This window comes from Sorex fumeus, unplaced genomic scaffold (assembly GCF_029834395.1).
Source record: "Sorex fumeus unplaced genomic scaffold, SorFum_2.1 ptg000037l, whole genome shotgun sequence".
NCBI classification, from domain to species: Eukaryota; Metazoa; Chordata; class Mammalia; order Eulipotyphla; family Soricidae; genus Sorex; species Sorex fumeus.
In genome coordinates, this window is record NW_026606094.1 from 1,311,028 (window position 1) to 1,453,282 (window position 142,255).

A 142,255-nucleotide genomic window follows, 5' to 3' on the forward strand; every position below is an offset into this window, starting at 1 on the left:
ATTCCTCCCGACCTCTTCAACCTTTCTGATAATCTAACTTTTGTGCTCAAAAGCCAAGTTTTCCTCATTCAATACAAGCCCATTCACTTGTTTCGTTTCTTTATATACTCCAGATGAGCGAGATCATCCAGTATTTGAATACTGTCTCTTTGAAACTCTTGAAAGCCATTTTGATCTGTTTTCTATATTGGGATTCTGTGTAAAAAATTTTTTTGACAGAACAATGCTGCTGCTCTCAATACAATTGATTGGACACCCCATTAAACTCTAAGAACACGGCGTTAAGCACTGCAAAAATAGATGAAGATCATTCAAATGGGAAGGAACAGAATCATACAGCGCATCGCTGGAACAGGGTGTCAGCATCATGACTTGCTCTGGCTGAGACTCAAAGACAGAGAGGGGGACAGCATCAAGGTGAAAGGGAGGAACTTGCTGGAGAGAAAGTACAGTGAGCAGGGCATTTACCTTGAACACAACTGACCTGGTTTCAATTTCCAGCATCCCATATGGTCTCCCGAGCTCCGCCAGGAGTAATCCTTGAGTCCAGAACCAGCAGTAAGTCTTGAGCACTGCCAGATATAGTCCCCTGAATAAATAAATAAATAAATAAAAAGGGGGTGGTAAAGGGCTGGAGTGATAGTACAGTGGGTAGGGAATTTGCCTTGCATGAGCCCAACCTAGGTTCAATCCCCAGCGTCACGTATGGTCACTTGACCACCAATAGGAGTAATTCTGAGCACAGAGCTAGGAGTAATCCCTGAACATCGCTGGGTGTGGATCAAAAGTAAAACAAACAAAGAAACAGTAAAACCAATGCCAATAGTAATAGAGGGGCCAGAGCAATGATACAGCAGGTAGGTGTTTGCCTTGCACTTGGACAATCCAGTTTCAATCCCAGGCTTTCCACAAAGTCCTTTAAGTACCACCAGATGTGACCCCAAAACAGAAACAAACAAACAAAAAACCCAATAGTAATAGGGCTGGAAAGATAACACAGAGGGAAGGCACTTGTCTTACAGACTGCCCACCTGGCAATTCCCTTGAGAACCCCATATTGTCCCTTGAGAGCCACTGGGAGTGATCCCCGAGCACAGTTGAGTGTGGTCCAAGTGCCAAAATAAATAAATAGGTAAATAAATGATTTCCATAACTGTAATGAGATACAGTTCCTTTGGCATAAATTGTACCCCTTTGGCAAGCTACCGAGAGTATCTCGCCCGCATAGCAGAGCCTGGCAAGCTCCCCGTGATGTATTCGATATGCCAGACACAGTAACAACAAAGTCTCCAATGGAGACGTTACTGGGCCCGCTCGAGCAAATCGATGGTCAACGGGAGGGCCTTTACTTACTTACTTACTTGAAAGCATAGAAACTGGGCCTCAGAGGCTCAGGAGGTGAGCACGTGTCTATTATGCAGGAAGCCCAGATTTTTTTTTAACTTTTTGGGTCACACCCAACGATGCACAGGGGTTACTCCTGGCTCTGCACTCAGGAATTACTCCTGACGGTGCTCAGGGGACCATATGGGATGCTGAGAATCGAATCCGGGTTGGCCGCATGCAAGGCAAACGCCCTACCCACTGTGCTATTGCTCCAGCCCCAGGAAGCCCAGATTTGATCCCTGGCACTTCATGGTCCTCTGAGCACCACCGGGAACAACCTATGAGCACTGGACTTGGAGTAGCCCCTGAGCACTGCTTGTTATGTCCCCCAATATCCTCCCCCTCCCCCAATCTAAAGTGTCAAAGTCAAGGTTTTTTTTTTATTTAATGTCTGACAGACCTGTCAACTGTCGTCCCAGTGAATTCCAGAATATTTTCATCATAGAAAGAATTTGCTGGGTCACCTTCAGCTTTGCTCCATCTTTGCCTATTGGCACTTTGTCTGTATTTACCCATTACGAACATGTCTCATCACAGTGGAATCACGCAGTAGGTGTTGTGTTGTGTCTGGCTTCTTCGTTTAACACCATTTCTTGGCATCACCCATGCTGTAGCTGATAAGAGTATTTCAGTGCTATTTATGGCTGAAATCAATGTTCCTTGCATGGGTGCAGCACATTTGTTTGTCCAGCCCACCAGTACATGGGTACTTAGGTCATTTTCACAATATGAATAATGCTACTATGAACAATCATGCACTGATTCTGTGCATGTTTCTATTTTCTTGAGGGACATATCTAGGAATTCAATTGTGGGCTCAAATGATATCTCTATGCTTAACATTTTTAGGGTAGGGTTTGGGGCACACCCAGGGATGCTCAGGGGCCATTCCTGCCTCTGCATTTAGGAGTGGTCCCTGGTGGTGCGAGGGATTCAAACTGGGGTTGGTGGGGTGCAAGGGAAGATAGTAACCCCTGTACTATCTCTCCAGCCCTCTATTTTTAACTTTTTTGAGGAAACTTCCAGATCGCTATTCAAAGTGGCTACATCATTTTATGTCCCTACCTGCAGTGCATAGGTTATAATATCTCTACATATCATATGTAGACATGGCCAGGAGTCATTTATATGATTGAACATTTATCCTATATGATTTTTTTGCTTTGTTTTGGGGGTCACACCTGACTGTTCTCAGGGCTTACTCCTGGCTCTGTGCTCAGGGATCACTCCTGGCAGCGCTTAGGGGACCTATGGAGTGTTGGGGTTTGAATCGGGGTCAGCTCCATGCAAGGCAAGGCTTTTGTCATTTATATTTTATCCTGGTGGGCGCGAAGTGGTGAGAACTCATTGTGATTTTGAGAGGGCACTGTGGTTTGGGAACTGTTACGAGGAGGATTTCACACATCAACTATTCCAGCCCTTCTCGAACTCCACCCACGTGTCTAGTTCCCTCCACTATTGTCCCCAGGCCCTTCATGGGGACAAAAATAAATTAAAAATAATTTTTTTATTTTGATTACTGATGCTGACCCTCATTCTGGGTGCATTTGTTCTATCTTCTCTGAAGAAATGTCTCTTTGTGTCACTTGTTCATTGTAATTAGCTTCTGTCTCTTTCCTAGTAAGTTTGTTTACGGTTTTTAAGTCACATCTTGGCTGCCCTCTACACACCTTCAGCTAAGTTTCAGTGTTTCAGAGTTGTTTTCCCAGTTCTCTGGATCTAGGGAGAGAGAATAACTAGATTTGCTCTCAAAAGATTTAGCTGTAAATTCTGTCATCTCTGTTACTTACATCTCTGAGACTTGATTTCCTCATCAAGTGGGTGTGGTAATACCAGTCCTTTTTTTTTTTTTGGCTTTTTGGGTTACACCCAGCAATGCACAGGGGTTACTCCTGGCTCTGCACTCAGGAATTACTCCTGGTGGTGCTTGGGGGACCATATGGAATGTTGGGAATTGAACCCAGGTCAATCGCGTGCAAGACAAATGCCCTACCCACTGTACCACTGCTCCAGCTGTAGTACCTGTTTTGCCTGCCTTAAACCTTTCATGTAAGTAAGGTAGAGTGTGTGTGTGTGTGTAACTTTTATGTAAATAGTAAATATTTCTAATAGTAAATATTACTTTCTGAGTTAGATTATTATTCCTTTGAATACATATACACATATTCAAATATAAAGTAATGAAACTGGGTAACTATTATAGGTGTGCCACTTAGACAATAATTTTATCCTTTGAGGGACTTGGGGGGTTACACCTGGCAGTGTTTGGAGGGTTGTTCCAGCAGTGCTCAGGGGAGCCGGCAGTGCCAGGAATGAACCCAGGCCTCCTATAAGCAAAGCATGAGCTCAGCTCATTGAACTACCTCTTCGGCACCTGGATGGTAACTGTCAACCCAAACGTTTTATTTAGCAGAACCTCCTATGCCAGTCCCATGTTGAGAAGAGTTTATATTCCATTGAGGTATTAAAAACCATGGTTTTCATCACCTGTAGCCTGCTGGCTTTCTGGAATTCTTTGTATATTCTGATCCCAAATTCTTCAATTGATATATCATTTGCAAATATGACCCCAACTTTTTGGAGTTTGTCTTTTCATTCTCTGAACCAACTTTTGTGGAGCAAAGGTTTTTAACTTTGACTGCATCAAAGAATATCTGAACATGAGTTTGGGTGAGAGGTAACAGCAGGGACCGAGGTGCCCAGGGGTGAGGCTGAAGAGTGCCACTCTGCATGGGTGTGGCTCTGGGTTAGAGCCCCAGAACCCTGGAACCACAAAGGGGGAAAAATGGTCAACCCAATACACAAGGGTGGAAACAGCCCTCAAGGACTGCATGGTCAGTGTCTGGAGCAGCTGGGTATTTGTTTTATTTAGTGGAAGACTCCTCAGCAATGTGTAGGGGACCCCAGGGCCATTCCCAGTGATACTTGGCCAAGTGGGCCTGGTGGTTTAATGCCAGGACCTGGTGGCAAGGTGCTCCTCAGGCCCAGCATTGCTGGGAGCGGAAGTGGGAAGCGCCAGGCCCATTCAGGGTGCCCTAAGGGCCACAGAGTGCCAGGTCTTGTGCATACTCTGTAGCCTGAGCTAGGTCCCCACCCCAACAGGGAGCACTTTCTTTTTTTTTATTTTTATTAGTGAAACACCATGAGGTACAGTTGTAGACTTACAAATTTTTGTGCTTGGGTTTCGATTATACAATGATCAAATACCCATCCCTCCAACAGTGCCCATTTTCCACCACCATGGATCCCAGTATCCCTCCCACCCCCATTCCCCCTATCCCACCCTGCCTCTGTGGCAGGGCATTGCCTTTTGTTTTCTCTCTCCTTTTGGGTGTTGTGGTCTGCAAAAGAGGCATTGAGTGGTAATCATGTTCGGTCCATAGTCTACTTTCAACATGCATCTCCCCTCCTGGGAGGATCCTCCAAACACCCTTCATTTGGTCAGGGAGCACTTTCAAGACTCACCTCTGGGCTCCTTCTCTGACTCTCTGGGGGTCTCTTCCACACAGTCCCCCAGATATTCTGTCTCCTCTCCCAACACGTGTGTCCATCATGCCTTCCAACATCTTCCAACGCTGACATTTGGGGAATTGAGCAATAAAGGAGCAGATGTCCCTTTATTTGTTAGCTGGGTTTCCACCCTGAACACAAAGTACCCGGTGACTTCGGACTAATATCACTTCTGCGAGGAAGGGGTCAGGCAGCCGGGGCGCAGCGAAGCTGGGTCACTTCCAGCTTTTCCCAAAGGATCTCAGGGTGGGTTTTGCTCTGCTCGCTTCCTGGAAGATGGTAAATAAGCTCCCCCCTGGGGTTCCCATGAGTGCCTGGGGAGCCAAGGCCAGCTGCCAGCAGGAAAGGCACCCCGGGGACCAGAAACCCAGAGGGAGAGTTCTAGATTCCAGCCGCGTGTGGTCTCGTGAGAATTGGGGGCAAGACTCCTGCAACACTGGGGAGCAGGGCGGGGCTCTCACTTCTGGCCTGTTCGTGCCCAGGAGCCTATGAGCACCCCTGGAAACTGGCACCATATGGGGCCTCCTACACAGCTGCTAGCTCGCACCACTCCTTTGTGTCAATCATATGCTAACAAGTATGGATGCGTTCCCTGGAGCGTTCATATGCTTTCAGTTTGTAAGAAGCAGGTTAAGGGCCAGAACGATAGCACAGTGGGGAGGGTGTTTGCCTTGCACACGGCAGATCCGGGTTTGATCCCCGGCATCCCATATGGTCCCCCCGAGCACTGCCAGGAATAATTCCTGAGTGCAGAGCCAGGAGTAACCCAGGTAGCAGCCTTCCCCACCCCTCTCACCCCCTCCACTGCCCACCCAAGAGTGACTTGGGAGCCCCCCAAGCACCACCGGCCTGGTTGGTAGAGAATCTACCTGTGGTGACCCCCAAGCCTCCTGAAAACCAACTGGACTAACACCCCTCCCTGCCAAAAAAAGAGAAAAGAGAAAAGACCGTTGACCTGGAGGAATTGTGCAAGGGCTTAAGGTACCTGTCTTGCATGGGCACAAGTTCAAATCCCATGTATCTTCTTTGTGCTAGGTCCGAGGCTGCTCTGCTATCTCAGTCTGTCAGCTCTGCTGTCTCCCATCTGCACCTCAGCAATTTTTGGCTTCACACAACCAGGTGTGTGCATGTGTGTGTGAGCACCACCAAGAAAGGGTGCCAGCCTTGCCCCAGCCCAGCTAACACGACAGTTCAACACAAGTGCATGAGCCCCACAGGAACAGTGAGCCCTGGTCAGCTCAGCAGCATGCAAGGGCCCCAGCCATGACCTGTGCCACTTAGAGGAGGAGGCTGCCACTGGAGGTGTGATACGGCTGAGTGTGGGCCCACGGCTGGTGATGCTCAGGGCTCACTCCTGGCTCTGCACTCAAGGATCAGTCCTGGCAGAGTCTGGAGACCATATGTGATGCCAGGGATTGAACCTGATCTGCTGTGAGCAAGGCAAGCTCCCTACCCCTGTACTATTTCATTTGCCATTAAGAAAACACTGTGGGGGCTGGAGCAATAGCACAGTGGGTAGGGCGTTTGCCTTCCATGCAGCAAACATGGCCGACCCTGGTTCGATTCCCAGCATCCCATATGGTCCCCTGAGCACCGCCAGGGGTGATTCCTGAGTGCATGAGCCAGGAGTAACCCCTGAGCATTGCTGGGTGTGACCCAAAAAGCAAAAAAAAAAAAAAAAGAAAAGAAAAAAGAAAACACTGTGACCCCACGGTATTAATTCTTGAATTCAGAAATAGCTGTGCCATGAATAGAACTGCCTGGACTCATAGAATTACTGCACTCATGTGGAATATAAAGTAACATAATAGGAGACTAACACCCAAGGACAGTAGAGATAAGGGCCAGGAGGATTGCTTCACGGCTTGGAAGCCGATCTCATGTGCTGGGGGAAAAGGCAGCTGGGATAGAGAAGGGACCACTAAGTAAATGATGGTTGGAGGGCTTGCTTGGGATGGTAGATGCATGCTGAAAGTAGACTATGGACCAAACATGATGGCCAGTTCGTTCCTGTCTTGCAAATCACAACACCAAGAAGGAGAGAGGGAGTAAGAGGACATGTGCCTGTCATAGGCAGGGGAGGAAGGAGTGGGAGTGGCGGAAGGAACACTGGAAACATTGGTGATGGAGAATGGGCATGGGTGGAGGGATGGGTACTCGAACATTGTATGACCGAAATGTAATCATGCAAGTTTGTAGGTCTGTAACTGCATCTCACAGTGATTCATTACAATTTTTTTAAGAAAAGAAAGAAAAAGAACTGTTTGGACTTTATCTTGGAGCTCAAGAGGGAGTCCCTCCCTGAGCAGTGAGCCTGCTGGAGGTGGGCCCTGTAGTGTGCAGAGTGCAAGTGAGCTCCCCTAAGAGAGATCCTTTCATCTGCAGTCTGGAAGTCCTGGAAGTGGCCTTCTGCCAACGGCTCCCAACACACAACACCACATTTTCAGATTGCCCAACACCTGCCTCCACACACACGCTGCTTTCTTTTCTTTTTATATTAAAAATATTTTTTTAACTGTAGGATACAGTTGCAAAGCTTTCATGGTTAAGTTTCAGTCTTACAATGATCAAACACCCATCCCTCCACCAGTGTACATTTTCCACCACCAATGTCCCAATATCCCTCCTCCTCCACCCCTTAGACCACCCCTCCCCCTGCCTCTATGGCAGAAAGTTTCCTTCTTTCTCTCTCTCTACTTTTGGGCATTATGTCTTGCAATATAGACACTGAAAGGCCATCATGTTTGGTCCTTTATCTACTTTCAGCACACATTTCCCATCCTGAACGATCCCTCCAACCATCATTGACTTAGTGATCCCTTCTCTATCCCAGCTGCCTTCTTCCCCAGCTCATGAGACAGCCTTCCACCCATGGAGCAATCTTACACACTGCTTTCTTACTTTTGCTCACAAACCAGCTGAGAGAGTTCTGTGGAAGGGACCTCGCCGCTTCACTTTGCACTTGACTGAGCCCAGCACACTGGAAGCTGACAGGATAGGGACTCAGCTTGCTCCTGGCTGGCTGACCCAGGAAACCCCTGAGGTACAATAGATGCCCACTGCAAGCCGTCCTGCCTGCCTCGGTCTTGGCTTGTTTGTGGCTTATTGTCTAAGGACTGGGGTGATTCTCTGAGCAGAAAATCCCAGGAGGATAATTACAAGGTAACTAGATAAACATTTCCATAAATGAAACCAAGTCAAGCCGAACAGTAGATATTGCTTCCTTTGACCATCTAAACAAGGCCATCTGTTGTAAAATATCGTTTAAAATTTTTTTTATTAAGAAAATATATGCTATAGACTTGTCAGTCTGTGTGTTCAGTTCAGGCATGTTATGTTCACTGTCTGGGTGCAGACATGTACATCATCATCATTATCTCCAGAACATGTTCACCATGCCAAATGCAAACTTTTTCCCCCCGAGAACACCCCATAAATTACCCTGATGCACGATACATTATTTTTGGGAATTTGACTGCCTTAGATGCCTTGGAAGTTCTTGCTTGTGACAGGCTCATTTCACTTATCTTGGTATCCTGAAGGATCCTCCATGATGTAGCACGCGTCAGAATTTCTTTCAAAGGCTGAATATATTCCACTGTACTTATTCAGCCTACTTTGTTATCCACTCATCTGCTCATGGGAATTTGGGCTGCTTCCACCTCTTGCCTATCATGAACAATGCTGCTATGAGTGCAGGTGTATGGGAATCTTTTCATGGTCCTGCTTTCAATCCTCTTGGCTACACAATGATAAATAAAATGGCCAGGCATCCTTCCTTATCTTGAAGCAAATCACTATTTAGTATGATTCCATGGTGGAGTATGAGATTAAAATTTTCAGGAGTTTTGGAGGTCAAATGTAGTATTTCAAAATTAGTTCAGGTTTGGGACCGAAGAGATAGTACAGCAGGTAGGATGCTTATCGTGCATGGAACCAAACTGAGTTTGATCCCCCAACATCCCATATAGTTCCCAGAGTCCTATCAGCAGTGCTCCCTGAGTGGCCAACAGGAAACCCTCAGCACTGCCAGGAGTGGCTATAAGCAAAAAACAAACAAAACAAAATTAGTTCAAGTTCTCTGAGGGCTATTTAGGACTACTAGTCACATATTTGTCTTCTTTGGGCACCTTTGACAGAAAACTTGAAAAGCACTATTTCAACACAAGTGATAAAGGAAGTAGTGTTCACTAGTACGAGAAATGTAAATCACTGTCACTGTCACTGTCCTCCTATTGTTCATCTATTTGCTCGAGCGGGTCCAGTAATACTGTGAGACTTGTTACTGTGTTTGGCATATCGAATATGTCACAGGTAGCTTGCCAGGTTTTGCCGTGCGGGCGAGATACTCTCGGTAGCTTGCCAGGCTCTCCGAGAGGGGCGGAGGAATCGAACTCGGGTCGGCCGTGTCGGCCATGTGCAAGGCAAATGCCCTACCCACTGTGCAAATTTGTAAAGATAAAATCAGAAATTTACATCAGTAAATCAGTATTTAAATAGTGTTAACTTTTGGGGCCACAGAGATAGTAACAAAGGGTGTTTGCCTTGACCTGGGTTCGATCCCCAACATCCCATATGGTCCCCCAAGCCCTGCCATAAGTGATCCCTGAATGCAGAGCCAGGAGTAATCCCTGAGCACCACCCTGTGTGACCCAAAAACCAAAACCAAAATCGCTGCAGTGTTTACTCTTATGATTTTGATCCACAAAGTTACTGCCCCTTCAGCAGCCTCAAACCTTCCATCTCCATTCTTTCATCAGCTCTGGTCCTCTTCCTTCCTCTCCTTCTGTCATTAGCCTTGGTAACCTCAATTTTGCAAAGGTCAACGAATTTTCCTCATCTGATAGTCTATTTTCTTGTTTTGTTTATAAACCACAGGTGATTCTATTTTTTTTTTGTTTCTCTATATACCACCAGGTATTTGTTCTTCTAGATAAAATTTGAATTAAACTGTAATACAAAATTTGAGAGGGCTGTTCATATACCCATCCTTAAATTAGTTAGGTTTTGGAGCGGGTAGGGTGTTTGCCTTGCATGCGACCAACCAGGGTTCAATTCCTCCGTCCCTCTCAGAGAGACTGGCAAGCTACCGAGAGTATCCCGCCTGCACGGCAGAGCCTGGCAAGCTCCCCATGGCAGATTCGATATGCCAAACACAGTAACAAGTCTCACAATGGAGACGTTACTGGTGCCTGCTTGAGCAAATTGATGAACAATGGGAGGACAGTGCTACAGTGCAGTGCTTTCCTAAATTTTATATATAAATACATATGTGTGTGTATATATATGTTATGTCTTTTCTTCTTTCATCCTGGTGAGAAGTGAAATGGTTTCGTCCTTACCGTTTGTTCATTTACATTGATATAGGTGCTAAATAAACAAATAAATAAAGCATCCAGATTCTAAGGGAAGAATTAGTGCCAGAGATAGTTACAGAGGTTAAGGCACTTGCTTTTCATTCTGCTGATCCTGGTTCAAATACCTGGCACCCCATATGGCCCCCTGAGAACCTCAGGTGTGACCCAGACCTCCTCTCCCCAAAAAAGGAAAGAGGTAAAATTATATATTTTTTGAAAGTGAAGAGCTTTATTTTGTGCTGTTTCAGAGGGTTCCAGAGGATTCCTTTCTTTTTTTTTTTCTTTTTGAGTCACACCTGCGATGCACAGGGGTTACTCCTGGCTCTGAATTCAGGAATTACTCCTGGTGGTGCTTGGGGGACCATATGGGATGCTGGGAATCGAACCCCGGTCAGCTGCGTGCAAGACAAATGGCCTACCCGCTGTGCTATAGCTCCAGCCCCAGCAAAATTATATTTATTTGTACATCACTGTATCATTGTCATCCTGTTGTTCATCGATTGCCTTGAGCAGGCCCCAGTAATGTCTCCTTCGTCCTAGCCCCAAGATTTTAAAAAGTGGCACATTCGAGGCTCTTTCAGGGTCAGGAGAATGAGACCCATCATTGTTACTGGTTTTTGGCATATTGAATACGCCACGGGGAGTTTGCCAGACTCTGCCGTGTGGGCAGGATAATTTTGGTAGCCTGCCAGGTTCCTCAGAGTAAGAACTAGATAATAAGATGTCACGCGGCCGCATTCGCTTCTGGGAGCATGGTTTTATAGTCTCTGGGTCTTGGCCATTGATGGGATTACAAGGCGGCCTGGGGCAGCTGGTGGCTGTAACGCCTACATACTGGAAGATGGGGAATCTGGGTGGAGGAGGACCCAGTCCCAATCCCAGCAGGCTTGGAGATTTATGGCCTGGGTCCCGCACACCTGGGTTCCTCTGCCGGTTCCTTCATGCGTGAGGCTCGTCCGAACGTGTGGAGAGTGGTCTTAAGCATGGCTGTGGCTGGAACTGGAGGTCTTCAGCTGCTGGGGCTCTGCTCAGGGTGGGGAGGGAAACTCCACCCACCCTCCTCCAAGGGGCCCTGGTGAGGACAGCTAGGCGCCGAGGTAGGAGACTCTGCACTTTTCTCTTCTGGGAGCAGGGTTTTATAGTCTCTAGGTCTTGGCTGTCGATGGGATTTGTAGATACTGGAGTTCAAAGACAGAAACTAAAGAATACACTGAACATGTTTAGAATAAGATCAGACATATTTCCCAGAATGTAAGCTCAAACATATAATTTGTCTATCTCTACACTTGCGATGTAAAATTTGTCTACCTCTAACCTTTAAGAAGCAATTTAAAGCATTTCCATCTATGATTGTATCACAAGATAAAATGATTTTTCTGGGGGGTGGGGGTGGGGGGGACACACCTAGTAGTGCTTAGTGCTTACTCCTGGCTCTGTGTTCAGGGATCATTCCCCGGGCGGGGCTCATGAGAGCTTATGGGATGACAGGATCAAACCTGGGTCTGCGCATGCAAGGCAAGCGCCCTACCCGCTTTATTATCTTGGGCCTGAATAAACTGATTAAGAGTGTACAACAGCAGAAAAGTCATAGAGGGCTGGAGAGATAGAAGACACCTATCTTGCATACTTGTCAAGTATGATCCTCAGTACCACATGGTCCTCCAAGTCTGATTCTGACCTCTGAGCACAGGGTCAGGAATTGATCCCCATAAGCCCCAGTTGTGCCTTTCCTCAAAGCAGCAGTAAATCCAGAAACCAAATCAACCACCACCAATGAAAAAGATACACAACTAATAATCTCAGGCTGGAGAGATAGTACAGCTGGTAGGGCATTTGCCAATCGGGTTCAATCCCTGGCATGCTATATGATATTCCAAGCACTGCCATGAGTGATCTTTGCAAAGCCAGGAATAAGCTCTGAGCACTAACCAGCATGGCCCTGAAACAAACAAAAATGAAGCACAACTTAAACTTTCAAAACTTCTATCTCAGTCTGAAAATTGAACTGAAGCTCTAATGAATTGGAATAGTTGAGACTAGAGAGATAGCACAGCAGCAGGAACAGGCAGGGTCCCTGCCTTGCACAGCGTGTCCCTGATCTGGTTGGATCCCCAGAACCCCATGTGGTTCCCTGAGCCCAGTCAGGAATGATCGCTGAGCTCAGAGCCAGGAGTAAGGCCTGAGCACCACCAGGTGTAATCCAAAAACAAAGACAAAAGAAACACACAAAATGATGTGGCTTGTACTATTATACTATTTGGCAGGTTTTGGAGAGAATCCGATTTGAACCCAAATCCTGATCATTTAAGAACTGTGTAACCTTGGGCAAATTACATTACCAATTTCTTATTCCATAAAATGAGGATTTATTTAGTTAAGAGGATTAAATGAGACCTTGTAACTAGAGTGCTTTTACATCATCAAACAGTAGCACTTATTTATTACTGTAATCGCAGCAACGTTGGGAAATCCTTTCACATCATTCTGCCTTTTGCCCCAATTTCTCCATAGTACAGATTCCATTTTCTTTTGTGAACTAAGAATTGCTAGAACACTTTTGATTTGATAAGAAAGGCACATACAGAAAAGAACACCAATATGGGAATAACTCTGAAGTTCAGAATATCCTGAGCAGCAGAATGTACAACCCTTTGGGACATAAGAACTTTTATGGAAAGGAGTGGGGGCTGGAGGGGCGCTGACCGATGACACTAAGCAGTGATTTATTTCAACGTGGCACGTCTTGCAAGCTAGTAATAAAATGAGTTATTTGATGGCATACTTTTTTTTTTTTTTAATTCCGGCACTGGGAATCAGCACGGAAACTGTCTTAAAGTTCAGGTTCAGATGTCCAGTGCAGTGGCCCCTCCACGGATGGCTGAATGAAATGGACATACCCTGTCCATGAGGGTCACAAAAGGATTCTCTGCCACGGGATGGGGGATGTAGGAAGGGGGGCGGCTCGGGCGTGGACGACGCGTGGCCTCAGGACCTCCGGTGGGCGGCCAGCAATGAAGCGAAGCCCAGGCGAGCCCTCGTCCGCCGCTCTGGACGCGGCGGGACACTTCCGGGAGGGGGCGGAGACAGCCGAGGAGGCGTGCCGGGAAGGAGGTCGTTTGCACCGCACCAGGCGGAAGTGTGCCAAAGGGGGTCGGTGCAGCCTCTTCCGGTCCGGGTAAACGTGCTGGAGGGAGCGTGGTTAGTGTGGTGCCGGGCCCGGGCAGCGGACACTCCAGTCCGCGGCGGTCGTGGCGGCGGTAACGGCGGTGGTGGTGGGGGGTTGCGAGGCACCCCCGTCGGGACTCAAGAAGCCTGGACTGTTTTAAGGAAGAGCCTCGGTTAAGAAAAAAGAAAGAACGAAAGAAAAAGGCCCAGGAACCGGAATACGCTCAAACCTCTTGTTTCCGAGGGGGGCGACTTCCAGGGAGAACCCCCCCTCTGCCCCGGTAACGGCCAAAGAGGAGATGGCGCCAGTCTGGGAGCGGCCGTGGCCGACACAGTGAGGAGGCGCGAAGGCAGAGGGCCAGCCCCCGGAGAGACGGCTCTGGACGAGGGCCGGCGCGGTGGCCGCCGCCAGCATGGAAGGGGCCAAGCCCACCCTGCAGCTCGTGTACCAGGCGGTGCAGGCGCTCTACCACGACCCGGACCCCAGCGGCAAGGAGCGCGCCTCGTTTTGGCTGGGGGAGCTGCAGCGTTCGGTGAGAGGGGCCGGGGAGGCCGGCTGCCGGGGGCCGCCGCGGGGCCGGTGGGGGTGGAGGGGGGAGTGGGGGGCTCGAGGCGCCGCCGCGCGAGGTCGACCCCCGTTGGGGTGGGGCTGCGGGGCCGCCCGCCCGCTCGCTCGCTCGCTCGCGGACTGGCCCTCGCCCCGCCCCGTAGCGGCGCGGCCGACCCGCCGGTCCTGTGAACTTGGCGCTCGGGGCTCGCCGCGGGGCCGCCCGGCGAGTTGGAAGCTCCGCGTGGCCGGGTCCGGGGGTCCTTCCGTAACGCGGCCGTTTCTCGCCGTCAGATCCCGGCTTCCCCCTCCCCCACCCCGGGGATGCGAGGACCGGCTCCAGCAGCCGTCCTTCCCCCTTCCCGGGTCCCGGGGCGGCCGTTCTTCCAGGCGCACCTTAACCAACCCTTCACCGCACCCCCCCCCCCCCCCCCCCCCCGCCAGCCCACCGCGTCGTGGTCTCTGATTTGCACGCTTTAGAAATAGAGTCTTCTAATGCTTTTCGAAACTTACTCGGATTACTCAATTCTGCCGGACTTGGTGTTTCCTGGGTGGGATTTTTTTTTTTTTTTGGTGGAGGAGGTGGCGGGAGTGCATCGTGAAAGCCAACAAAAATAAGGTGTGTGTGCTGCGGGAGCGGGGGGTGGGGGTGGGAGAAACGTTCTTTCGGGTTTCAGAGACTCTTGGGCGCTCTTACTTTGCTGCCTGTACCGCTTGTCGAGCGTTGTGATTTCCCCACCCCACCCCCCTCCCAAACAGTTTAGGTTCTTGATAAGCTCCCAGCGGCTCGGTTAGCCCAGATAATTATGTGTGCAACCAGCGAGGCGTTTCATTGCCACCTAGTCCGCCTTTTGTGGTTCTTCACTCTTTGATTCACTTTTGTCCGACGCGTTCCCTCTAATTTGCGTTACTCACTTTTGCTGTACTTTTGCTTCTGTGTGATTGCCAGTGTGCAGGGTGAGCTTTGCTGACTGTGCTTGGTTTTGCGTTTTCTACTCCCGGCAGGCAGATTTATTTGTCCCCTACTTTTTCATCTTTTTTTTTTTTAAACTCATGGTTGATATTGAGATGTGTCTTTTGGCCCTTTAAAATGAGGGGCTGGAGCAATAGCAGCGGGTAGGGCGCTTGCCTTGCACGAGGCCACCCCGGGTTCGATTCCCAGCATCCCATATGGTCCCCTGAGCACCGCCAGGGGTAATTCCTGAGTGCAAAGCCAGGAGTAACCCCTGTGCATTGCCGGGTGTGACCCAAAAAGCAAAAAATAAATTAAAAAAAATGAGTTCTGTGCTGAAGGTGTATACTCTTAAAGGTTTGGGGTTTTCAGGGCTGGAATCAGATAGTAGACTCGTAGGGTGCTTGCTTTGCCTACATGGCCTAACCCAGGTTCGATCTTGGGCATCCCATATGGTCCCTCTAGCCCTGCCTGAAGTAATTCCTGAGCACAGAGCCAGGAATAAGCGCGGGGCATAGCTGGGTGTGGCCCCCCTAACAAAAAGCAAACAATAAGAATTGCAGTTTTCACTTTGGGTATGGCTTGAGAAGATGAGAATTCTCAGGCTGGAGAGATAGTACAGCTTGCCTTGCATCCCAACCCAAATTCATCCCATATGGTCCCCCAGAACCACCGGGAGTGATCCCTGGAGCATCACTGGGTGTGGCCTAAAAAACAAAAACAAAACGAAAGATGAGAATCTGGATAACCTCATGGGAAGCTAAGTAGTTTGTGTGATCTGGGAAGTTCCTGATCCTTTGAAATGTAAACAGAAGTATTGCACCATCAGGAATATCAGCCCTTTCCTACTAAACCTGTCTATTTTGCTGTTTCAGTTTTTATTTTTGAATCACTCCCAGGGGCTACTCCCAGCTTAGTGCTGGGAGGGGGACTGAAGTGGGTGGAGATCCAACCTGGTCTGTTGCATGCCAAGCATGTACCCCAGCTCCTAAATCATCTCTGTGGTCCAGTGAGTTGTATTTTAAATCAGTATTTGGATTTTTTTTTTTTTTTTTTTGCTTTTTGGGTCACACCTGGGAGATGCACAGGGGTTACTCCTGGCTCTGCACTCAGGAGTTACTCCTGGCAGTGCTCAGGGAACCATATGGGATGCTGGGAATCATACCCTGGTCGGCCACGTGCAAGGCAAACGCCCTACCCTCTGTGCTATCTCTCCAGCCCCCAGTATTTGGATTCTTAACCATTTTCAAGTAACTGTCCTATGGAATGAACCAGGCAAAACTTTGTGACATGGGTTTTTTTTTTTTTTTTTTTTTTTTTTTTTTTTTTTTGCTTTTTGGGTCACACCCAGCGATGCTCAGGGGTTACTCCTGGCTCATGTACTCAGGAATTACTCCTGGCGGTGCTCGGGGGACCATATGGGATGCTGGGTCGGCCATGTTAGCTGCGTGCAAGGCAAGCACCCTACCCGCTGTGCTATCCTCCAGCCCGACATGGGGTATTTCTTATGATTAAAGGAGTTTAGAAAGTTCCTTGGAGCATAAGAGCTTAAGGTATGTTAGTCATTGTTATTTTGCTGGGAGTCTCCTGTAACTTCCCACTATTGTCTCTTAAAACCGTTTATAATCTTCACTATCTGCAGTCAAGTTCCCTGTTCCAAAAGTAACAAAGATAGTACAGTGGGTAGGGCGCTTGCCTTGCACACTGTCTCCTGGGTTCAGTTCCCGGCATTCCATGTTGCCCCCTGAGCCTGCCAGGAGGGAATCCTGAGTGCCAAGCCGGGTGTAACTTTGAGCACTGCTGGGTGGGGCCCAAAATCCCCAGATAAATAAATAACAGGACTTTGTCACTGTTACTGTCCTCCCATTGTTCATTGATATTTGCTCGAGCGGGCCCAGTAACGTCTCCATTTTTTTTTGGAGACTTGTTGTTACTGTGTTTGGCATATTGAATACCTCACGGGTAGTTTGCCAGGCTTTGCCGCGACTTTACTCTCCTGATTTCCTCTTGGGAGTCCCCATTGAAAAAAGTGACCAGGAGGTAGGGGACGTGCAGACCTGTGGATGTGGTTCTTACATGTCGGCCTACCAGGGCTGATCTCATGGTTCAGAGAAGGGACTAAGGGACTGGGAGAATCTTCAATATAGTAAACAATTATTTTTTTAAGCAGCTCTAGTAATTGGATTGACAGTTCACTGAAACATAGTCCTTTAATTCCTTTCTCTTTTTCTCAGCCACCTGGTTGCACTTCTTGGATCTTGCCATTACTGAAACATCACCATCCCCCCACCCAGATCACTGACTTAGCCATCTGCGCCTAGTGGCATCTTGGATTCTACCATTATTAGAAAGTCATCAGCACCACTAACCCCTCCCCCTCCCCTTGCCCCCCATTTCACTCTGGTAGTGCTTCTCTCCCCTCTTGGCAATTGTTGACTCAAGAATCGCAAGTAATCTCATGGTTTTTATTACCTTGAAATTTTCTATCCCTACCCTCTGTTGCTGCTGCTGTTGTGATGACTGGGGGGTCCCTCATGCTTGTGACACTCACCAGGGGGCTCACATTGTTGGCCTGAGGTCATGCCCCTTTAGTTCTGGGGCTCTTCAGGGTTGCTGCTGTGCTCCCACATGTGCTCCCCCCGGCTCGCTCTGCTGGCTGGGTGCTTGCAGCCTTTTTATTTGAGCGGCTCTGGCAGCCTTTTAGTGGCGGGGCATGCATGTGCCTGACTGGGACAGCTGGACAGGAGAGCTGTCAGGTAGCGCCAGCACACGTGGGGGTGAGTTGGGATCCAGGGTAGGTGCTTGAGCCTTGGAGCCATCACCCGCCCCTTAAAAATTTATCTGTTGGGCCACACCCGCTGATGCTCAGGGCTTTGCACTCCTGGCTTTGCACTCAGAAATGACTCCCAGAGGTGCTCAGGGGACCATATGAGCTACTGGAGGTTGAACCCGAGGGAGCAAGCTGCCGGATGAGCTGTGCGTCACATCGGGAGACCCAAGTTCAATCTCATTTGGGCATGCATGCATGGTCCCCTGAACACTGCCCCAGGCCTCCCCACCCAATAAATAAAACAAAATATTCTAAGAAAATTTTTCTTTTTCTTTCTTTTTCTCTCTCTTTTTTTTTTTTTTTGGAGGGTGTTTCCAGCTGTGCTTGGGGGCCAAGGGTCACACAGGTTGTGTGGACCTGATGGTTTGGTGCAGGGGCAACCCAAAAGTGCTGGGCAGAGAGGTGAAGGAGAAATGCAGTTGCTCGGGCCCATCATGGGGTCTGGGCCCAGTCCTTTAAGCGGTATGCCCTTCACAAACTATAAAAACTTCATTTGTGTATGTGTGTGTGTGTGTGTGTGTGTGTGTGTGTGTGTGCAGTCTATTTAGCAGTGCTCAGGGGTCCAGGGTCCACTCCCAGTGATACTTGGCCTGACTGTGGGCCTGGCGAGGCATTGCAGTGCCTCTGCCTGGTGGTGCTGAGGAGTCAGCAAGTAGGGTACTTGCCTTATATGCGGCTGACCTGGGTTCAAGCCCCAGCATCCTAAGGTCCCCCAGGCACCTCCAGGAGTGATCCCTGAGCCCAGAGAACCACTGGGTGTGTGGCCCAGAACAAAACCAAATTAAGTTTTGGGAGCTGGAGTACCTGCCTGGCACATGTAGAAGCCCTGAACTTTGCGCCACATTTGAGCCTGCTGATTCCATATAGTAAATTTCCTTTTTTCTTTTTTTTTTCCTGGCTTTTTGTGTCCCACCTAGCGATACTGAGGGGTTACTCCTGGTCATGCTTGGGGGGGCCATATGGGATGCCGAGGATCGAACCTGGTTTGGCTGTGTGCTGTCACTTTGGCTCCTAAATTTCCCTTTTTAGGCAGCTTTTCTGGTGGTGATCACTATTTAGTGTGTGTATTTTTTTTGGGGGGGGGGGACATATCCAGAGGTGCTTGGGGGCTTACTTTTGGCTCTGATCTCAGGGATCACTCCTCATGGGCTCAGGTAATCACATGGAGTGCTGGAGATCAAAACTGGGTTTTGGCCATGTGCAAGGCAAGTGCCCTATCTGCTGTACTGTTGCTCTAGCCCTTAGATAATCATTACTTTTTAAAATATCATTTTCTTTATTTTCTCTATACCAACAGTAATTCATCTCAAGTCTCGGTCAATACACTTGTCTCTCTTTGATTTTTTCATTTTTTGTCTTTGTGTCTTTGTTTTGGGGGTACTTAGAATTTACTCCTGGCTCTGTGCTGAATTATTGCTGGTGGTCCTGGGAGACTGTTTAGGATGCCAGAAATCAAATTTGGGCTGGCCACAGCAAGGGCATGTATGTGCCTTATCTGCTGTATTATGTATTAGCCCTCTGGTCCTTGTTTGTTGGTTTGTTTTAGAAGAAAACCTGTTTGAGCCTCTCTGCTCCATTCTGGCCTGGTTGACTTAAGGTCTCTTTCTCCATACTCTGTGATTGCGGACAGTATCCTCGGAAGTTCCAGTCTTCACCGCTCTCATGAGCATACTGAATTCTGGTTCCCCTTCTTGAATTACTCCCTTGCTTGATGAATTATTGAAATGAAAATCTCCACCCCTTCTCTCCTTGTCCTACTATTCTTTGTTTTCTTGAACAGATTTTTTTGTTTTTCCACCTGACCCAAGCCCTGTAGTTTCACTGCCTCTAGAGGCTGTATTGGCGGACGGAGGAGTGAGTTGGGGGCGGGGGGGAGGGGTGTCCCACCGTCAAGTTCATAGGTGTTTGGGTTTCTTTTCTCTTTGGGTTTCTTATCCCGTTTTCAGTGTGCCCTTCCATCTGTGATTTCATGGGCAAGACCCCAGAGTCCTTGGACTTCAGGTTAAGTCTTTCGTGATGAGAGGAGGGTAGTAGCCCAGTGCTCAGGGTTGGGAAGACACGTCAGGTCCTAAGTGCTCAGACTGATTTCACACAGACAAGTGCTCCGCCCTTGTACCATCTGTGCAGCTGCTTCACATGTGCTTGCTGTCTTCTGAGACTGACTGGGATTTTGCAGCATGAATTGGTTTGCCCCATGCCTTTTCCATTTTCATCCTATCTTTCTTGCCCTAAACATATTTCAGCTTTTTTCTCACCTGCTAAGACATAGACGAATGCTCAGCTGTTCAGTTTCCACATTTTTATTAACAAGATTTCCTTGTGGGTTTTGCTTTTTGGATCACATCTGGCGATGCACAGGGGCTACTCCTTGCTCTTGCACTCAGGAATTACTCCTGGCGGTGCTGGGGGACCATATGGGATGCTGGGAATCGAACCAGGATTGGCTGCTTGCAAGGCAAACGCCCTACCTGCTGTGATATTGTTCTAGCCCCAGGTTTTGTTTTTTTAAAATTTTCTTTGCTCTTGATTTTAGTGGGTGTTTGGAAGGAACCTGAGGATAAACACGTTTAATGAGTCAGTTCAGTTGTGTTAAACTGAAGTCCCTGCCTTCATTCTTGAATTTTATCAGAATCATATTTCATTTAACTAATTGCCTCTATTTTTTCTCTAGTAGGTCTTCTCTCCTTTAATAGTTTGGTGTTGGTGGTGCTAGGGATTGTACCCAGAGCTTCACGCATGTGAAGTGTGCACTGTGTACCATTGAACTCCATGCCTGGCCTCTCTTCGAGTTGGGATTCCAAGGTTTATCATTCTAGCACTTTGTTCTTAGATTTACCTCCCGGCCTCTGCATTGGTAAAACTTAAGCATGGTTATGTCCAGTTCTCCTGTGCATCTAGATGTTTTGCGTCTTCTTTTCTGAATTCTCAGGGACCTTGATCGTGGTTGTATGTGGCTTCTCTTGTATCTACAGACTCTTTACTGGGTCCCTCCCATCCGATGCACTGTCTCTCACAGTAAGCAAACTTGGGCTGATTGGGAGGGGATACTCTGTCTAGTTTTGTCGTTTCTCTGCTTTTTTTTTTTTTTTGTCAGGAGGTGGGTGCACACCAGGTAGTAATCAGGGGCCACTTCTGGCAGTTTCAGGATTGAGCCAGTGTTGTAGCTGCTTACTTGGCAAATACTTTAACCTTTGTACTATCACTTTGTGTTGCTTCCCCCTTTATTTGATTCCTTCCCCCCCCCCCCCATGCTTTTATTATTTTGTATGAAGAGATGCATGCATCTTTTCAAAGCCCACTCTAAGTTCTCCTTCCTTAAAGTGTAACTGACACCCTTGGATGAAAAATCTGTCTTTTTGATTTCTGTTTTGTGGTCACACCCAGCAGTGCCCAGGGATCATTCCTGACAGACTTTAGGAGCCATAGGGGATGCCTGGGGATTGAACCCAGTTACAGCATACAAGGCAAGCACCCTACTGGCTGTACTCTCACTCCCGCTGAAAATAATAGATTTTTAAAAAGTATTTTTATTTAGGTCCCAGGGTTTACAATACTCTTAATCACACTTGCATGTCTATGTCATTCCAGCACCAGAGAACTTCCTTCAGTGTCGTAAGAAGAACACCCCTGCCCCCAGCTTGTACCCTCAGTTCCACGGACAAAATCATCAGTTCTAATGACTCTTAGCTTTGTTGTCCTCTTACTATGTTTCCTACGTTTCTTTTTATCCCACACATGGGAGAGATCTGTTTGTGTGCTTGTGGGGGAGGGTGGGAAAGGGGTAGGTGGTAACAGCGATACACGAACCGAACGTAGATCAATCGAGCCAATTTAAAATTCCACAAAATTTGTAAATCACTTGTTTGCTCTTTCAGGGAGGACACGTCTCTTGATTGTTCATATGTTCTTTGCGTGCTTATTCTGCTTGGAGAAACCTGTGTTCTCTCTAGAACACACGCTTCTCCCTTTCTGTCCCTTCACCTCTTCCCAAAGTTTCAATAAAAACTTTCTAGTTTCACAGACACGCAAATTTCAGCAAAATTGTAAATTGCTGACAGGTTGATAAAGTAATTTTTTCCCCTTAAACCTAAATTTTTTTTTTATTTGGTGGCAGGGGCAGGGTCACACTAAGCGGGTGCTCAGGACTTACTCCTGGCTCTGTGCTCAGGGATCACTCCTGGCAACTTGGGGGACCATATGGGTGTCAAACTTGATCCTGGGTTGACTGCCTGCAAGGCAAGTGCCCTGTCTGCTGTATTATTGTTTAAGTTTTTATAAATTTCTTAGAAGTTGCACTGTCCTCCTGTTGTTCATCGATTTGCTTGAGCAGGCACCAGTAATGTCTCCATTGTGAGACTTGTTGTTACTGTGTTTGGCATATCAAATACGCCACGGGTAGCTTGCCAGGCTCTGCCATGCGGGCGGGATATTCTTGATAGGTTGCGGGGCTCTCCGAGAGGGACGAAGGAATCGAACCCAGGTCGGCCGCATGCAAGGCAAACTCCCTACCTGCTGTGCTGTCGCTCCAGCCCATAAATTTAAAGAATTAATGTTATGGATACATTTTGGAGTTTATATGAAGTAGGTAAATCCTATAAATGTAAAATTTATTAAAAGTAAAGAAAATTGGAGCTGGGTAGTATAGCTGGTAGGGTACTTGCCCTGCATGCAGCTGATCTGGATTTGAGACCGGGCACCCCAGATGGTCCCTTGAGACCCCTTAGGCGTGATCCCAGAGTGCAGAGCCAGGAGTGGTCCAAAAACAAAACATAAAAGTGAGGATAATTAAAATTTAATGGGAGAAAATCTGAATAGGCCTATAAAAGTACAAAGTATGTTTTGTCCTAAGAAAGGGAATATTGGTTTTATATTAGATGATCTATAGATACTGCCTAAGTGTGTACAATAGAAATAAGTAAAAGATTATAATAAAAATCCATAGATAATAAAGGGGGAAAAACCCTGACAATTTCTGCCTCCACTGAGTAGAGCACCTAATTTTTAAAATTAATTTATATTTTTTGAGTTTATTTAAGCACTGTGGATTATACTGTTAATAATATTTTCAGGCATACAGTGTTCCAGCTTCACATCCACCATCAATGTCAGCGTCCCTCCATCAGTGACTGTAACGGTACTTCCCACCCCCTTACCCCACCTCCTTTTGGAAAACTAATTTTTTTAAAGCAATCTTTATTTATTTATTTTTGCTTTTTGGGTCACACCCAGCGATGCTCAGGGCTGACTCCTGGCTCTGCACTCAGGAATCACTCCTGGCGGTGCTCAGGGTACCATATGGGATGCTGGGAATCGAACCTGGGTCAGCCGCATGCAAGGCAAACGCCCTACCCACTGTGCTATTGCTCCAGCCCCTGGAAAACTAATTTTTAAAAATTATTGTAGTTTGGATTACGTGCTTACAGTTACCTCACTTCACACCAAAGGGTCTAAAACCCTCAGCCAATGTCTCTATGTTACCTCCAGTCTAGTCTCATCCCCCCTCACCCCCGCCTCCCATTCCCACTTGCCAGCTTGCTTGGCATTCTTTATTCTAGGTCATGGGTTTTACTATCATTTGATACCTTTCGTTCCCCTGTCTTCTTTCTCTAAATATCATAGACAGTGACATCATTCAGTCTTTGTCCTTCTCTCTCTAATTTAGTTCACTTAAGAAATGTATTTTTGGAGATGAAGTCATGAAATTTACATACAAGTGGTACTACATGGAAAGTATCATGTTAAGTGAAATGAGATACTCTCCATATTCATCCAAGTTGCAGCAAATTGCATGATTTCATTTTTTTCCTTCTGGCTGCATAATATTCCATTTTGGACATTTGAGTTGCTTCCAAATCTGGACTATTGTACTCAATATAGAGTATTTTAATTGTATTTATTGTTTTACCTTTTTAAAATTTGGGTTTTTTTCCTCCCCCATTAGACTTAGGATCCTTTTGTTGATGTAATATGATGTTAATAGTAGAAGGGATAAAGCAGGGGGGCTGGAGCAATAGCACAGTGGGTAGGGCGTTTGTTTGCCTTGCTCGCAGCTGATCCAGGTTCGATTCCCAGCGTCCCATATAGTCCCCCGAGCACCACCAGGAGTGACTCCTGTGCATCGCTGGGTGTGACCCAAAAAAAGCAAAAAAAGGGGGGGAATAAAGCATGTATAAGAAGAAATTATCTGATGCCAAAAATACATTTCTTTTTTTAATTTTTATTAGTGAGACACCATGAGGTACAGTTGTAGACTTACAAATTTTTGTGCTTGGGTTTCAATTATACAATGATCAAATACCCATCCCTCCACCAGCGCCCATTTCCCACCACCACGGATCCCAGTATCCCTCTCACCCCCCTCCACCCCCCCATCCCACCCTGCCTCTGTGGCAGGGCATTCCCTTTTGTTCTCTCTCTCCTATTGGGTGTTGCAGTTTGCAAAAGAGGCATTGAATGGCAGTCATGTTTGGTCTATAGTCTACTTTCAGCATGCTTCTCCCATCCTGGGAGGGTCCTTCCAACACCCTTTATTTGGTGCTCCCTTCTCTGTCTGAGCTCCCTTTTCCCCTAGCATGTGTGGCTGGCCTCCAAGCCATGGAGCAAAATTCCTGGTACTAATCTCGGCCATTCTTGGGTGTTAGTCTCCTATTTTGTTACTTTATGCTCCCCACATGAATGCAGTCTTTTTATGCCTATCCCTCTCTTTCTGACTCATTTCACTTAACATGATACTTTCCATGTAGTACCACTTGTATGTAAATTTCCTGACTTCATCTCCAAAAATACATTTCTTAAGAAATGTTGAATGAATTTTCTGCTGTAGGCGCTTTGGTGAGACATTTGGAAAATTCAAGATTAGTTTTTATCTAGGAGCTCCGTTTGTTTCTGTTACTTCTATTATATCCAGTTAATTGAAAAGAAATAGCATTAGTTTCCTATGATGTTCAGTTTTCAGAGATTTAGGGGCTAACATGTGACTCAAATGGCTTTGGCAAGCCCCCTTCTCCTCCTCCCCCCACACACTGTTAGGAGTAGCTCCTATTTTTTGGTTTGTTTTTGGAACATACCTGCAGAGCCCAGGGTTTATGCCTGGTTTTGTGCTCTGGAGAAGTCTTTCTTGGAATAATAACTGATAATTTTAACCAAAAGTTTGTTTTAGTATAGTAACAAACTTTTAATTTTCAGTGAAAAAATTAGTAACCTGGGGCTGGAGCAATCGCACAGCGGGTAGGGCATTTGCCTTGCACGAGGCCGACCCGGGTTCAAATCCCAGTATCTCATATGGTCCCCTTGAGAACCGCCAGGAGTAATTCCTGAGTGAAGAGCCAGGGTTAACCCCTGTGCATTGCCAAGTGTGACCCCAAAACAAAACAAAAAAATTAGTAATGACCAGAATTAGTCTGTTGTTTTTTTTCCAAAACCCCCTTTTCATATGCACGTTTTGAAACCAATCCTTATTTCCTCCCATTTTATACTGTGTTAATCTTAGACTCATTTAGTGTAGTTCTTATGATTTGATGACAATAGACTTGACAATGTAAGGTAAACTTTGGTTTAATTTCATGCTAAGAGTTAATTTCTTTTTGTGTTTTTCCAATATTTGTACAAAACAAATTTTCTGAATTCATACTGCACATTTTCTGAGAAAAGAAGACATGAGGCATTTTTTCTACAAAAATTCTTGAAAACAACCTACTATGATTTTGTTTTACATGGTAGTTATTACTGGATATTCTCATATCTTAACACAATTGTCTGGACCATTTATATAACTTTCTTTGTTTGCTCTTAGTAACCAGAATGAGTAGACAATATAGAAAGTAATGAAAGGAAAGACTATCTCTTAGGGTCTAATCATTAAGCTAATGAATTATGCTATTCATTTGCTCTAAATTTGCGATTCGGGTTATAAGGAAATTATTTATTTTAGTGGCCACACCGGCAGTGCTCAGGGCCCTGCTCTCAGGAATCACTCTTGGTGCTCAGATATCACTCCTAGCAGGATTTGGGGTACCATATCCAGTGCTGGGGATTGAAGCCAGTGCTGCTGTGTGCAAGGCAAGCACCCTGCCCACTATACTCTCTCCAACCCCCAGGAAGTTACTTTTATTTAGAAAGACAGTCTATAGATTAGAGATTGCTTTAAAAGTAATTGCTTTCAAAGTAATTTATAATTCAATCTGGGAGCTAAAAAGGAATGAAGAAAAGTATTTAAAAAAAATTGGTACCTGGGGATGCAACATAGTGGTAAAGTACCAGCCTTATTATCAGAAACTTCAGATTTGATCCCCACAGGGTCCCATATAGCCTGCTGAGTCTGATTCTCAGCACCCACTAGGGCTAAGTGTGTGGGAACCTTTGGCAGCACAGGAGGCAGCAAGACCAGCAGGGGAAAGAGAGGGGGAAGGAGTCACAGGAATCAAAGCATGTGTAGATGGACTAAGTTAGATTTTATGACATATCCTGGGAATTTTTTTCCCCCAGATAGTATCAGGAATGTCGTATGTCGAGTATGAATTTTGAAACTTAAAATGATTTGTTTTACAATTCTTGATTCTTTTAGTCTAGTTTTAAAACCAGAATTTTATTTTATTTGTTTGGGCCATACTCAAGGGTCATTCTTGGCTGTGTGCTTAAGGTGACCCCTGCCAGTGTTTGAGGCCATATGCAGGGCTGAGGATCGAACTGGGTTGACTATATATAAAGCAAATACTTGCTGCACTGTCTGTCTTAAAGCAGTTTCAGACATTTATTTGAACTTATCTGAATATTTAGGCTATTTCTTGTTTTAGTAAGTACTTGTGTTCACATTGTTGTCAAATGACTCTTAAAACCAACTTTCTTTTAAAAGAAAGGTCTTCTAGAAAACAGAAAATATTTACTTTTTTTCCCCCCATACTCAGCAGTGCTCAGGGATCACTCCTCACTTGGCTCCAGGATCATAGGAGTGCCAGGGATTGAACCTGGATCATTTGCATGCCAGGCAAATACCCAACCTGCTGTATTATTGCTCTGGCCCCAGAAAATATTTCTTTATACTTTCTGTGGGTCAGATTATTAAAAGTAGAAATACTGTATACCTTGAACTGCTGGAAACTGATATATAAGTAAGTTGTAATAAACAAAGGACAAAGAACCTTTTTTTTTCCTTTTTGGGTCACACCCTGCAATGTTCAGGGGTTACTCCTGGCTCTGCACTCAGGAATTACTCCTGGCAGTGCTCAGGGGACCATATGGGATGCTGGGAATTGAACCCGGGTCAGCCCAAACACCCTACTCACTGTGCTATAGCTCCAGCCCCAACAAAGGACCTTTTTCTTAAAAAGTTTACTAATCTGTCATTGAATAGGGTAACCATTGGCCTGATGACTGTTGTGACAAATATTGTGACTGTCACTTACTTGCATGGCTGCATTCTGATTTGGGCAGTGCTAAATATGCACTATGAATGAGAATTTGTGATGATTTTTGGTGTGGTGATCTGTTATCTGGTTGGTATTCATCCATATTTGGGTTGTTTCTTACTTTCCTAAACAAGACCAGAGTTGATGGTTTGATTTTGTTTATAAAATTGTCGGTACACTGCCATGTTTTCTAATTTTTTTTGCTGCATTTTCTAATAACACAATTTTCTTCCAGTGTGTTCTAGATGATCAGTATTTTTTCATGTTAATAATACCAATCTTTATATGGGAAGTGGACATAGATATTTGGGGGGTAGGGGTTGAGGCATACCCGACAGTGCTCAGGGCTTACTCCTGGCTCTGTACTCATTCCTGGAGGTGCTCTGGGGACCATATAGAATGCTGGAGATCGAGCCCGGGTCGGCAGTGTGCAAAGGCAAGCTCCCTGCCTGCTATACTATTGCTCCAGTCCCATAAAGGTGGTAATTTCAGAACCCCTTCAGGGGGGGATGGGGGGATGGGGGTTGGGAGGGATTCTGGGATCCATGGTGGTGGGAAATGGGGACTGGTGGAGGGATGGGTATTTGATCGTTGTATAATTGAAACCCAAGCACAAAATTTGTAAGTCTACAGCTGTACCTCATGGTGTCTCACTAATAAAAAAGTACTGACTTAATTTCTCTTTCTGGTAGGGAGAATTACCAAAAGAAATTATGAAGAAAGTACTTTTTCCCTTTGATAGAAAATGTTCTGTTACTTGCGAGTGTACGTTGCAGTTTTTACTTTCCCACAAATAGGGCAAGCTTTCTCAGTACCATTTTATGCATGACTGACAACTACAAATTTGAGCCAAAAGTCATTTGACAGAAGTCATTAGGCTATAGGGGTTGTTTGGAAAGGCTTGTGCCAGAAACACTGGTATTTCTTCAAAAGCTGAGGAAACTGGAATAAGACAGTGGCCTAGTCTTCCTAAGATGTTTTGAGTATTCTGGAATTTGAATATATTATGCTTTTGGGGTTTTTTTGTTGTTTTGTTTTTGGGCCACAATCAGCAATACTCAGGGGTTACTCTTGTCTGCACTCACTCAGATTATGCTGTTTTGTTTAAAGAACTGTTTTCAGCAGGGAGTCCTTTCCCTCCCATCAAAAAAAAAAAATCCCAGTTCTCTTTTCATTATCTGTTCATTTATTATGGTTATTGTCTGTGAAGATATACTTTGAATTTGTCTCAAAATGAGCTTTTATTTCTTTGAGAATTTATGCATGCAGGAGTGTTCTTAGGGTGCTTTATATTCTGCTTTTGGAGGTACTTCTGTAGTGATGGTATTAGCTAAGTTTTATTTCCCTGTGGTTTTGTATTCCAGGCCATCTTGCAAAACAAGTTATTTTGAAAAATAAGCTTGAGGGCTGGGACTGTGGCTCAGTGGCCGAACTCGTGCCACATGTCAATGCCGTGGGGTCATTCCCCAGCACTCCAAAAATAAATAACAAAGGTAGTGATAGTTTATCTTAGAAGTCTTAATAATCCCCTTAAGCAACATTTCTTGAACCTGCTGTCCAAGAAAACCACCATGAAGAATCTTGGTGTACAGTGAGTAGGGCTGACCCCAGGTGGCTGGCCCCAGGTTCGGTCCCCAGCACCCCATATGGTCCCCTAAGCCCCACCGGGAATGATCCCAGAGTGCAGAGCCAGGAGTAAGCACTGAGCCCTGCCGGGAGTAGCGCACCCCCCCCCCCAAGAAAACAAAACAAATCTGGTATCAAAAAAAAAAGACATCTATTACACCAAGAGTAATAGATCTTGGTGTAATGGATCTAACAGTTATTTCAAATTGGTAAAATACTTACAAGGGTTAGAAGAAAACTCAACATAGTTGACCAAGTTAAAATTTTACTTTTTCTTATCTCATGAAAATTTTTCTAATAATATACCACACTTCTTTAGGTTATTTGTTTTAAATATTGGGTTGTTTGACTTGTAGGTTTTATTAGTCAAGTTCTTTCCAGTTTTAGTGTATGTGCTGCCGAAGCGAGCACTTAAGTTCTCTTTCTGCTCTTACCATACACCTTTGAAAGTCTTCAATTAATATATTGTCCATTAATTGAAATGCTTACAAAAATGTACAGTCTGGCACATCTGTGTTATTTTCAGATCTTGTTGAAATATTTTTATTTCCAGAACTTCATTTTCTCTTTGCTAGAGTTCTTCTGTGAAGTATTGTAAGTAATTCTGCTTAATTTGAGTTTTTGTAGAGGATTAACTAGCAGTCTAATCCACTTCTAATTCTTGGCAGCTAATGATTCCTTACACCCATCTGGGCGTGTGATTGCAGTGTTGAGTGCCTGCTCAGTGATTTCATTGATGCAACGTTTTTAGAGCTGTTGTTGTAGACGTGAGTCTTGGAGCAACAGCGCACCATTAAAGGGAAAAAGGGACAACCACTTTTAAACTCTGCTGTGAGCTATAATGAACGACTTAGAGCGCTCTATCAGTGAAAGGATCACTGGGCCATAGCCTGCTTCATATTCATTACATAGTCATGGAAATACCTTTTGTAAAGACTGATAAAAAGGCCTGTTCTGCTACTGCTTTGTGAAATGGGAGATTGGAATTAGATGTTTAAATGGAAAATGTTCTCTTGTTGCATTTGCAGCCTCTTTGAAATGTGCTGCTAGTGGGAGCTGCAGCTTCCTCCTGCTGACTCTGAGCCCCAGGCTTCGGTTGAGATGGTCCTTTCAGAAATGTGGAGCTTAGTCCAAGCCTGGATTTCAGTGGGTAGCACCTGGCATCTGTGGCTAGAGAGTCCTATGAAGTGTAAGTGCTTTATTCTCTCCTTGTAAAGAATCCTTTTTTCCCCCTTCTTCCTTCTCTTCTTACTGTAGCTTAGTAGAGGTCAAGAATAGTGAGCAAGGCACTATATAAAATGCAGGGTATAAGTATTTGTAATTCTTCTTAGGATTCAGTGAAAATCAAAACAACACATGGGGGGGGGGGGGATGCCAGTAATTCTTAAACCCTCCTAGAATTAAAAATAAGGTGGAAAATTTTGACTTAAAATACAGTACTGGCTCTGTTACCCTGGGTAATTTTTCATGAACAGTTCACTTAGTTGCTTGAGATCCTCGAGTTTGCCAGGGTTCTTTAGGAGTCACTCTTGTACTGTGTTTTTATTCAAGTAGACAAATGTTTGAAAAGAGGCACATTAGCCCAATGTCTTCTAGAAGACAAGAAGACACCTTCAAGAAAGACAACCCTCCTTTCATTTGGGTTCTGCTTAATACTAGCACAAGGAACAATTTGGGATTTTTTTCCAAGAGCAGCTCACCATGGAATTGTCCTAGGGAGTTCAGTTAACTGTCAACTACGTTTTCACTTATATCTAGTTTATTTTTGTTAACTAATGAATGTTTTATAAATTACAAGTTTTATAATTGCGTGGAGCTAAATGCTATTATCCCTTTTTCCTATTTCAGAATCTCTGGTAACATTTTAAGTAACCTGATTTCATTTAAAATAGGCTGATATCCATTTAAGTTTCTCATTTTGAGGCTGGAGAGATTTCTATAAGCAAGTCAAGTGCTTCCCGGATTTAGCGCCTGGTCCTGCAGTTCTGCTAGGAACTGACCACTGAACTAGGAGTAGCTGTGAGCATGGGTGAGGCTCAAACAAACTCCTCCCACCCCCCCATTTCAGACTTTTAAGGTTTTACCTTCACTGAAGTTTTTCTGAAGCTTTAAAATCAGATTTTAGCTAGGCAAATATCAGACTTAGCACTAACACAAAATACTTAGTCATTTTGGTTTGGGGTGCCATACTTGGGACTACTCCAGGCTGAGTGCTCAGGAAACTGTACTTTGGTGAGGATTGAACTCAGGACTCTGGGTGTGTTACAGCTTACTTGTTTGTTTCTTTGTTTTTGGGCCACACTCAGTGATGCTCACAGGTTACTCTTACTCTGCACTCAGGAATCACTCCTGGCAGTGCCCCCCCGGGGGACAAGTGGGATGCTGAAGATTGAACCAGGGCTCCTTACCCGCTATATTCTTCAGTCTCTCTCCAGTCCCCCAAAATACCGATTTAAAACCAAACTGAGTCTCAGTTCTGGGCAAGGCAAGTGAAATTCTGCAAGTGAGGACTGAATGGAAAAATGTTTTGTGCTCTTGGGCTGTTTTCTTTATCCTTAGCTAAAGAGCTGGTTGACTTTGTTCATGCTGCCCTCTCTCAGAACATTCTGGATTCTGTGAGAGCTTACTGTCAGTTCCTCAACTGAAATAGTGAGTGAGAGGATAGGCTTCAAATTTAGGAGGCAAAGAGATGGGGTTTTGTTTTTTAAAAAGGGTGATATTTTGTCATTTCACTTCATATTTATTAAATACATATTTCTTTCAGCCTGCCCGCCATTCTAATTCCTGTCTTTTTTGTGGGAGCACTAGGGATTGCACAGTTGACTGTGGAGCTCCCAGGGCTTGCCCTTTGGCTGTGGAACTTGCACAGCCTTGGTTTGCAGTATGCCCACTCTTGCATGCTTTGTGACACCTGGATCACACTCAGCCAGCGTGGAGCCCTTTATATAGACTTTCATTTGGTGGCTCTTCACTTTTGTGAGCTTACTAGCTATGAGAAAAGTTCAGCAAAGGCCCAAATCATTACATCACTGAGTTTTAGAATAGAGTAGTAGCACTGTCCTGTTTTTCATCAATTTGCTCAAGCGGGCTCAGTAACGTCACCATTGTGAGACTTGTTACTGTGGTTTTTTTTTTTTTTTTTTTTTTTTTGGTATATCGAATACACCACGGGTAGCTTGCCAGGCTTTGCCGTGCGGGCGAGATACTCTCGGTAGCTTGCCGGGCTCTCCAGGAGGGGCGGAAGAATCGAACTCGAATGGGCCGGCCGCGTGCAAGGCAAACGCCCTACCCACTGTGCTATGGCTCCAGCCCTAGAGTAGAGTGGTAGGAAGGTGAAAGCATTCATTTATGTCTTTCAGTATTTTCTCCTTATCTGTGAGTGTAATGGGTTTAGTTACTTTGTTTAGAGGGAGCATAGGAATAACCCTGGTGTTTTGGAGCCATCAGCAGTCCCCCTGTTCTCACATCTCATTACTGGGGCGTGTATCTGATGATCTGGGTGTGTATCTGATGATGGCCTTGTATCTGATGATCAATTTTGTTTGCCCTTCCCTCAGTGGCAGGATATCTCTGGGGCTGTATGTACAGTAGTATCAGAGGTCCAAGGCAGTTCCTGCTCTCTTGTTTAGTGTTCAGGTTTTTTTTCTTACGTGTTTTGGTTTGGGGGCCACATCCAGCGGGGCTCACAGCTTATTCCTGTCTCTGTGTTCAAGGCTTATTCTTACTTAGTGCTTCTGTGCTCAAGGAACTCCTGACTCAGAGATCACTCCTGGTGGGCCTCAGGGGGTCAAATGTGGTGCCAGGGATTAAACTTGGGTCAGCCATGTGCAAGGCAGATGTCTTACCCCAGGGACTATTTCTGTGGCCCTAGGTCTTTTCTGCTACAACAGAGGTGCGTTTTAACATATGCCCTGAAGAAGTGGGATGATGTGTTTTGCTGCCACCCCCACATGACTTTGGTTCAGTGGGGTGAAGGGTCTAGTTAGACATTTTTGTGCTTTTATTTTGAGGCTGTTCTTTCTCTACTGCTCTTCTTCCTCTTTTTGACTGTACCCGTAGTGTCAGAGCTAGGAGAACCACTCCTGGAAATTGAGTCTGGGCCTCTTTATGCAAATGTGCACTCAAACCTGTTGCATTGTCCTTCTGACCTAGCTGCTCTTTTTCGGGACTGTATGGTCACCTGCTGCCTTACTCTTCCCTGTGTGTTGGTGGAGGTCTGTGGAGAGAAGAATTTGCAGGTGGTTATGAACTCAACTCCCCTTGTGTCTTTGATGCATGTGTTCATCAGCCTCTGTCAGTTTATTCTAGCTTAGTGGAATTTCTGTTACCTGCTTTGCTGCTGCCTTGCATGTCCGCCTCTGTGCTGTCCCCTGTCAGCCAGCACTTGCCTCCCATTCTCTTGGCAAGGTGCATCTTCAGATTTCTGTACAGTTGGTTGCCTGGAACTCTAGTTTTTTGATGTATTTCTTAAAAATACCAAAATTTAAGACAGTAGGAAGGTATAACTTTCTACTCAGGTGGGTGTGATTTATACTCCTTTGAGGCATTTTATTTATATAATTTAAGCCCTGTGGGCTGGAGCCATATCACAGTGGGTAGGGCATTTGCTTTGCATGTGGCCAATGCGGCAAACCCTAGTTTGATTCCACCGCCCCTCTTGGAGAGCCCGGCAAGCTACTGAGAGTATCTTGTCCGCACAGCAGAGCCTGGCAAGCTACCCATGATATATTCGGTATGCCAAACACAGTAACAACAAGTCTCACAATGGAGACATTACTGGGCCTGCTCGAGCAAATCAATGAACAACAGGAGGAGGTCAGTGCTACAGTCCTACACTTTAAGCCCTGTAAGATTTTTTTTCTTTTTGGGTCACACCTGGCGATGCTCAGGGGTTACTCCTGGCTTCACACTCAGGAATTACTCCTGGCAGTGCTGAGGGGACCATATGGGATGCTGGGAAACGAACCTGGGTCGGCTGTGTGCAAGGCAAATACCCTACCCGCTGTGCTATCACTCCAGCCCCAAGCCCTGTAATATCTTATTGCTTGTTTGGTGCCTGCCTGGCTGTGCTCAAGGCTTACTCCTCTCTGTGCACTCCAAGATCCTTCCTGGTGGGTCTCAGGGGGGACCATATGGGGTGGTGGGGATCAGACCTAGCTTGGCAGTGTGCCAGGTGAGCACCCTGTCTTTTGTGCTATTTAGTGCTCCAGCCCTCGATATTACTGCTTTTTTTAGTAACTGATTTACTCACACACCTTCCATTACTCCTCATTCCCTCCTTGTTTCCAATCAGAATTAGTTTCCTTCTATTTAAGGAACAGTGTCTAGCGTTTCCTTTGTAACTGCTTATGTCCCATGGGATGGTAGGGTGGCAGGGGAGTGGGCTAACACATTTTGGTTGGGGTTGCATTGCCCTGCCCGCTGTACTGTCGCTCTGGTCCTGTGCTATCTTTCTAGGCCCATGGTTCTATATTGCAATTTGATTTGATTTTTAAAAAAGATTCCCTTTTTATTTTTAGTTTTTTTTCCCTTTTAATTTTTAAAAAATAGATTCAAAAACATTGTTACTGTTGGAATGATGATCCTCATTCCCCTGACCCTGAAAAAGCCCCCAATATGCCATTGGGCTACACTCGCACATGACAGGGACGAATGGAGACGTTACTGGTGCCCGCTCGAGCAAATCAATGGACAACGGGGTGATAGTGATAGTGATAGGTTCCCACTAGTTAGTCCTAGTGTCTCATCCTTGGAATTCATGAGTGATGTCACTGGGCTCTGTCCTAGTCTAGATTCCATTTCTTTTTTTTTTCCCTTAAATTTTTATTAGTGAAACACCATGAGGTACAGGTGTAGACTTACAAATTTTTGTGTTTGGGTTTCAGTTATACAATGATCGAATACCCATCCCTCCACCATCGAATGCCCATTCTCCTCCACCACCAGTCCCAGTATCCCTCCCTCCCCCATCCCCCCATCCCATCCTACCTCTGTAGCAGGGCATTCCCTTTTGTTATCTTTCTCATTTTGAGTGCTGTGGTTTGCAAAAGAGACATTGAGTGGCAATCTTGTTTGTTCTATAGTCTACTCTCATCACGCATTTCCCATCCTGAGAAGAACCTCCCATCACCCTTTGTTTGGTGCTCCCTTCTCTATCTGAGCTGCCTTTTCCCCTAGCGTGTGCGGCTGTCCTCAAAGCAATGGATAAACCTTCTGGTACTTATCTTGGCTATTCTAGGGTATTAGTCTCCTATTTTGTTACTTTATGTTCCCCAGATGAATGCAATCTTTCTGTGTCTGTCCGTTTTTTTCTGACTCATTTCGCTTAGCATGATACTTTCCATGTAGTACCACTTGTATATGAATTTCATGACTTTATCTTTTCTAACAGGTGCATAGTACTCCATTGTGTAGATGTACCAAAGTTTCTTTAACCTGTCATCTGTTCTTGGGCATTCAGGTTTTTTCCAGATTCTGGCTATTATAAAGAGTGCTGCAATGAACGAACAAGTGCAGATGTCACTTCGACTATACATTTTTGCCTCTCTGGGATATATCCCCAGGAGTGGTATTGCTGGGTCAAATAGGAGCACAATTTCTAGTTTTTTGAGGATCATCCATACTGTTTTCCAAAAGGGCTGAACCAGTGGGCATTCCCACCAGCAGTGAAGGAGAGTCCTTTTCTCGCCACATCCGTGCCAACACCAGTTGCTTTTGGTCTTTTGGATGTGGGCTAGATTACATTTCTTAATGGAAATTCTCCAGTTTGTCTTATAATTCCTTAATTACTAAATTGTTTAAGCTACTTAACTTTTCTCCAACTATTTGTTTTATAAAAGTTATAACTTGAAAGAACTGCCGTGAACACTGGTAAGTCCTTTTCAGTTTGTCAGTGCCTGATTTGCTCTCTTCTGAGTTTTGTGGGTTTTTTTTTTTTAACTTTTGGAGGTGTGTTGCAAAACTTTAAATATTTTGACATTTTTTGTAAGAACAAGGACATTCTTTGAAACTAAGACTAGTGTTGTGGGGCTGGAGCAATAGCACAGCAGGTAGGGCGTTTGCCTTGCACTCGGCCGACCTGGGTTCAATTCCCAGCATCCCGTATGGTCCCCTGAGCACCTCCAGGAGCTCCTGAGTGCATGAGCCAGGACGTGATGTGCACCCAAAAGCCCTGTGCATTGCTGGGTGTGACCCTAAAAGCAATAAATAAGTAAAAATAAAACTAGTGTTGCTCTCCAGAAATTGAACATTGATATAATGGTACACTAGCACAGTTTATAGTCAGAGTTTCCAGTGTCTCAGTTGTATATTTTTAGACTCCCTTTTTATTCCTTTTTGATGGGAATAGGGTGGAGTGCCCCAAGGTGCTCAGGGAGTCTGCGGTCATTTTCAGCTGATCCTTGGCCTGCTTGAGCATGATGCTTGAGGATGCAGCAGGTGCTGGGGCCTTGGGGTGCTCCACTCCTGCCGTCTGCAGGCATCAGGGTGCAAAGAACAGCCAGATTTAGTACCCTTGATTTGACGAAAGGAAGGGTGGGGCAAGGAGGTTGGGAGTTGGTTTCCTTCAGGAAAAATGAAAAGTTTTTATCTTCTTAACTAGGGGGTTGGGTGTGTGCTTTGGATTTAAGGCTTGCAAGATGATAAGTTCTTAAAGGGTGGGGAAGAGCTAGATGTTTGCTTTGGGTTTGGGTTTTGGGTATAGAGTGTGGGATTTTGAGAGAATTATCTTTGCATATCCCAAGCCCCTTGCTGACTTCCATACTGAAAACTTTTTCTCTGGGGCCATTCTCTTTCTAATCTCACCCTCTTTCTATCATGTCTTGTATCACTGGGGGCCTTCTGGATCATGTTCCTTCGCATGCTTGGAGCCCTCCAGGGGCACATCCAGCATTGATCTGTTGGCCATCTGATGTTGGGGACTTGAACCCAGGTTGGGCACATGTGCATCCTAACCCGTTTTATCTCCTTTGCCTTCAGCTGCCTTGATTTTTAAAACATTGTATATTTCCTAATCAGTATTTCTTCAAGGATCTCACTCAAGTTATAGCTTTCTAATTGGTTGGAGCCTCATACATGCAAGGCAGATGCTTTTCCCCACTGAGCTAGATCCTGGCCCTTGATTCAGCCTTAACACATTGATATTTCTAAGAATTTTTCTGTTTCATCTGAGCTATCCAGTTAGTTGGTAAACAGTTGTTTGTTTTTAGTTATTTTTGAGTTTTTGGGTCACACCCAGCTGTGCTCTGGGGTTCCTCCTGGCTCTGCACTCAGGAATCAGTCCTGACTGCCCAGGGGACCCTATGGGTTGCCAGGGATTGAACCTAGGTTGATCGCATTCAAAGCAAATGCCTTATCCACTGTACTATCTCTCTATCCCCAATTAATTTTAGTTTTGGGGCCATACCTGATGATTTTGGGAGTCCAGGGGCTACCCCTGGCCCGGTGCTGAGGAGTCGCTCCCTGTGAAAGTGGTGCTCTGGGGAGTGAGGTCACACTCCTGCTTTCAAAGCCTGTTCCATTGGTCCTGTGCGCCATCTCATTGAGCTCTCTCCTTGACCCCCAACATTATATTTTGCTTTGTTTTGTTTGGGGATCACACCCATCGATGCTCAGGACTTATTCCTGGCTCTGCTTAGGTGTTGAACCTGGGTTGGCTGCATGCAAGGCAAACGCCTTACCCATTGTATTATTACTTCAGTCCTTTTTTTTTTCTTTTTGGGTCACACCCAGCGATGCACAGGGGTCACTCCTGGCTCTGCACTCAGGAATTACTCCTGGCGGTGCTCAGGGGACCATATGGGATGCTGGGATTCGAACCTGGGTGGGCCACATGCAAGGCAAACGCCCTATCCGCTGTGCTATCACTCCAGCCCCCCATTATATTTTTATTTTGTTTGTTATTTTTTTATTTTTATTAATGAGACACCATGAGGTACAGTTGTAGACTTACAAATTTTTGTGCTTGGGTTTCAATTATACAGCGATCAAATACCCATCCCTTCAGGGAATTCCAAAGATTTGTTAGAAATTCTGTTCCAGGGACTGGGAAGTGACTCAAATGGCGAAAGTGAGGTTCTGGGTTTAATCTCTGACACCACATAGCTGCCCCCGCATTGCTGGATATAACCCCTTGGTAAAAAGCAAAGCAAAATAGATCTATTCAAACATCAGTAAACTTGGCCCCTACACTCAAATTCAATGATTCTTCAGAAGGAAATACTTTTTGTTATGTTTTGGAGGTTGGTTCTGCTCTTTAGATCATATTGTCTCTCTAGTAGAGTAATTTGAGCTTTAACATGGTCAGTGGCAAAAAAATAAAACTGTGGGCATATACTTAGCCCTCCAAAGTAACCAGCAGATATCTGTGGGAGGTTTTCAAAGTTTTACCCACTAATTTTTTTCCATTATCCATTAGTCTTGCTTATCAGAATTATTACTGTGGTATACCAATGGTCACTTTCTATTTCCCCCTTCTGCATTTTTCTCTTGTTTTTGTTTTGTCTTTGGCTGGTGGTAAGGGGGGTGCTCCCTGAGTGGTCCTGGGGAACCATTAGGTGCTGGAGGTTGAACCCAGGACCTTTGCATACAAATGCATCTACCAGCCTTTTGAGCCACTTTCCCAACTTTTTGCTGCCCTTTACTGCCAGGTCTGACCCCAAAACCAACCAATGAACCAAAATATCTTGGAAATCAGGGGGGGAACTTCAAGGGCCGGACTGCTTGCCTTGTGTGTACAGTGCCCTGGGTTGACCCAGCGCTGTCAGGTGTAGCATGGTGTTGCACTGCTGGAGTTAGAGTAGCTGGGAGTGGGTCCCCCTCCCTGAAAAGATGCCTTGGGCAGAGATGTGATTCGCATGATATGGCACCTGCCTTGCATTGAGCCCAGCTCTGCCACGCCCCTGCACCTGCTGTCACCCTGCTGGCTCTTGAGCACTGCCATGTGTGGCCCCACACAGTCGGGCACACCCAGCAGTGCTTGGGGACCAGGTCTTCTGGGTTTGAGCTCAGGCCTCCTGCTTGCAGGCTCAGCCCAAACATTCTACAAACAACTTATTTTTAAATTTTTTTTTTTTATTAAAGCACCATAGCTGAGCCATGAAAACTTTCAGTTATTTCTCCAGTCAGTATCCACATCATAATGGACTCTTGGCTGTTTATTTTTGAGTAACGATTCAATTCTATCATGATTAGTTTTGTTACTAGAAAATTCTGTTTTCTAGTTTTGGATATTGGACACTTTTTCTGGTTGGCTCATGTCCTTTGAATGTCAAGACACGGTTTTATTGTTTTGCTTTCTTTTAACATTTTTATTTATTATTTATTATTATGGGGGGGCACACCTGATGATGCTCAAGGCTTACTCCTGGCTCTGCACTCAGGGATCCCTCTTGACAGGACTCGGGACCATATGGGGTGCCTAAGATTGAACCGTAGTGGGCTGCATCCAAGGCAAGTGCCTTACCCACTGTACTATAACTCTGGGCCCACTTTTTTTTATTTTAGAATTCCCGAGTTCTAAGTTTTATGGCATCAAAGAAATGGAAGTGCCATTTCTCTGCCCACCATAAACTAAGGACCTAGATGAAACCCCATGCACTGTAGCCCTGGCAGCCCCTTTAATGGGTGTCTGGATGTTGTGCCTAAGGTTGTTTTTAAAAATGTGGGGCTGGGGGGCCTGCTAAGATAAGGTAATATAGTGGTTAAGGGCTTTCCTTGCACATGATCGCCGTGGATTCAGTCCCTGGTACTCCGTATGGCCTTCAGAGCCAGGAGCAGGCCCTGACCACCACCAGGTGTAGTCTCAAAACAAAAAGGAACCAGAGAGAATAGCACAGGGGCTAACTGAGGTCCTTCTCCTGCCTGAGGCCAGTCCTGGTACAGTCCCCAGCACCACCATCTCCTGAGCACTGTTTGAGTCACCCTTGAGCACCGAGCCAGGAGAGGGCCGATCTTGGCTGGGTGAGCGCCTCCTCTCTCCACTCCCCACCACCGAAAAGATTTTTTCTGGATTGGTTTCCTTGTAGGGATATTACCAGGTTCTTTTCTCCCTCATAGCTGTATGAGGCATTTGACCTGATTTGCTGATTTTTTCTCTTTTTTTCTTTTTGGGTCACACCTGGCAATACTCAGGGGTTACTCCTGGCTGGAGCGATAGCACAGCGGGTAGGGTGTTCGCCTTACAAGCGGCCAACATGGCCGACCCGAGTTCGATTCCTCCGCCCCTCTCGAAGAGCCCGGCAAGCTACCGAGAGTATTCGATATGCCAGACACAGTAACAACAAAGTCTCCAATGGAGACGTTACTGGGCCCGCTCGAGCAAATCGACGAGCAACGGGAGGGCCTTTACCTTTACCTTTACCTTTACCTTTACTCCTGGCACTGGAGCAATAGCACAGCGGTAGGGCGTTTGCCTTGCACGTAGTCAACATGGCCGACCCAAGTTCGATTCCTCCGCCCCTCTCGGAGAGCCCGGCAAGCTGCCGAGAGTATCTCACCCGCACGGCATGGCCTGGCAAGCTCCCCGTGACGTATTCGATATGCCAGACACAGTAACAACAAAGTCTCCAATGGAGACGTTACTGGGCCCGCTCGAGCAAATCGATGAACAACGGGAGGACAGTGACTCCTGGCTCTGCACTCAGAAATTACTCCTGGTGCTGTTCAGGGGACCATATGGGATGCTAGGAATCAAACCCGGGTCAGCTGCAGTTCGGCTGTATGCAAGACAAATGCCCAACCCGCTGTACTATCACTACAGCCTCTGATTTACTGTTTTTTTTTTAATTATTTTTTCTAAAGTTTTTAGAAGGTGTGAATGAGAGTATTTTTAGTTTCATAGTTTCCTTTTCTACTTTCAGATAGTAATTGTATGTAATACGGTGATTTGTATTATAAGACTTTGTAGTTTTATCTTTGTTGTGCCTATCCTTTATAATTTGGGGTTTTTTTTTTCCCTCCTAATTTTTACTTAGCCACAGTGATTTACGGTATTGTTAGTCATAGTTTCAGGCATACAGTGTTCCAGCTGCACACCCATCACTAGTGTCTGGGCCTCCATCAAGAATTTGGGGTCCCTTCTCACTGGCCCACCCCTTTCACTTCCGTAGTTTCCTCCTCTGATGTCCTCGCTTGGATCTTCACTTTAAAGAGTTTTCAGAGGCTGTTAGTTGTCCCTTCTCCTTTGAGTTGGGTAGACAGCTACTGCTCACCTTTCTTCTTCACAGGTAGTCATGTTATGTACTTATATTTGCGTTTGATTTGTTCAGTACAGTCTCCCGGTGGTTCTTTCTGCTTTCGTTTGGATACTGTTAGCTCTTTTTGGTTCTGGGTCACACACATGCTCAGGGCCTATTCCCGCCTCAGTGCTTCAGGGCTCAGGAACCACTCGGTGCTGGGAATGAAACCCAGCCCTCCTGCGAGTGGAGCAGGTGCACAGCAGGTCCAGCTGTCTCAGGCCCTGGGGATGCTTTGGTATTTCTCAGTTTAGAGCCATTTGTTATCCTATTGTTTCCCCCCCCCCCCCCCCCTATGCTTTTACTGAAGCTGTAATTATTCAGGTCTTCTGGAATGTCACTGGATTGTCCTAACCCACTTATCTTTTGGGCTACTTTACTTCAGGTAACTAGTTAAAACCCAGGCTTGTTGTAAATATCTATCAGTGCTTTGGTTTTGCTAATTACTATTCTTATGTGGACATTAGGAAGAGTCCAGAGCTGTAAGCTATTGTTTATGTTTTATATATGTATTTATTGGTTTGGGGGCCACACCTTGCAGTGCTCAGAGTTTAGTCCTCACTCTGCACTCCTGCCCTCCTGGTGGACTCAGGGACTGTATGGGTTGCATACAAGGCAAGCGCCCTATCTCTTGCCCCTATTATATTTAATTATCAGTTTGAGTGAAATTTATCTTGAGTGAAATTTAATATATATATTAAATCATAGCTTTGATCGTGTTACTTACCTAGTTAGCACTGTAGCACTGCACTGTCCTCCCGATTTTCTTGAGCAGGCACCAGTAACGTCTCCATTGTGAGACTTGTTACTGTTTTTGGCATATTGAATACCTCATGGGTAGCTTGCCAGGCTTTGCCATGGGGATGGAATACTCTAGGTAGCTTGCTGGGCTCTCCGAGAGGGATGGAGGAATTTTACCCAAGTCGGCCGCGTACCTAGTTAGATAATAACTAAAAACTGGATTTTTTTTTTCATGAAGAAGGAAAATTGGCGTTAGTGGTACATTAATTCATTGAGCTCATGTATATTAGTTTTTGGGCCACAGACGGCAGTGCCGAGGACTTAACTCCTGGCTTTATGCTCAGGGATTACTCCTGGTTGACTTGGGGGACTGGGTACCAGAGGTTAAACCCAGGTCAGTAGCATCTAAGGCAAAAACCCTACATACTTTAGTATTGCTCTGGCTCCTCAGTAAGCATGTATTGAAGAATTTGAGATACTATGTTAGGGGCCTAAAGTATTTTTTAAATACAAAAGCACATTATATCAGATGAAAGTTCATGCTTATTTTCTTCCAATTTATTTGGTTATAAACAAAGTATTAGTTCTCTAAGTCTGTTACGAATTTCAGGGTCTCTATTTTCAGTTTCCTACACAACTTGTACAGGTGTCTTCCTTGACTTCTGTTTACCTTTGGAAAGACGCTGAAGAGTCCTGTTTTGAGAATTGCTCTTCATAGCATCATGAGAAATTTAGTGATCTCTTCATAGTTGACTTTATTCCTGCATTGCGATGAAATGGAGTTCGCATTTCCACTCATTTTATTCTCCCTTGCAGAGGCAGTTTGGTGTAGAATTGGATTAGAATTGGTCAGTCATTAAATGTTTCTAGTGTACTGTATGATTTGCTTATAAAGTTACTGTTCACAGTAGGACTCCTCTAACTGGCTAGTCAGAGGCTAAATTATTTGTGGTTTCCCTGTTATTGCTCTAAGTACATTTATCTTCTCCTGTGAGATTGATTTCTTTTGGTGGGGGGCCTCCCAGGCAGTCTTCAAAGGCCTCCAAATTGTACTCGTGGTGCCCAGGAAACCATGCAGTACTGGGGATCAGATGATGGGTTGGCTGCATGTAAATCATGCGCCTTACTCATGTAATTTCTCTTTGCCCTCCTCCTTTGAAATGTTAACTTTTTTGTTCTTTTTTTTTTTCTCTTGTTTTTTGGGCTATCCCTGGCAGTGCTCAAGGCTCTCTTCTGACTCAGCACTCAGGGATCACTCCTGGTGGGACTTAGGGGATTGTGCTGAGGTTTGAACCCAGTTTATCCACAAGCAAGGCAGGCACCCTGCCTGCTATACTATGTCTCTGGCCCCCTTTGAAAATAATTTTGAGTAGCATTTGTAGCACTTTGTCAAGTATGAATATATCAGAAAATAATTGAATATGTGAAATATTCACTCGATAGCAGTTTCTGAGTAAACCGTGGAAAACTTTAGATTGAGATACAGTGCGCTAATCCTGACATGCTTTTTAGGATCACTGGTGCTTAAGGGTTACCAGAGTCCCAGCCAGGGACCATGCAGCGCCCTTCTGTCAAACTTGAGCCCTGCATGGCACGTGCTTCATCCTATGCATATTTTCCTGGCCCTATTTTCTGTTTTACCGTAAGCAAATATTGTACTTTTAAGGCGTTTGCCTTGCAAGCAACCAATATGGCCGACCCGAGTTTGATTCCTCCGCCCCTCTCAGAGAGCCCGGCAAGCTACCAAGAGTATCTCGCCCGCATGGCAAAGCCTGGCAAGCTTCCTGTGACGTATTCGGTATGCCAGCCAGACACAGTAACAAGTCTCACGATGGAGACGTTACTGGGCCCGCTCGAGCAAATCGATGAATAACGGGAGGACTGTGACCATGACCGTGATTGTAAACATTGTAAGTCTGAAGCAGTTAAATGAAAATATTCACTCAAAAAAAAATAGGCCTTTAGAAACCAAAAGAAATGTTTATTTATAGATTTATTTGAATATCTTCCAGGCTCAGTTCTTTAAAAAAAAAAGTGTCATTGTTTGTATGTGCCTCTCCTGGCAGCCACAGGGGGTATATTCTCTCTCTGGTCCAGAATTATTTCTGGCAGGGCTCTGGGGACCTTACGGACATTGAACCTGGGTTGACTGCATGCAAAATAAGCGCCTTACCTGCTGTACTCTTTCTCTGGCCTCTAGAAACTTTCTTTTTCCTCTGTTTTTGTTTTCAAGTCACAACTGATAACAATACTTAAGGCTTACATCTGACTCTTCACTCAGGAATCACTCCTGGGGGTGAGGTGAGAGACTGGGCGGGGGTTGTTGGGGGATTGAATGGGGTGCTGGGTTGGCCATGTGCAAGGCAAGCACCCTACCAGCACCCTACCCTCTGGACTATGGCTTTGGCCCCAGAAGCTTTCTGTTAAGTCATTTTCTAAATGTTCCTCCTCTATACTCCTATTACATTTCTAAGTATCTCCGAGCATTGACCTATTATTTAGTGGACAGACTGTATTAGAGTGAGTGGAAAATAATGAGTGGAAAATACTTTTGTGGACGTAGTTGGAAGTACTGACTGAATTACTAAGTAATTTATGTTGTCAGCTTTTCTTTCATTGTTCTTTGGTATAAACATGTTCATGGGTGTATTGAATTGGGTGGCATTAATGTTGTTCAGAAAAGTAGTCTTATTCAAAGCATTTTTCTGTGATCTGCTTTCAGGTTCACGCATGGGAGATTTCAGACCAGTTGTTACAGATACGTCAGGATGTGGAATCATGCTATTTTGCTGCCCAGACCATGAAAATGAAGATTCAGACCTCATTTTATGAGCTCCCCACAGACTCTCATGCCTCTTTACGGGACTCATTATTAACTCATATCCAGAACTTGAAAGACTTGTCACCTGTCATTGTAACACAGGTAAATCCTGTGCTTCTCGTGTGAAGTATTAAGCCCATTTGGATTTATTTTGATTGATGTTGATAGGCCATGTGCGATAATGTTAGCAACTTTATTATAGACTTTCAGCTGTGTTCATATTAGAGTAGAAACTAAAAACTTAAATTATTATGATAATCTTAGCATTCATTTTGTTTTAACCCAAAAGTGGGGGAGGTGAGTGTAGGTTCTCACAAGTAGACATGTGTACCCCTCCTTTCCCCATCCCTTAAAATTGCAGATGATGCTTTATTATTGGTCTTGGTCAGAGGGCTGCATAGTTGCCTTTTTCAGGACTGATTGGCTAGTAAAAGTCTCATTAATGAAACAGTGAACTAGAGCATCTGGCCTTTCCCCCATTGGCAGGGGAATTCATTACAAAGGAAAACTGGAAGCTTCAGTGAATACATACCCACATATTCTCTGCCTGGCACAGAAGTGCCCTTGAAGAGGAAGGAGGCTTTTGCATAAGGCTTCAAGATGAGAAATGGAAAGAGAAGGGAAATGGCAATCCATTACTTGAGGAGTGAGTCAGTAGCAATGGCCTTTTGGCAAAGTGTAATTTTTCTGCCCATGAAATTCTATGATATTGTCAAATAAAAGTAAGTATTGATATATTTTGAGCGGAAACTATAGTCTGTTCTTTCTAACTTCTTTGTTTCGTTTTTAAATTTTAAAGGTTTACTTTTAAGTCTCAGCAGTTTGTAGCTAGCCCTGGAGAGTATATATGAACTTTATATACTATATTATCTATATAATATTGATATATATTAGATATAGGGGTGAGGAGAGGAGGAGGTATCAAGTCATGGTTATATTGTTGCGCAGAAATTTAGTTTCTTTGCTGTCTGATATTGAAGGTGACCCCGTTTCTGTCCATCTATTCTATTCATTCATTTTCTCTCTCTTATTCAGCTGGCTTTAGCAATAGCAGACCTTGCCCTACAGATGCCTTCCTGGAAGGGATGTGTACAAACTTTGGTGGAAAAGTAAGTGCCTTGTATGTTAATATTGGGAATGCCCATTAACACAGTGAAGTTGCTTACAAAAGCTGACATTTGGACTAAAAATATGATTATTTATTAACGGGTACCGTGGGTAGGGTGCTTGCCTTGCATGCGGCTCTTCCGCGTTTAATCCCTGGCATCCCATTTGGTCCCCTGAGCACCACTAAGGGGAATTCCTGAGTGCAGAGCCGGGGATAGACCCTGAGCATTGCCGGGTGTGGCCCAAAAAACATAAATTAATAGAAATTCATAAAAACACTTTCAGAATGTTTGAAGATTATATTGACAGTTGTTGCTAATTAGTTTTATTTCGTATCTGTCCAGGAACAGTATTATTTTTGGATACTTGGAGCTTTCCACTTTGAGTAAAACATTTTCTCCTGGCCTTGGCAAGAGAACACAATATTTGATTTCAGCTTTTGGCTATGAAACTTTAAAAAAAAAAAAGTAAATATCCTTTTTTTCTCCAAAATATAGAGTGATCTTAAAGACTCTTTTGTTTGTTTTTGGACCACATCCTGGAGTGCTCAGGGCTTTCTCCTATCTTTTTGCTCAGGGATCACTTTGGGTGGTGCTCAGGTAACCTTTTGGCATGCTGGGGATCAAGCATGGGTCGACCACGTGCAAGGAAAATGTATCCCCTACCTGCTGTACTGTTGCTCTGGCCCTGAGACTGCTTGTTTTTTTTTTTTCTTTTTGGGTCACACCCGGCTATGCACAGGAGTTACTCCTGGTGGTGCTCAGGGGACCATATGGGATGCTGGGAATCAAACCCAGATCGGCCGCGTGCAAGGCAAATGCCCTACCTGCTGTGCTATCTCTCCAGCCCCGAGACTGCTTGTTTTAAGAGGAAAAATTATTTACTACAAGTATTATTTTGAGACCATGCTCGGTGCTTAGGAGTGGCTCTTAGTGCCACGTGGGTGACCATGTAGTGCTAAGAGTTGAATACAAGCCTCCCAAATGCAGAGCGTATACTCCAGCCCTTAAGGAAATTTTTGTTGGGAAAATTAACACGTGTTGAATAAATGCCAAGAGTGTGAAAGCTTTCGAAGTGAAAAGTAAATTTGTTTTCTCTCCCTATTCTTAAATTTCCTAATTAACTACTATTATGATGGGCTGAGTTGCTCTAGACTTTGAGCTGTTTAAAATACGAACCTGGGGTTGGAAAGAGTACAGGAGGTAAGGTATTTGCCTTGCAATTGCCTGACCCAGGTTCGATCCCTGGCATTTGATATGGTCCCCCAAGCATCTCCAGGACTAATTCCTGAATGCAGAGCCAGAAGTAATCCCTTAGCATCACTGGTATGACCCAAAAACAAATATTATTGTCCCATATGGGGCCAGAGCTATCTTATGGTAGCACTGTAGCACTGTCCTCCCGTTGTTCATCGATTTACTGAGCAGGCACCAGTAACATCTCCATTTTGAGGCTTGTTACTGCTTTTGGCATATCAAATACTCCACGGGGAGCTTGCCAGGCTCTGCCATGCAGGCAGGATACTCTTGCCGGGCTCTCCAAGAGTGACGGAGGAATCAAGCCCTGGTTGGCCGCTTGCAAGGCAAACACCCTACCCACTATGCTATCGCTCTAACGATATCACAGTATGTAGGGCATTTTGTCTTGCATGTGACTGACCCAGGTTTGATTCCTCAGCATCTCTGAGCATTGTCAGATGTGTCCCCCCAAACTCCCAAAAGTGCACATACTCTCATATATATGTGTGTGTTATATGTTTTTAAATATATATGTACATAATATATGAACATATATATTTTCTCATCCAGTGTATTTCTTTTTTTTTTTTTTGCTTAATACATTGTAGGGTTTTTTTTATATATAACGGATATCTAGTTCATTTCAAATGACTTTTTCACTCTGTACCTTTTATATACTGTTTGTGAAGGAACTTCACATTCTCTCCACAGTTTTTCTGTTACAGGTGTACTGCAGTGCTCACCTTTGTATATTTTACATGTCTATATGAGATTTTTCTAGGCGCTAAATTTTTGTTTTTGTTTGATTTTGGTGTTTGGGCCACAGCAGTGCTCAGAGTTAACTCCTGGCTCTGTGCTCAGGGATCACGCCTGCCTGGCAAAGCTTGGAGAAATGTATGGGATGCTGGGAGTCAGCCCGGGTAGGGTGTGTTTAAGGCAAGCACTTTATCTGCTGTATTATCTATCCTTCTAGTAGTAAATTTGAGGAAGTGGAATTACTAGGTTGGAGGTATGCAAGTTGAAACTGATTTTAAGATATCGTTCAGAATTATTTACATACTTTTCTCTCCTTGACACTAGTGAGAACGTTGCTTTTGTTGTCATGACTTATAGCAGTTCTCTTATGTGACTCTAAAGACCTAATATCTCCCTTTCATTTTCCAGATATAGCAATGATGTAACTTCTCTGCCTTTTCTGCTGGAGATCCTTACAGTATTACCTGAAGAAGTACATAGCCGTTCCTTACGTATTGGAGCTAATCGGCGTATGGAAATTATAGAAGATTTGGCCTTCTACTCTAGTACAGTAGTATCTCTATTGGTGAGTAGGTTAGAAAAAAATGGAATTTCTGTGTAGAGGCAGAAGTCGTCATGGTGGTTTTGTATTTAGTTGCATTATTGTGAAATCTTTTTTGGGGGGCTAAATCTGGCAGTAATACTGTGGCATGTATATTTCAGAATACTTTTATAAACTACCTTTTGGCTTCTAAAGTAACATAATAAAACTAATATCTCCATTTTATGAATGAGAAACAGATTTTAGAATTATACAAAAATACCCCTGAACTGTGCTGGTGTTATGTTCCTATTTTGGGCTAAAAGAGCAGATTTGAAATTTCAGATTTTTCACTGTATCTTCTACAAAACCTAAAACATTGATTGAATATATCTGCCAGATCCTGACCTATATGGTATTGATTCAGTCCACATCCCATTTTTAGGCCTTTAGATCTAAAATACATTAAGCCCAGTGTTTTTTTTTTTTTAAAAAATACATGGTTACAGTAGATTTTTTTCAGGGATTTGTTCCAGTGCTTCTATCACATCATATATATTTTATTTGGAAAGAAAAAATGGTTTAAAATTGTATTCAGGTGGCTGGAGCAATAGTACAGCAAAAAGGGCATCTACCTTGCCCAGAGCCAACCCCGTTTCAATCCCCAGCATCCCATATAGTTCCCCAAGCACCGCCAGGAGTGATTCCTGAGTGTAGAGCCAGGAGTAACCCCTGAGTATCACTGGGTGTGACCCAATAAACCTAAATAAATAAATAAATAAATCACATACATACATACATACATAAATAGATAAATAAAATTGTATTCCATTTGGGGCAGAACAGCAGGTAGGGTGTTTGCTTTGCACCACGTGGTCTACCTGGGTTCAATCCCTGGCATCCCATATAGTCCCCGAGCACTGCCAGGAGTAAATCCTGAGTGCAGAGCTGGGAATAACCCCTGAGCGTTGCGGGATGTGACCCAATGTTGTTAAGAGACTGACTGGTAAATTATTCTAAGTTAGGGCTGGAAGGTTAGTAAAGGGCTTAAGGTGCTTGCCTTGCCTTCAGCCCACCCTGCTTTCACCCTCGCACTGTATGTTGTCCCTCGGGTGCCACCAGGAGTGATTGCTGAGCACAGCCGTGTGTCGCTCAAAACCACCCCTCATGTTCATACAGAAGAAGAAAGGAAATTATTCTAAGTGTAATGTCTGGTTTTTGGAGGGAGGCCACACAGTGCCAGGAATCCATCAGAAGACTTAGCTCACTCTAGGCACGCACTCTGACCCTTGGAGCTGTCTCCCTCGCCCCAAGTTAAATGTACTTATTTTTAAAAATTAGTATTATATGCCCAAAAGTAGAGAGAGAGTATTGGGGAAATTGCCTGCCATAGAGCCAGGATGAGAACTGGGATGGGTGCGGGGGTAATGTGGGCATTGGGGGTGGAAAATAAGCACTGGTGGAGGGATGGGTGTTCCATCATTGTATGGCTGAATCTCGAACATGAAAGCTTTGTTTCTCATGGTGATTCAATTAAAAAAAAATAGTATTATAGAAAATAAAGTCAAGTGAGTTACATTAAATTCTCCAAGGTTATCTATTGTATGTTTTTGTACGTACCATCCCCTCTATGAATGTATTTATGTATAGATTTCTTATTTTTAATCCAGATGCTGTTATAGTTACCCTGACCTCCTATAGTCTGGGTTTTTTTTTTTTCCTTTTTGGGTCACACGCAGCAATGCTCAGGGGTTACTCCTGGCTTTGCACTCAGGGATGCCAGGGATCGAACCCAGGTCAGCCACGTGCAAGGCAGAAATGCCCTACCCGCTATGCTATTGCTATGGCCCCTGTAGTCTGGTTTTTAGATACTCAGCTTCACCTTTCCATTTCACTGTTTCCATGGCATCTAAAAATCCAGATTACATTTACATTGCCTAAATTGGCCCTAAAATATGCCTGACGTCATTTTTCTAAATGATTTTCCAGTCTAGAATCATGCCTTGTATCACAGTGTCGGGACTTTTAATCATAATACGTCTTTTTTTGCTTTCTTTTTTATGCTGATTAGTACTGATTTGTTGAAATATTGAGCCAGTTGTTTAATAGAATCTTTTACCTGCTAGGTTTTCTGGTATCCTTATTTCATTTGACTTGTTTTCCTGTTGTTTGTATGTCTAATTGGAAGTCAATTCTAAAGCAGCCCTTCTCAGTATAGATTCCTTAAGAGAATTAAGCCTTAAGAATGACTTATGGGGCTGGAGCAATAGCACAGCAGGTAAGGTGTTTGCCTTGCACGTGGCCAACCCGGGTTCGATTCCTAGCATCCCATATGGTCCCCTGAGCACTGCCAGGGGTAATTCCTGAACGTAGAGCCAGAAGTAACCCTTGTGCATTGCCGGGTGTGACCCCCCCCCCAAAAAAAAGAATGCCTTATGACATCCATCGCATATAAAGAACTCTCTGTTTTAGCAATGATCCTAGCTATATACCATCCTTAGGATAATTGAGAAAACAGTCACTCAGTTCATTTTCTGCAGTACTTAGTTCTTTCCCAGAATCGTGGTTAAGGAAGACCAAAAGGCTTGCTGGATTAATTTGAAAAAATTAAACATTTGGCTGGAAGTTATACAATTCAAGCATGTACTTTAAGATGCATGTTATCAGAGGATGCTGTATTTTGGGGTAATGGAAAGGTACTGGGCCACACCCAGCAGTGCACAGGACTTATTCCTGGCTTTGTGCTTAGAGATAATTCTTGTTTTTCTTTTTTGGGTCACAGCTAGCAATGCTCAGAGGTTACTCCTGGCTCTGCACTTAGGAATTATTCCTGGCGGTGCACGGGGGACCATATGGGATGCCGGGGATTGAACTCGGGTCAGCCACGTGCAAGGCAGACACCCTACCTGCTGTACTATCACTCCGGCCCCTAGAAATAATTTCTGATATGGCTTTGGAACCACATGTAGTGCCCAAATATGAACCTATTTGGACACATGCAAGCCTCCAACTATCTCTCCAACCTGATAAATGTTTCTTTCAGTTTATCTTGAATTAGTAATGAAGATGAGGATAGTTGACAGTGATTCTTATATTTGTGAATCATATTTTCCATCGTGGTTTGTTTTTTTCCATAACTTAACTTAACTTCCATATGTCACATTTTATGTCAACCTTTGTTTTATGATTGTAAGTGCTTGTTGACTCCACTTTCCTTAATCATTTTATGCAGAACAGGGTGTGGAGCACACACTTGGTTGTGGTGTAGGCAGCAGGCTCTGACGCATGTTGCCTCCTCTTGGTGCCTGCTCGGCTCGTGCCGGGTCAGCTTGATGCTCAGTGTATTTGTCTTGTTTGTCTTGTTTTCTCTTCTAGGGTGTTGTGAATTTATGGCTTTTCAGTGATTGAGGGGCTCCACAAAAGTCATATGTTTACTACTTTAAAATAACATGACTTGGAGTCTCTGAAACAATTCTTTGCTCCCCAGCGCCGCTAAGATTACAGTTATTGATCCTGTTACCTCCTTGTTGCAGATCTAGGATCTGTTTAGCTTCTCTACTAAAATTACCATAGGTTCTTTATAGTATCTGAGTAGTGGGGGTAGGGGGGGTCACACCCAGTGATGCTCAGGGGTTACTCCTGGCTTTGCACTCAGGAATTACTCCTGGCAGTGCTCCGGGGACTGTGGGATGCTGGGGATCGAACCTGCTTTGGCAAAAGCCCTAGTATTGCTTTAACCCCCGTCTGGGTACATACTTAGCATAAAAGTAAGTAAACTGGGGCTGACGCAATAGTACAGCGGGTAGGGTGCTTGCTTTGCACATAGCCAGAACCTGGGTTTGATTCCCAGTATCCTGTATGGTCCCCTGAACACTTTCAGGAGTAACTCCTGAGTACAGACTCAGGAGTAACCCCTGAGCATTGCCAGGTGTGGTCCCCAAACCAAACCAAACAAAAAAGTAAGTAAACTCCAACAGGAGTTTATAGTAACCAGGTATTTAGTAAGAAAACAAGTTCTAAGGAGTATAGAATGAAATTATTGCAGGAGCAGTTATTTCCTCCAAGATTGAATTAGAGTTTTGAGAGAAGAACCCACCTGCCTCTCTCAGGTCTAGGGCCAGACCCTGACGGAGGTTGGGCTCTGGCAGAGAAAACATTGAGACTTTTTTGACTCTAGAAATCCAGGAAGCCAAGAAAGTCGAGGCTCAGCCTCTCACCAGAGGCTCTGAGTCTCAGCATTTCTGGATGTGGGAGGATGCTGCTTAGAGAAGCTCATTTCTCTGGAGCAGAAGCACCTTGCTAGGGAACCGTTGGTGTGGGGCGCGGGGAGTGCTGGGCAGTGGGTGTGAGAGCAGAGCCCCAGTGCGCTTGGCGCTTGGTCCTGGAAAGCTCCACTTTCTTCTGCAGAAGGTGATGAAGCCCACCAGAACCAGGAAGCAGTGCCCCTTTTCTCTGGGAATTTCTCTGCAGGGTCTTTGCCTAGCTGAACCACTGATCATTGACCCTGAATTAATGCAACTCCATATGTCTGGTCCTCTTCTACTTTAGGAACCAGATACATTGCTTAGAGTTCTGCCCAGTGAGAGGATCTGCTGTCATTACAGTCTCCAAGTAGGACCTGTCAAGCAGCTGTCTGCCTTCATAGGCACTAGCCGACTGTGCAGGTCCATGTGTTAGTCAGCTTTGTTTTTTTTAGTTATCTGGACCTGGTTCTCCGGGGTCATCGAAGCCCTAGCCAATCAGGGAGTTCAAACTCAATACATCAGGATCCTCCATGAGCTGTATTACAGATTCACTACCAAGATCTCACCATTCTACAAAGAAGTGATCATCCATGTCAGGAGAGGGGTTCGACAAGGTGATACTGTTTCACCAAAACTCTTCAGTGCCACCCTTGAGAATGTCATGCAATGACTGAAATGGGAAGGAATGGGAGTGAAGATAGATGGTCGGCAACTATACCACCTCCGCTTTGCTGATGACATCGTTTTAATAACACCAAACACCAGCCAAGCGGCACAAATGCTAGCCGACTTTGACCATGAGTGTGGAAAGGTCGCATTACAGCTGAATCTCACAAAGACAATGTTCATGAGAAACAGTTTTGTTCCTGACGTTCCATTCACTCTCAGCGGAACAACCATCTCTGAATGCAACAGTTATGTGTACCTAGGTCGAGAAGTCAACATGACGAATGACCTGGCACCTGAGTTGTGCAGGAGGAAGAGAGCAGCTTGGAACGCCTTCAAGAGTGTTGAAGAAATAACTAAGAAGACGAAGAACCTCCAGCTCCGAGCACATCTCTTCGATTCCACTGTTCTTCCTGCATTAACCTGGGCCCTACGAAAACAGGATGAGAACACTCTTCGGGTCTCTCAAAGAGAAATCAAAAGAGCTATGCTTGGAGTATCACACTTCACTCAAATGAGAGAAAGAATCCGGAGTTCCGACCTCCATCAATGCTAAAGAATCAGGAACGCTGTCTCGTTTGCCAAGGCATTGAAAATCAGATGGGCTGGACACGTAATGAGATTTAGAGATGACCGCTGGACTAGAGCCATTACCAACTGGATTCCACAGGACATCAAAAGATCACGTGGATGCCCACCCACGAGATGGTCGGACTTCTTTGTCAAGACCCTGAAAGATCGGTTTGAGGCTCTTCATGTTCCTAGAACGAGCAGATGCCATTGGGCTATGCTAGACGCAACAGGGATGAATGGAGACGTTAATGGCGCCCGCTCGAGCAAATCCATGAGTTAACGGGATATCAAGTAATCTGGACCTGAAGACAGCCTTGCCCAAGAGTAAAGGTTAATGGAAAACTACAGAGGATCGGCCAAAGAAAGCTGCATGAATGAGTGTTTTAGGTGATCAGTGTCACAGACCAGATTAGGGTGATGAATTAGTGCAAGAAGAGCTGGTGTCAGAGGAATCTGGGTTCTTTCGGGGAAGAAAGGGGAACCTGCACCTGAGTGCTTCGGGATCATTCCTGGCGGTACTTGGGACCATCTACAACACGGGGGATTGAACCTGGATCGGTTGTGTCTAGGCAGGCACTTGATGCCCTCTGCAGTCCAGGAATCGGAGCGTTTCATGCAACTTTATTGCATTTTCCAATGAAGGTACAGCTTTCACCCTGAGGGACACTTGGAGACACTAGGAGACAGCGTACTTCCTCCACTCACAGAGGGTTGGGGGGTCTCGAGATTATTGTTTGTTAGGTCCAAGCAGATGTCTCATTTTAGCATCCTATGTAACAATTGTCACAATGGAGACATTACTGGGCCCGCTCGAGCAAATTGATGAACAACGGGAGGACAGTGACAGTGATTCTTAATCTACTGCTTGTCACCTGAGAAACTCGGTGTGACTGAATTCAGCTGTTTGTCAGTCAGGAAGCCACACAATCCCGTTCTGTATAAGGGGTTGACGGTGTGAACTGTGTAGCTGCAGCCAAAATAGTTGCCTTTAGAGCAGCAGAGGAGGGATTCCTGCATGCAGCCAGGAGTAACCCCTCAGCATCGCCAGGGTGGCCCAAGAACAGCAACAAATATCATTTCACTGACTTTATTTTATCTGCTTTATAAGCTACCACGTGGAGTTTGCGTTTGCCTTCAGGGAGATGGCATGTTTGGTAGAGTCTTGGGTGATGAGCTGAAATGTTTGTAAGCTTTTCATATCGTAGTGTGAAGAGCTTGTTTCTAGCATCAAAATCAAGTGGTTAGATGAGTATTACTTCAAAGATAGTTCTGTTGATAAGAGTACATAAGCAGAAGCTAGAACTAAGAAACAGTTATTTTGGAAATAGAACTGAAACCTCTATAATTCAGATTCCCAATTGCGATAGTAGAGATAATAATAGAACCTATCCCTGGAATTCTAATGGAAATTCAATAATGTTAGGGAGTGTTTACTACTTACAAAGGACTTTTAGCTGCTAATTATTATTGTGGTTGTCATCTTCACTATAAGGTGGGGTTATTGCAGTAGTGGTTTAAATATAATGATTGATGTTATTTGTTTTAACTTTTTTCTCAGATGACCTGTGTAGAAAAAGCAGGAACGGATGAGAAAATGCTTATGAAGGTCTTCCGCTGTTTGGGAAGTTGGTTTAATTTAGGAGTTTTAGACAGTAACTTTATGGCTAATAATAAGTTACTAGCACTCCTTTTTGAGGTTTTGGTAAGTAGCAACTTTATCAAAATTTTTCTGCCAAATAGTCACTCTGAGTAGCTAATCTGGGCTACTGTTTTCAGATCACTCTGGGCTACTGTTTTCAGAACACTGGCCTAGTGTTTTCAGATCACTTTGCTGTGATTAGAAAACATTAAATGGTAAGAAAGCAAGTGTCCTTCTTGTTGCCAATCACCAGAGTAAGGTCTTCGCTTTAATACTCAGAATGTTGTTGGATTAAAAGGAGAAAGCAGTCTAACATGCTTATTTGCATGTTAAAATTCAGTTAACAAAATAGCCATTGGTTTCTCTTCCCCTTGTTTTCAAAAAATTGTGTTTTTAATAATATTCATTGAGTCTTAGAGGTAGTTATTGATCAGCTTAATTATATCTTGTACTTTAGGTAGTTTACTTTGCAGGATATGTGCAGGATAGAGTTGGTTTTTTTAGGGACTAACAGAGTAGATTACATCTTTTCATATATTTGGTACTTAAATTTGAAAACAGTAGTGCCTCGAATAGGACTGTTTCAGGCAAGTAGATGCTTGAAGAGCTGAGCACATGGTTTCTCTGAGGGTCAGTCCTAGTACCACCTGGTTCCCTCTGAGACACCACCCACTCACACATGCACACACGGGAGAGTACAGCTCCCTGGGGCTCAGCCATTGGTCTCCAGGCCTGGTTGTCTGAGAATCTGTAGGAGGGTCCCCTAGGCCTTCTGAGCACTGCTTGAGATTCCCTCCCCCTCGCTCCCTGCCTCCCAAAAACAAACACAAAAGACAAACATAGTGATGTTTTGGGATACCTTGGTGTGTATAGTTACAAATCCTTGGAATTTGTTGAATCCTTTTATTTTGATAGTGTATGTGTATCAGGAAAAATAAAGATTTTCCTAGACTAAAATAAGGCAGGAACCATGGCATGCTGTTTGGATGGCCTGGTAGTGAAAATACCCATGGATTTTAGAAGTCATGTGGCATGATTGTGATTCAAAAATTACAGGTCTGCTTGGCATACAGAAGTTATCAGAATCCAGCCTGGGAAGTGATAGCTATTGTCTCCTTCAAAGCCATGATCATTTGACTGTTAGGTTTATAAAGTATACTTGTTCAGAAACAGATGATAATTGGCTTCTTAATATTTGAATTACGAAGCTCAGTGATCATAGTTCTTACTTCCCTATTCCTGTTACTGATCAGCAACAGGATAAAACCTCATCCAACCTTCATGAAGCTGCTTCAGATTGTGTATGCTCAGCTCTCTATGCGATTGAGAACGTGGAAACTAATTTGCCATTAGCCATGCAACTTTTTCAAGGAGTTCTGACATTGGAGACCGCCTATCACATGGCTGTGGCACGTGAAGATTTAGACAAGTGAGTATTTCAAGTTGTCCTAGCTTCTGTCTGGTGTTCTTTTTCTTTCTTTCTATTTTTCTGTTTCTCTTTTTTCTTTTTTTTAAACCCACGCTTGTTGGTACCCAGGAACTCCTGGTTGTGTTGGTGTGGGGGAATCCCACCTGGGCTTCCTACACGAGTGTTCCAGCCCTTTGAGTGTCTCCCCAGCCCTCGGTCTGGTGTTTTGAATGAAATTTTTGTTACTCATCTAGGCATTATGATTTGTTGTGACTCTATGTAAATAAACAAGCTGCATTCTAAAGATCCTAAATCTGGAGTGGCAAATTAGATGTAAAAAGAGAGGTGATAATCATGGAATTGTTGGGAATTGAATTCATATATTGAATTCATATATTTGTGGATTTTGTTTGATTTGAGTATTTTTTGGGCCACGCAGTGTTCAGGTCCTAATTCTGGCTCTGCACTCAGGGGTCACTCCTGGGGGGCTTGCAGTCGTTGGAAGTCAAGGATTAAGGCAGCATCAGCAGTGTGCAAGCAGGTGCCTTACCCATTGTCCCTGGGTTCAGATATTTTAGTAATTGAGGGTTGGTTGTCTTTTTTTGTTTTGGGGTTTTTTTTTTTTGCCACACCCAACAATGCTCAGGGATTACTCCTGGCAGTTCTCGGAGGACCATATGGGATGATGGGGACTGAAACCAGTTTAGCTGGCTGCAAGGCAAGCACGCTACCTGCTTTACTATCGCCTCAGCCCATAATTGAGAATGTTAATATATGTGTATGTGTGTCTGTATAAGCAAATTAGTTAAATTCTCTCTCTCTCTCTCTCTCTCTCTATATATATATATATATGCACACACACTCAATAAATATAGGCAAATTATTTAAAGTATATATATATTTATATATATTATAATGTAAGGAAAGGTCATCATGGCTTTTATAATCCAGTGTAAGTAATTACTCTTCCTAAGGTTGAGGGTCTTTTTTATTTCTTTGAGTTATTCTGCTAGTCCAAATATAAAATAACAGAATTTCTGATTCGGTTCTCATTTCTCTTTATTTACAGAGTTTTGAATTACTGTCGTATTTTCACTGAACTATGTGAAACTTTTCTTGAGAAAATTGTTTGTACTCCAGGCCAAGGTCTTGGGGACCTGCGGACCCTAGAACTGCTTCTTATCTGTGCAGGACATCCGCAGTATGAGGTAGAGTTTATACTAGGCTAAAGCCATTGTTCTCAAAGCTAAGTGAAGTGTAATCTATGTTCAATATTATTTACATTCCTTGGTGTGTGTGTGTGTGTGTGTGTGTGTGTGTGTGTGTGTGTGTGTGTGTGTGTGTTACAATGCCAGGAGTCAAACCTCACATTCAAGGCAACACCTAGCATAATTTTGGGGGCCACACTGATTCGTGCTTAGGGGTCAATCCTAATGGCACAGGGGAACATACATGTTGTCAGGGTTTTAATCTGCGCTGACCTCATGCACGGCAGGTGCCTTAGCCTTTGTACTATCTCTCTGAAGCCCTGTATTGAGTTTCTTAAACAATTATATTTAGATTTCTACTTTAAATTCTTTTTTTTCCCCCAGAATTTTTTTTAAAAAATTATTTTTGGCCTACACCAGTGATCCTCAGGGTTGACTCTTGTCTCTGTGGTCAGGGATCACTCTTGTCAAAGCTTGGGGAACTATATGACTTGCCAGGAATCTAACCTGGGTTGACCACGTGCACGGCAAATGCGCTGTCCATTAACTATGACTCCAGCCCTTAAAAAAATTAATTCACAAATAAAAAAGTTTTAAAAATTGTTAATAACAAAATTTGTATAAATTGTTTAGCACCCAGGAATTTTTTTTTAATTGTATATCACTTGGCAGTGTTTATTCTATTTTGGCTTAAACAAACTATATTGCTGGATATTAACCCAGCAATAGTTAAGGCTGTGTAATACTAGTGATCAGACGCTGCACATACACGGTATTGATTTTAGTACTCAAGTCGTATCTCTAGCCCCCAGTTTTCCTATCTAATGGAACAGACTGGTATGCACACCGTGAGGAATTCTTTAGAAAGAAAGCCTACTCCCTCTGACTGACTTTGCTTGACATGATACCTTCCAGTACCATCGTGATGCAGTATAATACGACTTAATCTTTTCTTACAGTTGCATAATATTTTATTGTGTATGTGTAGTATGACTTCTTTACCTGTTTATGTCATTGGTCCTGTGATTCTTTTATTTGGCTGGGTTCGTTTGGGGGTTTTGTTTTGTTTTGTTTTGTTTTGGGGCCATAACTGGCAGTGCTCGGGTTAGTCCTGGCTACACACTCAGGGATCACTCCTGGTATTGCTCGGGGAACATACGGGGTCCTGCAGGATCAGACTGGGTCGGTCATGTGCAAGGCAAGTGCCTTCCCTACTGTGCCGTCTCTCTAGCCCCAGTCTTGTGATCCTTGATTCTTTTTTTACCACATAAAGGAGAAGAAATGTTTGCTGTAATCCCATTAGTATATCTCAATTTGGATAAAACATATTGGGGTGTATTATTCTAATACTGTAATAATTTTTACTGCCCTTAACAGTGTTATATATAAGCAGTGACAAAATCCCAGGTTTTTTTCTTCTCTTCCTCATTCAAGTAGGGTAAATAAAAGTGACACAGAGTTGGTATGTACAGAGATTTACAGATGGTTTGTCTGGTAAGCAGTGTACTAATCTCTAGCCTAAATGATTTCAGAATAGAGAAAGATCTTTAAAAAGATTTTTTATATCTTTATCTATTTCTCTAAATTCTGAATCCAATATATTGCCAAATTATTCTAGAACTAAACATGGAATGTAAAGCTTGTCATCCTAAAAGGAATTTGGGGCCTAGTGTGGGAAGATAATTGGAGAAGGGATAATAATAAATCTTTAGAGAAAGTCAGATTTTTAATTGGTTCCACTTAACGTTATTTTATAGTCTTTCTTTATGGTCCCAGTAATAATAAAGCTGTCTTATTTCATCCTTTTCTGAGCCAAATAAGCCATCTTTTCTCTTTCTCTCTTTTACTTTAACAGGTTGTAGAAATTTCCTTTAACTTTTGGTATCGACTAGGAGAGCATTTATATAAAACTAATGATGAAGTAATTCATGGTATCTTCAAAGCTTACATTCAGAGGCTGCTTCATGCCTTGGCTCGACACTGCCAGCTGGAACCAGACCATGTAAGATCCCTTCTCTGCTGCTCCACTTCTCTTAAGTACTAATTTGAAAAGTAACTATAAATAGTGAAGAATAAAGACAATGAAATCTGCAGGCTCTTGGTCACCCTATAGCTTACACTTAAGTTAATACCAGTAGAATGGAAACTGTGAGGTCTTCAGAGAAAGAAATTGGTTCTGCTGAGCCAGTGACTTTTTTTTTTAATCCCTCAGAATTTACCTTAATAATTCTGCTGAGGGAAAAAAAAAGTAGGTACTTTATGTACAAAACATCCACAAAAGTAGAAATTGGTGAACCCTCGTTAGCAGTTTAAGAAGAGTTGCATAAATTAGGTAGATAACATTATTAGACAGCTGTTGAAATTAATGAGTATTGGGGGACTGAAGGGTCAGGCATTTGCCAGGGTTCACCCGGAGTCAGGAACACCCTCTGACTCCACCACCTGTGACCCCAAACACCGTCTCCTCTGTCCCCCAAAAATGTAATGAGTGTTGGGGTCAGACTAAGTTCAGGGATCAGGAGCACATGTCTTATATGGAGAAAACCCTAGGTTTGATCCTTGGCACTGCATGCCCCTGCCCTCACTTCTCAGCATTGCCTGTCATAGCACTGGGAGCCCCTAAGCACTTCTCAGACCAGGCTTAGCCTCATCTGGAATAGCCCTTCTCCAGCACCGATGGCGGAACTCCACTGTTAAAATTGATTTGCTCAAGTGGACACCAGTAATGTCTCCATTGTGAGACTTGTTGTTACTGTTTTTGGCAGCACACCACAGAGAGCTTACTGGGCTCTCCAAGAGGGACGGAGGAATCGAACCCAGGTTGGCCCCATGCAAGGCAAACACCTTACCTGCTGTGCTATCGCTCCAGCCCACTGGAGCAATAATAAAAACAGGCTACTGGCATTGATGTACTTGGTATGCTCAGTGGAAACACTCAAATGTAAAATTTTATACTGTTTTTAATAGTGTAAAAAGGATGGTTGGGTTAAACAGTGAAATAAACGTATGTGAATTTTGAGAAATACACATATTAACTTCCCACCCCAGCCCCATATCTCTTTATAATATTTATGCTGTGATTTAATAATTTATGTGTGTGTATGTGTGTGTATATATATCTTATTTCACTGTATCACTGTCATCCCGTTGTTCATCAATTTTCTCAAGCAGGCAACAGTAACGTCTCCATTTGTCCTAGCCCTGCGATTTTATTTTAGCAAGTGCCACATTGGAGGCTCTTTCAGGGTCAGGGGAATGAGACCCATCATTGTTAATGGCTTTTGGCATATCGAATACACCACGGGGAGCTTGCCAGACTCTGCCGTGCAGGCAGGATACTCTCGGTAGCCTGCGAGGTTCTCCGAGAGAGAGAACTAGACAATAAGAGGTCTTGGTCTGGGAGCTTGGTTTTATAGTCTCTGGGTCTTGGCCATTGATGGGATTGCACGGCACCGGGGGCAGTTGGTAGCTACTGGAAGATGGGGGATCTGGGTGGAGGAGGCTTAGTCCCGATCCGAGCAGGCTTGGAGATCTCAGCCCCGGGTCCTGCACAGCTGGGTTCCTCTGCCGGTTCCTTCATACGTAAGGCTCGTCCAAGCGTGTGTCCTATTTGTCTAATAGAAAATTTACAGGAAATGAAAGTCCATTGGAAAACTCTTCAGCCCACTGCTTTGTTTTGTTTCTTCAAATTTCATAACATTTAGTTTATCATCTTGATTGGTTGACTCTGTTTTACCCCAGGACCTGAAATACGATTTTTACTACTGCATATAGAATTTGACTTGACAGTTATCTTCATATGTTAGCATTGTTGTTTGAGTTGGCTATTTTTATGTCTACAGAACCTTAATGCTGATCTAGCCTGCTGGTTTTCAGAGCTTATTCTTTTAAAACTGGGCTTGAGCCAGAATACAAGGGGTGAGGTGGACCCTTGCATGGACTACCCAGATTCAATTCCTGGTACCCCATATTTTCCCCCTGAACATGCCAGCTGTGCCACCTCAGCCCCTGAAAAAAAAATTAAAACCTGAATACTCTTTTCACCTCCTTCCTACTTAGAAGCCTGATGATCTCTAGTACAAATGGCTCTTGCTTGATTGCCTTCGTATTTCCTTGCTAGGGAATATCTTATTTCTCTTTGGGGGGCCACACCCAGCATTGCTCAGGGCTTTATCCTGGCGCTGCACTCAGGGATCACTCCTGTCAGACTCGGGGACCATATGGGGTGCTAGGAATCAAACATAAGTCAGCCATGTGCAAGGGAAAGGCCCTACTACCACTGTGGCACCACTGTTTGCTAATTTCATGACATTTCCCTTATGGTGAAAGACTTCTAATTGTATCTACAATTCATTGTCTCATTTAAGAGAGCTATCATTTCCCCCTCAGTCCTGACTTCAATTTCTTTACCTTAAAACAAGGAAATTGATCTGGGTTGGGTTTTTTTTTTTGGGGGGGGGGGTGCGGGGCTGGCGGTGATGATGATTTTGCCAGGGATTAAAGCCTGGTTAGGTACATGCAGGTCATGTGCTTTACCCTCTGTACTGTTTCTCCAGCTCAAGGAAATAGATCTAGATCAATAATCCTCAGTAGCAGTGTTTTCCAAGATTCATAGTCCAAGGTTATTATTCATATTTTTTGAACCATGCTACCAAGAGTATCTCGCCCGCACGCCAAAACCTGGCAAGCTGCCCGTGATGTATTCGATATGCCAAACACAGTAACAACGAGTCACAATGGAGATGTTACTGGGCTCTCTCGAGCAGAGCAAATTGATGAACAACGGGAAGACAGTGCTACAGTGTCCTAATTGGAAACTTTACTTACAAAAGTATGTTGGAGTAGAAATAATTTAAGAGGAATGAAATACAAATATCTCTATATCTTAAAATTGTCTTAAAAGGAGATAGAGCTATAATAAGCAGGTAGGGTGCTTGCCTTTGGTCGGCAGTTTTGGTCGTGGTATCCCATATCATTCCTAGATCCCCACCAGGAGTGATCCCTGAAGACAGCAGGGAGTAGGCCCTGAGTACCATGGTGTGGCAAAAAAGGTATATCTGTCCATCTGTTTTGTTTTGGGACTACGCCTGGTGATACTCGGGTTACTCCTGGTTCTGCATTTAGAAATTACTCCTGGTGGTGCTCAGGACCATATGGAATGTCAGGGATCAAACCCGGTTGACTGCGTGCAAGAAGGCAAATGCTTTACCTATTGCTCCAGCCCCTGAGTGTGGTTGGTTTTTTTTGTTGTTGTTGTTTTGTTTTGTTTTGTTTTGATTTGTTTTAAGAAAGACCTGGTATTTGTTGCATTCTCCTGCACACCACAGCCTTGCTGTGTGTAGTGCAGTCCACAAAAGGAATCCAAACTCTGGTGCTGATATGGCATCCAGGCTGCAGGCTCTTGCTAAGGCTTGAGGGTAGGGGACAGGGGAAAGGAGGGGCATAGGGAACAAGCTTGAGGGTTTTTTCCCATTAATTTAAAAATGTTGGCTCACCTCTAGAAAATTATAAACGTTAAAGTTAATTCTTCCAGTTCTGACCTCAAAACCTATTGCTCTAAAATTTTCCAACAGAGCAAAGTATAACAAAACAAGCAAAAACATTAAGTAGAGAATATGCCTTATTGGCAAAACACCCTTTGAAGTTAGGCTTTTTATCAGGTTCCCCTCCTTATTGCAACTGGACTGTTTAACTTCTTTTTTTAAATTTTTGTACATTGAGGGTCTCCCTTGCTGTGTTCAGGAGGCCCCTGCACCCCTTTTGGGGAGTCTCAGGCTGCCAGGCCTTGGTTCATTACAAGGAGACAGGGCCAGAGATTAGGGGTGCTCAGAACTTCCAGGGCTAAACACCCAGTGACATTTAAGGGACAGGGATCGAACTAAGATCAGCCACATGCAAGCCATGCACCTTAACCTGTACCTCTGGCCTCTTTATTGATTTTATGAAGTCAGTGAAAGCCTTCATAAATTTAAAATAAGTGTTAATCTGATTTGAAATTTCAGGAGGGGGTTCCTGAAGAGACTGACGACTTTGGGGAGTTTCGGATGAGGGTATCAGACCTGGTGAAAGACTTGATATTCTTGATTGGGTCTATGGAGTGTTTTGCTCAGGTAAGCCCATTTGGAGATTCTTAGCAGTCTTATGGACCCCTTTAATCATGTTCACGTTGTGTCTTAACACTTCTGCTTTCCCTTCTTATGCAGGTGCCTAGCACACTGACTGGCATATAGTAGTTTATTTAGTATATCACAAGTCAGTGGTAGGCTATGAGTTTTTCCCTTGCAGTTTATTGTTACTCTACTGTTCCACTGTCTAGTTGAAATGGATGATCAGAGATGAGCCTTATAATCCTGAGGATGTGTAATGGGAAATTTGGACCTACCCAGGAAAAATCAGCAAGATTTTATTTACTAAATATGTCCCCATTTCTGGGAATCCTTTTAGTTATTTGGCATTATCTACACTTCTTGGTTAGATTTCCATGCAGTTTGATCCCAGAGTTACTAGAATAGAAGATTCATGGTCCTACCTGTTGTTTTCTTAACAGTGGGTAACATTTTTACCTCATTGTGTTGTAGTCATCACCATTCCACTGTCACTTAACATTTTCAGTTTGAGGTGGTTTTTGTGTTGCTTGGTCATAGCCTGTGTTCTGAAAAACTAGCTTTTATGTTTGTCAGCAATACTAAACCATCCTAAGGTTTTTTTTGTCCTTTTTCTGCCTACTTGGGGGTATAATATAATCTAAATACATCTGTATGTAATTTTATGTTCTTTGGGTTTTGGGCCGGTGATGCTCATGGCTTACTTCTGGCAGTGCTCAGGGGACATACGGGATGCCAGGGATTAAACCTGGGTCAGCCACATGCAAGGCAAGCACCCTACTCCCCGCTGTCTTATCACTCCGGCCCTGTATGTGTTTTTCTTTATATTGAGCAAGGAATGTTGATTGGCCTGTCTTCTAAGAGTTTAGGTTTCCTGAAAAGCAGATTCAGTGAGTTCTACAGATCACAGATGACCAGTGCTGAAATTTTAACTCTTCTCTGACTGGCTCTGCACTTCTCCCAAGCCTCTGTCAACACTTCATCAATTATCAGTGTTTAAGATATATTTTGTGGAAAACAAGTTCCAAAAAATAATCTTTGCCCCTCTCCCCCCCAACCCCCCAAAAAAGAGCTTTAACAATTAAAGTTGGGAAATGACTTAAATAGCATTTAAAAGACACCAATGAGGCCCTGCAATAAGAGATTAGTTTGTTATTTGAAAATGTCTTGTTTTGACCAATACCTGGTCATACTCCATGACTAGACTTAAACATCTGAATATTCTGCCTAGCCTTTTTTTTCCCCCCTCTTTTCCTGTTGCTTTGATACAGTATTGTAATAGGTGCTTCTAACAGCGACTTTTTAGGAAATTAACCTATTAGTTTTGAAAAAGATCAGTAGTTAAAATGATAGATTGTGTATGTGGAAGATTTACCTGTCTCCGTTTTAGTGTTTTCAGTTTTATCGATTACTGTTTGAATCAAAGAGAATTTCATTAATATGTTTTGTTTCCATAATACTCACTTTGTGGGGACAGAGAATAATCTTGATACACTCTCAAAGAATTAAAAGAGCTTATTTCAGATATTAAAATACTATTTACTTACAGTATGTGGAGATATGAATATTGAAATATTTCTTCTTTGACTCTGAAAGATAAGATTTAAAAGAAGGGATTGGATTGATTAGAGTTATAGGAATTTTTGTTTTGTTTTGAAATTCTATTCTGTTTTCCTTTTAATGGATCCATAATGCACCTCTTTTCTCTAGTTATATTCTACTCTGAAAGAAGGCAACCCACCCTGGGAGGTGACAGAAGCGGTTCTCTTTATCATGGCTGCTATAGCAAAGAGTGTTGATCCGTGAGTGTCTAATAAGTCTTTTGCTGGGAACCCTATCAAAGGAAAGAAAGTCATATCATTTCCCTCTTAGATATGTTTGGGAACATTACGTCTTGCTTTTACACTTTGACAGTCTAGTCCAGAGTAGCATGCATTGCTGATAGCCATTTTTATTTTGTTTTAATTTTATTTGTTGGCCAAGAAGCAGCTTTATTATAGTGGGGGTGGGGGGGAGCTGGAGGAGGGGAGCAGCTTTGAGGCCTTCAAGAGAGCAGTGCCTGCATTTGGCCCAAGGCCTACAATTTGGGATATATTTGACTGCACAGCTACCAAAAATGAGACGCTTAGTCACAAAACATTTGTCTTACATGTGTGAGGACCTGGCCTTGATCCCTCACAACACCACACACACACACACACACACACACAATTGTCTATGTAATGAAACTTGGTTATACTGTTGAATTGGGAGTACTTGCTTAAAAGCAGTTGAATAGAACTAGTATTTAACCTGCAGTTTCAGCAAGCTATCCTTATAAATGGAATTTATTTTTCTGCTTTAGGGAATCATTTGTTAGTTTCAGAGGCAAAGTACTGTCACTGCTGCACTTAAAAGAATCTAGGGAGCCACATAATAGTGCAGTGCGTAGAATACTTGCATTGCACACAGATAACTAGGTTCAATCCCTAGCACTCCCGTTTGGTTTCCCCAATCCATCCAGGAGTGTGCCCTGAGCATCTCCAGGTGTGGCCCAAATCAGCCATCACCCCTCCCCCCCCAGAAGTAGCAAAATCTAAAGAACAGTCATTATATTTGTCATTGCAATTGGAAAAATTTCAGTTATTAGAATATGACTTAATTTCAGTTATTAGAATATGACTTCTTAATAGTTCTATTTATGATCTCCAATCTTTAAAAACCCTAATTTGTACCATGAATCTATAAATTAATGTTAATATGCATCAGGTTTTCTTGAATTGTGATGAGATACATGTGTTTTAATTCTCGATCCCAGGCCTTAATTGGAGAGGTGATTCAGACACATATTTATATTTTAAAAAAAAAAAGGACTGTGCACTTTTCTCAGCTGCCTTTCAGGGCCTACTCACTGAAATCTTATCCAGCAAAAGCCCAGATGAAGTAGGTTTGTTTTTCCTTATTAAAATCTTCTCATCCTAGGGCTGGAGTGATACTATAGGAGGTAGGGCACTTGCCTTGCATGTGGCCGACCAGGTCCAAGTCTTGGCACCTCACGTGGTTCCCTCCAGCAGAGATCTCTGAGCACAAAGCCGAGAGTAAGCCCTGAGCACCATCGAGTGTGACCTCCCCCCCCAACCCCCCACCCCAGAAAATAAAGTGATTTTGTCCTGAATTACACATGGACTCTGTTTTGGTCTTTAGAACCTTCAGTGACCATCCAAAGAGTATTAAAAGATGTTCTAACCAGTTTATGTTGGTTTGAAAAGAAGGGCCAATCCGGAGCTGGAGCGATAGCACAGTGGGTAGGGCGTTTGCCTTGCATGCGGCCAACCCGGGTTCGATTCCCAGCATCCCATATGGTCCCCCAGACACTGCCTGGAGAAATTCCTTAGAGCCTGAGCCCGGAGTAGTAGCTCCTGTGCATCACCGGGTGTGAACCCCCTTCCCCACCCCCCCCACCCCACCCCCGTCCGTGTCCGTCCGTACCCCCCCGGCAAAAGAAGCAAAAACAAAGACTGGACAATCCTCTCAATAATTAGCTTAACTCCTCCAGTAATTTTAATAAGACATACATGAGAGATTTTGTAGATTTTTATTGCTTGTTTTAGGCTGGAGCGATAGCACAGCGGGTGGGGCATTTGCCTTGCAAACAGCCAACATAGCCGACCCGAGTTTGATTCCTCCGCCCCTCTCGAGAGCCCCGCAAGCTACTGAGAGTATCTCGCGTGCACAACAAAGCCTGGCAAGCTACCAGTGGCATATTTGATATGCCAAACCCAGTAACAATTGTCACAATGGAGATGTTACTGGGCCCGCTCGAGCAAATCGATGAACAACGGGAGGACAGTTACAGTGATTGCTTGTTTTATTGTTTCTCATTTTAGGCAAACTGGATTATGATGATTTTTTTTGGTATATACAAAAAGCTTAGTATTTTGCATATAACAAAATAAATATTCAAATAAAACCAATCCAGAATTGGTTTATTACTGGGTAGCTCACTTGTTTTTAATTCAGGATATTTTTATTTAAACATCTTTCACTTCCAGATAAAATGCCACCACTGTGGGGATATCCTTTATGCTTCTCAAAGAAATTTAGCCAGTATACTTGGGGAGTGAAAAAAAAAGAGATGGAGTAGAAAAAAAATAAATTCATGGAGTTACGGAAAGTAATTTGTTAACTTTAGTTTTCATTCATGTGTCAAGTCGGGTACCCTTCCTTATTCCTGCAGCTTAAGTCCTTTTTCCATTATTTAGTGCATTCCTATTCTTGAAATTTCCAATTTCTAATTTTAAGAATCTTGTGGAGAATAACAACTAAGAGAAGGTGGTTGTCAATGAATTCATCTAGCCATTAAGCAATATTTCCTGATTGCCCACTATGTGCCAGGCACTGTTCTAGGTACTACAGATGTAGAAGTAAACGGATTCTTTAAAAGAACATTCATCCACAGTAAATGCCTATGTACATCTCTGATTTGAAGAGTCTGCCAGTGGGATGTGTCTTTAGACTTTTGACTGGCATTTAGAAGATAAACTTCACCTGCAACAATGATACCTGTCTTGTCCCCCTTTTTGTAGGGTTTAAAATAGCTTTCACATGAAATCTTCAAGTTAGTATTTTTACCCAAATAGTTATCTGGAAGGAAATCCTTGAGCAGTGATAATGTTGTTACAACCTGTAAATTGGCCAGAATTTAGCTTCAGAAATGGTAACAGAAAGTGCTTCCCTTTTGTTCTCAGGGAGAACAACCCGACCCTTGTGGAGGTCCTGGAAGGTGTGGTCCGGCTGCCTGAGAGCGTGCATACCGCCGTGCGCTACACCAGCATTGAGTTGGTCGGAGAGATGAGTGAAGTGGTCGACCGAAACCCTCAGTTCCTTGGTATAAACTGTCTCCACTGCGCCACTGCAGCATCTTAATTTTCTCATTTTCTTTTTTCACTTTGGTTCCAGTTTTCCTGCTTTCTCTTTCATCGATGATCTGTTTCGAGACAGAGTAAATACTATGTGCTGTGGCTTATTTGATAAATTGTTTATAATCTGATGAGATCATGGAGAAAGAACTTTCAAATAATTGGATCTCTAGATAAGGGAACAATGTCTTCTAGAACTTTGCTTCAACATGAATGTTTCTTTCTGTCTTTGCTAGTCCTGGCTTATGTTTGAGCTAATTAGCACTTGCCTGTAGTTCTAACCTAGGAGCTATTAAAAGAGCAAAGGAGAGCGTTTTTCAGTGTTTTTAAAAATTGTTCCATTTAAAGAGTAAGAATTATTATTTGAAGGTAATTAAGTACAAATGAAGAGGATTGACTTATATAACCTCTGGTTGCCTTTACTGACTTGAAAAATTAGCTAAAGATGATAAAAAATAAATTGAAAGTAAAGTTAGAAATCTTCTGATCCCACCCCACCTCCCAGTTTTGAAGATAAGGAAATTAGTATCTAGATAAAGTTTATCTGGGGTAGGGCATTTGCCTTGAACACACTGACCTGGGTTAAAGCTTTGGCACCCCTTATGGTCCCCTGAATGCAGAAACAGGGGTAAGCCCTGAGTACTGCCAGAGTGACCCAAAACAAACATTTTTTTTTTTTTGGTCACACCCGGCGATGCACAAGGGTTACTCCTGGTTCATGCACTCAGGTGTTAGTCCTGGCGGTGCTCGGGGGACCATATGGGATGTTGGGAATCGAACCCGAGTCGGCTGCATGCAAGGCAAACACCTTACCCGCTGTCCCATCGCTCCAGCCCCAACAGTTTTTTTTTTTTTAAACCAGGGCCATGTATTATGCACCTCCCTTTATGTTTTATTTATTTATTTTTGGTTTGGGGTCACACCAAGCTGTGCTCAGGATTGCTTCTGGCTCTATACTGATCCTGCAGGAATCCCTGCAGGCTTTGTTCAGGGGATCATATGGTGTGTTGGGCATCGAACCAGGGTGGGGGGGTGGAGGGGGTTGACCTCTGGCAAGGCAAGCGTCCTACCCACTGTACTACTCTCCAGCCCTGACCTCTCCCAACATTTAAAAGAGATATATTCTAATAATTTGAAGACTCCACAAACTTGTGGTTAGTATATCAAAATTGGATGGGTTTCTTGTGCCTATCTCTACTTTTATATACCTTTTTGTTGTTGGGGAAGGGGGCAGATTCAGGCCACACCCAGCTGCTCTCAGGGATGACTCCGGGCTCTGTGCTCAGAGATCCTCTCTCTAGGCGGGGCTCAGGGGACATGTGGGCTGCTAGGATCGAACTCACGATGAGTGCAAGACAAATGCCCTGCCCATTATACTCTCCAGCCCTGCACACAATCTTTTTTACTGACTGAAATCCTCTTTTTAAAAATGTGCTATGTGTTCTTTTTTCCTAGGTGCTATATCTAGAGCACATGGTAGATATACTTAGGTCATAGTTGAGCCACTTAATTTTGTTGTTGTTGTTTATTGGGGGCCATACCATTATGCTCAGAGCTTGCTCCTGGCTCTGTGCTCAAGGATCAGTCTTGGTAGTGCTTGGTTGGAGAACCTTATGTGATGCTGGGGATCAAACCAGGGTCAGCCAAGTACAGGGCAAGTGTCATTTCTCTGACCCTTCAGTATTGTTTCCTTCCTGCAGAAAGTAAGATGAATTGCTAGAACTCTGCTTTCTGACAGTGTCAGCAGCATCATTTTTTGTTTTATTGCTGTTTGAATATGCTTTATTTTTAACCTAACAGAGGGAAAATAGACCTGTAGTTTAATGAACTAGAAATTGTCCTTGCTTTTCAATTATGTAATCTCTGCTCTCTGACTTTTCTCCCTAGACCCTGTGTTGGGCTACTTGATGAAAGGCCTGTGTGAAAAGCCTCTGGCTTCTGTTGCAGCTAAAGCCATTCACAACATATGCTCTGTTTGCCGGGATCACATGGCTCAGCACTTTAATGGACTCTTGGAGATTGCCCGTTCCCTTGACTCCTTTATGTTGTCTCCAGAAGCTGCTGTGGGCTTGTTGAAAGGTACTGATGGTGTTCACCATAGACCGTCTCCTCTACACCATTCGCAGATTATCTTAAATCAGCCATCAGTTGCAGTATACTTACTAATGGGGAAGGGAACCTTTTTTTTTTTAAGTGGTGGTGATTGTACATATATTACTTTCATAGAATGACGGGAGATTAAGCATCGTGATACTATTTCAACAAGGAAAGTGTATACACGAAAACAAGGATCTTAGTCTCTTGTCAGATTCCACTGGGTGAAATCCTGTTTAGAGACAAACAGCCAGAGTGGTGATGGAGTTTGGAATAATAGAACTGAAAATAGGAAGGCTGTATCAAATGGCTGAAGGCAATAGACACGCAGAGCAGGAGAACTGGTCTTCAGTAGGACACTTGCCACGGGGGCAGGGGTGGAAGGATAGTTTGGGAAGGGAACGCTAGGGCAGTGGGGGAAGGGAAAGTGCCTTCCATGGGGCGGGGGGGAGGGAGAAAAGGGATTGGTGGAGGGTGTAGTGGGCACTGACAAAGGGGTTGATTATACACCTGAAACTCAATCACAAATGTCCTTGTAGCTCACAGTGATTCAATAAAAATTAATTCAAAAGAAGTTGGGAGAAGGGGGGGAAAAGGAACTTTAAACATGAATATTTTGAAATATATGGAAGATTATGTTATAGAAAGTAGAAACTTACTTTGGTTTTGAGCCACTCCTGGTAGTGCTTGGGGCGGAGGGACCATATGGGATGCCAGGGATTAAAACCGGGTCAACTACTGCGCTATCTCTATGTTCCAGAAACAGATTTATTCTTAAGTATGAGTTGTTGACAGTTTACTAGCTCCTAGGAAAAAAAGTAATTTTTGAGGGGGTGAGGGGCTCAGGGGGGACAAAATGGGAATGCTTAGGAATTACTCCTAGCTCTGCTGTCAGGAATTAGTCCTGGCCATGATCTGGGGACCGTATGGGACACTAGGAATGGCACCTAGGTCTGCACGAAAGAAAGAATATGCTTTCTAACCAAAACTTTCCAAAAAACAGATTTGGGTGTCCAAGAGGGAATGAAACTCTTCCAGCTGGTGCATAAGTCTCTCAAGCTGACTGACAGGCCAGAGGAGATCTGCTGATCTGTATAGGAGTGCTAGTCTTTCTCATTTATGTTATTTTTTTTGTTTGTTTGGTTTGGATGGGGTTTTGTGGGTTTTGTTTTGTCTTGGGGCCATGCCCAGCAATGCTCAGGGCTTACATCTGGCTCTGAGCTCAAAGATCACTCCTTGCAGTCCTCGGAGGCCAGGAATCCAGTCCAGGTTGTCCGCAAATGCAGACACCCTCCCCACTGTGCTGTCTCTGTCCCCTAGTCTTTTTCATTATTATTATTATTATTGACCAGCTTCATTATTAACCAGTGTAACTATGCATTTTCTAAGAAATATTTTCTTTCATAGGGTGAATTTTTATTGCTTTCCTCTGTTGGCATAAATAGTCCAATACATCAGTGACCGTTACTACTGAACTACTCCTTTTGGTCATTGTTGCCATTTTGTCATTTCTGGTGAATTTTTTGGTTTTTGAGCCACATTTGGATATGCTCAGCACTTTCCTGACCCTGCACTCAAGAATCACTCCTGGCAGTGCACTGGGGACAGTGTGGGGTGCTGGGGATCAAACCCAGGTCAGGCACATGGAAGACAAGTGCCTTTATCCGCTGTGGTCTCTTTCCAGACCTTGCGGTGAATTTTAAGCTTGGTACTGAAATGACATCTAGGATGACCACTAGGATGTGGCGCCCCAGTGATCATTACTGTCTTTTAGATACACAAAACCTATTTAGAAAACATTCTTACCTGTAGAAATAAAAGGAAAGTTAGATTCTCCCTACCCATATACACTAGTTTTAAGTAAGGGAAGCTATTCCTTGTAAGTCTAGCTCATCCATGGTTCATGGGGTGTGGGGGGGGACCTTCTTCTTTTTTTTTTAATTGGATTTATATATTGATTACTGTTGTTCCAATAAATTAAATTTTAGGAAGCGAAAGAAAATAATGGCAGTTAAAGAATCTTTGACTTAGAAACATAGGCTGGCGTCTAGTGAGTGCCTCAGATCTGGGGAGCTGCAGCAGCATTCTAGGTGGGGGCAAGGGAGGGTGACAAGCAGCAGAGTGTGGAAGGTCTGGTCCTTTAGTATTAAACTTTGTTGTTACTGTTCCAAGTCAAAATTTTACTTGGAGAGAAAGAGGGAGGCACTTTCACCACTGTTTAAAAATGAAAAAGCAAGTTAGCATTTTCTGTTCTGTTTATTCATCAACCCATTTCACAGGTTAACTGAAACCCAGAGAGAGTGGCCTTCCCTCAGTTCATAGATTTTCTTTAATGATAGAATTAGGAGTAAATCTCTAGTATCAGCCCACTTTTCCTAAAAAATTTTATGTCTGTGTTTGGGGGGCTAGGGAGGGTAGTCAGAGGACTAGATCAGCTATTCTGCGCGTGGGAGCCCCAGATTTGATCTCTACCACCAAGCACTGCAGGTGACCCTGCTCCAACAACCCTCCCCCTCCCAATAAAAAAAAATATTGAGGTTTACGTGACCCAGTAAGTCATAATCCCTTAGAAGTTTGAAAATCATTGTACTAAACTGTACAAAAAAATAACTTTGCTTTGTGAGGGCTACTTTTAAAGTTTTTAAGAATCAATTTTGAAGAATCAAACATTTAAAAAAGTAAAACAGTGGGTTGCTGAAGAGAAATAATATTTAACTTCAGTTGTAAAAAATAAAACCAATATAGCTGTCTAAGCCAAACAGAAAATTTATCAAAATTTATTTAAAAAAATACTGTTTTTAAAAGAATAGTACGGGGCCGGAGAAATTTACCTTGGATACAGACGACCAGGTTCAATCCCAGCTACTCAAAATAAGTGCTGATCATGGGGCTGGAGGGATAGTGCAGGGATTAAGGCACTTGCCTTGAACCTGTTGGCCCTGGTTCGAATTCCCTGCACTACAAATGTCCCCTAAGCATTTCCTTTGGTCACTCCTGAGCACAGACCCAGGAGTAGTTCTGAGTACTGGCAGGTGTGGCCACAGTGTCCCCCTCCCCATTTTCTTTCAAAATGTTGACCTTTTTTCGAAGACGGAACTGAGCTACCTTTTCTGTTACCTATGTGATACAGATCAGTGTCTTCCCTATTTCAGCTCTTATGTTCTTCCTTTGTCTTTCAGGAACATCACTTGTCCTAGCCAGATTACCTTTGGATAAGATTACTGAATGCCTTAGTGAACTATGTTCTGTACAGGTTATGGCATTGAAAAAGGTGAGTCTCAGTGAAACAGATGTAAGATGTTAATGTGTTAGAACAAACAAGACAAAGTTATTTTTTGCAAGTCATCTTTTATCTACTTAGAAGAGCCAAGAAAATGAGCTCAAATGAACTATTGTTCAAAGCAACAAGTGTGTCCAAGTAACTCCGAACATAGACCAAGTCTTCCAAGATTAGTAAATTGTCACAATGTGAATAATATACCATTGATAGTGAAAGATACCATATCGTAATCTATGATTCCTTGAAGAGTATCAGAAAGATTTCAACCCCTTTCAAATGACATTTATTGTGCACATCAGTGAACTATATTCTAGATCTTTTTTAGAACTTGACAGATTCCAAAGTTTATCTTGAGTGATGTGCTGGTAGATGTAGCAAATTTTAGACAAGAATAAAAGACAGAATGGCCTTGTCTCACAATAAATTTTGAAACTATGATTTTTCTTTTAAACTTAAAAATTTACAGTAAAAAGTAATTTAAAAATTATCCTCTTGGGGATGGAGCAATAGCACAGTGGGTAGGGCGTTTGCCTTGAATGCAGCCAACCTGAGTTCGATTCACAGCATCCCATATGGTCCCCCGAGTACCTCCAGGAATGATTCCTGAGTGCAGAGCCAGGAGTAACCCCTGTGCTTCGCCGGATGTGACCCATAAAGCAAAAAAAAAAAAAAAATTATCCTCTTTCTGTTTTTGTCTTTGCCTACTTCCTGTGGTAGTGGAGGCAGACAGACAGATTTTATCAACTAACCTCTAGTGTATGAGGAGGCTGTAGAGGCCAGAGCATGAACTTGGGAATCCGAGTTCAGTGTCATTTTGTAGGGGTTCTGGGGGCCATGCCCTGCAGTGTTCTCCAGTGCTAGTGTCCAAGGTGTGGTGCTGCTTAGGTCCTGAATCGCCAGGACCACCCTGCTGGTGCTTGGGGACCTCCTGGGCTCCACCCAGTGATGCTCAGGGAGACCAAGGTAGGCTTGGGATTGAACCCAGGTTAGACGCATGCCCACATGTGCCCCTTCTCTGTACTAAATCCTTCACCAGGAATCTCCCTTCCCCCATTTTTTGTTTGTTCATTTGTTTGCTACAGTTCTGAAGGAAACAGTATCTATATATTTATATAAATGGCAACCTACAGAGTACTAATATAAAATACCTGAGGTTGGGACATGTCTCAAATGGCACAATACATGGATATTCTAGTCCCTGGGTTTGATCTCAGATACTCCCTCTCTTCTGTTCCTTGCTCCCCAGTCCCTCAGCATCACTGGGCCTGAGCCCCTGAATAACTGGTCTCCACAATTTTTAAAATGCATGTGTGGATCTCTGGAGCCAGTTGGAAAACTCATGCTACTTAACAGGTAGCTGCCTAACAAGATAACTTCATATTATCTTAGGGTTGGCAGGGAGCATAGGTCCTACCTGTCACCTCCAGAGCAGGAATGAATGACATCATTGCGTATCTGTGATCTGGGTTGGGGCAGAAGTAGAATGAGGGAAGCTATTATAAATAAAAGGTGCTTTCCCCCCGAGTCTTCAGGGGCTGGTTTTCTTAATAAAAATAAAATCGGGTTGATTTTTAATCAGAATACGCATAGGGAGCAAGATACGGAGTGGATGAAGGTATTCTGAGCAAATAGAGTTCATTTTAAAAAAAAATGGGGGCAGCAGGTAGCCTGGCACATGAACTCAGTTTCAGCCCCAGCACTTCCCCAGGGCGGTCTCTTGAGTCTAATAGGAATGATTCCCGAGAACAGCCAGGAGTAGCCCCTGAGCACCACTGCTTGTGACACCAAAAGCAAACAGAAACCTTTCTATGGTAAGGTGGAGTGCTGGTGTATCTCTTTTGGAATTAATAAATTTTTGTTGGGGTAGCACTAGTTTTAAGTGCCAAGTATCAACTTTGTATGCAATGCTTTAATTTTAAAGTAAGCTACAAAAATTATACTAGATTTCTATTCCCCAGTGAATGTGTAGTAAAATGTGGTATGACAAGGATTCTAGAAGTCTGTATTCAGAGGATGCTTCTTGGCTCTGTACCCAGGAATCACTCCTGGCAGTCTCAGGGGACCCTATGGGGGTGCCCGAGAGCAAACCCAGGTCGGCAATGTACAAGGCAAGCCATCCTACCCACTGTGCTATGACTATGGCCCCAGTAGTACAAATTTGCTTTTTTTTTTTTTTTTTGGTGACTTTTTGGGTTTCACCTGGCGATGTACTCAGGAATTACTCCTAGCAGTAGCACAGGGGACTATATGGGATGCTGGTAATCGAACCTGGGTCGGCTGTGTGCAAGACAAACGCCCTACCCGCTGTGCTATCACTTCAGCCCCAATAGCACAAATTTAAAAGTTTATACCATTTAGGTAATTTTCAGGAATCTACTCTAAGGACCTAACCAGATTGGGATGGACAGTGATGCATAAAGACTTCTGTGGGCAGTGTTTGCTCGTCTGTTCTCTCACAGCTGATGTTTCTGTCTGTCTCCAGCTGTTGTCTCAGGAGCCCAGCAACGGCCTGTCATCAGACCCCACTGTGTTCTTAGATCGCCTCGCAGTGATATTTAGGTAAGGAGCCTCCATGCCTGCCTGGGGTAGTCACAAGCATGTATGAAATGGTTATGTGTCAAAATTAAGTAGGTGGCTTTTTGTTTGTTCTTCTTAAACTTGTGACTGTCAGGATGCTAGTTTATTCTGTTAGCTGGAGTTAGGGGCAAAGGCGGTCTTAGATTTTGTTCATGGTAGACCTTTTTCCAGAAACCCTTTAAAAATGTAGTTGATTATTTTGATCTCTATATTAGTGATTCTCAGTTTTTTGACATGCGTCACTCACCTAGAGGTCTCAGCAAAACGCAGGAGTGGGGCTTCACATGCAGCATATATGTGATGATTAGGTATTATAGGGCCCAAGAATGTTCATTTTTAGTAAGTGCCAGGGAATGCTGAAGCTGACACTTGCTCTGGGCCATGTTCTCAGACCCGTTGCTATGTAGTGTGTATGGGTGCAAAGAAGTGAAGTCTTTACTTGAGTCAAATAATTCTCCTTTAAATTCGATAGAAGCCTAATAATTTACAAAATAATAGTAATAATAAGAGGCATACAGTTGGATGACAATGTTCACGGAATTATTTGATTCTTGTGAAAGAAACAGAGGTATAGCTAGTATCAAAGTATAATTTCATTGGAGGCCTATGTAGATTAAGTTAAAATGCAGGTATTGTTGGCTGGGGATGTAACTCAGTGGTTGAGGCTTGCTTGTAGGGAAAAAGATTTGAGTTTTGGGTTTTACTTGGTTTGGCACCCAAACAAAGAGGTAAGGTTTTTGACTTATTCCTTATATCTTTTTTTGAGTTGGCGCACTGCTTTTCTTATATAATTGGAGAACATCTCTCTCCCCTCCCCCATTGTATTGTGTATTAGGTTTCAGTTGAGCTTCCCCCCCCCCTTCTCTATTTTTAAATTAGGGTATTCTGGAAGTGAGGAGATAGGATAATGATTAGGTGCTAACATAGCATGCTTCCTATGCTTCAATTCCTGGCACCCCCAGATCCCCCCACATATCACCAACTCAGCCCTGGAGACTGGGCCAGGTATCCCAGGTGCCTCATACCTCAGGTCCTTGCTTGAACCACTGCCAGGTGGGGCAAAAATTGCCAGTGGACACCTACCCAAAACACCACCTCCAGAATACCATTTAGGAGACCCAAAATCAGCAAATTTGGGGGATTCAGAAACTAGACAAATGGTTGTTGGATTTGATATATTGTGGGAAGATGCATATTGTATATATTTCTTGGGTTCAGCCTAGACCCAAGAGAGTTCCTGCAGCTTTTGTCTCTTAGTCTACCAGTGAAGCAGTGCTTGGCCTCTTAAAGTAGATTCACACAACCCGTGTATGTATGTTTTAATTTGGGAAGAGATTATCTCTTGACAAATAGTTGTGGTGGACCCAGCCCATGTTTCAGAGTTGGTTGAGTTTGCATGTTCTAGTGGAAGTGGCCAGAACTCTGGGCTCTTGATGACATTACTCTTCTTTCACTATTTTGGCCTGTTATTTTTCTCCAGACATACCAATCCCATTGTGGAAAATGGACAGACTCATCCATGCCAAAAAGTCATACAGGAAGTAAGTGCTATTGATTGATTGATTACTCGTAGGCCAGGCCAGCTTACCTTTTCTTATAAGCTTTTGGGTAACTAAGTGAGAAGGAGCCGTCTTCTAGCTTTAAGAAATAGTACATTTAACACCTGTCAGCTGCTGAAATGTTACTAATTTTAGATTTGGTAAAAATTACTTAAATATTAAGAAAACAGGTTGTAAATTGTATATCTTATGGTGATTCAGTTTTTTTAAAAAAGGAAAGAAAACAGGTTGTAGAGAAATATTCTGGAGGTTCAGAAATATAGAGAAATTAGCCTTATGATCCATCTATCTATGAATGCATACATAAATATGAAATATATATATGAGAATTGCTCTTTTGGTTTGAGGGAAAAACAGCGAATATTAAGTGTTCAGCAATGTGAAATGTTGCTATTTCTGTAATGCTCATCCTCTGTTCAAAGTCTTCATCTTACTATTACTGTGTAACTTACACTATTTTTTTCATCCAATTCTCTAATTGGATGAAAAAAAGAAAGTCTTTTTTCGTGAAGTTAGATATGCTCTTCCTTGTCTAAAGAATCGAATCTCTGTGCTTCATTTAAGGCAGGGGGAGGCATGTCCAGCCTCCAGGCCGTGTAAGACCCATAAAATCATGTGTTCTTTCCCTGATACATGATGGGACAGATGCTTGTGCTTCTCATCAGTTGGTGGCCTAACCGCCTATACTGTGTGATACGAGAATGTTATAAATATCCAAATGGCACAGGAAGTTTTCCCGCTCCTGCTTTAGAACTGATTGTGGGGGCTGGAGTGGTAGTGCTGTGGGGAGGACGTTTGCCTTGTGCGTGGCTGACCTGGTTCAATCCCCAGCATCCCATGTGGTTCCCTGAGCACCGCCAGGAGTAATTCCTGAGTGCAGAGCCCGCAGTAACCCCTATGCATTGCCAGTTGTGACCCAAAAAGCCAAAAAAAAAAAAACTGATTGTGTTTTAATGGAAGATCATGTACTGAACCACTTATATGCACTCAGATCAGAATCGAGCACATTTGTTCCTGTAAAGCTTGTTTTTTTACCAGCAGGTGTAGTACCAGCACGGAGCAGTTCTCCACCCGTTCATCCTGTTCTTTTCGCTTTGCACTCAGATCTGGCCAGTTTTGTCTGAAACTCTGAATAAGCATCGGGCTGATAATCGGATTGTGGAGCGTTGCTGCAGGTGTCTCCGCTTTGCCGTCCGCTGTGTCGGCAAAGGCTCTGCTGCCCTCTTGCAGCCGCTCGTTACACAGGTGCGTTCTCCCAGGGGACATGGGTGTGCAGAGAGCCCTGAGACCGCTGCCTTTAAAGCCAGACTCTGCAGTGGAAATGAAACATGCTTGTACTTACTAAACACAGAATTTTAAATGTTTGAAAGAGGTGACTGTGCCCGCGGTAAGTGTGTTTTTTTTCTATGGGTTTTTTTCTTTGGGAAAGAGGCTGTAGTAGCACCAGGTTCCTGAGTGAGCTTAGTGCTCATCTCCCATAGGCCACTGGTAAACAGTTCTAAAGTAAATTCTTTTAAAAACTCTTGACAAATCCATAGTTTCGCTGTTTCTTGTCCTAAAAGGATTTCTTCCATCTTTTCCATTGTTCGTGTCAGTTATTAATCATCCTGAAAATGTATAGTTATGATGCTGTGACTCAAGGTAAGAAGTTACTTTGTGGGTGGCCTATGACTAAAGACTTAGGTCACTTAAGTGATACGAGTCGCTGCTAAACTAATGGCAGAACTAACACTACATTCAGGCCAGGGAGATACTGGGCACAAAATTAAGGGAGGCATTGCACATCCAATTCCTTATTTACAGGGCTCTGAGCAAATGCCGTTTAAGCCATTGTTCCTGTGCTATGAGGAAAAATACTGCAGGGCTGTAGGCTAGACCAGACCCACCTAATAGAAAGCCACCCGCACTACCTGAGCACAGCCCCAAGCGTGCGGGTTGAAGGGGGCTTACTCTCTGTGGCTGAACCTGACAGTGAGTGCCCCTGAAATTCTGCACCCTTCTATCTCACTCTTGGGGTGAGAGCTCAGCCTCGGGCAGTGTCCTGCCACTGGTATCAGTGCTAGCACAGCTATCCCACCTAAAATCCTACATTTGGTTGGCTCATAATTTATGTTTATACAAACAAATACTGCCACAAATTTTTAGTATTTTCCTACATTACTATACCCACTGCAGCAGTCTGTTTTTGCATTTAGGCTGTGATTTGCATCTGCGTCTAGTCAAGTGTATCTTTCACTACCATACAGTCTGGGGCAGTCTGTTCTAATTTAATGTCCCTCTGCTGGTGGAGGACACATTCATGACTTTGATGTTCTTTCTTTATTTTTTTCTGCTAAGATCAACCTGTGACCGACCCAGTAGAGTAGCATAGCACTTTCTATCAAAATTGTGTTCTAAGGTCAGCACATGTGACAAGATAAAATTATTCCCCGACAGAAAATAAAGTGAAAATATCTGGAATATTGCAGCATTTCTAAAAATGAAAACTGTGGGCCAGGGAGAGGGCACAGGGGACAAGATCACATGCTTTGCATGGGAGAGCCCTGGGTTCAGTCCTTGGTATTCCGTGGGCCCTAGAGCACCACTGGGTGTAGGCCCCCACAGACTAAAATAAAACTAAAGAACATTTAAATTGTTCTTTAAAAACTCACAAAATCCCAGGTCATGAAACTATAGCACCTGTTTTTGCAACCAGAGCTTACTGAGAAATTGTTGTGCTTCTTTGTAGAGCATTATCTATTAACCATTTTTGTGCTCCAGTGGCTAAGTAGAAGAGACAGAGTTTGAACTAGTTGATTTTTCCCTTGGCAGATGGTGAATGTGTACCATGTACATCAGCATTCCTGTTTCCTGTACCTGGGGAGTATCCTTGTGGATGAGTACGGCATGGAGGAGGGCTGTCGGCAGGGGCTGCTGGACATGCTCCAGGTGTGTGTCTGGGGATACGGGCGTGGGGAGTCTCAAGGCCTGGCAGTGTTTCTTTCTTCGCTGTTACTTCTCTTGTGTGTGTGTCCTTTCCCACTTCCTAATGGTTGACTTCCTAATGATTCCCACTTCCTAATAAGTTGATTTCCATATGATTGGGAGGTAGAAACGTCCTGACTGTTCTCTGGGGGGGTGGGGGGGGTGGGGGGGGTGAGACCATCCCATTAAGATTTTGGTGCCTGATTCCCGCTCTCTGGATCTAGTTTGGGGGAGGCAGGCAAATGCATGTACACTGAGGGATCTCTGAGCCCAAGCTGGATTCTGTTTTTTTCATTTCTTGACTGAAAAACAACGAACTAGTTTCCTTAGCAAAGATGGTCTTGAGTTAAAGTGCAAACATTGACAAGACTGACACTGTGCTGCCTCCTCCCGCCTAGCTACGAGAGGTTATATTTATTAGGGAGTTAAAGTATGACGCTTCTCTAACCACATTGTCTTCCCGTTTTATTACTGTTTTATTACAGTAATGTTAAAATTTCATCTACAACTCTGAGGTACCATTTTCATCCACCAAAATCTGTTCCCTTCAACCCTTTCTGAAATGTGGACTTCATGCATGAAATTTGTACCAGCTGAGAAAGATTGTCTTTGTTTTGGATTTTGGGGTCACACCTAGTAGAACTTGCAGTGGTGGGTATGGAACCCAGACCCGTGCAAACCTGCTGAACTCTTGAGGGGACCCTGCAGTTGTGGGTGTCAAACCAGATCTATGCATGCCCATTGAGCTCACCGGCCCCGTCTTCTGGTTCTTAAGCTGATTCTCACTTCTTTTCTTTTCTACCGGTGTCTTCCTTCTGAAAGTCCTTTGTATTCATCCTGATATTTAACACTTGTAAATGCTGTAGCATCTCTATACGAGCATGTGTCTTACAGTGTGTTTCGTTACAGGCACTGTGCATCCCCACCTTTCAGCTCCTGGAACAGCAGAACGGGCTGCAGAATCACCCCGACACCGTGGACGACCTGTTCAGGCTAGCCACCAGGTCAGTGCTTCTAAGAGCAGCCCTGTCCTTTGTTCATCCCTAGCACTGCTTCGTCTTCTTGTCTCACGCCTCAGTCAGATGAGGTCAGTGCAGCAGTGTCTCAGAACCTGATGTTCAGTTGTGAACCCGAATATTCCATAAGTGAGGAAGAGGAGCTGAGTGTGAGCAGGGAGCCTGCACAGCGCACTATAGACGTCTGACTAACTCCTGTAGAGGGCCCTGTACCTTTGTTTCTTTTTCCTAACTTAACCTCTTTATTTTATGTCTCCTTACAAAAAACAATTAAAGAAAAATTACCCCTTTTTTAGAGTGGGGTGTCTTAGAAATTGAAGGTGCTTTAGAAGTTACTAAGTATGGAATAGGTAGCACAGGGCTTATAACACCTACACATGGCCCTTTCTCAGGTTCAGTCCCTGCACCATGTGGTGTGGCCCTGATGGCCCCTGGCACAGCCTGGCCCAAGCAACACAGTCCTCTCAGCTCTCTCACTCAACTACTAGCTTCAACTGGCCTCCAGGAGTGACCTCGGGGCCCCTGATCACTACATGGGAGGCCCCTCCCCTCAAGCAAAGTTACCTGGAACTTCCCTTGCCAGTTTTACCCCTATGGAATTTGCCGTCCCGCTTACTACTTAAAATCCTTTTTACTAGTTACTAGGGTTTTTTCATTCCTTCTCAGGATTTCTATCAGCTGATAGAAATTGGAACTAAATCAGTTGTGAACTTAAAAGCATTTTTAATAAATAAGCTATTAAATGTTTGCTGTTATATGTAGCAACTTTCAAATATACTATATATATTAATAATTGATTTGGGGGGCATACCTGGTGATACTCAGGGGTTTCTCCTGGCTCTGTACTCAGGAATCACTCCTGGTGGTGTTCGGGGTGGGGGGGGATGACATATGGGATGCTGGGGATCGATTGAACCCCAGTTGGTCACTTGCAGGGCAAGACCCCCCCCTACCCACTCTACTTTTTCTCCAGCTCCAGTGTACAATATATACGATATACTTCAAAATCATTTGTCAATACAAATTAGCATTTGACTTTTTATCTCAAGATTGAAATGGTGAATACTTTTGTTACATCTTGGGCTAATTAGAAAAGCTTTTCTCTCTCTCTTTTTTTTTCTTTTTGGGTCACACCCGGCGATACACAGGGGTTACTCCTGGCTTATGCACTCAGGAATTGCTCCTGGTAGTGCTCAGGGGACCACATGGGATGCTGGGAATCGAACACAGGTCGGCTGCATGCAAGGCAAACGCCCTCCCCACTGTGCTATCGCTCCAGCCCCCAACTTTTCTCTTTTATGAAGAATGTTCAAGTCCTGCTGCCAGGCTGAGTGCTCAGGGGTCACTCAACATGTTCAAGGGGTCCATGTGGTATTGGGGATTAAAACCAGACCCCCTATGTGCAGAACTTGCACTCCAGCAATTGAGCTGTCCGTCTAAATTTTTTTTTTTGATGGGGGGTCACACCAGGTTCTGCACTCAGAAATTACTCCTGACAGTACTCCCAAGGAACTATATAGGATGCTGGGATCGAACCCAGGCTGACAGTGTGCAAGGCAAATGCCTTACCCACTACTATCATTCCATTCTCCCCATAAAACTTTTTTAGTTGATATGAGAAAACTGTTGAATAGCTGTCAACTTTTTTTTTCTTCTTTCATGATGTGTCTTGAAAAATTAATCCTTTAGATCTGTACTTTACCTGGATGGTCAACTGGAGACATAAGTTTGAGATGTAACTGGAAAAAATGATCTGAGAAGTCTTGTAGTTTCAATGCTAGACTCAGTAAACAGCAAAAACACTCTGTTTTGGAGGTTGTGGCAGGAGGGTGTCCACACCTGGCAGTGCCCAGGTGCTGTTCCCAGCTTTGGGCTGGGGGGGTGGGGGCGGGAGGGGGAAGGGTGTGCCATGGCAGCCAGTTGAACATGCTTTCCACCACTCCCTTCTACCCCCACCTTTATTTATTTTTGTTTTGTTTGGGGGCCACACCCGTCGGTGCTCAGAGCTGCTTTTACTTCCTTTGCGTGTTTTTTCCCAGAGACTTTTTTTTTTTTTTAAATAAAAAGCCCTTTTGGGTTTTGTGCAAAATTGAGTGGGGAATTTACCGAGTACCACAGCTTCTCCCATTGTCAGTATCTCTGTACAGAATGGTACGTTGGAATTAATAAATCTACACTGACGTATCATCACTATCCAAAGTCCATAGTTTATATAATAGATTCACTTTTGGTATTGCATGTTTTATAGACTTGTGCAGGTGTGTTGGGACATCTAGCCATCGTTAGTTTCATTCTGAGTAAGTTGCTGGACATTGCTGCTGTGCTCTACCTCGTCAACCCTCCCCACTCGCTGCCCTCCTTCCCTGGCAGCCACTGCTGATCGTTTTACTGTTCCTTGCTCGCTTTTTCACCTCTCTCCTGGCTACGCTCATTGCCTAATCTTGTCACACTACTTGTCTTTTTGCACCAGGTTTATTCAACGTAGCCCTGTCACCTTACTGAGGAGCCAAGTGGTCATTCCTATTTTACAGTGGGCCATTGCCTCTACCACCCTCGACCACCGGGATGCCAATTGTAGTGTCATGAGATTCCTACGAGACCTCATCCACACAGGAGTAGCCAATGATGTACGTACGGACATTATGTTGGTCTGTTTTGCAGCTTCTCATAACTGGCATTTTTCTGGAGTAAATGATTTTGATCTGTAGTGTGGACACGCGTGCGTGCGTGTGGGAAAGTCATTTGCTAAATTATCAACTGTTTGGGTCTAAGACAACTTGTTCACAGTGCTGTAATCTGTAGTAGACTCTCAAGTTCTCTCTGTCCCCAGGTCATTTGGTATCCTGTAGGGGTAAACAGGTATGAAAAAATAAAATAAGAACAATGATTGTCAGATGAGTGTTGAAAGTCTATTGTGAGGGCTGGAGCAATAGTACAGCAGGTAGGGCACTTGCCTTGCACACAGCCAACCTGGGTTCAACCCCAGCATCCTACGTGACCCGCTGATCACTGTCGGGTGTGGCCCAACAAAACAAAACACACACGCAAAGAAAGTCATTTCTATGAAAGGGGGGAAAGCTCTTGGACAGAGTGGGCTGGGGTTGTTTTCTCAGAGTAAGGACTTTGGGGGCCAGAGCAATAGTATAAGGGTCAGGTGTTTGGCTTGCATGGAGCTGAGCCAGGTTTGATCTCCAGCATCCCATACGGTCCCCCAAGCACTGCCAGAAATAATTCTGAGTGCAGCATCAGGAGTCACCTCTGAGTATCGCCGCATGTGGCCCAAAAATACAACAAAAATATAAGGACCTCATTGGGGCCATAAAATAAAGGTAGAACTTGGGTAGCTTAGAGAGCGGAAGCTAGTCTTAACAAAGCATATCAGTCGTGACTGGAGAAGATCAAGCTTACACTCCTGTTAGTTGAGACCTTTGACATAAAGATCTCTGTTTATTTGGAATAATTATGGTACACAACATTTTCATAGATTGTTTGGATGTGAAGTAGAACTGAAGGTGTGGGAGACCGGTGAACAAGTCGGTTGCATGTAAGGGCTGCAGATGTTCCACAGTAGAGCACTTGCCTTGCGCATGAGCCCTGTGTTCTGGTCCCCCCAGAGCTGCCAGGACACGCTTGCCAAGCAGGCACTCATAACCACTGAGCTATCCACTCCACGGGCTTGAAAGTCAGTTAAGGGTTTTTGTTTGAGTTTTTTTTAACCCAATATATATGTACATCTGTGCAGAGGTGAGAAAATATTTTTTGATGGGAAAGATAAGCTATTGTTTTGTTTTTTTCCAGTTTTAGAAAAGAAAAGAGCAGGGCCAGAGAAATGGTACAGTGGGCAGCGTGCTTGCCTTGCACCAGTCAGCCCAAAGCAATCCCCCATCACCCCATATAGGTCCCCTGACTCAATCCCACCAGGAGTGACCCCTGAGCACAGGGTCACGAGTGAACCCTGAGCAATGTTGGGTGTGGCCTCAAAACAAAAGGGGATTAAAAATAAATAGAAAAGGATTTTATGGTATTTCAAAGACAATAAAAGTGGGTGAAGAAAAATTGCCACCCTTGGTCTATTAATATTTGTTTCTCTGTGAAAAAAAAAATCTAAGGGTTAAGGTAGCTTCAGCTGAAGTAATAACCATTTTCTTAATACCAGACTTAGTCTTTTCTTCCTAATGACAGCATATTTATTAGACGGTGTACATCTAACCATTCCATGAAGTATATAGTCTCCAGTCTCTTTCCCAGGAAATCGGAATTACTAAAGGAAAAGGGGTTCCTTGATCCTTAGGAAGCTGAGATGAGCATTTTCCTTTTTGCTTCTGTTTTCTTACAGCATGAAGACGACTTTGAATTACGGAAAGAACTGATTGGACAAGTGATGAACCAGCTTGGCCAACAGCTCGTAAACCAGCTGCTCCACACGTGCTGCTTCTGCCTCCCCCCCTATACACTACCAGACGTGGCCGAAGTGCTCTGGGAGATCATGCAGGTTGACAGACCGGTGAGGCTCTCTCATAACATCCATCCTTAATAATCCTTGCTACTCTTACAGTCGCTGAATTTCCATTTCTTGAAGTTGATCATAACTTTAAACCAGCCCTGCCTGATGTGTGCCCAGGAAACCAAATTTAGGCAGATTGCTAAATTGATTAGTGGTGAAGACTTCATAGAATAGCCATTTTTTGTTGGTGTCTTGAATGTAGGTTGATGTCGCTGTCGCGTGGTTCGCATGAGCTCAGCTGCCTGGGTGCCCAGTGAGAACTTTATGCACCTATGAGAGATGCTCAGATACAGGTTAAATAGCGTTGCAGATTATTCAGGAAGTATTTGTTCTCTTGAAGGTCCTTAGATAGCACTGCATTCCTCAGGAATCTAGCCAGAACTTTTGAACATACATAAAACTAGCCATTTATTTAGACTGTAAGTTATACCCTTTGGATTTGAGTCCCGTTTCAGCTTGGTTTTTTTTTTTCTGCTTTTTGAGTGACACCCGGCAATGCACAAGGGTTACTCCTGGCTCTGTGCTCAGGAATTACCCCTGGCAGTGCTCAGGGGACTATATGGGATTCCGGGAATTGAACCCGGGTCGGCCACGTGCAAGGCAAACACCCTACCCGCTGTGCTATTGCTTCATTCAGCCCCTTTGTTTTTGTTTTTAATGGGGGTTGCTGTTGTTTGGAGCAACCCCACCTGTAGTCGGGCCCAAGTGCATGCAGTGCCATGGATCAGATTGGGTTCTGCCACATGTAAGACAAGTGCTTAAACCCTTGTACTATCTCTCCACGGCCTCACCCAAAGCGTTGAGCGCTCTCTCTGGTCCTGAGATTTTTGAACCAGATCCTTTATCACTTGTATATCCAGTATTGTCAGGTAATTAATTACTGAGCCAAATGAACAGAATCTTTTGGCATTGGCTGCATGAAACTTTTGGCACAAGGGGCCAGATAGTGCAGAGGGTGAGCTACTTGCCTTGCATATGGCTGATCCCAGTTCTTTCTCTGGCCCCACGTATTGTTCCCCAACACAAGCAGCATGGGGGGTAGCCCCAAAACAAAGAAAAAACAGGATTGGTGGGATCAGAGCCAGAGTATAGCAGGTTGTGCATGTGCCTTGCACACACCAGACCTGGGTTCCATTCCCAGCCTGCCAGGAGTGATCCCTGAGCACAGAGCCAGATGTAGATGGGGGGGTGGGGGGGGAGAATGGGACCTATGATTTTTTCAACTGGGTTTAAGTTTTCTGGCCACACCTACGTAGCTGCTCCTGGTTTGATATTCAGGGGTCACTCCTGGCAGTGCTTGGGTGACCACACAGTGCCCAAGGATCAAATTGGAGCCTCCAGCATGCAAAGCATGTGCTGCAGCGCATCGAACTCTCTCTGGCCCGAGGACTGCAACTTAATGTAAGAGCTCTTCTGGGCCTGTTGAGGGCGTTTGCCTTGCACATGACTGACCTGGGGTTGATTCCATATGGTCGCCTGAGCACACTTGGAGTAGTCCCTGAGTACAGAGCCAGGAGTAAGCCCTGACCACCACTCAGTGTGGCCCCAAAGCAAAGCTGTTTAAAAAAAAAAAAGGAGAAAGAAAAAAAAAGACCTGTTCAGAGAATGCACAGATGAATATAGTTAAAGTGTGCTATCTTCAGATCCACAGAAAACCCCAGAAACAAGTGTTAAGTTGGCGTACATCTAGGGGAATGGGGTGGGATAATGCCGGCCTCTGCCTCTGTGCTCAAGAGGTCCTGGCATTACAGAGGACCACCATATGCAGGGCTGGAGACTGAACCAGGTCAGCTATGTACAAGGCCCATGCCGTACACCATGGCCTCGCCTCTCTCCCCGCCCATGCCACATTCACACCTGAATCTCATCTCCAGCTTCATTTCATTGGTGGCAGTCCTTCAGGCCTCCCTTCCGGCAGTTTCAGGAAAGAGAGCACACACTTGTTACTCTTTGACTCTGGTATTCTGGAAAAGAGTGGAATATTCATTTTTGTGCTTGTCTGTTATTTAGGATGAAAAGTAATGAGGAACTGTGTAACAACTTAAGTATTCGAGTTATTTTGCAGCTGATAACTGATCCCAATACACAGCCTATTTAAGAAAGTCGTCAATAAAAACTGCAGCTGACTCAAAGACGAGCCACTAAGCTGAGGGGAATTGCCCAGAAGACTAGAATTCAGAAAATTAAGTTTGAAGAGGAAGGAAGCAAGCCATGGTAGGGACAGCTTGTACAGTGAGAGACACAAAGAAAATATGCGCAGATAGTAATCAGTTATTTAAATAGCGAAAGTATTTACTAGCCCAAAGAATAGGCAGGTATGATATAGGAGCTGCATGAGAAAGACTGGCTGAAAGCTGGCCTTAAAATCCGAGATTCTGGTTTAGTAACGTGTGTGCACTCTCGCACGTTTACCTCCCTGCTCTGACTGACTTCGGAACTCTTTTCATTTGGGGCCACACCTGGCCCTGCTCATGGCTCACTCCTAGCAGGGTTCAAGGGACCGTGTAGGGCACCTGAGATCGAATCCAGGGCAACTGCATGGAAAGTACAGCCTTTTTCACTGTACTCTCTTCCCAGTCCCTGGTTCCGAGACTTATTGCATAAGTTTAAGAAATTTAACAGAATCGCCACGTCTGGGGCTTGTGTTCCAGAGTAGAAGGGCACGATCTGAAATGACGTGCATTGTCCTTCTGAAGGGCAGTTCACATTGTTTATTTCAAACCCAGCAGTTGAACGGATGACCGAAAGAGAGTGCTTTTGTTCATTTCTTCTCTTGCTTCAAAGATGGGAGCATCTGCAAGGGACATCTACAGACATCCTGCAGGGGACAGTGTTCCTTGTAGGAGCTCAGCTGAGTAAACCATTCAGAAACTCTTCTTTCTATGCAGACTTTTTGTCGGTGGTTAGAGAATTCCTTGAAAGGTTTGCCAAAGGAGACGACCGTGGGAGCTGTGACAGTGACACACAAACAGCTTACAGACTTCCACAAGCAAGTCACTAGGTGAGTGCGTGGCGGGTGACAGCTGCAGGGGTGAGGCGGAAATAGAGCTTTGTTTCTTCCTCCGTGTTGTTCAACATAATGCCTTGGTTAGAACTGCCAAGTTCGGGTGCTTGCCTTGCACGCGGCCAATACAGGTTCAGTTCCCAGCATCCCGTGTGGTCCCCCTAGCCTGCCAGGAGTAAGCCCTGAGCGTCTCTGGGTGTAGCCCCAAAACAATTCAAATACCTGTCAAATGGACCAGTATGCATAACCCATGCTACTCCACAAGTGTCAAAGGCTGAAGAACACACTTCTTTTTTTTTGTGGTGGTGGGATTGTTGCTAGAACACTATATGCCTGGAACTCAACTATGAATAATTCCATAATTCACAGTGCCTTAATTAAAAGAAAATAATGAAAAAATATTCTGCACTAAAATTTGGCATGTTATAGAGAAATGTAGTCAAAGTGATCTATTTTAATCCAAAAAGGTGTTGAAGAAATATGCATTTTATTTTCAGAACTTATCATTTCAGTTTCTTCAGGAATATACACATAAATGATAAAATTATTTTAGAAATGTAGATACGATAAACTATTCAGGACAGGGCTACTGCCTGCGGAGAGGAAAAAGAGAGACTATTGGGGAGGGAGTCTCTGGAAGGCTTTGAAGATTTCTGGTAATGTTTTAGTTCCTGAGTTCTGTGCAGCTATTTATATTATCTAAAATAAAAGTTTATTTACCTTTTTTTTTTTTTTGGCATAGCAATTGCTTTTTTTTTTATTAGTGAAACACCATGAGGTACAGTTACAGACTTAAAATTTTTGTGCTTGGGTTTCATTGCACATTTGTACAATGATCGAATACCCATCCCTCCACCAGTGCCCATTCTCCACCACCACTGATCCCAGTATCCCTCCCACCCCCCATCCCACCCTGCCTCTGTGGCAGGGCATTCCTCCTTGTTCTCTCTCTCCTTTTGGGTGCTGTGGTTTGCAGAAGAGGCATTGCGTGGCAATCATGTTCGGTCTAGAGTCTACTCTCAGCACACATCTCCCATCCTGGGAGGATCCTCCCAACACCCTTTATTTGGTCCTCCCTTCTCTATCTGAGCTGCCTTTTCCTCCAGCTTGTGCAGCTGGCCTCCGAGCCATGGAGTAAACCTCCTGGTACTTAAAACCTGGTACTCTGCTATTCTTAGGTGTTAGTCTCCTATTTTGTTACTTTATGTTCCCCAGATGAATGCAGTCTTTCTATGTCTATCCCTCTCTTTCTGACACATTTCGCTTAGCATGATACTTTCCATCTAGTACTACTTGTATTTAAATTTCATGACTTCATCTTTCCTAACAGCTACATAGTACTCCATTGTGTAGATGTACCAAAGTTTCTTTAACCAGTCATCTGTTCTTGGGCATTCAGGTTTTTTCCAGATTCTAGCTATTGTAAACAGTGCTGCAATGAACAAACAAGTGCAGACATCACTTCAACTATACTTTTTTGCCTCTCTGGGATATATTCCCAAGAGTGGTATTGCTGGGTCAAATGGAAGCTCAATTTCTAATTGCTTGAGAATCGTTCATACTGAGAAGAACACTCTTAAACATCTGCTCTGGAATGTCTTTCTGTGTGCTCCTCTAAATTCACCATGTTAGTTGGGGTCTTCTACGGGCAGCCGCTCAGGGTCCTGAGGACAGGGTCGAGCTTCCCTCCAGCTAAGGGGAGAGGTCCAAAGAAAAAAGCAATCCTTGCCACCGCCTCCTCCAGGAAAGAGAAATAAGCACACGAGCACGGTGGGGGCCCTATATAGCAGATCCCCTTTATTGAGGAACATCAAGTCTTTATATAGGCTGAGGAGGGTGGTGGGAGAGTGCAATGCACTGGTTGCATACACAGGGGCATCAGAACAAACGTTTTTCCTTCACCGCACATTTGCCAGAAACATCCTGTCTCCAGGTAACAAATACTGAACTGTGATATACATTGCAACAGGCTTCCCTACAAAGCAGACCAAAGGTGTTGCTCTCCCAACAATCTCCCACTGAGCCTAGGGATTAGTGTTACACTTCAAAGCAGACCAAAAGGGACTTGTCTCCCAACGATTAGTGTCTGTTTAGCTTTAAGTTGCATTCGTTGGCATTAGAAACCAACCAGGGAAACATCACCATGCTGCATGTGTGCATGTCACTCTGATTCTACATCCGCAGTAGTTCTTCCCAAAGGGAGCGGTACTAAACAGCAGTTCCCTTTCAGGAGATCGGTCATTACCTTTCTGAAGCTTCAGTTGCCATCCTTATTCTGGGATCAAAACTACGGGTGCCTTGGGGCTGGAGAGATAGAGCGGGTAGGGTGCTTTGCCTTGCATGTGACTGACCTGGGTTCGATCTTCGGCACCCCTTATGTACCCCTAAGCGCAGTGCCAGGAGGAAACCCTGAGCACAGTTGGATTTGGCCCAAAAAACCAAAAAGAGAAAAATACATATGTGGCTGCCTGGATGGGTCTAACATTGGTTGTAAAACATTAGGGAAGAATTGGGAAATGTTCACCATGCCTGAAGGTACTCAGATTCCAAGTAGGACAACTCTAGGGTGTGTTAATGCTCACGAATCTTTTGCTTACAGCTTATTTAAAATGTGAAGTATGTGTGAGTGGGGTTTTTCACTATAAATATAGACATTGGGGGTGGGGAATCATACTTAACACCTGGTGCTGCTCAGGAATGACCCCCGGTAATGCTCAGGGGACCTTACGTGGTACAGGAAATTTGAACGGGATCATAGGGTGCAAGCAGCACCTTACCTCCTGTTCTACTTCTGACATTTTTAATGTGGTGGCTAATTGTAGCTACAAAGATACTCCTTGTATTCTTCATAATGCCACTAGTAAAAGACATTCTGAGTCTTTTAAATTTTGTATCATGGGTAAGATTGAGTCTAACTTTCTGAAAACGTAATCATTGGGAGGAGCAGGGTAATAGCTGTAGAGGCTAAGCACATGCTTTGTGTGCTGACTCACGTTTGATCCCCAGTACCACCGAATTCCCCTGAGCACTGATTGGGCGTCGCCCCCAAATAAACATAATGCAGCCACTGCAGCTGGAGAGATGGTTCAAAGGGCTGGGGTGTATGCTTTAGCTGTGGGCCTCGTGACCCTAATGCCACCACACACCCCAATCCACCTCACACACTGCCAGCTGGGTCCCCTCTGAAAATGTTATCAGTGAATTAAAGATGAGATTTTGAGATATGTAACATTATGAAATGTGTTCCTTAATAGTTTTTGTGGGGGTTTGTTTGTTTGGGAACCACACCTGTATGAGTATGCCGGGCTCATTCCTGGAGGTGCTCGGAACCATCTGACATGCCTGGGAATTGAGCCCAAGCTGGCCACATGCAAAAGTTCCCCTGCTCACTATATTGTCACTCTAGCACTTTGATAAGGTAAAGGTAAGGTAAAGGCCCTCCCGTTGATCGTCGATTTGCTCGAGCGGGCCCAGTAACGTCTCCATTGGAGACTTTGTTGTTACTGTGTCTGGCATATCGAATACTCTCGGTAGCTTGCCGGGCTCTATGAATGCAAACCCCTGGATAATATTAACGACAAAAAATTTGCTTCTTCCTTTTTACTTTTGATCTGCAAAGTCTTGAGCCCAGTACTCAGGAGCCAAGCCCGGTGACAGCAGTTTAGATTGCATTTTGTAATTGTATGTTCCTTGTCTAGAATCTTTTCATCAAGGGGCTTTAGAATTTTTGCTAAATTTGACAGAGTGGATTGTATCATCAATTGTAGAGAGGTTTATGGGTCTAAGAAGGTGTGTTGTAGTGAGTTTGATTAATAGTAAAAAGAAAACTGATAGTAGTCTCTAAGTGCCTATCAGCAGAGGTAGAGAACGGTTAAAAATTAACAGTACGTGTATACTAGGAAATAGGCATTAAAAGGGAAAACTTCTGCACGCAGTGGCACAGAAAAGCACAAAATGGAAAAGTAATAAAATCATAGAACCCAACTTGCAGTTTAACGTTTTTTAAAATTTTGGGGGGGGGCACGCCCTGTGGCTCTGTGCCTGGGAATCACCCCGGTAGAACTGGTGTGCCAGGAACAGAACCTAGGTCAGCTGTGTGTGAGGAAGTGCCCTGCCCGCTGTACTGTTGCTCCAGCCCCGTCTCAGCCCTTTTGATTTGGGAGCCACACCCGACTGCCCAGAGGCTACTCTTAGAAGGTCCGTGCCCAGGCCACCCCAAGCCTCTACATGTGACGCCCCTAGAGCCCTCGCCGTAGCCCATCTCTGTCGTTTTCCAGTGTATCGTCCAGAGGATGAGCTGTGTTTTCAACATTGGGCAGTCTTCTCTTTTTCCCAGCCTCAAAACTGAAACAACGGCCCATTCCCCTCTCCCTTCTCCACAACCGTCTTCCTGCTTCCTACTCCTGGGAGTCTAGGTCCCTCATCAAACTGGAATCATGCAATATTTGGTTTGTGACTTGTTGAGCTTACTGTGCTCAGGGCTCTTCCACACTGTAGCATCTGGCAGGATTTTCTTTCTTTTCTGGCTGGGTGGGGTGCCTCCCCAGTGGTACTCAGGGGAACCGATACCCAATCTGGGAGTACTCTGCCTGCTGGGCTAGTAGTTCAGTGCCAGGGCCCAAGGAGGAGGTGCTGCTTGGTCCCTGTGATGCCAGGACTATCAGGGACTACCAGGGCCATACCCAGTGATGCTCAGGAGGCCACGTAGTTGGTGCCTGAGATCAGACCTGGGTCTGTACTATCTCCCCATGCCCCCAGCTCTCCAATATCTTTCCTTTTAAGGCTGAGTATGTGTTTCATTGTATTTGTTCATATGCCATATCTGCTTATCCTTTTCCTGTTGTTAGACTTGCTCCCACCTCTTGGCTTTTTGGAAACAATGCTCTTGTGAACGGTGTAAAAAATATCTCTGAATCCAGGATGACTTAAATGATAGAGTACATTCCTTGCATGTTCGAGGCTCTGAGTATGATCCCTGGCACCTCATACTCCCTGAGCACTGCCTGATGGTGTAAAGAGCCAGTGTGAACTTTAAAAAGTTATTTACACACACACAAACACACACACACACACTACTCTATACACAGGAATTGTCTAGATCAGAACCAGCATGAGAAAGGACTTTGGCTTTCCCTTTTATGACCTTTACTATTTGCCTTTTTCATGATCTGGAGCAATGGTACAGCGTAGATCCCCAATTTGGGTTTGATCCCTGTCATCCCATATGGTCCCCCAAGCACCGCCAGGAGTAACCCCTGAGAATCACCGAGTGTGACCCACAAAACAAACCTAGGTTCCATGTACGCAGTATATGCTTTATCAATGATGCCAAACCCCAGCCCCTATATGTTAGCTGGTTTGGTTTGGGGGGGCAGGCTCAGGAGTGATGAATGGCTTCCCCCAGCATGTTGTTCAGAGTTTTCTCCTGGGATGCTGCTTAAGAGACCCAAGTTGTTGTCTACTTTGATGGTCAGTGAAAGGGCACCATCTTGGTGGCTGTTCGGAGCCCGAGGGGAATTCGCATAGAGCTGGGCTTTAGTGTCAGGAGTCATGTTAGAGTCTCACCACTGACTGTTTTTTGGAACTGTGCAGTATCCATGTTAAGAGAGGGCTAACAGTGTCTGTTGTCTAGCAATGCCTGCTGTCTCTGGTAGTTAATTTGCGAGCAGAGGAAATTTAGAGCAGAGGAAATTCAGACCCAGTAGTATGTGATCGGTGAATGTTAACTTTCTCCTTGAAAAAGAAATGGCCGGAATGTCATTATGAACTGGCACAACTAGCTGAAGCATGTTCCTGCCAGTTCTACGGCAGCCACCCACACATTCTGGAATCGGCCTCTGCCAAGCCCATATTCCCACAGCAGGGCCGATACAGGAAGGTAGAGCGACAGAAGTCAGAAACCATAGGTCAGGGATTTTCTCAAATTTGACGGAAATTGTGGAGCGAGGAAAAGGGGGACCCCCCAAAAAAATAGTTGTGATTTTGGGTCCATAGTGTGGGCAAGTCGGGTGCACGCCCAGCCGGGCCCACTCGAGTTCCATTGCTGAACGAGTCCTGCAGCCCCTCCTGGCCGCTGACTGGCCTGACAGAGCAAAAGGAATCAGAGGCGACACAGGGCGCTGGAGAAGAGGCTGGGAGTTGCTCGCCTCTCCTCAGTAATTCTCTTTTTTCTATATTTGTGTTGCCCTTGAACCTCTGTTCTGGGCATGACTCAGTCTCCCTTTCCTTTTAAAGTCCTGTAACTCTTGTCTCAACACGCAACTTTGTTTGTCGTCCTCGCAAGGAGGGTGAACTGGTTCAGTTTCATTTCAGCAAGTCCAAGCCTGTTTCTCAAATGGTTCTGGTAATTAATTCAGTCCCTGGATTTGGAGTTGGTCAGCTTGAAGAGTGCTGGGACTTTTCTTTCTAACATCTACCACGAAATGTGACTAGACAAAATCTCAAAGCTCACTTCTCCCGCATTTGCTTTTTATTATGCCATAAAAGAGAGTAAAGGGCTGGGAGATAGTCCACGGGTTAAGGCTTTGGCCTTGCATGGGCAGCCCAGATTTACTTCCCAGCCTTATTTTGTTGAAGTTTGTAAAATTCACAAAGAGCAAGTGGCAGAACTTGGGTAAAGTCTAGAAGTCGTTCCGCATTTTTGTTGCATTGTTGGATGGAGAGAGACTTGAAAGTTTCTAGAATATTCTGTTTAATGTCCTGGAGTCTTAATCAAGGAGGTCAGAGAGCCTGGTGGAGTCACTTCAGCAGGTAGCTTTTATTCTGCCTTCTTTTTAGCTAAACTGCAGTTAGAGGTTTCTTTCCCTCGTGTTCAACCAATGTGAGAAAAGAAAAGAGAACTCGCTTCCGACCTTGACGCTAGAGAACCGAGGAGAGGATGTCAGAAGGACGAGCAGATTAGAAGGGGACATTGAGCCGATAGTCTTAGGAAGACCCACGTGGGCACCCACCCGTGTCTTGGTGATGGTTTTAGACAAAGGGGTCATTCTCAAGACCAAAAATGGGTGAGTGCCGGGTGTTCGGGCTACCTCAACACCGTCATGTGCTCCTGAGGACCAACTCGAGCCTTTCCTTTCTATAAGATCTGACCCTTCTTCCTCTCCTCGCCCTCCCTCCTCCAGGAGGAAACCTGGAGGAGCTTGTTCTACTCGAAAAAGCCATGATTGATTTTTCTTAGCCCTTAGAGCTTGACGGGGCTTTGCATCTGCCTCTGGGAAGGAGGAGGAAGTCAGGGTACCTAATTTAGCTGACTTGACCAGAAATGCTTCTTTTGGGGATTTCTAGCTTTGTTGTATTTATGTCGCGGGCTTCACCAAAGGAGCTTAGGTGTAGGACACGGGCCTGGCACAGCCAGGGTTTGCTCCCGAAACTTGATTAAGACATAAAAGACGGCAGCGATTTCAGTAAAGTGACATTATAACAACCTACACGTACTGAATACTTTTTGTGCACAGTTTTGTCATCCTAAGCACTTGACATGTATTTGATCAGTTGATCCTCAGGAAATGTTGATAATAGATGCAGATGAGAAAATGGGGGTACATTGGGATCCCCAAAGCCCCCTCTAGGACCAGAGCAGTTTGTCATCGCCCACATCTGCTGTGACTGACGTCCATCCTCACAGGTCACAAAAGACCCCAAGTGGGATCAGGAGACAGTAGACAGAGCTCCTGGCCGCACTGGCGGGCCTCAGTGCCTCACATGTGGTGGTTGTGGATGTTAAATGGTCCAACCTGCCTTCTCTCTCTTCTCTAGTGCTGAGGAATGTAAACAAGTTTGCTGGGCCTTGCGAGATTTCACCAGGCTGTTCCGATAGCTGCACTCCTGCACTGTGCCTGTCACCCAGGTGAGTGGTCCATAGCAAACATGGATGAGCCTTCCTTTGCTCTTCCACGTGCTTGGTATGTAGAAACTAAGTCATCCTCGGGCAGCTCCTTGTGGGTTTGGAGCATTGGTCTCGGTGGTATTATAGCGGCTAGCCGGTTCAGTGCCATGCACAACAGCTGCTTGAGCCAAAGTTCAGAACCACCTGAGTCCTCACTGGTTACCACTGTTTAATACTGTATATACACCCTACTGCCACCGGCGGCACCCTTAGAGCTGCACACAGCACTTTCCCCATGGAATATTAGTCAGTGCGCTGTGAACTTTGGTTAGTGTCAGAACTTCCTTTAGAAACGAAGTAGTATATGAGACCCCAGTGTTAGATGGCCTAGTGATTTCCTCATTGGTTGGGAGAGACTCAGTGCCCTTTGCCCCTCCCCGTCATCCCTAGTTTCAACATGAAGCTCTCAGTTGGGACAGCTGAGCTCTTAAGACCAAGGCCAGAATGAGGTACCTGAACAAGGGTAGAAACTCCTGCCCCCGGGGCCGGAGTGATAGTACAGTGTAGGGCCTTGCATGCCACTGACCTGGGTTAGATCCCCGGCGTCCCATATGGTCCCCCGAGCACCGCCAGGAGTAATTCCTGAGTGCAGCGCTTGGAGTAACCCCTGAACATTGCTGGGTGTGACCCAAAGAGCCAAAGAAACTCCCACCTCCTTTGAGGTTGGCTTTGTGGGGTGCTCACTGTCCGGGACTGCCACCATTGACTCCTTTTCTTTCTCTCATCAGGAATGTCTTTTTTAATTAGAAGACAGGAAGACGACAAAAACCAGACTGTGTCCCACAATCAGAAACCTCCGTGTGGCAGAGGGGCCTTCACTGCCACCAGGGCATCCCGACAGAAAGGGAAAGACTCCAGCCTTCCAGGGCCACCCCAAGGAGTTCCTGTTTGGGGGTGTGAGGGAAAATCAGCGCTGTCTCAAAAAAGACGCCTGCGGCCTCATGGCGCGGGGGGAGGGGAGCTGGTTTCCTGGTGAACTTGTTTCTAAACGGAAAAAATAATTTTAAGGAAATAAAAAAAGAGGAAAAAAAAAGGAAAATTAAACTGAAACCAGAACTGAAACATTCGCCTGATAACAAATGACATGCACGCATGGGGTTCCACATGCCTGCCACACACATGCCAACAGCGTGAGCACACAGGAACATCTCTGAGGGGGATACGGAAACGCACGTGACGGAACCCGCCACCGTGGGGAGACCAGGGCCAAGAGCTGCTCTGTCTCGTCCTGTCCCTCCTGCCCTCCCTAGCCCCTACTCCCCCAGGCCCCTGCGAAGAACCGCATAGAAACTGCCCCCTTCTCTGGCGGCTCAGACGAGGGCAGGAAGGCAAGCGGTCCAGACCCTGTCCTCCTCTCGCCAGCTCCAAACCCAACAGGTCACCAGCCCTGGAGAACCTAGCCAGGCCGAAAAATAGGGGGTGGGTGGGATATAAATGTATATTCTGTTTTAGGGTTTTTTAAAAGATTTCTAATGTTTCACCCACAGACAGAAAAGAGGGTGACAGTATGGGGGTGGGTGGGTACTTACAATGCTAGATTTTTTTTTTTTTTTTTTACTAAAAATGTGGAAATCATTTGATTTCTCGAGGTGTAAGGTAAGCCCACAGCACATCTTAGTGTTCGGAAGGAGGTCAGGCCTGCAGGGGCATTAGTGCGATGACACTGTTCTGTGCTGCTGTCGCCCTCCCAAGAACAAATCCACAGCAGCAACAAAAAATAATAATAAAACTTTTTTTAATTTAATGTGTTTGTTTTCTTTTTTTTTCCTTGTCTCGTAGCTCTGGAACTTGCGATGAGGCTGTAGAAGTCAACTCTCAGTTGTCTGATAGCCACTGCCGTGTGCAGTGTAAAAGTTCACGGGCCCTCCACCTGTCGGGAACGTGGCTCATTCCACATCTTGAATTCTTGTAGGTCACCCTAAAATTTGTACTACACTTTACCTTTTAATATAGGAAATTGTGGGTTTTATAGAAATGTGTGTTCTGCACTGCCCAGACACAAACAGATGGTTAATTCCCTATCCTGAGTATTTCATTGTTTTAAAATACCTTGGCGCATATTTGAGGGGGTTTTTTTCTTGTTGTTGTTGGACTGTTCTGGTTTGGGGAACACCTGCTGTGCTCTGGGATTACTTCTGGCTCTGCACTCAGGGATCGATCATTCCTGGCAGTGCTCAGGGACATCTTAACGGGATGCTGGAGATGGAGCCCGGTTGGCCGAACGCAAGGCAAGTGCCCTCCCCCCTGTACCGCCACGCAGGCTCACGACAGCATATTTCACATACAATGAACTGCACGTACTTGTGGGGAAAAGTGGCTAAGCTTTGACGCAGGAGTACCTTGGGACTACACTATTTTACAGACTCAAGTGAGCCACGTTCTCTTAAGCTCCCGCCTGCGAGCTTCCGTCTTCCCACGAAAGGAAGGTGCTGCCTGCAGCAACTCATGCTCCCTGGCCTCATTTGGATCCTGGGCTTGGAGGGCACAGCCAGCTGTGTGCAGGGCTTCCCTCTGGCTTTGTGCTCAGGGAGTACTCCTGGTGGTGGCAGGGATGCCATATGCCGTGAAGACAGCGTGGGTCAACTGAGGCCAGCATCCTCTCAGCAGCACCTGATGGAGCTTCCCTCAGTTGCTTCCTCCAAGGCCCTCCAAGTCAAGCTCAGCCTCGTCAATGTTCTTTTCTTAGCTCAAAGCTGCTCACTGATGTATCCTAATCCTTTGGTTTTCACGGAGCACAAATTAAAAGTGGCCCTTTCTTGTCAGAGGGCATTCTTGGAAGACATCGTTTTGACTGATAAAATATGTTGTTGGGTTTTGTTTGTTTGTTTGTTTTGTATGTGTGTACCTTGAGACTTGAATCTCTCTGGATTTGGGCTTTCATCTTTGCCAAATAACTCAGTTCTGCCGGGGCCAAAGTGGGCATGTGTGGCATTCTGATGCCACTCAAAGTCACAAGTTTTTTGATGTCTAGCCTACATTGTTACTGAGCTTATATAACAGGTGCTTCAACATTCCAAGTTTAAGTCCAATCTGGAGCCTCCTGGGTAATGTGTTCCCACACTCAGGACTAAAGTGACTTGCCTAAGCCAGTCAGGGAAATGAAGGAAAAGGAGAGTCTGGGGGCTTTATGACTATGGTAAGTTCCCGTTTAAGCTGATTCTATGTCCACTAGAGCCGTGATTCCCTACCACCCCCCTTTGCAGAGGAAAAACTCCTTGGTAGTCTTTCTTTAAGCAAACAGGAAGCGCCCCTCACGAGGTGGTAGCACTTAGGGGAACATTGCACCCAACATGCTATTAGTCTACTCCAGCGCCTCTACCTAAATTTTAGATGAGTATTATGTCAGAACAGTTACAAGAGTGTTTTATACTAGTTCTAATAAAATAAAATTCTTATAAGCAGAGATGCCCAGCACCATTCATGGAGTAGCTCAGTTTACAAGGTCATGGTGTGGAGAATGTTCTTGAAATCAGCTGGGGGCAGCTGTACCGTGCCTTCACCAGGTTTTCCAGTCCCAGTTCACTTCTGAGTGAGAAACTCCTTAAACTGAACAAAGTCAACAAGTTGTTGAAAGAATCCAGGATTTGGGGTTTTACTGTTTTACTGTTCAGCCAAGAGAGCAAAGAAGGCTGCGGTAATGTGCCGATCCTAGCATCTCTGACCTTGCTCTCCAAACTTCACATTCAAGTGTTTCCTCCCCTTCTAGAAAGTACCACAATGTCACGAAGGAGGAAGTGTGTTCCCTGATTTCAAATGCCAGCTGCAGGCCTGCAGGTCAAAGCTATTAGCTCAAAGTCCATTTTTGTAATGTATCTCATTTCCATAAAACACAAGAACGTGCCAGATGATCTGCCGTGACAGCAAACAGATGTGTGGCCATGTGGACTGGGTTTCGTGGAACTTTGGAAGTGTTGTCTGAAATTACCACAAGAGCGATAGGAGGTGATAACCAGATCCCTGTTCGTGCATTTTGGGTTTTTTGTTTTGAGGGGATTTTCTTGTTTGGGGTTTGGCTGTGCTCAGGGCTTATTCAGAACTCAGGTGTCTGTCCTGGCAGGGCCTGGAGGATCGTTGAGACAATCATTGGCTCAATTGGGACAATGCTGCCGACATTGCCCTTAGAGTAGTAGCAGCCTTGAAATCACGAAAACCCCAGCTGTCGCTTTGCTCTTTTTTTCAGAATCTCACTGAGCTCTTATGACTGAGGCCAGGATGAGGTACCTGAGCAAAGGCAGAAATTCCTACCCCCTCTGAGGTTGGTTTTGTAAGGTGCTCACTGTCCCTTTTTTTAGAATCAATGGGATCCTGTTGGATCCCAATTGCAAGGGATCAAACCCGGGTCAGGTGTGTGCAAGGCTAGCGCTGTAACCCCTGGACTTTCTCTGGCCCCTCGAGTGCTTTAGTATGAGAACAGGACAAGCCACTTTCAGCTCATGGTTTGTTCGCTCATAAAGGTTCTTTTCTGACCTGGGCTTGGCTGCTATTTTTTTATTATGAAAGATTTTGAACACATGTGGAAGTCGAAAAAATGGTGTAAAATCTCCAAATAAGAGCTTCACTGGTAATCTATTTGCAGCCATTCTTTCTTGCCTAATCTTCCATCCGCACCCCAACCCTGAGATACTTTTGAAGCAAATGCTGGACATATATCAAGTGTAAATATCCCAGTTCACGGTCACGGTCCTCCCGTTGTTCATCAGTTTGCTCGAGCAAGCCCAGTAATGTCTCCATTTTGAGACTTGTTCTTACTGTGTTTGGCATATTGAATATGTCATGGGTGGCTTGCCAGGCATTGCCACGCAGGCGAGATACTCTCGGTAGCTTGCTGGGCTCTCCAGAGAGGGGCAGAGGAATTGAACCCGGCTCGGCCAGGCTGGCTACGCGCAAGGCAAATACCCTACCGCTGTGCTATCGCTCCAGCCCAGTTCATGTCATTAAAAAAAAACAAGGTCATTCTAAAAAGCAAAATTTCAGTATCATTCACATATAATGTAAAGAAATGATCCAGTATCTAGTGTTAAAAACTTGAAGGCAGAGACACTGTTATGTCCTTGGGATATAGCTTTGTAAGAAGCTTCATTCTACATTTGCAGCTGGCTGACTCGGTTAATGTGTTTTTTCTTTGTTTCCTATGGACTGGTACTTTGATCTAGATTGTGGATTCTGGATGCTGGAATAGATTTAAATTTTTGACTACCTAATGGTGGGCATTTTAGTTGTTCAGTTGCCATACATAATGCTGTGGTAAAAATATAAATTATTTGGATAAAAGCCTGGGGGGTTGGGGTGGGGAGTCACACCTAGCAGTGTTCAGGAGCTATCTTGGCTCTGTGTCACTCCTGGAGGTCCTTGGGGGACCTTATGCAGTGTTGGGGATCAAAGAGTTCGCATGCAAGACCAGTGCCTTACCCTTGGACTATCTCTCCAACCCTTGTCTTTTCATATTTTTTTCTAATTTATCATTGGGTGGATCCCATGAATAGAATTTTTGTCCAAAGAGTAAATGTGTGATTTGGTAGATAGTGGCAAAACCCTGGTAACTCTGGGGCGGGGCGGGGGGGTGCTCATTTCTTGATTCTCACCAACTTCCCAGTTTTTTTTTGCCAAGCTGACTGGGGAGTCTGAGAGTCTCACTGCCATTTCTTGTGGGCAATGCTGAGCATCCTCAGTCGGTTAAGGTACCTGTGCAGATGTTTCCAATATAAACGGTCATGGTCACAGTCCTCCCGTTGTTCATTGATTTGCTCGAGCGGGCCCAGTAACGTCTCCATTGGAGACTTTGTTGTTACTGTGTTCGGCATATCGAATACGTCAAGGGTGGCTTGCCAGGCTCTGCCGTGCGGGCGAGATACTCTCGGTAGCTTGCCGGGCTCTTCGAGAGGGGCGGAGGAATCGAACTCGGATCAGCCATGTTGGCTGCGTGCAAGGCAAACGCCCTACCCGCTATGCTATCGGGCCTGGGGGGTTTCCAATATAAACACGTTTACAAATCTAAGATTTACAGCAAAGTTATTAAGAGGCCCTGTCTGCCCACTTGCAGTTTCCCCTGCCAACATCGACTACGGTGCTTTGCCCATAGCTACTAATAAGGTAGCCCGGACACATGCTAGACACAGTTCCTTTCTTTGTTGGGATTATGTTCTGTTTAATCCCATACTCTTTTCTGGTTCCAGAATTTCCATCCCTGTCATCATGTTATATTCTGTCACCATGTCTTATTCTGAGTCTCCTCTCCCCTGGGAAGTTTCTTGGTTTTGATGACCTTGGTGGCTTGAGAATGCTCCTTATTTGGGGTTTCTCTGGAAGCTTCTCAAAGTTTGGGTAAGGAAGAGGAGAGATGATGTGTCGCCTGGTACCTCCCACCCAGGCTCCCTGCTATGACCGCGACTGGTCAAGCCGCTATGGGCCTGCAACCAGGCTGTGTTCCGCACTGTGTTCCTTTTCACCTTGTCCCCACGTACCCCAGCGTGCTGCCCCCCGCTCTCCTACCAAACAGGATGAGGGCGGAGCATGCAGGCCCTGTCCTGGTGTCCCCTGTGGCCACTCTTCTCTCTGTGAGCACCTTTTTTCTCCCCACGGGCCTCTTCCATCCACCCAGTGAAAGGAGATGTCAGCACCTTCAGATTAGATGCCACCAATCTGCTTTCCAACTTCTAGCAAGAAACTGGCCACTGGACAGGGGGTTTTCATTCCCTGGTGGCAGTGACCGGCTGGCGTCACTCCCTTCACTCACCCTGTCTAGGAACACCCGCAGCTCTTACCAGCAGTGGCCACTGGGGCGGAGCCTGGCCTGCGGTACCGGTACTGCAGGGCTCAGTGATTGTGTCACATCTTCCTTAAACTCTGCTTTTCTTTTTTGAGGGGGGGGTCACACCCGGTGATGCACAGGGGTTATTCCTGGCTCATGCACTCAGGAATTACTCCTGGCAGTGCTCGGGGGACCATATGGGATGCTGGGAATCGAACCCGGGTCGGCTGCATGCAAGGCAAACGCCCTACCCGTTGTGCTATCACTCCAGCCCTAGACTCTGCCTTTTTTTTTTAAAGGATCATCATTGAGATCCACAGTGACAAAGTTGTTTGGGGATGATTGAGGGTCAGTCATATAATGTTCCAGTACCCATCCCTTCACCAATGTACATTTCCCACCACCAATGTCCCACCACCCCCACAGCTTGCCTCCATGGCAGACAGTTTCCTTCTCTCTCCCTTTCCTCCTGGGCATTGTGGTTTGCAATATAGGTACTGACAGGTTATTGTGTGTGTGTGTGTGTGTGTGTGTGTGTGTATCCCTTTACCTATTCTCAGGTCTTGTCCAGAGTGATCATTTCCAACTATCATTGTCACAGTGGTCACTTCTCTATCCTAACTATCTGCCCCCTACCCTTTCCACTGTGACTAGCGTCCATTCCTGCACCAGTCCTCCTGGCCCTTGCTTCTACTGTCCATAGGTATTCGTCTCATATGTTCTTTTCTACCCCACAGATGAGTGCGATCATTCTTTGTCTCTCTCCTTGTGGCTCATTTCACTCAGCATGATACTCTCCATTAGACTCTTTCTTTAAAAATAAATGAATGAGCTCAAGGGCCAGAGAGATAGGACAGGGGTTACAGTGCTTGCCTTGCACGTACCTAACCCAGGTTCCGTCCCGGGCAAAGCGTATGATTCCCCGAGCTCCACCAGGAGTGATCCCTGAGTGCAGAGTCAAGAGTTACCCCTGAGCACAGCTGGATATGACCAAAAATTAAAACTGAAAATCTCAAACACAGGGCTGGAGCAATAACAGAGTGGGTAGGGTGTTTGCTTTGCATGCGGCTGACCCGGGTTCAATTCCCAACATCCCATATGGTCCCCCCGAGCACCGCCAGGAGTAACTCCTGAGTGCATGAGCCAGGAGTAACCCCTATTCGTTGTCAGGTATGACCCAAAAAGCAAAAAAAAAAAAAAACCCTCAAACACAAACAGCATGTTTAGCCGTCACCTCTGGTAGATGCCAACAACACTGCCCAAAGTCTCACAAAACCCAGTCCACATGGCCGCAGATCTGCTTTCTCTCCCTGTAGCTCACCTGGCATGTTCTTGTGTTTGATGTAAATGTTCAATCCCCAAGCATTTGTCCCTCAGGTGCCACCAGCAGTCATTACAGAAGACACAGCACCAGAAACAGTGTGGTCACTCGGGAACGACCCCATCGCGCCACTAGGTACGGCCCAATCCCTGATCCCCACAATGAATATACGTGAGAGGAGCTGTGGGGTTAGAGCCGCCCCAGCCCTGCTCTCTGCCATTTATTTATGCGTGTGTTTGGATTTGGGGCCATGCCCAACTGTGCTCAGGGCTTACTCCTGGCTGGCAGTGCTCAGGGGGCTTTTATAGCGCTGGGGATCGAATCCAGGTTGGCCTCATGCAAGACAAGTAGTCGCTTATCCACGGTACTACCTCACTGGTCCCTTCCCGCCGTTTCTTATGGGAAAAAGGATTCTAGACTCTGCATATTTTATTCTTATTTTACTGGGGGGAGGGGAGGCACACCTGGCAATGTTCAGCTCAGAGGATACTCCTGACTCTGTGCTCAGGAATAACTCCCGGCAGTGCTTAGGAGGCCATATGGGATGTCAGGGATCGAACCCGAGTTGGCCCTGTGCAAGGCAAAAATACACTACCCACTGTACTATCGCTCAGGCCCTAGACGCTGCACACTTCAAACCTACACCCTCCCTCCAGCCAGCACTGGAAAGTGTAGCCAGCCGCTAAGTGTTCACGAGGCCACACTGCCTCCTCTGCCCAGAGGTCAGGCCCCAGAGATAACGTAGGACAGGACCCAGGGGACAGAGCCAGCTGGCATCAGACATGAGGAGCGATAGGACAGCAGGTAGGGCGTTTGCCTTGCATGCGGCCAACCCGGATATGATTCCCAGCATCCCATATGGTCCCCTGAGCACCTCCAGGAGTAATTCCTGAGCACAGAGTCAGGAGTAATGCCTGAGCATCGCCGGGTGTGACCCAAAAAGAAAAAAAAAAAGAAAGAAATGCCTGGGAGTAACTGGAATTGGCACAAGAAGGAAACAGGCAAGAAAGAGCCGGGTCTGTTTCAAATATTTATTAATCCAAAAATACATCGTTTTCTGCCATAGTTTCTCAGATGCCCGAGAAGGGAGGTAGCTGCCGGTCGCTCCGTGTTTCAGACCCAAGTGCTCATTTCTAGTTCAGGCAGGAGAACAATGAGGCCGCAAGGTTCAAACTGGGAACCCCCACATCAGATCCATGCCCTGCAGAGGTCCACGCCGCCAGGGACCTTGCACACAGCACTCGGCTCTTGTTGCCAGAGAAAATGGGGGACCCCATCGCCCCGCACTGGGCCCCTGCCGGCTGGAAGGAGGTGGGGGTCTTGCTTTCTCCCCGCCTGGGCACTGAGGACTGAATCCCCCAGAGCCTGAGACTCTGATCTCAGAAGACAACGTCCCGAGCAGAGAGGCTTCTCGCTTCCTCTTCCTCAGTGCTCTTCCTTCTAATTGGCCCAAGTCCATTTCCAGGAGACCCAGAGCAAAGCTGCTAGTCCACCAGGTACACACACGGCCCGTGGCACCTCCCCGTCCAGTTCCTCCAGAGAGCCGCAGCCGCTCACTCCCGGCAGCCTCACTGCTGCATGCCCACGGGGTGCAGGGGCCAGGGCCCTGGGTGCGTGCCCAGGGGCAGCCCGGGAGGGGCCTGGGCCACGGGCGGCGTCCGCTGCTGGGCCTGCCAGAGGTGGTGCAGCTCCTTGAACTGCTCCACCATGCGGTCCTTGAGGTCGGGGTGTGAGATCTGGAGCCGGATGCTGTCGGCGGACCAGGAGAGCTCGCCCGAGAACATCTCAAGCAGCAGCCGGGCAGCCACGGGCACCACCTGGGGGGAGAGGGAGACAGACTAGAGAGGGCCTGGCGGGACATCCCTGTAGGGGACAGTATGGGCAGCCCCCTGGTAGCCTCTGGCCCACCCACAGCGGCCTGTGTCTCCATCTAAGCCAAGGTCTAGCTCGGCGTTTCTCAGGATCCAAGGGGGAAAAAAATCACATAAGTGGGGGCTGAAGCAATAGCCCAGTGGGGAGGGCGTTTGCCTTGCATGCAGCCGACCTGGGTTCAATCCCGGGCATATCACACGGTTTCCCGAGCACCGCCAGGAGTGATTCCTGAGTGCAGAGCCAGGAGTAACCCCCAACTCTCACCAGGTATGACCCAAAAGGCAAATAAATAAGTAAAAAAATAAATCCCATAAATGGAAGGTAACGGCACAAGACTAGCGGGCTACCCAGGAGAACAGGAAGAAGGAAACAAGGTCAGGCAAGGGATGGGAGACCCCACTGTCTCCCCCTGACCCCGTGGCGGGGGCCTACCTGCACAGTGATGAGCTTCTTCTCTCTCGGTTTGCGGTCCGGCCACTCCTCCCCGAAGCAGAAGAAGATCTCAAAGGGGGGCGGGGTCAGGGTCTGGCCCTTCTGGAACAAGATGAGCTCTGGAGCGAGACAAAGAACCCCCCTGAGCTCGAGACTCGAGTCACACTTGGGTATCCTGTTGCCTGGGCATGCTCGAGTCCTCGAAGAGTAACTCCTGACCTGACTCATTCGCGGTAACCCTTGTGACTCTGCCAGTCACCGGGTTAGTGATGTGGACCAGGTGTGCCTGCCATAGAGCCATAGAGGCAGGCTGGGGATGGGGTGGGGGTTGGGGGAGTGGCGGGAGGAAAACTGGGGATATAGCTGGTGAGACTGGTGGAGGAATGGGTGTTGGATCACTGTATGGCTGAAACCAGATCATGAACAGCTTTGTAACTGTGTATCTCACAATGAAGAAAGAAAAAGGAAAAAGAGAAAGAACGAGCGAAAGAAAGAAAGAAAGAAAGAAAGAAAGAAAGAAAGAGAGAGAGAGAAGGGGAGAGAGGGAGGGAGGAATGAAGGAAGGGAGGGAGGGAGGGAGGGAGGGAGGGAAGGAGGGAGGGAGGGAGGGAAGAAGGAAGGAAGGAAGGAAGGGAGAGAGAGAGAAAGAAAGAAAGAAAAAAAGAAAGAAAGAAAGAAAGAGAGAGAGAGGGAGGGAGGGAGGGAGGGAGGGAGGGAGGGAGGGAAAGAAAAAGAAGCAAGAAAGAGGAAGGAAGAGAAGGAAGGAAGGAAGGAAGGAAGGAAGGAAGGAAGGAAGGAAGGAAGGAAGGAAGGGAAGAAGGATGGAAGGAAGGAGGGAGGAAGAAAGGAAGGAAGGAGGAAGGAAGGAAGGAAGGGAGGAAGGAGGAAGGAAGGAAGGAGGAAGGAAGGAAGGAAGGAAGGAGTGAGGGAGGAAGGAGGAAGGAAGGAAGGAGGGAGGAAGGAAGGAAGGAAGGAGTGAGGGAGGAAGGAGGAAGGAAGGAAGGAGGGAGGAAGGAAGGAAGGAAGGAGGGAGGAAGAAAGGAAGGAAGGAGGAAGGAAGGAAGGAAGGGAGAGGAAGGAAAGGAGGGAGGGAGGGAGGGAGGGAGGGGGCTAGAGCGGTAGCACAGCGGGTAGGGCGTTTGTCTTGCACACGGCCGACCCAGGTTTGATTCCCAGCATCCCATCTGAGAGCATGAGCCAGGAGTAATCCCTGTGCATCACCAGGTATGACCCCCTCCACCAAAAAAAAAAAAAAATGAAAAAAAGAAGCCCCATCAGGGCCCAGAGCTCTGCAGTACAGCAGGTAGGGCATTTGTTTGCCTTGCACACTGCTGACCCGGGTTTGGTCTCCAGCATCCCACGGAGCCGGGAGTGGGCCCTAAGCATAGTCAAGTGTGGCTCCCAAACGAAACCAGAACCTCCATCAGTGCCCACAGAGATGCAGCCCTGGACCGCGGGGGGGGGGAGGGGGGGGCGGGGGGCTCACCATGGAGAAACTGCTCCAGGCTGAAGAGCTTGGTCTGGACCTCGCGCTGGATGGGGTTGGGCTGGGCGCCCTGGGTGGTGGCGCAGGGCCCGCTCCAGAACACCTTGCACTGGCACAGGCGCACGGCGTACAGGTCCTGGCCCAGGAGCTGCAGGATGAGGCCGCGGTCCAGGACGTCCAGCAGCTGGTTGGTGTAGAAGCGCTGCTTGTCGCTGGGGATGTCCTCGGGGCTGGGGAAGCGCACCTGCTCCAGGCTCACGGGCCCGAAGAGCTCCTCCTGCGCCTGGGTGGCCTCCAGCTGGCTGTAGAAGAGCCGGCAGCCGTGGGGGTTGCTGATGGTCAGGGCGCGGGGCGGCCGGCCCCGGTACTGGAACTTGATCTCCAGGTCAGTCACTGCGGGACACAGAAGGCCGGGCCCCCGCCCCGTCGGGTCCGTGAGCCCTGGTCCGTCTCTGTCCCGCCACCCGCCTCTCCCGAGACGGACAGGGACAAGCATCTCTCTCTCTTCTTTCCTTCCCCTTCCCAGGCCACCCTCGCCCACTCTGCTCCAGAGGCCACCGGGCCTTACGTGGCAGCATGTGGGGGTTGATGAGGAGGTTGGGCAGCGGCTCTTCGCCCATCAAGGGCAGCGTCGAGGCCAGTGGCCCAGGCCCCAGGTCCCCGAAGTCAGCAGCATTGCCGGGCACAGGTACCAGGAGGCTGGGGTCTGCAGCAGGGGTGCCCAGCACCGCCGGCGGCTGGAGGCTGGGCGGCCACTTGATGTCCTCTTTGGGCAAAGAGTAGGGGGCCATCGCGGGGGCGGAAGGTGCCGTTTCTGTGGGAGCATGTCAGGCACCTGTGGAATGGCCTCCCATCCCTGGACCTGTCCCCACCGCCCACCGCCCACCGCCCACCTGGTAGCGAGGCCCCCTGCCCCTCTGCCGGGCTCTTCGCCACACCTCTCCCAGTGGCCCTACCTGTGAGACTCAGGCCTGGTAACATCCTCCGGAGCTGATGAGAAGACACAAAGAGGCCAAAGAGAGAAGTGGGTTAGGCCACTGGGCTGAGGCTGAGGACATAGCACACAGCACCTCAGGCGCTCCCCAGCCTGCAGCAGCAGACCCCCGGCCCGAAGGATGCTTGTCTTGAACCCACCACAGTGGGGGGGCTGGTACCCACCGCACTGAAGGCTGACATCCACTCCTGGGGGTGCTGTCGGATACTTCTGCTGGCACTGATACTGGCTTTGATGGGTGCAGATCCCTACTTCTTTTTTTTTGCTTTTTGGGTTATACCTGACAACGCACAGGGGTTACTCCTGGCTCATGCACTCAGGAATCACTCCTGGCGGTGCTCAGGGGACCATATGGGATACCGGGAATCGAATCCAGGTCGGCCGTGTGCAAGGCAAACGCCCTACCCGCTTGTGTTATCACTCTGGCCCCTGATCCCTACTTCTGTGGGCAGCAATACCTACTAACCCCAGCTGCTCTGAGCTCAGACAGTGTGTGAGCACACTTTGGGCCAACAGAGCCTCAGGGACTTGGGGTGAGGCTCGGTTCTTGCCTCCGAGGAATGCAGGGAAGAGCCGCCGAGGCCCTAGGGACCAACTGCTCCATCCTAAGCCACAAAAATGCCCAGACAAGGCCACATACACGGACAGATGCCGCTAAGAATGGCCACCACTCACTCACCTCTTCCTCGTCTTCCTCGTCCTCCTCTCCCACAGGGAACGTGTAATCCTCACTGGGCTGGGACTCTGCAGGGCAAGCGAGGGAGAAAGCAGAAATGTGTCACCGGAAAGAAAAGGATGACACAAGGATTCTGTGGGGCCATTCAGCATAGTTGGGACCCTGCACATCAAACTGGCCATTTCCCAGGGCCCGGGGCTCCCTGGAGTCAAGACTGAGACTGGGCCTGGTTGTCGAGCACAGTCCACTCTGGTTGGAGCCCTGAGCTGCATCGCCGGCACCACCCAGCCACAAGCACTGAACTGTCAGCCCCACATCACCAGCTGAGCCTCTCCAGGAGTGGGCCCATAAATGTTGTTTCTTTTTGGTTTTGAAGACACACCCAGCAGCACTCGGGGCTTAGTCCTGGCTCTGCACTCAGGAATTACTCCTGGCGAGCCATACCGGATGCCAGGGATCGAACCCACTCCTGTTCACTATCTCTCTGACCCCTATAAGAATTTTTTTAAAGAGGGGGCAGGAGGGGGCGGAGAGCTAGGACAGTGGGAAAGGCACTGGTCTTGCATGCTGCTGGCCCGGGTGCAATCCCTGGCATCCCATACAGTCCCCAGAGCCTGGTCAGGAATGAAGTGACTCCTGAGCACTGAGCGAGGAGTAACCCCTGAGCATCGCCCCAAATCATCAGTAAGTTAATGAGGGCTCAGGAGCTGGAACATGTGTCTTGCTCACATAGATGCCCAAGTTGATTCTTCAACACTGTGGAGCCCAAACGTTGCACTGTCTGACCTGGTTGGCCAAGAAACACCAGGAGATGGGCTGGAGCGATAGGACAGCGGGTAGGGCGTTTGCCTTGCATGCGGCTAACCCAGGTTCAACCCCCAACATCCCATATAGTCCCCCCAGCACCACCAGGAGTAATTCCTGAGTGCAGGGCCAGGAGTAACCCCTGACCATCGCTGGGTATGACCCCAAGAAAAGCCAAAAAAAGAAAAAAGAAAAAAGAAACACCAGGAGAGGTCCTCTAGATACCCCCTGAAATAGAACAAGGGTGGGCGGAGGACAATGAGCACTGAGCGCTGTAGGGGGCACCTCCCACGGCCACCCAGGGCCGCGTGGTACCTGTGGAAATGGGGTCACTGGAGCAGACCTCGTAGATCTTGTAGGGCTGTGGCGGCATGTCCTTGGTCCCATCGTAGAAGAGGTGGAAGTCTCGGCTCTTGTTCAGGGCGCAGCGCAGGTTGGCCTTCCACTTGGCCGGGTCCGCCTCGTCCACCCCCTCCGTGTACTTCCCCGTCTCCTGGGCCCAGGCCTGGGACAGGAAGGGAAGACAGGTGGCCCCAGAGAACCCGGGCCCTCCCCAAAGTCTCACCTCCTCCTGGCTGGTGGAAGCCAGGGAACCCCGTCTGAAATGCAGGGCACAGATGAAGGCCCAGACCCTGTCCTCTGGACGAGGGAAACGGGTCCAAGCTCAGACGTCTGGAGGTTCTAGCATGGGGGTTGGATCCACAGCCACTAGGTAGCTATGTGTGTGTGTGTGTGTGTGTGTATGTGTGCATGAGTGCATACGTGTGTGTGTGTGTGTGTGTGTGCGCGCATGTGCGTATCCGTGCATGTGTGCATGTGGGGGAGTGGGCAAGGGAACCCTTTGCTCACTTGCCTTTGGTCTCTGCATCTTAGAATCCACCTCACAGGGTGGTAGAGCCTCAGACCAGCCAAAACCTGTTTTCCGGGGGGCTGGAGCCATGGTACAGTAGGTATGGCATTTGCCTTGCATGCAGCTGACCCGAGTTCAATTCCCAACATCCCATATGGTCCCGTGAGTACTGCCAGGAGTAATTCCTGAGTTCAAAGTCAGGAATTAGTAACCCCTGTGTGACCCAAAAAAAACAAAAGCAAACAAACAACCTAAAAACCCCTGTTCTCTGAACAGAACTGGTATCCATGCTGCGCCCCTCACACGTTAGCTCTCAGGAGGATCATTGACAATTTGGAGAGAGTGGGATTCCAGGTGTTTAGACTAGGTGGAAACTTCGAACCCAGAAATTTCAACTTCTAGGACAGTATCTTACAGATCCTTAAAGCATCCACAGAAAAGTCCCCGCATTCCTGCAAATGCCAAACAGGCCCTGTGGAATTGGGCAAGAGCTCAGGCACTAGATGGGCACAGGCCTTGCTTGTACTAGGCCCTGAGTTCAATCCCCAGCGCAGTCAGGTTTGACCTAGTGGAGCAAGCCTAGGCCGCTGCACTCCACCAGGAATGACTCCTATAAAAGCAATGCAAAAAGGCCTACAAGAACCTATTTGGTACGAATGGGGGGCAAGTTAAATTGTGATCATTATTCATGGCTGGGAAATTAAGGAGAAACCACTTCATAGACAGGTCTTGCAGGGTGGGGAGAGAGAGAGAGAGAGAGATAGAGAGAGAGAGAGAGAGAGAGAGAGAGAGCGAGCGAGACGAAGTTTAGAAGAAAATGTCCAGGGGCCCAGAGAGATAGTACAGTGGGTGGGGCATTTGCTTGCATGTGGTCAACCCGGGTTTGATCCCCAGCAGCCCATCTGGTTCCCGCACACCGCCAGGAGTGATTTCTGAATACAGAGCCAGGAGTCACCCCTGAGCATCGCTGAGTGTGACCCAAAAAGGCAAACATATAGACACTCCTGGTTTTGTGAAAAGTGAAGGCAAGGCTCAGAGGCTCAGAGACTCAGCAGAGCCTGATGTCATTTAGTTTGATGCCATTTGATTACAATACTAACGAGAGAGGAAAACCCAGGGCCTCTGTCTGTGGACCGTGCCACCCACGTTTGTTCCGGCTTCCCACCACCCCCCGAAGTTGTGCATGTGGCGGGTCTACACTGTCCTGGATTGGGAGGTGTGGGGGTGCGTGTGAGGGACCTTGTGCCCTGAGCCGCCAGGAGAGGCTCTTTCTCCTGGGACCCTGAGAAATGGGCTGGAAACTGAATGGGTGGAAGGGAATAAATGCCTGATATCAGAAGTGTTTCAGGAGGCTGGAGCAATAGCACAGTGGTAGGGCATTTGCCTTGCACGTGGCTGACCCAGGTTCAATTCCCAGCATCCCATATGGTCCCCCGAGCACCGCCAGAAGTAATTCCTGAGTGCAGAGCCAGGAGTAACCCCTGAGCATTACCGGGTGTGACCCAAAAAGAAAAAAAAAAGTGTTTCAGGTCTATATTTAGAAGAACGGGGATATTTTATGACCCAAATTGGAGGACAGGAACTAGCTCTCATGTATAGCAATGAGCCTGAGAGCAGATGAGCAGATTGGTTTCATTCTACTTTTTTCACCGAAAGTCAAATTTTCCAAGAACCTGTGACGAGGTGACTTACTGACTTTGCTTATACACAAAAATCTCTTAGCAATGAAAATAAGAAACTGCCCAGACTGATTGTCAGGGGTGAGGTGGGGGGGGGGGGGTTGAGGGTGGCACATGGGGACAGAGGCAAAAAAACTTTAAAAAACATTTTTATTTTAGGCACTGTGGTTTACAAAACTGTTACTGGTAGGGTTTCATGCATAAAATATTCCAGCCCCACTTCTGGAGACAAAAACTTTTGCACATTAAAATTTTGATTGTGTATAGCCAAAATCTGGAAAAAACCTGAGTGCCCAAGAATAGATGACTGACTGGTTAAAGAAACTTTGGTACAGCTACACAATGGAATACTATGCAGCTGTTAGAAAAAAATGAAGTCATGAAATTTACATACAAGTGGTTCTACATGGAAAGTATCATGCTAAGTGAAATGAGAGAGGGACAGACTTAGAAAGACTATACTCATCTGGGGAATATCAAGTAACAGAATGGGAGTCGAACACCCAAGAATAGTTGAGATAAGTACCAGGAGGTCTGCTCCAGGGCTTGGAAGCTGGCAGCACATGCTGGGGGAAAAGGCAGCTCAGATAGAGAAGGGAACACCAAGTAAAGGATATTTGGAGGACTAGCTCAGGATGAGAGATGTGTGCTGAAAGTAGACTATAGACCGAACACGATGGCCACTCAATACCTCTATTGCAAACTACAAGACACTGAAGGAAAGAGTGAGCAAAAGGGAATGCCCTGCCACAGAGGCGGGGTGGGGCAGGGGGGAATGGGAGGTGGGAGGGCTACTGGGATCACTGGTGGTGGAGAATGGGCACTGGTGGAGGGATGGGTACTCGATCATTGTATAACTGAAAACCCAAGCACAGAAGTTTGTAAGTCTACAACTGTACCTCATGGTGTTTCATAATAAAAAAAAAATTGATTGTGTGATCATGTGATCACTTACAAACAAAAAAGTAAATTTGAAAAAGAACCTTGGAGGGGCTGGAGCCTTGCAGGATGCAAGTTCCGGTTCAATCCCTGGCATCCCATACGGTCCCTTGAGCATCTCCAGACTAATCCCTGGGCACACCGGGTGTGGCCCCAAAACCAAACAAACAAACAAAAGACTGTAAACATGGTCACAGAGATGATCAATGGGCTGAGCACATGCTTTGCACTCAGGAGACATGAGTTTGATTCATGGTACCACAGTTCCCCAGGAACTGCCAAGAGCATTCACCCCACCATATAAGCACCAAGCTGGGTACAGCCCCTGAACACTGCTGGCTGTGCCCCCCGTCCAAACGGGGTCAGCCACGTATAAGGCCAGCGTCCCTTAACCCCTCTGAACCAGCACATGAATGACTTCTCTTTAACCCAGCAAGGTCCAATTCTAAGAACCGATCCCAGGGGCTGAAGTGATAGCACAGCGGGTAGGGCGTTTGCCTTGCACGCAGACAACCTGGGTTCAATTCCCAGCATCCCATATGGTCCCCTGGGCACAGCCAGGGATAATTCCTGAGTGCATGAGCCAGGAGTAACCCCTGTGCATCGCCAGGTCTGACCCAAAAAGTACAAAAACAAACAAAAAAAAAAACAACCCGATCCCAAAGAAAACTGTTTCCAGTCTGTAAAGGGCAAAGGTTCAGGAGTGTCTGTGGCAATGAGGTCATCAACACTTGAACACTGAAAGCGACCAAGAGACCAAACTGTACTGAGCCTCTCCTGGAACATTCTCGAGATTACTGGAAGTGCGTGGCCTAGGCTGCAGAGGAGAGCGAGTCCTACTGAGGAGCAGAAAACACAGACTCTAAAGCCACACACAGGCTTATCCTGTTTTGCATTTCTCATACACATATGTGCAGAAAGCAGAAAATGTAATAAAAACGTTTTGAGCAATTATCTTCTAGTATTGACTGGGGGTTCAATTATTTATTCAATTATTTCACTGTGGACATGTCACAGATTTCCTGCCAATTTTATTTATTAATTTATTTTTTGCCAAAAAAAAGTGAAGGTGTAACCAACAATGTCAACCATTTCTTTATTTGTTCATTCATTCATCCATTCATTTCATTGTACCATCATTAAACAAACAGGGAAAATCAATAATATGTTGGCAACTCCAACGCAGAGAAATACACAAGCCCCCAAGAACAAGAGCTTTGGGGCTGGAGCAATAGTACAGGGGGGAGGGTGCTTGTCTTGAATGCACCTGACCCAGATTTAATTCCTGGCACCCTGCATGATCCCCCACATGAGCCCTGCCAGGAGTGACCCCTGAGCTCAGAGCCGGGACTAAGCCCTGAGCACTGCCGGGTGTGCCCAGAGGAAAGAAAGAACAAAAGAATGAAAGAACGAAAGAAGGAGAGGGAGAGAGGGAGAGAGGGAATGGAAGAAGGGAGGAAGGGAGGGAGGGAGGGAGGGAGGGAGGGAGGGAGGGAGGGAGGGAGGAAGAAAGGGAGGAAGGGAGGAAGGGAGGAAGAAAGGGAGGAAGGGAGGAAGGAAGGGAGGAAGGGTGGAAGGGAAGAAGGGAGGAAGGAAGGAAGGGAGGGAGGGAGGGAGGGAGGGAGAAGAGGAGGGAGGGGAAGGGGAGAGGGAGGAAGGCAGGTGGCCGGCATAGGAACAGGAGTCACAGGGGGTCCATGTTCAGTCTGAGATGTGGAGGCTCCTCCTCTAGGCAGTCCCCTGCCTGGGCTTACCTTAAAGATGGTGTTGTCCCCATCCTGGCTGGGGCCATGCCGAGTTGCATGGCGCCAGGGGATGTAGAAGAACTTCTTCTCCCCATTGACCCACTGGAGGCCCGGGTACTGGCAGCTGTTCACCTGGGCCAGTAGCCAGGGCTTTAGCCGTACACGTCGGGGGGGCGGGGGGGGCCCCAAGGGCCGACTGGTTCATGGCCAAGGGACCTGCAGGGTGGGGGCAACATTAGGAGCAGGCAGAGCCCCTAGGAAGCCAGACCATCGCCCAGGCTCCTCCCGCGCCCCGGAGGCCCCCAATCCCCGCAGCCTGAGCTGCTCCAGCAGCAGTGTGGCCGGCAGGGGGTTGCGGCGTCCTGGTGCAAGCTGGCCGGCCTGCAGGGCATCTGCACAGATGCACAGACCCTGCCCTCTCCTGCCTCTGCCCAGGTCAGACCCTCCATGCTGGGGTCACAAGGCTCCGGCTTTGCTGAAATAGCCGGAGTCCAGAGCAGAGGCTGAAGAAGGGGCAACCGACCCTGCCCCCTCCCTGCCCACCTGCCAGGATGGCCTAGAACAGGGACACCAAGGAGGTCCCCTGGCAGCCCTCAGCACTTGCATTCTTCCTCAGAAGGCGACGGAGCTTCTCCACCCTCAGCCTTGCACCCTCCACCCTCCCCATTCCTCCTGAACTTGGAAGGGATTTCCCCATTCCATCCCCTACCAAGATGCAGACACACAGCTTCTCTGGCTTGTGAAGGCCTTAATTTCCCAGCCTGGGTCTGCCCACCCAGCAGGCATCCCGCCGTAAGACTCCCTGGTGCCAGCCCAGAGCTGCAGAGGCCAGGCTCCGGGACTCCCCAGGGGGAACGCAACCACTCCAGTCACGGTCACTGCCTCCCCTCCAGCTGCCCAGTCTCTCCTGGGCCAGCTCTCTCCAGCCTTAAACTGCCGGGGTGGGGGTGGGGGGTTAGACCCAGAAAGGAAGGAGACCCCCCCCCAGACCAGAGGTCAGAGGAAGGATGGATATGGCATGAGACCAGCCCGCTCCCTGGCCACGGAGGGAGCAGATGCATGTGTGTGTTGTGTGTGTGTGTGTGTGTGTGTGTGTGTGTGTGTGTGTGTATAGAGCCATGCATGGTCACCAAAGACCTCCCTGTTCCTCCACTTCCTTGTACCTGGAGCCCCTCCAAGATCTTCCACTGTATGCAGAGGGGGCGATGGCTGATGGGGGCCCCAGAGAGAAGGCGGGCATCCCTAGACACCAGGCTGCCTGGGGACAGGGGTGATATAGGGACAGTGGCCCCCACTTTCCCTCGAAAAGTGCTGTGTCCCCTCAACTTCCTGCCCTCTCCAGCCCTCTCTGATGCAAAGCCGTGATGGTAGATTCCAGAAAGAGGCTGTGGGACCCTATGGGGGGGGAGGGAGGTAGCCCAGCAGAGATGGAGTGAGGGGACAGCTGGTGGGTGAAGTGACACTTGGCAGGGTGGTAGGATGGAACAGATCTTAATATATGAGGAACCACTGTGTGACAATCCCAAAGGTTTGGTTTGGTTTTGGGGTGGGGGGGGGCACAATGGTCAGTGGGGGGAGCACAGTGGTCAGTGCTCAGGGCTTCCTGCTGGCTCCGTGATCAGGGATTACTCCTGGTGGTGCTTCGGGAGCCATATGTGACTCCAGGGGTTGAACAGGGGTCACCATGTGCCGTCAGGCACCTTAATCCCCGGACTCAGGGTGTGATTCATCATGGAGACAGGGATGTGGCAGAGAAAGCACTTGCCTTACAGGTGTGAAACCCAGGGGTCCATCCCTGGCAGTTTGAGCGTGCGCGCGCACACACACACACACACACACACACACACACACATGTTCCAACTTTCAAACAGCTAAGAACCACCCCCACCCCACGGTGGCAGAGCTGCTGCCTGTGGTTATGGAGTTCTGTGGCCACCCCCAATTAGGGATGAGGGTGGGCCGGGGTGATACCTCAGGCCTGGACCCTGTCATTCTTGGTCTGCTGGGGCCTTAAGCACTGTATCTCCGCTGCCCAGCCTGCTACCTTTTGGGGTTGTGAGCTCAGAGCGTGGTGTTCTCATGGCAAAGCTGTCTCCAAATGCAGGCCTGTGGCAGAGCACTGCCCAGTCAGGGTGGGGGGTGGGGGTGGGGTGAATCCCCGCCCGCTGCCACCGCCCCCTCCCCCACGGTCCCCGTCCCCAGGAGTCTAAAGGTTCAGTTCCCCTTTCCGCACTTGCCTCCACCCAGCTCCAGGGGAAATGAAAGTGGTTTGACCAGGCCATTTGGAGTTGGAGTCACTGCCAGCAGAGGCAGGAGGTCCAAGGAGAAAATTCACATCAGAGTCCCCCAGACCAAGTCCTCAGCGGGCACCCCCCCCCCCCAGCCTGTGGGCATTGTACTGGTTGTACAGTTGAGTGCAGCCTCAATTGGGGTATTTGTATCTGTACCCCTTTTCCCCACAGGTGGTCCTAGAATAGCGGGGGACCATCTCCCAGTCACCAGGCAGAAGATCCTGGCGCCATAAGGGGGACAGTGACAAGTTCCGTTGAGGTGAAGGGGAAGGCGAGTATCAGGACCCACACACATACCAGGAGCCTGCCCTCAGCTGTGTCACGCAGAGTTGACCTGTGTCCAAGGCAAGAAGGACATCAGGGGTGCCTCGGCCTGGTCCCCACTGCTGCTCACCACCCACACAGGGTCCCCAGCCTAGGGGACGGGTGAGGGGCCATCTGCAGCCCCCAGCCGTGGCCTCCAGGTGTCTGCTCATGCCCAAGGCGTCCTCCTGCCCTCTGACTCGGACCAGCCTGATGGCCAGTACTGAGGTTCACTGCAGTGCACCCCAACCTCCTGTCCAGAAAGCAAGTCACAGGGGGCCAGAGTGATGGCACAGCAGATTGGGCTCTTGTCTTGTACTTTGGCCAACCCAGGTTCAATCTGGTCCCCCGAGCACCACCAGGAGTAATTCCTGAGCATCACTCGGTATGCACCCACCCCCCAAACAAACGAAGAAATGAAGAAAGGAAAGTCACAGATTCCCAGAGACACCAGCAGCATAAGCACAGCCTCTGAGTCGCTGTCCTCCTGGCCACTGAAAGAATCTGATTTCTTTCCTTTTCTTCTTTTTTTTTTCAGCACAGGCAGAATCTCAGGTCTCACACGTGCAAAGCAGGTGCTCTATGGCTGACTACATCCAGCCCCCTTTGTAAAAAAAATGTATACATTTATTTTTATATTAGGACCTGATTTCTCACGGGTGCAGTCTGGCTAAGGGGCTGCCCCACTCACTTCTGGGCACGTGAACAGGTCTGCTTTCCCAGGGGGCTGGAGCCGTGGGGTAAAATTTCTAAAGCACCTCCCTGGAGCTGAAGGAGTTGGAGGGGTTCACCTTAGCGTCTGCCTTGGAAAGAAGGAGTGCATGGCTGGAGATCCCAGTAGGTGAATTCTGAAAAGGAGGAAGGGGTTTGGAGTCCCGGCTGGGGCAGGGAGCCCCCCACCTCCCCAACTCTGCTGAAGTCCCAACAGCCAGCCAGCTGCAGAGTGGGGGACCCCAGGAAAGGAAGCGCCACTGCACCCCACTGCGCCGAGGAGTCAAGCCTTTGCTGTCTTCAGAGTTTGTCTGCTGTACAAATCTCCCCCAAACTCCAAGCTCAAGAAGAGGGCATGGGGTTCCCGGTGACTGGACCAGCAGGGGCTTGGGGGGCTGGAGGGTGTTAATCTCGGCTTCCGCCCTAGGGTAGGGTAGGGGTGAGGCCCAGGGGCCAAGTGGCTGGGAAGTACCTTTGCTTCAGTAAGAGCGGACTGGACAGAGAGGACAGCGGCTAGGGTGCTCGCCAGCCTTGCACGCAGCAGCCCCGGGTTCAGTCACCCGCGTCACGCTCGCCCCTCCATCCCCGCGGCCCGCCAGCACAGCCAGGTGTGATTGCTGATTGCAGAACCAGGAGTAAATCCCTGAGCACCTCCGGTGTGCCAACCCTCCTACCCGTCCCCCCCCCCCCCCAAAAAAAAAGAAAAAGAAAAAACGAAGAAGAAAGAGTTTTCTCAACGCCGCCGCGTGCAGAGCAGAGCGCTCCTTCTCGGCTCCCAGCCTCGGCTCCTGGGTCCTTCCGAGTCGTGGTCAGGCCCCGACAGGTTGCCCCCAGGCGCAGGCTCTGGTCAGCCCCTCGGCGTCTCCGCCCTCCGTCCCGCCCTGCGGTGCCTCAGGTGGCGCCAGGACCAGGAAAGTCCCCGCCGCCCCCGCGCCCGCGTCCGCGCCCGCCCCGGGGTGCCCGCACCGGCCGCTCGGGGCCGCTGGGAGCCCTGCGCGCGGGCCGCGGCCGCCTCCTCCCTGGCATCCCACCGCGTGGCTCCCGCAGCTTCGCTTTCCCCACTCGAGCCGCTTCCGAGTTCGAGACCAGAACGTGGACGAACCCCCGTGCCCCGAGCCGTGCGCCCCGCGGCTCAGCGCCGCTAGGCAAGCGGCGAGCCGGGACGGCGCCCCACACCCCCTGCGCCAACCGCTGCCGTGGGCCTCCAGATCCCGGGACAACCGTCCGACTTCTTCCTCTTGGGGCGGCAGAGTGAGGGTGCAGGGTCACCCGGGAAAGCGAGGCAGGACGCACCCCTCGGGAACCCTCCGCCCCTGGGCGCCTGGATGCGCCCCATCTGCGGCACCAGCCACCCGGGAGGGTGGTGGCAAGCGGCAGAACCGGGTGCCCTGGCAGCGCGTCTCCCAACTCCCCGAGTATCTGGCTGCCCACGCGGGGCACCGTGCGCTCGTCCACCGGGCGGGCACTCCACCGAGGTGGCCCCCTGCGCTCGGCGCCCCCCCCCCCCACCCCCGAGCCGCGGCGTCCGTCGAAGCGCGATGCCCCCGCTCCCGTCCCCCACCGTCCGCCGCGGGCAGGTGTCCACCGGGGGCGGCCGGGACCTACCTGGTGGCGGTGCGCTCGCGTGGCTGCGCCCCGGAGCACCGGCCGCGCGGCGGGGCCGAGCAGCGCCCTCGGAGCTGCGCCTCCGGCCCGGCCGCCGCTCGCAGGCACTTCCGCATCGGCCGCCCCCGCCCCTGGGCCGCGGCCTCCCAGCCCCGGGGAGCGGGCAGCGCCCCGCCCTGCCCAGCGGAACAACGCCCCCCTCCCGCCATCCACCCATCCCCCGCGACTGACCCGGGCACTGAGAGGCCCCCAAGGAGCATCAGGCACGGCCCGCCGCGCCCCCCAACTGGGCCAGAGACGGCGCGGGGCGCTGGACCCACAGACGGCTGCCTGCGTGCCCGCAATCTGGCACCGCGCGAGTCTCCGAGCGCGCCCGATCTCGCAGCCCCCCTCACTGAGGGGCTCGGTGGGAGCCGGGGGGCGGCCCGGCCAGCGCCCCGCAGGCGCCCGGGATGGTGCAGACGCGGGCGTCCACCGAGCCGCGGCTGAGGGCGTGGTGCGGCCGCGCGACACTGGCTGGGCCCGCCCGCCCGCGCGCGCGCGCGCCCCTGCAGAACGCAGCGCCCGCGTCCAGCACTTAGTTCAGTAGACCCCCATAATCCTCCCTCCACGTGCCCACAAAACGGGGAGCCTCGGTCATTCGGACCCTGTGGAATTCACCGCGCTCATTCCTCCCCATGCACCTGCTCCCTTTTCTTGGCCGTCTTTGGGGCCTCTCTGAGTCTCTGCCAGGCATGACTGAGCTGCCTCTTCCTGTACCTGGTCTTGGCTCTTTTTTTCAGTTTTTGGACTGTGCTCAGAGTTTACTCACTTACTCCTGGCTCTGTGCTCAGGGGTCACCCTGAAGGGGTTCATGGCTGGGGATCAGCTGGGGTCAGCAAGTGCCTTAACCCCTGCACTTCTCTGACCCACACCTGTGTGGTGTGTAATCATATTTAATAGATGTATATAGTTTTGAGGGGGTACGTTTGGCAATGCTCGGAAGTTACCCCTGCACTCAGGGATCACTCCTGGTGGTGCTCAGGGGACCATACGGGGTGCGAGGATCAAACCTAGGTCAGCAGGATACAAAGCAAATGCCTTACCCTTGTGGACCAAGTCTTACTGCTTGGCAGACCCATCTGCTGGGATCACTTCTATCTTTCCATTCTTTTAATAAATTGGGGGGTGGGGGGGAGTTTGAGTCACACCTAGCAGTGATCTTATGTGATTCCCAACTCAGTGCTCAGGGGATCATGCAGTGCCAGGAATGGAACCTGGGCATTCTGCATGCAAAGCAGATGTTTCGGCCTGTCAAACTATCCTCTCCATCCCCTAATTGGAACATTTTAATGAATAAAAATTTCAAGTTAAATGATCGAATTTAGGGCTAGAGCAATAGCACAGCGGGTAGGATGTTTGCCTTGCACATGGAGGACCCGAGTTCGATTCCTCCGCCCCTCCCGGAGAGCCCGGCAAGCTACCGAGAGTATCCCGCCTGCACAGCAGAGCCTGGCGAGCTCCCCATAACATATTCGATAGCCAGAAACAGTACGAGCAAATCGATGAACAACGGGACGACAGTGCTACAGTGCTACAAATGATCTCATTTAAAATGGCAGGGGTGAGAAATTGTATAGGGATTAAGGCCCTTTCCTTGCCTTGCTTGCTGCTGACCCAGTTCTGGCCCCCACCAGTCCCCCAAGCCCCGCCAGGAGTGATCACTTAACACAGAACCAGTAATAACACCTAAGCATAGGAGTGAGTAAGCACCAGGGGATGTGGCCAAAAAACACCTCAAAATATAATGTTTTAAATTGTTTAAATTTTAAACTGCATCTAGGTTCTATATAATACTATTTTCCCCTTTAACATTTGGAGCTATATTATTGTTTTGTTTTTCATCCACACAGTAGTACTCAGGGCTTACTCCTGGCTCTGCACTCAGGGATCACACCTGGAGGAGGGGCTCAGGGGGACCCTATGGGGTGCCAGGGTTTCAACCTGGGCTGACCACATGCAAAAAAAAAAAAGCACCATACTGGTTAAACTACCTCTCAAGTTCAAGTATGTATTATTATTATTATTATTATTAATTTGAATTTTATTTATTTATTTATTTATTTAGGTTTCTCTAGGTGGTTCTGAGTGCTCGGAGAGGACCGTGTGGTGCCAGAAATCTATCCTGGGTCTCCTGCAAGCAAGTATGTGCTCAGTCCAGTGTGTGGGTCTCAGGGGAACGTATTTGGTGCCAAGAATTGAACTAGGACGTGTGCAAGGCAAACCCAAGCTCCTTACCTGCTCCACTATCTCTCCAGGCCCCAGCCTATATTATTTATTTATTTATTTATTATTTATTTATTTATTTGCCTTTTGGGTCACACCCAGCAATGCTCAGGGATCACTCCTTGCTCTGCACTCAGTAATTACTGCTGGTGGTGCTTGGGGGACCATATGGAATGCTAGGGATTGAATCTGAGCCGGCCGCATTTATAGTTTGAACATTTCAAGTGTGTCTGGGGAAAATGTGGCAAGATTGATAATTTTTTTTTTATTTCTTTCTTTTAAAACAAAGCTGGGGCTGGAGCAATAGCACAGCGGGTAGGGTGTTCGCCTTGCACGCAGCCGACCCGGGTTCGAGTCCCAGCATCCCATATGGTCCCCCGAGCACCGCCAGGAGTAATTCCTGAGTGCATGAGCCAGGAATAACCTCTGTGCATCGCCGGGTGTGACCCAAAAAGCAAAAAACAAAACAAAACAAAAAAACACAAAGCTATTATAGGAATTGAAAGTGGCCTCCTGCAAACTGGGGACCTTTCCCACTGCAGGCTAGCTCTGCTTGATCACATGTCAAGGCCCATGTCAGCCCCAAATAGGTCTAGAGCAAGACCCAAAGAAGCTGTGTTGTCAAATGCCCACAGAACTCCAGAAGAACCATGAGACCCAAAGATTCTTTTATTGGAGGGAGGAAAGTTTTGGGTCACACCCAGCTGATGCTCGGGGTTTACTCCTGGCTCTGCACTCAGGAATTACTCCTGGCAGTGCTCGGGGGACCATATGGGATAGTGAGGATGGAACCCTAGTCGACCACTTGCAAGGCAAAGCGCCCTCCCCACTGTACTATTGCTCCAGCTCCAAAACCCCAGGATTCTGCATCCGGCACCCCGCCCTTGCCCAGACAAGGCCCCCACCCTCCGGATCCTAGGGCTTCCCCAAGAATCACGTGGGGCAGCATGCAAAAACGGCCACCACCGCAGCTGAGTTAGCGTTCCCCCTGCCGCAGTCCCCCTTCCAGACCTCAGAAACCTGACTACACAACCCCCGCCCCCGGCATTGCCGAAAACCCCAGGGGGGAGGAACCCACTGAGGACGCCCCCTCATCCCACCCCCAGATCTGGGCTAGGGGAATCCAGCCCCAGAACCACCGAGTCTCAGGGGGCCTGGCACAGAGGGTCCCCTCGGGCTCTCCCAGACAGAAGGGCCTCCCTGCACTCTTCTCAGTAAAGGGGCAGCAAAGGGGAAGTAAAGCCACCTCCCCACTCCAGAGCGTCACTCCCACTTCCCCTTGGGGGTGGGGGGCAGGCACCCCAACACAGGACACATGGCCCCCACAGCCGCAGCAGCCTCCAGATGGGGTGTTTAAATCCCGCACCCCCAACGGTGAGACCGCCTGCCCCTGCCACCACCCCCACGCTTCCAGGCTTTAGAGTGTCAGACTCAGGGGGTCGCTGGAGGCCTGGCTCTGCAGGGGTGGGGGGAGGAAGGGCCCATGTCCCTGCAGGGAACCGAAAGAAGCCCCGGCTTGCAGGGTGCAAGGAGCAGCTGAGCAAGGCAGCAACCCCCAACCCCCCACCAACTCTGGGCCTGCCCTTTGCACACCATAGCTGCCTTTGTCCCCCGAAACCTCTCCTCCATGCACCCACCCCCTCACCCTGGGCCTTCGGGGTTCCCCAGGCCGTCCTGTTCCTCCAATACCCTCGTTTCTGGGAACTTGTTGGCAGGACACCAGGCCCTGGGGCCTAACAGAGCTGAGTCACGCCCTGGCCTGCTGGAACCGCGTGACCTTGAGCGTACCCAGCCCCCTGGGGACCCCTGACTGCTTGCATCTTCCCAGGGAGGTTCAGAGGCAGCCCTGTCTGGTGAGCGCCTCCACCTGCCAGAACCTCGGCACTAAGACCCTTTCATCATGCTGCAACAGTCAGGAAGACCCCGGATGCCTCACAGGTCACTGAACAGGCCCAGCTGGGGCATCACTGGCCTGACTTAGGGCTTTGTTTTTTTCTGTTTGTTTGTTTGGTTGGTTGGTTTTTTGCTTTTTGGGTCACACCTCGCGATGCACAGGGGTTCCTCCTGGCTCATGCACTCAGGAATCACTCCTGGCAGTGCTTGGGGGACCTTATGGGATGCTGAGAATCGAACCCGGGTTGGCCGCGTGCAAGGCAAACGCCCTACCCGCTGTGCTATCGCTCCAGCCCCAGAGCTTTGTTTGTGGGGGGTTGGAAGGGCCTTCCAAGCAGTGGTCAGGGGCCCGCAGCTCTCCCTGGACTACCTGTCCAATTGGTCGAAGCCCCTGCCCAGTGTTGCTAGGGGCCTCCAGGACCACCCCGGGGTGCAGGGGGCCCATGCAGCGCTGGGACTGGACTCCGGCCTGTGCTCCGGTCCCCACGCCCTCCCCTATCCCTGGACTTGGGCTCTGACCTGGCCTCCTCATGTCCTGTTGTCCCATGCAGCTTCCCCGGAGCGGGGCCTCCTCCCCCATCTGACTAACCGCCACCTCCTCAGAGCTCTTGGGGGTGTGACCTGGAGGTCCCTGCTTGGCCGGCACCGAGGAAGCCTCTAGACCTCCCTGCTCCTGCATCTCCCAGTCTGAGGCTCAGTCACTCCTAAGGGGTGGACGCTAACACCCCCTCCCTGCACCCGGGCCCGGGAGCTACACAGAAAGCAGGCCCTGGATTTGATCCCCCACAAGCACTACTCCCCCTGGGGAGACACCCCCAAAGAGCCCATTTCTCAGTGGTCTGCGTGTCTCTTCATCCTACCCATACCCCCCGAAACTCGCTCTACCTTTTTCCCATGGATTCCGCTCTAGACTTTCTTTGGCTCACAGCTCAAGCAGGATCTGAATGTCCTAGGGGCTCATTGATGCCCAGGGTTGCTCACCACCCCCTCTATTGGTTATTTTACTATTCTGTGATTTATGATTTGGAGGGAGGCTTCTCCTGGTTCTGTGTTTAGGGTTTCTTGGGTGCCAGGATGTAACCAGGATCAGCTGCGCGCATGTACTGTCTCTATTTTGATTTTTCATTTTTTTGTTTTTTGTTTGTTTCCTTTGAGGTCACACCTGGCAGTGCTGGGGTCAGGGGGAGTGGGGGGGGCTATTCTTAGCTCTGTGCTCAGGAGTGCCCCTGGAAGTCCTTCGGGAACCAGATGTGGTGCCAGGGATTTGAACCAGGGTGGAGGCCGCCACAGCAGCTTGCAAGGCAAGTGCCTAAGCTCCTGCTCTCTCTCCGGTCCTCTGTGGTTTCTTGATTGAGATGCTGCTGTTGGTTAGTAGCTCTGCTGCCTTCTCTCAGCTGTCCACCATGTTCCAGTCACGAGGAAGGCCAATGTCCACCCCCCACCCACCAGGGGAGCCCTTTCCCGCGTTCCCTGCCTTTCCCCATGGGTGACAGCCTTTCACATTGCGCTGTGCTCATCTTTCCTCCATCTGACTTATCTCACTTAATATAATGCCTTTAAGATTATCACTGTAAAACTGGCAAGACTTCATCTTTTGTTTGTTTGTTTTTTGGACCACACCTGGCTATGCCCAGAGGTCACTTTTGCCTCTGCTCCCAGGAATCACTAATGGCAGTGTTTGGGGGACATTATGAGATGTGCGGCTGCCTGCAAGGCAGGCACCCTAGCTGGACTATCATTCTGGCCCCGGAGACTTAATCTTTAAAAACAAACCAACAAACAAAAGCCCTGAGCAACATTTGCCTTGCACACAGCCAACACTGGTTTGATCCTGGCATTCCCTATGGTTCCCTGAGCATAGCCAGGAGTGATTCGTTTTTTGTTGGGTTTTTTTTTTTTTTTTTTTTTTTTTTTTTTGCTTTTTAGGTCACACCCGGTGATGCACAGGGGATACTCCTGGCTGTGCACTCAGGAATTACTCCTGGTGGTGCTCGGGGGACCATATGGGATGCTGGGAACGGAACCTGGGTCGGCCACATGCAAGGCAAGCGGCTTACCCGCTATCGCTCCAGCCCCGCCAGGAGTGATTCTTAAGGGCAGAACCAGGAGTAACTTCTGAGCATGAGCATTGCTGGTGTGACCCTCCCCTTCAATCCCCCCCCCTCAAAAATCCTATCCAGTGTGTGTGTGTGTGTGTGTGTGTGTGTGTGTGTGTGCGCGCGCCTGCCATAGCCTTATCTAGTCATATGGAAGGAAGGGTACCTAGATTGTTTCCAGATCTCGGCTATTGTAAATACTTCTGCGATAAAGCTAGGGGGTGTAGCTACTTTGGGTTTTGTTTGTTTTTTGTTTGTTTGTTTGATTCTTCGGACAAATACTCAAGCAGAATTGCTGGCTCAGACAATATTTCTGGGTTTGATTTCTAGAGCTCCCTTACAGATTTGTCCTAGAGGTCGCTTGAATTTGCATTCCAGCCACCCGTGTACAAGGTGCCTTTTCTCCACCAACCCTTGGCTTCAGCTCAGCCTCCCCCTACGCCCAGGGTGCTGCACCCAGCCCAGTGCCCCCAGGAGCCTGAGCTGCCCCGTCAGGGGTCTGGCATCATCCATCCTCCTGCTCACGGCCTTCCACTCAGCCTTAGCAGCTGCCCAGACACCTCCCTGACCAGGCACCCCGTCTGGCTCAATTCAGACACTTCTGAAATCTGCTTAGCTCAGTGTTCAGGGCCCACCACTTCCCTCCACAGTCCCAGCGCCCCGGAAGGGGCCACAGCCTCCGTCTTCCTGCCCGTCTGGGGGACTTGCCGCAGCACATGGAGAGTCTGGGCAGGGAAGGGGAAGAAAGGGAGGAAGTCCAGCCTAGAAACCTCACCCACGCCCCACAGGAGGCAGCTGTGTCCCTCGGGGTCCTTCCTCACAGCGGCCCTGAGTCCATAGGGGTGCCCACCTTGGAGAAGAGTCCCAACCAGGTACTTGAGGCATCGCTGATGTGAGGTGCAGGCACCCTGCACCGTAGATGCCAAAACACCAGCCAAGGATGGAGCGACAGTACAGCGCGTAGGGTGTTTGCCTCGCATGCAGTTGACCGGGGTTCGATCCCCGGCATCCCATATTGTCACCTGAGCATGCTAGGAGTGATCCTTGAGTGCAGAGCCAGGAGTAAGCCCTGAGCACTGCCGGTTGTGGCCCAAAATCAGAACAAACCAAACAATAACAACAACAACAACAAAACCCTCCAAAACCAGTTATCAGCCAGGTCCATCCCAGGCCCCTGTAGCTTAGAAACAGGGCTCAGGACAGTCCCAGGGAATGTCCTAGATGGAAAAATGTTGGCGGGGGGACCCCAATTTTTTAGAGAATGAGGAACTACCAAACAGTGCTGTGGGGGTCTGGGGTCCACTCCTTGCAAATCAATCGACCCAGTATGCAGCCCCAAGAATGCGGCTTGACCAGGCATGTGGCGTTGCCTGACAATGCCGTGGTGAGTGTAGGGGCCGGGCAGCACCAGGGATTGGACCCAGGTCCAACACTTGCCAGGCGTGAGCCCTAATTCCTGTGCTGTCTTTGTCTCTGTGGACTTTAACTGAGTTCAGGTCCAGGGCAGGGGTCTTGGGAGAATGTAGGTCTCCCAGGCTAACACACAGGGAGAGGACAGACAGAGCCAGCCTGGGTGCCCGAGGTTTCTCGGACTCAGGGAGATCTGCAATGCCCTGGCCGAGTGGACTCCGAGGGGACACGACATCTTCACACATGGCCTGTCAAGACTCTACGTGTCAGGGGCTGTTCCGAGCCCCTCTCTGGCTTCCTAGGTGGGCACGGGGGCACTGACAGCAGGGCACAGGGCTGGGGTGGGGATTCTGGGCATGTGGTGGTGGAACAGGAGGTAGGAACTAGGGTTTCGAGCCAAACTGAGCTCCAGGAACAGAAACTGGGGTTCCTGCCCACCAGGCACCCCTCAACCACTGCTGTGAAACTGTGGGTCCATCTGGGGGCCCCGGTGGTGGCATCCCAGGTTGCTTTGCTGCTCCTGCTGCCTCTGATGTTCAGGTGTGTGGGTGCAGGTGCAGAAAGAGGTTCAGAAAGAAAGAGATCCCCTGGGGGAAAGGGGCCTGGGGACCCTGAAACAGACCTGTCCTGTTCTCTTGAGGAGCCCCGGGAAAATAGGGGATGTCAGGTCCTGCTGGAGCAGGGCATCCTGGAGATAGCTTGTTGGTTTTTTTGCTTCTGTTTTTGGTGGTTTTTTTTTTTTTTTCTTTTTGGATCACACCTGGTGATGCTCAGGGGTTACTCCTGGCTCTGCACTCAGGATTTACTCCTGGCAGTGATGGGGGACCATATGGATTGCTGGGGATTGAACCTGGGTCAGCCATGTGCAAGGCAAATACCCTGGACACTGTGCTATCGCTCTGGGCCCCCTGGAGGTAGGTTCTTACCAGGCCTCTTGCTCAGGCTGACCCATGCCATGCGGTGGGGGATTCAGGATTCAGGATTAGACTGTCTGGGGCCACTGTGTGTGTGTGTGTGTGTGTGTGTGTGTGTGTGTGTAGAGATACCAGCTTGCAGGAGAGAATTTACAGGGGACCCTCCCTACAGCTGACTCAATTCAAAGGCATGGCTTAACTGCCACAAGCCCCAGATACGACCTCCAAGAACCAGACAAGGGGATGGTGAGCCTGAGGGGCACTTGGCTCGCATCAGGAACTCAGGTCACACAGTGCTCCTTAAGCCTTGTCCACTTGAGACCCATTTTCACCTGAGAAGCTCATTAATTTTGTTGGTTCGTTGGTTGGTTTGGTTTTTGCGTCACTCCCAACAGTGCTCAGGGCTTCCTCCTGGCTCTGTGCTCAGGGATGACTCCTGGAACTATTCCAGGGAACGTAAGGGGTGCCAGGGACCAAACCCAGGTCAGCCACATGCGAGGCAAGAAAATTAACCCCTTTTCTATCTCTCTGGTCCCTTAAGAAACCTATATGGGAGGCTGGAGCAATAGCACAGCGAGTAGGGCATTTTCCTTGCACGCAGCTGACCCGGGTTCGATTCCTAGCATTCCATATAGTCCCCCAAGCACCGCTAGGAGTAATTCCTGAGTGCACAGCCAGAAGTAACCCTTGTGCATCGCCGAATGTGACCCCAAAAGCAAAAAATAATAATAATAATGATAAAAAAGAAATCTTTATGTGATCCCAGCTGTATAATACAGTATTTATATCAAACCCTTACTGAAAACACATCATGAATGTCTTTTTAAAGCACAGTGTCTGCAACTCAACCCTCTCATTTCCACATCCCAACCTCTGTTTGCTTGTCCAACCGTCCAGGGGAGGTTCACCTCCTGCTGACTTCCCCAGGCCCTTTCTGGAGCCGGAAGCAGACGTCCCTCCCTCCCGGATGGGTCCCTCCACACCCAACCTCCTCCATCTCACATGCCACCTCAGCCCCTCCACTTGCTTGTATTCTGAACGACTCAGCCACACACGCTCTGCTCATCACACCTCCCACTCATGCCGGCTTCACCCACACACCATTCTTTCCTGAGGCTGTATCCCGGGGTCTGATTTCTTCCTGTGGGTAAGGACCACAGCCACAATGAATCAGAACCCACGTAGTAACCACACAGCTGTTTTTCACTCTCCTTCCTGCAGCAAAATCTCACACACTTCATTGTGAAGCTGCCCTGGGTCACTTGGAATCACACTCAGGTATGTGGAGGGGGGAGGAGGCAGAAGGTTCCAGGCATCCAGTTTGGGGCCTCACAGCCTCATGATCACAAAGCACAAGCTTTTGCCTCTGATTTCTCCATAGAACCCCCTAATAACCTCTTCTTAATTAATACAGCTGCAATGACCCCTGTTTCCAAAGGAGGTCACATTGGAAGTACCAAGCAGTTTGTACTTGAACATATGAATGTGTGTGCAGTGGTACAATTTTACCATAATAGGCCCCTGAGAAATAGAGCAAAAGACCGAGCCTGTGCTTTGCAAGCAGGGGGCCTGGGTTTGATCCTGGCACCACACAATCCCCTTCAATTCAGCTGGGTAGAGCATTGCTGGGTGTGACCCAAAGACCTCCTAAAATTTTTTAAACTAAATTAAAGTTGGGGGTTATAACTATAGTATAGCCGATAGGGTGTTTTCCTTGCTTGCATGCTACTGACCCCGGTTCGATCCCCCAGCATCCCATATGGTCCTCCAAACCTTGCCAGGAGTGATCCCTAAGTGCAGAGCCAGAAATAAGCCCTGAGTCCTGTTGGTTACGCCACCCTCCCCAACAGGACAGACAGACAGACAGACAGACAGACACACACACACACACACACACACACACAGATTTAAACAAAAAATTCTTACCCTCAGCAGTGTTAACATTGAGCTACTCCGCAAGCAGCCCCAGGGTCACTGAGGTGCATGACAGTTGCCTGGGGCCGGGTGCGAGTCACCTTCATGTCACAGATGCAGATACTGAATTCATCGGGGTGGGGAGGAGGCACCTCTCACCCAGAAGCACACGCAGCCCATGGAAGCTTCTTGGGCAGGCAAACCCAACGCACGTGATTCCAATCACTTTGGGGTCAGAGAAACTTTGGGATTCCGTCGCTGCCCTGTGACCTTAGGTGAGGGCATACCTCTCTTTCAAACGGGGTCCCTGCAGTACTGCGGGCAGAAGCACATGGCGGTCGGCGCTGGAGATGAGGCCAGCAGAAGTGACAAGAATATCTGCCCAGAGATGCTTCAGTGGAGCATGTCCGGGATCTGGTGGCTTGACGAGGCAGGTCCCTCCCGGTCCTCCAGTCCACAGCTCACACAGGGAGGGGAGGGGGGCCACTGAGGAGCCTCCTTCCTGCTCCTGAGGATGGGGAGAGGTGTGGGGGGCTGCCCCCAAGCCTGGGTATGAGTGAAGGAAAAGAAATGCCAGGGGTCGGAGGGAGCTTAGTGAAAGAGACACTTGCCTCGAGGGGCACAAACCCCATTTGATCTCCGGCACCGCATATGATCCCCTGAGCCCCATCAGGAATGACCTCAGAGTGCTCTGGGGGTGACACCCTCAAAGCAAAGCCGAAGGTTCTAGTAATTCAGAAGATCCAAATGCTGAATGTCAGGAAAGTTTAGAATTAAGTTCTTGTATCTTTCTTTCTTTCTCTATCTTTCTTTCTTTCTCTTTCTGTCTTTCCTTCCTTCCTTCTTTCCTTCCTTCTTTCATTCCTTCCCTCTCTTTCCTTCCTTCTTCCTTCCTTCCTTCCTTCCTTCCTTTCTTTCTTTCTTTCTTTCTTTCTTTCTTTCTTTCTTTCTTTCTTTCTTTCTTTCCTTGCTGTTTTTTGTTTCTGGGGAGCCACATCCCGGGATGTTCAGGGGTTACTCCAGGTCCTGCACTCAGATATTACTCCTGGCCGTGCTCAAAGAACCATATGGGATGCTGGGGATCGAACCCAGTGCAAAGCAAGCACCCTGCCCGCTGTACTATGGCTCTGGCCCCTTTTCTGTAAGTCAAGACTGATAGATGCTAAATATGTCTTCTGTTTCTGTTAGTTTTTGTTTGGAGGCCACACCTAGCTCTGCTCAGGGCTTGCTCCTGGCTCTGTGCTCGGAGGTCACTCCTGGCAGTGCTAAAGGGACCATATGGAGTTCCCAGGATCAAACCCAGGTCAGCTGTGTGCAAGGCAAGTGCCCTGTCCACTGGACTATCTTTCTGGCCCCTGCCTTGGCAAACACCTACCCCTGAAGGTCCTCCAACCTCGGGGTCCCGGGGGGCAGAAGCTAAAAATCTCACAGCAAGACCTCATTAGGGCTTAGGCCATGGGGGTGCAGGAGATAGCAGTGGGGTTGGAGCACAGGTCTGGGGGAGACACTGCCCTCCCCTTTACTTGGGCGCCCCCCCCCACTTGAAGGAAGCAGCTCCTGTTCCTGAACATCAACCCGGTGGGCTGAGGGGCTGGGGGCATGGGGTCAAAGGGCAAGGCGCCCCCCGTTATGCTCAGGGTCACAGCTCCTCTCGAATCAGGGGTTCAACTCTGGCCCCCAGAACCCTCAGTCTGGGCCCCGGGGAGCCTCCTATAGCCCACGTCTGTCCTGGCTGTGGCCTAGGTGCCCTCACTGTTGCCCGTGAGATTCCCACGTTGCTGACCGGGGCTCCAGCCCCAGTGCTGGCTTCCGGGCGCCCAGCCAGGCAGGCGCTCGTCCACCTTCGTGCCTGAGCTTGCCCTCAGGCCCCAGACCTTAGAGTGGAGCTGCAGAGGGGGTCCCCGCTCCCCAATACTGTGGGCAGCGAGGACCAGCGTGGGGCTTACTGATGTTCAGGTACCGGGAGGGCCAGCAGGGGCCCCTGAGGTCCTGTCCAGCTCTTAGGACTCATGATTTTCCTGATCCCGACAGTATTGACAGTATTAGAGCAGCAGCCTCTGTGCTACTCACTGGGGCCACCGTGTGGCCATATCAAGCACCACAGTCCCACGGATCCCCCTGTCCCTGCAACTGTTCCTTCCTTCCTTCCTTCCTTCCTTCCTTCCTTCCTTCCTTCCTTCCTTCCTTCCTTCCTTTTTTTTTGCTTCTTTGGGTCACACCCGGAGATGCACAGGTGACTCTGCACTCAGAAATTACCCCTGGCGGTGCTCAGGGGACCATATAGGATGCTGGGAATCGAACCCGGGTCAGCCGCATGCAAGGCAAACGCCATCCCCACTGTACTATCACTCCATCCCCACAACTGTCCTTTTCATGCTCTGTCCAGGCCCTTACCTGCGGGCCTCCCCGGGAGCCAGCCAGGAAGGTAGCACATCACTGGCCACAGGTCACCCTAGAGTAACCATGGAGAAGGGTTCAAAGATGCAGTGAGGAAACCCCCAAGCCTCCACCTCCACCCCGCCTCTCTATGAGTAACCCTGTGCCCCTGGGCACTGCAGGGCACCCCAGGCCACCCCCCAACAGGGCAGGGCCTGAGCAGCGGCTCATCCCCAGGATCTTGCATGGACCCACTGACCCAGGGTAGCCTAGAGTTACTGAGAGAGCGGGGCTGGAGCGATAGCACAGCAGGTAGGGCATTTGCCTTGCATGAGGCCAACCCAGGTTCGATTCCCAGCATCCCATATGGTTCCCAGAGCAACACCAGGAGTAATTCCTGAGTGCAAAGGCAGGAGTAGCCCCTGTGCAAAAAAAAAAAAATACTGAGAGGTGCCCCTGCATCTCCTGAATACCACTCTGCAGCAACCCCCCCCCAAAAAAATTGATGTAAATTGACTTAAAATTAGGGGACAGGGCAATAGTACAAGCAGGTAGGGTGTTTGCCTTGCTTGCAGCCAACCCGGGATCGAGCCCCAGGAATCCATATGGTCCCCCAAGCACTGCCCAGTGTGATATCTGAGTGGAATCAGGATTAAGTCCTGGATTTAAAGTGAAAAGGAAGTCAGGGGACAAGCAATGATAGCACAGTGGGGAGGGCATTTGTCTTGCACATGGCTGACCGGGTTTAATTCTCCAGCATCCCGTATGGTCCCCTGGGCAATGGGGTAACCCGCATGGCCAGGTGTGGCCTCAAAACCAAAAATAAATAAAATAAAGTGAAATGACAGAAAAACATGTGGCATACAAACCTCAGGTTTATCTCAGGACCTTCCCTCATTCCTTCATACCCCGGGGATACTGGATGGGTTAAATTAGCAAAATGAAGGGAAATTTATTAATTTATTTCTAATTTATGTGTGTGGGGGGCCACACCTGCCAGTGCTCAGGCAGTATTCCTGGCTTTGCACTTGGGAATCACTCCTACTGGTGCTCAGGGAGTTATATGGGGTACTGGGAATCAAACCCAGATCAGTCATATGCAAGCACCCAGCTGGGTGTGCTGACACTCTAGCCCTAGAACAGGAAGTTTTAAAACAAAGAAAATGACTAGAACTGGAAATGTACCTCAGCAAGAGGGCATCAGTCTTGTTTGTACTCAGTCCTGGCACTAAAAAGAAAAGAGGTAGGTGGAGAGAAAAAAAAAGAGAAAAAAATTGCTAAAGATAAAGAGGAGCATTGTATAATGGTATTTCACTAATAAAATAATCCATCAGACAATTGTTTTTCTTCTTAAATTTTATTAGTGAAATACTATGAGGTACAGTTGTAGACTTACAAACTTTTGTGCTTGGGTTTCAGTAATACAATGATCGAGTACCCATCCCTCCACCAGTGCCCATTCTCCACCAGCAATGATCCCAGTAGCCCTCTCATCCCTCCACCCCATCCCCCCCATCCCACCCTGCCTCTGTAGCAGGACATTGCCTTTTGCTCTGTCTTTCCTTTAGGGTGCTGTGGTTTGCAATAGAGGTATTGAGTGGCCATCGTGTTCGGTCTATAGTCTACTTTCAGCACGCATCTCACATCCTGAGCGAGTCCTCCAAACACCCTTTACTTGGTGTTTCATCAGAGAATTGTAAATAAATATGTCTGTACTGGAAAAAGCTATAACTCACCACATTTTTTAAAAATTAATCAAAAAGGACCAAAGACCTACATGCAAGAGTTAATACCATATAACTGTTGGAAGAAAACAGGGATAAATCTTCCTAACCTAACCTTAGATTCTTTAAATATGACACCAAAAAGTAAAGTTATTCTGGAAATGTGTCTCAGAGAGAAAACTGATAACTTGCATGTCCAAGACTTGGGTTTAATGTGTAAAGAAGGAAGGAAGGAGAGAAGGAAGTAGGGAAGAAGGGAATGAAGGAGAGAGGGAAGGTGGGAAGGGAAGGGAAGGAAGGAAGGAAGGAAGGAAGGAAGGAAGGAAGGAAGGAAGGAAGGAGTAAGGAGGGAGGGAAGGAGGGAGAGAGGGAAGGAAAGAGAGAGAAAAGGAAGAGAAGAAAAGGAGGGAGAAAGGAAGGAAGGAGGGAGGGAGGAGAAAAGAGAGGGAGGGAGGGGAGGGAGAAAGGAACAAGCAACAACAACAAAACATATAACCTGAACTTCAGTAAAATGTTAAATTTGGGGGTCTGGAGAGATGTCATAGCAGGTAGGGTGCTGGGTTCATGCAGCCATCCCAGGTTCAATCCCCAGCACTGCATATGGGTCCCTGAGCCCTACCGGGACTGATCCCTGAGCACAGAGCCAGGAGTAAGCCCTGAACACTTACAGGTGTGGCTCAAAAAACAAAACAAGGAAACCTGTTGTACTGTAAAGCACACCATAAAACATTTGGAAGACTAGTCACAGAACAGAAGAAAATATTTGCTAGACATCTGCCTGATACGTGACTGGTTGTATGTAGAATATATAAGAACTACCACTAAATGACAAAAGACAACTCAATTTTATAATGGGCAAGGTATTTCTCAGAAGATGCTGAGTGACTAATAAGCACATGAGAAGATGTTTAACCACTTGAGTCATCAGGACATGCAGATCAAAACCGCAATGACACTCCACCTCACACCCATTAGGATGGCTGCAAAAAAAAAAAACAAACAAACCAGATAATAGCAATAAGTTTGTCAAGGATATGGTGAAATTGGAATCTCCTATTGCTGGTGGGAATGGGAAATGGTGCAGCCACATTAGAGAACAATTAGGCATTTCCCAGCAAAAGTTAAAGATAGAATGACTGGGCAATTCAGAACCCTGTTTCAGAACCCAGAGAGAAAAGAAAGGCAGGTGCCCACACAGAACTTGGCATGGTGTGTCCAGAGGAACCTTATTCACAGTACCCAGAAAGTGGAAGTGATTCTAATATCTGTGGTGGAGGATGCATGGGCCAAAAAAAAAAAATACTGCGCATACGTACCATGGAATATTACACATCAAAGAAAAGGAATGGTATGCCAATATCCTGGTATGACATGAGGGAAACTGGGAACTAGACAGGAGAAACAGAGGCCCAGACCTCCACATTGTGTGACTCACTTCTGTGAAGTGTCCATTCGACACCTCCAAGGAGAGAATTTAGATAAGATGTTGCCTGAACCAGGGCTGGGGACAAGAGGATGTGAATGCTAAAGGGACTACAGGGGAATGCAATGTTCCAAATGTTCTAGAAGGCATCGTGGGGATGGTGGCACAATTCTGTGTAAGACTCAAGAGGGGAATTATTTGCACTAGCTAAGTGACTTTGAAGGATGCGGATTAAGAAAGTGCAAGAAAGGGTCAGAGGGATAGTATAGCGGGTAGGGCATTTGCTTTTGCACACAGCTGACCCGGGTTCAATCCCTGGCAGCTCACATGGTCCCCTGAGCTTACCAGGAGTGATCCCAAAGTATAGAGCAAGGCATAGGTCTTGAGCACTGCTGGTGTGACCTAAAAATAAAAGAAAGAAAAAGGTGCAAGAAAGAACCAAGAGGGGCTGGAGTGATAGCACAGCGGGTAGGGCGTTTGCCTTGCACGCGACCGACCCTGGTTCGATTCCCAGCATTCCATATGGTTCCCTAGGCACCGCCAGGAATAATTCCTAAGTACAGAGCCAGGAGTAACCCCTGTGCATTGCCAGGTGTGACCCAAAAAGAAAAAAAAAAAGAACCAAGAGCACCAGAGATCATTGTGGGGGACGGGGAGGGGGCAGGGCACCCAGATGGCCCCACTGGGGTTTTGATCCTTTGGTCCCTGGCACGAACCCCTGCTCTTCATACTGCCGGGAAGGAGCAGCCCTCTCCCATCTCCTGATGCCCTACCTAAGTCCTGCTTGCCACAACACCGTGGACTGGGGTGGTGGCACGGCTGAGACCAGTCTTGATGTGTGTGCCCCAGCCAGCCTGAGAGAAAGGTGGGCAAAGGCGGCTCAGAGCCTGGGTGCCAAAGGAGTGGAGGGAAGAGACCAAAGCTCGGCTCCCAGCTACTCGGACCCTGGCCAAGACGGTCTGCACCTCAGCTGCAGTGAGCTGTTCTCTGGGTACCCAGAGCGGAAGGGATCCAGCCCCGAATCCTCAAATCCCAGATGCTCTGTTGTCTGAGGAGCACCTGAGCATCCATCCTTACTTAGGCCAGAAACACGCCCCATCCCCCGCGGGCTGATGAAGCACAGGACTGAGGGCAGGTGGAGGTCTGACCAGGCAGGGGTGAGTGAGAGGGGGAGACATGGCATGCGTTTTCCAGGCTGTGCCCTCCAGGATGCTCAGGAACTCCTTGGAGGTCAGAGCATTTTGGATTCGAGGATTCGGGGCTGGATCACTTCATCTCTGGGTGCCCAGAGAACAGCTCACTGCAGCTGAGGTGCAAACCTTCTTGGCCAGGGTCCGAGTAGCTGGGAGCTGAACTTTTGTCTCTTCTCTCCACTCCTGGAGAGCGCACGCCAGCAAGTGCCCTCCCAGCTGTACTATGGCTCTGGCCCATCCCTGGCACCACTTGGAGTGGCCCCTGAGTAGTGAAACCAAAAACAGTAAAATAAATAAATAAAGATGCACTGTCCTTTGTAGTAGCTGTTTGACCCTGTGGATACCTCCAGTGAAATGACCGAACAACTCAGAGCTGGTTGCACCAAGATGTATATTATTATTATTGTTATTATTATTATTATTATTAGGCTGGAGCAATAGCACAGTGGTAGGGCGTTTGCCTTGCACGCAGCCAACATGGCCGACCCGAGTTCGATTCCTCTGCCCCTCTCGGAGAGCCCGGCAAGCTACCGAGAGTATCTCGCCCGCACGGCAAAGCCTGGCAAACTATCCATGACGTATTCAATATGCCAAACACAGTAACAACAAGTCTCAAAATGGAGACGTTACTGGGCTCACTCGAGCAAATTGATGAACAACGGGAGGACAGTGACAGTGATGATGATGATGATGATGATGATGATGATGATGATGATGATTAGGGGAACACCGGCTGTGCTCAGAGCTTATTCCTGGCTCTGCACTCGACCCTGGGTCAACCGCGTGCAAGGCAAGTGCCCTCCCAGCTGTACCATGGCTCTGGCCCAAACCAGCATGGACCAGTGGGGCCGGGCTGCTCTGCTAGGCGTGAAGGGGCCTCTGCTCTGGGTAACGCAGGTGCAGAACGGCTCCAGGACAGCACTGGGGAAGAGGTTGTGCTACCCAGAAGGACCAGCGAGGCTCCAGGGGAGATTTCCAGCATCCCAAGGGAAGGGAGGAGTGTGGGGACAGGGGACACCTGCAGGCAGGAGCCACGCACATCTCCTACCCCCTACCCCCACCCCGTTTAGGACCTCCAGAACTCCAAGAGGATCTCCAGGGGTCAGTCTTGAGAAAAAAAAAAAAACGTAAGAACCAGGCAAAGGCTCAGGAAGCCTGGTACTTTCTATGCAGGCAGGAGACCTGGGGGCTGGGCCCCCCGAGTTTACCAGGAGAGAGTCACAAGCAGCAGGCCAGGAGTAGTCCCTGAGCATCACAGGGTATGGCCCCCAAACAGAAACACCCCCCCAAAAAACAGAACAAAACAGTAAGAAGAGATTTGAAAGCCCCACCAGGCTGCTTGGGAAACACTCACTGCGTGGTGGAGGGGGCGCTGTGTGATTCCGGGAAACCTCACCCCCTTCCTCACTCCCCCCAGGAGCCCAGAGGTGCAATATTTTTGCATGGTCTCTCTGCGAAAAGCAAAACTTTAAAAATGCACACACTGGGAGGAGGGGTGGGGCCAGGACTGGTGGTGGTGGGGGGCTCCACTTCTTTTTTTGTGGGGGTCACACCCAGCGATGCTCAGGCGTTACTCCTGGCTCTGCACTTGGGAATTACTCCTGGTGGTGCTTGGGGACTATATGGGATGACGGGGATTGAACTTGGGTCGGCCGCGTGCAAGGCAAAAGCCCTACCCGCTGTGCTATCGCTCTGGCCCAAGGGGGCTCCATTTCTAAAGGCAACTGCCCTGCAGGTGCAAGGGCCTGGACTGGATGCCCAGTGCCACCCACATGCATGAGTGTGGCCCTGGCAGCTCCACTGTGTGTGATCTCTGGCATGCACCAGGATAAGACTAAAGCTTTTTTTTTTTTTTTTTTTGCTTTTTGGGTCACACCTGGCGATGCACAGGGGTTACCCTGGCTCATGCACTCAGGAATTACTCCTGGCTGTGCTTGGGGGACCATATGGGTTGCTGGGGATTAACCACGTGCAAGGACCTACTCACTGTGCTATGGCTCCAGCCCTGACTGTTGCTTTTAATACCATGTTTTTCTCTTTCTTTTTTTTTTTTTTTTTTTTTTTGCTTTTTGGGTCACACCTGGCGATGCACAGGGGTTACCCTGGCTCATGCACTCAGGAATTACTCCTGGCGGTGCTCAGGGGACCATGTGGGATGCTGGGAATCGAACCCGGATTGGCTGCATGCAAGGCAAATGCCCTACCCGCTGTACTATCACTCCAGCCCCCAAGACTAAAGCTTTATGGCCAGGAGGGTGGGCCCTGGACATGAAGACCACAACAGCAATCATGGGAAGGGGCAGTGGGTGGGTATAAAGACTTTTTAAAAAATGTCCATGGGAGGGCTGGAGTGACCTGCAGGACCAAAGGGGCAGGGGTCCTCCCCAGAACGCAACCTTGGGTTAGTGCTAGGTGGTGGTGGTGGGGGCCCAGCTCAGGAGCTACTCCAGGACCGCTGCGGGGGAGCTGTGAGGTGCCCAGGACGGGGCTCCATCCTACAGGGTTCTCTCCCGGGCCTGGAGAACACCATCTGTATTGTCCATTCCTGCTTCTAGGATCAAACGCTTCTAGGATCAAAACATCAAAATTGGGGTGATTCGTTAGCGCCCCCTGCAGGTGCTAAGAGGCGTGGCATTGCTTCCGCACCGCTGGCGTCCTCGCGGTCAGTCTTGGTCTCTTGCGGGGTGTGTGTGTGTGTGGGGGGGGGGGGGGGGCATCCAGTTATGCCCACGCCGAGTCCTGCTCCGAGAGAGGCGGTGTCATCAGCCCACTGCC

At 47.2% G+C, this 142,255-nt stretch overlaps 2 protein-coding genes and 1 non-coding gene across 5 annotated transcripts; 2 read left to right on the top strand and 1 right to left on the bottom strand.

Annotated features, from left to right (window-relative positions):
* Positions 1 to 13,507: 13,507 nt before the first annotated feature.
* Positions 13,508 to 99,178, top strand: TNPO3 (transportin 3). Of its 3 annotated transcripts, XM_056117989.1 has the most exons (24): positions 13,508 to 13,951; positions 29,806 to 29,966; positions 44,474 to 44,674; positions 45,608 to 45,681; positions 48,082 to 48,238; positions 55,235 to 55,378; positions 56,569 to 56,744; positions 57,793 to 57,931; positions 59,787 to 59,933; positions 63,934 to 64,041; positions 65,746 to 65,837; positions 68,763 to 68,902; positions 70,821 to 71,012; positions 74,207 to 74,298; positions 76,790 to 76,866; positions 78,365 to 78,425; positions 79,548 to 79,688; positions 81,255 to 81,371; positions 82,317 to 82,411; positions 84,894 to 85,050; positions 86,760 to 86,927; positions 89,816 to 89,928; positions 97,687 to 97,777; positions 98,545 to 99,178. In XM_056117989.1, the coding sequence occupies exons 3-23, from the start codon at positions 44,552 to 44,554 to the stop codon at positions 97,745 to 97,747; spliced, it is 2,574 nt and encodes an 857-aa protein (XP_055973964.1). In that variant the 5' UTR covers positions 13,508 to 13,951; positions 29,806 to 29,966; positions 44,474 to 44,551; the 3' UTR covers positions 97,748 to 97,777; positions 98,545 to 99,178. The 3 variants fall into 3 exon arrangements, with proteins under 3 accessions (XP_055973964.1, XP_055973963.1, XP_055973965.1); XM_056117988.1 differs by lacking the exon at positions 29,806 to 29,966 and having other exon boundaries at positions 13,509 to 13,951; positions 98,545 to 99,177; XM_056117990.1 differs by lacking the exons at positions 13,508 to 13,951; positions 29,806 to 29,966; positions 44,474 to 44,674 and adding an exon at positions 45,070 to 45,294.
* A 7,771-nt stretch (positions 99,179 to 106,949) lies between these two features.
* IRF5 (interferon regulatory factor 5) lies at positions 106,950 to 117,567 on the bottom strand. The gene is given in 9 exon segments (XM_056118354.1): positions 106,950 to 107,702; positions 108,190 to 108,308; positions 109,676 to 110,068; positions 110,244 to 110,489; positions 110,632 to 110,665; positions 111,349 to 111,413; positions 112,465 to 112,654; positions 117,372 to 117,542; positions 117,544 to 117,567. Coding segments are annotated over 9 exon segments (1,491 nt in total). The 3' UTR covers positions 106,950 to 107,453.
* On the top strand, positions 108,337 to 108,464 carry LOC130027876 (small nucleolar RNA SNORA3/SNORA45 family). The gene has a single exon (XR_008793091.1). It is a non-coding gene; the product is annotated as a small nucleolar RNA SNORA3/SNORA45 family (small nucleolar RNA).
* Positions 117,568 to 142,255: the final 24,688 nt, after the last annotated feature.

Bases quoted from the DNA above. Each gene is read 5' to 3' on its own strand.
- TNPO3 (XM_056117988.1), top strand. From the start codon at position 13,832: ATGGAAGGGGCCAAGCCCACCCTGCAGCTCGTGTACCAGGCGGTGCAG. The intron at 45,682-48,081 runs GTAAGTGCCTTG...TTCATTTTCCAG, and splicing joins GTACAAACTTTGGTGGAAAA to ATATAGCAATGATGTAACTT. The intron at 48,239-55,234 runs GTGAGTAGGTTA...CTTTTTTCTCAG, and splicing joins GTACAGTAGTATCTCTATTG to ATGACCTGTGTAGAAAAAGC.